Below are 109,656 nucleotides of genomic sequence, written 5' to 3' on the forward strand. Positions count from 1 at the left end.
CAAGAAATGAGGGGGGGGGGCGAGCCCCTTGGAGTATATAGGGAGATGGGGAATACAGTGACATTGACGAACAGAACGAATAGTAGGAATGGCGACAGTCTTGCAAGCAAGGCAGATAGTGTAAGGCACAGATGGAGCGTTATGACAGATAATTAATTGACTTTCAGGTGGTCATAACTGGCTCACTATTTGCCCAACTTCACTCACACTTTCATTGCTGTTTACATTCGTGTCACTTCCTCCGTTCAAAGCAACGTTTGCTATAAGGAGACCCCAGCCTTCCTCCAATCACCTTTCGGAAAAACAACTTCGGTCGTAATCTAGTTCCTGATTCCACTTGTAATGAGGCTAACTATTTTGAGATACAGCCATTATTTCAACATCACAATATTATGGCATCAACAATGATACTGTTTGTAGGCCTAGTATGTCGCAGTTGTGCTTCCTTTGTTTTTGTTGCTGTCGTTAGATCTAAGGAAAGTGTATTAATGAGGCCTTGAATGACAATATTGTTTGGTCAGTGACATTACGTATTTTGTAGCGCAAAAAAAAAAGGCGAAATCCATTTTAAGGTCAAAATGAACGAAAATAACTAGCGAATATGCTTCTTTGCCAATATCAAGTAGAATATACCGAGACCCATTTTCAGTCCTGCAATCTGAACAAGAATGGGGAAATTGAATGTTTTGTTCCATGTTTGTTTTCTTTTCTGGTGTCTTGTAGATATTATTAAATAAGCACACCAGTCAATGATTTTGTGGACACAACTTTGTAAAAGCCCCGCCAGACTGCTCATTAACTCGGCGTCTATAGGGCAAGTCCTTACGACGAAAACTGACGGCTTCAACAATGAATGAATGAATGACGCTTCAATATACCGACAAGACTGAACGTGACGGTAAAAGGAATTGATCAAGGATAATTTGTCACGCATGGGACATCCAGGCATGCAAGAACGTAATGGATATAGATTTAAAGTGAGTGTGTGTTACATCTCATTATACACCGTTTGCTACTTGGACGTAAGTGTGACTATACAGGCATGTGAATGAACGATTTACCGGTAAATCGGGACTTTATGTAGCCACACTTGGCAGCCATGCACAATATAAGAACGCATTTTTTTGACAGTATTATACCGTATCAAATCTCAAAAATAAAGGGAAAAAATAAGAAGTGATAGTAACTACAAGTATTATCAAATTTTGATCTTCAAAATATTTCTTATAATAACGATTGCAATGTCATTGAAAATATCTAACATTTCTCTATGTGATGATGACCTCAGTTTAAAAACTTTGCAAATGGTATTTATCTGTGTTTCCATTCATACTCCGGATATATATACACGTATTAACACACATGAATCAAAGAAATTGAAACAACGAGAGGGAGAAATATACAAGTATAGTTTTGAAACTAAGGATATAGCTTGATTTCAAGTATATCATGATATTAAAAAAAATATATAGTTTGTATAACAACCTGAGCAGAAAGGAGATCAAAATTAATCCTCTCAAGCCTCTGTGTGCCACAATAATTCCTGTCCATATACAGGTTATGTGTATGAATTCGTGCACATCTGACTTACTGGCACAGAAGGGGATACAGAAGATGGACAAACTGGAAAGAGTCTTTGTTAAGTTAGAATAGAGGAACGATTTAACATGCCAACCTCACTCTAAATGATCCTCTCACAAGTAATACAGTGTTATACGTAATATATGGCGGCCGTGTGATAGTGGCACACGACTGCCGGCAAATTTAAACCATTATTCCTCACATAAAGTTCTAGAGATTGGAGTTTTTCTGATCGAATTGTATATTCTGTTTGACAAAGAATACATTTACCGATTGAGTTCATGTCACAACCAATATGAGTGCCATCGTTATAATAATTGAATTCACGATAGTGATGTATGAGGAATGGGATTTCATAGAATGAAAAGAATATAAACAGGGTGCGTTTTAACCATCGCCTATGACGCGGTAAATGTCAAACTATCAAAAACTTTACGCCTCTCGATTGTCATAAACGCCATTATCGACAAAATTCAAAAGTAGTTTAATCCAAATTCTACAGAACAAGCAACATTCTCAAGCAAAATAAGTATCTGTCGGAACTCATATTAATTGCTGAAAGCGTAATAATCAGTGTTATATGAACATGGGGGGGGGGAGATAAATTACAAGTGTATCAGTAAATCAAAGAAGCCTCTACGTTGACAGTGAAATTATATGAATTGTACGTAGCAAACTTACCTCCCGAACGATTGTAAGGAATATTGAAGATGCACATGATCGTCATAGAAGTCACAATAATCAATACCTGGTCTATAGCATTATAATACATGTATCCACACCAGAAGAGTCCTTTTAGAGTGAGCCGTGGACAGCGGTAGATCGCTGATGATGGGTAACCGCTGAAATGAGCATCGGTGGAATTATGACAGCGGAGAAGAGTTGGTGCGTGGGTTTTGATAGTGAGCGCCGCATGTGTGTGTGTGTGTGTGTGTGTCATTGCACGCGACTTCAGCTGCATCTGCCTGCCAAGATCTTTAATAGGGCATTGCACCAACACAGAAGGCGCCACCAAACTGTGTAGTCTCTCATGTACAGACACGCTTGTTGATCCATGAAGCTGTATGCAATCTTGACTTGGATTTTACGTAATTTAGCTTGCGGATTTTGACTTTTTCTATTTTTCTAAGATAGGCAGTATTATGCGTACTTTCTTCTTCCTCTTTCCACTTGCAACAACGTTTAGGTCTACTTAAAAGTCATGGGCATTTTGATCAAAATTATCGTGTTGGTTGGTTAGAAATATCACACTGACAATCTGACATGTCTGTGGAAATGTTCATTACTTATCGACTTTTGGGCAATTTTGCTTTTGTTGTTGTTGTTTTTGCTTTTTCAAGCACTAGAAGTCCAGATTGAATGTAACCTTACCAGCCGCTTTCTGTCATCTATTATTCAAGTGGACTATAGGTTTATATACTCCAGTATTAATTGTCATGTTGTTTCAGTCAAGGAAACAAACGATTGCTTTCGCATGTTGCGTATTTGTATGATACCTCTGAAGTGTGAATTGGAGATCTGTACATCTGTACTGAGGGTCTTTGGTGCCCTGTGCATATCTGGATTATGTCTAGCAACTTTACTGTTATTACTCATTTATATCAAGTAATTCATGTTGCACAATCATGTGGTTAGTTATTTACATAATGCATTCAACATGTCCCCATGGGAGACGGTCTTTATTCAAGTGAATGATTAAGTAATTACTGATATAAAAAGCTAAGAAAAGATGAATGAATATACAGATATAAGTAAACAAATGAACGTATGAATATAACCAAATAAACAATGAATAGACACATAAAGAGTGAAAAGAAAATAGTAAATGAACAGACACATAAATGTATTCAACGATGTAATATTGAGTATGTGCGCTCGTCTCGTGTCTGGTTTCATGCTGTCTTATTTCCTTGTTAGCAGACTACAAACTGGAATCCAAGCAAAAAATCGAAATTTGGTTAATGGACCATGTAAAGAGTGTGGGCCCTAACGGTTCTAAAGTCTGTACACTAAGTACCTTCGATTATACTTCTACAAGAATATTGCTTCCACGAGACTTGGTTTAAAGAATGGCTAATTACCTTCCAACGTTGTAGAATTTGCTAATCGAAAATGCTGCCTGTGAGACAATGACAATGCCCCGAAGGCTGTCGACCCCTTTCCCCACCATTAAACAAAAGAAAAAAGAAAAAAAGGATGCACGAATATGAGGTGACACCATGATAACCATGGGTTCTCTATATAGCACATACATCTTTTGTAATGAATACATGATACACATGAAATACATGAATGTGATGTGTGTGTGTGTGTGTGTGTTGAAAAACAAAAAGTAAAATATATGTGTGTGTGTAAAAAAAAATGTGTGAGCATATTTGCTACATTTCAAAATGTATTGAGGAAACTACAACCTTTATGGATTGAAACATTTTAGGATAAAAGTTCATCTAAGAGATATTTGAGCAGTATGATGATCATGGGTGTGTGTGCGTGCGTGTGTGTGTGTGCGTGTGTGTGTGTGTGTTTAGATGTGTCAGTATATCTGCTACATCTACAAATGTGACCTAAACCTTTAATTTGGCACTAACCATTTTATAATAAAACGTTAATTTAAGAGATATTCGTTCAAGAAGCATTTATTCATTTCTGGGTAACAATTTGAAAAATTCCTATTCATACCATTTGCAGATAAAAGATGGTCAATGCAGTTTGATCATAAAGTGATGAAGAAGTAGAGAAATATGACGTATTGTGTAAGACCTATCTAATGACTAAACGTATAGAATTTCAATAAAGATTTTAAATGGTGTCATTATGCCAATGTACAACTATTCACCATGTTCACATTTGGTTTTGTCGGAAATGGCTTATGCTTCTTTTACCAACATTATAGAGATATATTCACACTTATTTTTGCATTGTAAAAGAGGTTAAGTAGGCGATAATGTTAAAGGCACATTGAGAATTCTTATTGAATGTTATGAAGTAATGGAAATGAGAAATATGGATGGGACGGATATATTCATTTGTAGGGTTGTCCAGGAATTCAGATCGAATTGTCAATTAGTGTGTTAATTCTTTAATAATTTCTTGCAAATGAATATAATGTTTCAGTTCAGAAATAAACATGATAAAGGTACTTTTTCCTCCTTTGATAAAATTAACAAAATCGTATGTGGAGGAAGAAAGAAATTGAGTAAATGCAAAGGTGAGATTAGGTGAACACTTATATTGAAAGAGAATATTTCAAGAATAGGGGTACCACTCTTTTTTCAGTTACTACTGTGCTTTTTTAATTGTCGGAGAGTGAAGGCGGTGTAAATGTTAGGAATTCAATTATTTTTAATCTCTTGAGATATTTCTTCAGGGATTTCCACGGATTGTCTTATTTGTTTGTCTGTGCATAAATTACAGATTTTGATGCGAGCAGGGAAACACAGTAATTGAGGATGGGGAATATTATATGGCATAAGGTTTGTTAAGAGACGGAGCAGTAGGAGGGAATGGGGGAGGGGAAGGGTTTTTTATTTTATTCAGTGTTCCGCCTTGACGGAGTGCATATTCCCGAAATATTTGATTTATTTTTGTTGTGAATACTCAAAGTGAAAAAAAAGAATATTTACTTTTATAAGTTTGTATTCTGTAAATTTGATGCAATAAAACAAACATTTGCAGACAATAGAATCTTACAATCATAATTTGTTCACTGTTAAGTACATAACAGAAAGTTGTAATGGAAAAAGACCACATGCTAATTGCAATTCACCGTCATGTTTCAACGTATATCTGAATGGAAGCATAATGAATATATCCTCAAAATCACATGGGAAAAAAGCAAATACTGCATCACTCTTTTTTTTTTTCATTCTCTATTCGGTACTCCTGAGACCTCCCTGGTTCTCCGTTCTTCAACTTCATGGTACAGCCAAATGCTTGGTACTTTCTCTCTGTGGATAGAGTATAGTGTATAGAAGAGGAAATGTTTGCATTGCACCACAATGATTTGGCAGGAAAAGGCTGTTTTTACTCATAAAAGGTCTCCACAAGTGGATTAGGCAGTGAGATTGATTTTTCACACGTATTTTCCCACAGGAAAAGGAATTAGGGTAAGCGACAGCAAAGCAATAGATCTCGCCATCGGTGCTGCTTGCGGAACGTGCGGAAGGAACGAGGCAAGGGGGGGGGGGGGGGAGAGAAAAGCAGCCAGGTACAAATGATGGTGATGGTGATGGTGATGGTGCCGGAGATGACGAACATTACCACGCACTTTCCTCCATGTGTTCATGAGACTCTATAGTGGTGTTCCTTGAATACATTTGACTTTATCCACATTAATCAATTCATATTGCCATATCATACATCCGTATTTCTCAAAATCGGCATAATAATGTCGCTGCCATTGCAAACATCATCAGTACTTTTTGTTAGCAGTGTCATTTTCACCTGGAATGAATGGCCACCTAATTTTGGAAACAGCATCTGTAGCAGTGGCTGTAGTTTACAGCTAGTTTTGCGATGTATTTGCACTCGTGATTATACTCTTTCTATTCATCCTGTATATAGGGCCTACTACGGGCTGCATTTTGCAGGCGGGTATTGTGATCGCTGCGTATAAGACCTCATCGATTTTTCTCTGGCTTGCTTTTCCCTTTCTCTCTTGTCCCTATTTTTTCTTCGCTTCGCTGTCAGATTCCACCGTGAATGGCTGTTTAATACACTGTAAATAGATCATTTATAATCCGATAATTGAACGATATGTGCCGTGCGCCGCGGGCACCACTGTGAAGTCATACATGTAATGCGTGCACTTCAGGCCGTATTTGCTGCGCTAGTTAATGCTGCCAATGTGATTACAGAACAATCCATGACGACCCGGCCGACTTATACTCGCCTTATGATATTCTTCAGTTCTTTTCTGTCAATAAACATACTGCAAAGCCTATACATAGCCTGTCGGTGCCACTTCAGCCTCTTCTTGACAAATACGATTTGATGTTATGTCATTATTTTCTATCGCATTCGACGTGACAATTCATGAAATGAATGAAAACAGTGTTCACATACAAACACACAAAAAACATGCGGTTTGGGAACAGGCGGACCCAATGGCTAAAGAGCGATTGTGCTATAGTCACACTTCTATTTTGGGATCAACCTATAGAGACAGTTTACAATATCGTCAAATTGTCCTCGTAGATCGATTGTTACGAAAATGAAGTGGAAGTGTATTTTCATTTACGATAAGAGAGTGAGATAATTATGAACTGAATGAAGTTACAGTGACCTTCGCCGCAGAATAATGTGACCCGTACAGAGATAATTTTCCTGTTCAATTAGAAATTCAACATCGTTCAAAACATCTCCTAATCCCGTAGTACCTACTTTTATGAAGAGTATTTTGTTGCAAATTCGATCGTAATGATGGTATGATGATATAAAATACGCATCGTACATCATGAACTGCAGTAGTGCAGCAGAATAATCATTATCTCCGCTATTTCTACAGAAATTGATAAATTACATTATCATTATCATGACGCCATTATCCACTTGAACTAAAACAGGGTCGTCTCTCTAATGACGCCACGATATCATGGTTCTTATCAATAAACTTTTGCACTTCTTGTGCATGTCGCATGGCATTAATTTAAAAGCTTCTCCATGATTAAGAATAAGAAAGTGATGTACTTGCGTCATTGCCTGAAGTGAAAATTCCTTTTTATCTTAGGTAAACTTTCCTACACAATGTACCATAATGATAGAGGGTCATCATATTTTCCTCTTTTACGGCTGAAGTAAAGACATTCGTGAATAAAAATATATCATGCGTGTATATAATTATGTGACAGCCTTATTGCATGATGTATCCTCCATCAAACCATTCGCTAGATTATTGAGTTAGACACTTATGACATTCCACCCATTGAAACTCAAGTATCATCATAAATTAAACACACCATTCAAAACGACTGGTTAAGATGAGAGACTATGAGATTGCCAGGAGTGCATAATGATATGGTTTGCTTGAACTCTTCCTGGAATACGGCAACCATGATTATAAGAATGAAGAGTGGATATGAATCTCTACTTGATACGCTGATGTAAATGTAATGTGTGTATATGATATATATATGTACATACACGTATGTACATAATCATCGATATAACATACGATGACATATTTGACAAGAGGCGCTAAGTTCTAAGAATACAAATGGGTTTTCTTTTTAAAACAAAATATGTATTTTTTCATCTTCTTATTTTTTTAATCTTCATCACCTGTTGGAAGATATAAACTAGAATTTAAAAGGTCTAAATACTTAGTTCTATCCCAATTACTAATTTAAAAGAAAAGAAATAGGAGTGTTTTATCTTCTTTGATCCTGGCATAAGGTATTGGGACTTAGAACATTATAGCGAGTCTCATCATCAGATTTCAAGGTTGGATTCACCCACAGTGTGAAAAGCACACAATCTGCAAGTGACAAGAAAAACCCTACAGAGATGAGCTTCAATTCGGGAATACTGGTAATATGTGTTCTCGAATTAAGTTGAACGAGGTTGATATGGTCTTATGGAACCTGAGCTGATCAACCGAGTATTGATTCTTAGTGAAGAGGAGACCCTACTGCGCTAGTCCGATAACATGCACCCCCACAAACCCACAAACAGACACACAAGCAAAGACATTCTTTTTTTTTTCAGTCGTCCCTGAGGTTCCATAATACACGTATACGGGTAGTCAGTATGTCAGATATTTTCATTTCGATATGCCACATACACTGTCCATAGACATGTCAACACAATTTCCAAATTCGGAATAGAAGTTCAAGAATCATTAGTCAAAGCCCACGAAAAATACCTAGAAAAACAAGCATGGGCATGTAATTCAACATTCTAGACAAAAGCTAAAGTGTTTCTTTTGTGATTTGAAAGAAGAGCGTTTGTTATATATGGTTCATTGACCTTGGACTAACCTGCTCGCTGTCTTGTTTGATCCATAGCGACATCGTGAAACGTGTAAAAATTCCTCCCGCTGTGCGTTCGATACTACTCGCTCCAAAAATTCTTGCCTATACGCTCGGTGAGGATCATTCGGCGTGACAGCCGTGTTTACTCCACCCTCCAAAAGTCAGTCTGCTAAACGTGCCAAGTATTCTTTCTTCCCTTTGAAGACGCCGTTTCTTAGTGTCTAATCCTGCCCGATACACGGCTAGACGGGTTGGCTTCAAAAACTCTCGAGCAACACTTTCACGTCCGACATGAGACAAACATTATCGATCGCCAATATGAATGGACAGATCGACAATGGGGGGTGACGAGAATCGATCGCACACAAAGCGGTCAAATCGCCAAATAATTACAACTCAAGTCATGTCACGTCTTTTCCCGCACCGTCGCCCAACCGAATCGAAGTGATGTCTTTCGCTGGAGAGCATTTAAAACCTTTTCGCTAAACGATTCTATCGTATTGTTATATTCACTTTCGCTTGATGAATGCGCCTATTTTTAGTAGGCAATATTATAATGCATGTAGGGCTCTAGGTATTTGTCTATCTATATATCTGTCTGTCCGATTATATCTAAACATGTATATATCTATACAGGGGACTGCAATCTACATAAAACATCTCTGTCTATCCCTGTCTCCGCTGCGGGGGAAGGGGGGGGGGGGTGGTGATGAGCTCTTTCAAATTACGCACAGCGTTGATTATGCATCATCTGGCTGTGGATAAATTATTAAAGCTGTATAGCATTGATCACACTACACACTGACAGAACCTTGAAAGCTGGTAAGGATGAATTAATTAAACTTCAATGCGGTTAACACATTGTATAGCTCCATACTATACCAGGCGTGACGTGAAGATTCTGTTCACGTCAAGGTCATGATATCGAATTGCTCCTCTAGGCTGTCAATCAGAACAAACCTTGGGCCTATATACCGTTACCTAATTCGTTTCTTTTCTTTCTTTGATTCCCCTTCTTTTTTTTCCTTTCCCCGTCTTCTTCTTCCTTCCTGATTCAGAGTTCTCCTGTTCGTTCTGTTTATGTTTGCTCCTGTTCCTTCTCTCCTTTTCCTTTCATTTGTTTTCCTCTTTTCTCACTTATTCCACGTATTCTATCTCCTCTTCATCCATCTCCTTATTTCTCTATAAGTCAGTTCGGAGTTAGCATGGGCACATTGGTACGAATGACCTTTCTTTTTTTTCTCAGTCGGTTAGGGGCACTTCACTCGTTTTCAGAGCGACATACTGTAATGCATAAGCTTAACATAAAATATGTAGGATTCATCAATCCTGTTTAAAGAATGAACTTGCGTGGACGAGATGACCTGAATGATCCGTCAAGTAACACTTGGAATAGCTTCCATTTCATCATTTTGCGTTGAATGTATTAACACTCTCTTTCTATTGATATTGCCAAATACCACTTTTGCTGTCAGGTAGATGTGCTGACAAGCAGCATTTACAAGGATGACATGAATAATCATTTCATCACAGATGCTTATCCCAGTGAATTTAAAAACTAACATGCCTGTTGGTACGAATGACCTTTTATTCTGCTCATGGGCAAAGAGGAACTCCGAACAGGCTATTTCTTGTCCGTCTGTTCCACTTTCCTTCCCCTCCCCTCCACCTTTTACTCCCGAGTGTCTGGAATTTCCAATTTTCTTTCCTTTCGTCATCTTATCTTGTATATACCACGTCCTACTCCTCTTCCTCTTCCTTCTTTTTTTCCTATTCTTCTTTTGTTTATGTGCCTTTTCTCTCGTTCGCACTGCATTTCCTTCCTATTTTCTTTCAAAATACAATGAGATGAGTCACAGCCATAACAGTATTCAGACGAACATTGATTAGTCCTTCCCTCAGACTTCATTGGGCGACAACAAAAAGGAAGGTTTTATGACAGCACTGTCACCTCCTTCCACGATCTATCCCTATATACCCTCGACCCTATCAGACTCCAGAGGCTGACGTGACCATACCCCACCAGCCCTGGTGATAATAATATGAATTGCAATAATTATGATAATGATACTATACTTAAACATCATTCTTTGAGAGACAGCCTAAATACGTCATGCTTGTATATAATTTCTTTTGGGTTAGAAAATAATATGACCAATTCATTACAAGTGATATATTTAGATTAAAACAAACATCATCTGCAAATGCACCCCCAATTCTTTTTTTTTTTGCACATTCATTGAAATGAAAGCCGTTTTATCCAGCTGCGTTTAGCGCTATAGATGTATACCTGGCTCTCTGAGAAATCAAAGTTGACAATATACATAAGCGTTATGTGTATAGGCCTAAATCATGTGTGCGTTTTATTTTACGCAGTTTATCAATGACATAATAACATTCATGCGATGTATATGATAAAATTTGAATGTGGATTCACCAAATAATATTCACATTAAATAATTTGACCGACGGGGTTCACATTTAAACACTCTAATTTTCTGAGAAGCAGAAAAGGATCTTGATGTATTATACATACCGTAGGGTATCTGGAAATGTCACAATGTATTATATTGATCTGTTGCTGATTACTGATGTGGATGGCGGCGCAACTGGATTCATGACATACACAAGATGTCATCAATTCAAAGCGAAGCTTGCCATTATACGCCCCGCAGTCAGTCATATCAAGTATTGTCAGTGCTTTCATAATATAATGCCTCTTGCGTCCTTGATGTAACCATCCACAAGCCAGCATCGATATAATTTTGGCATCTTCAGTCAGCGAGTCACTAATATAATTATTATGATATACTCTGTCCAGTCGTACACGAGGCAAAATTGCGCTTTAAATAGGTAATCCGGCCGCCACACAATTCGCTATTGGCATCCATTATGAAATTTAGGTCAATATATCTCAAGTAGTGTATTGTCGAGCACATGGAAGCAATTCTTGTGTGAGAAAGGAAAAGAAAAGTAAAAGATGTGGACACATAGATGATGAGGTACCAATGTACTAGTACATTGTACATACACGTCCCCGGGCTACGGACGTCACTGAATGAGAGAAACACTTCTTTCTTTCTCTCTCTCTTCCTCCTACAGCTCTCTCATTATCTTTCTCTCTCTTCTCTCGTCAATATAACTCCCCTATATAGAGATGGCTTCATATATGTTGGAGCTGCTGTGGATCTCGTGACGTCAGTTCGTGACATGAAAACTCGTGAACCTCGCCTCCCCGTTTTGATTGCATTTTTGGGGGCCGTCCCAATATAGGCCGTGCCGATTACTCTTTAGAGTCTTCAGCTATCGGTGTTGACAGGCCGACCTGGGTGGGGCGGCAAAGATTGCATGCATTCTTCAACGTGACTCTGCCTCACCCTCCTCCACCCCACCCCCTAAAAAGAAAGAGAACAAAACAAAAACAGGACCGGAAATCTGTTGAAGACAGGCTTACATCATGACGTGATTTGTTTTTTTTTTTCCCAAAAAAACAAAGGGATGTATAAAATGGAAGCATTTCATTACAAATCAGCTGACTGTAACATCATATAGATGATGACTGGCGGGGGAAGGAACATACCGAATGTGCTACCCGAAGGGTTTGAAATGCTATTGAGGGAGGTTATAAGTCCCGAGACAAAGTCGAGGGACTTATAGCCTCCCGAAATAGCATTTCAAACCCTGAGGGTGGAACGTTTGGTACATGTTCCCGACAGCAAAAGTTATCATCTGTTATATTATATGGGTTAGTCAAATACGTCAAATACGTCAACGTCAACCACCAGCACAACGCACTCGATCGCTCGCTCGCGTGTTGCAGAGCCAAAATTCACTGTGCGCGCGCGGTCCTAGGCCTTCTGTCCTTTGTTACGTGAAAATGTTTTCCCATGGGAGAACATTACAAAAATGTTCGCCCATGGGCGAACGAATGTGCCTCCATCACGTGACTGTGTTTAGCCAATCACTAACCAGTATTTGACTAACCCAATTAATGTAATGAATTAGCTTGCGCTTGATGGAGAATGCGTAGGCAGACGTACGTCATAAAACGCATATACTGTATTACATAATTTCTTTCAACTTGATAGGCATCGTAATCCCGCAAATTCGTAATCTTACAACGGTGTATTGTACAATCTTATGCAAACTGGAAGAAATATATTTAACACAAACAAAAATTGGAAAAAGAGTGCGCGTGTGTTTGGAGGTGATATCGTATGCGAATTCATCTAGTTCTTTTCTAAAATTATAGCGCTAATGTTTGTGATTATAGTCAAAATATACTATACACTTATGTCTTTCCCTAAAACCACAATACACAATATTTTGCACATACATTGGATTCGTTAGTTCATTATTCGAAAGTCACGCATAACAAACGCATACTCCTTAGTTCCAAGCATAAACCCAAGCATACATGGCATTGCATACGCATACATAAATTATCGTATCGTACATGCACTCCTGCATATAGTTTGGGTGACGTCACTCCGTCACATAATTGGCACAAGATGGCCAAACGAATATAATGACTTTACATAAAATCATTTCAATTTCGCACGAAGTTGCCCCGAACTTGGTTAAAAGCCAGTTAACAGCCGAAGCAAATACGACGCCAACAAAATGCAAAAGCACATGACACACGAACTACACTACAAGACTACAACGAAGATGTGAATCTTTATTATAACAAGGCAAGTACCGTAATGACTGTGTCTCGCCCACAAACGTAAACCACCTTTTTAAAAATGGGCCCTAAAAGTTCATTGACCAATGCCTGTTACCTTTGACCTTGTGGTGACCATCAACTCCCCAAGGTTCATCTACCATCCAAGTTTGGTCACAAATACACTTACGGATCAAAAGTTATGGCCCATAATCAAAACGCGCCCTAAAAACTTAACATTGGGCCCTAAAAGTTCATTGACCCCTGCCTGTGACCTTTAACCTTGAGGTGACCTTCATACTTGGTAAAAGGTGAACCTTTGTATGACCACTCTTCCCTCCAAGTTTGATTCAAATGAAGCCCAGAGTACAGAGTTATTCAAGTTTTTATAGCGTTACAGACAGACGACGGACGGACGGACGGACGGACGGACGGACGGACAGACGCCGCAGGCGATCCCTTAGTCTCCCCTCACCTCCGGTGGGCTCGACAAAAATGAACCTTCGCCAGATCTTAGGGCCATTTTTGGGACGGTCAAAGATTTTGCCGCCGCTCACGAAGTTGCTCCCGGAGCCTGAGATATCTATTGGCGGTCATACGATAACTTAGGGCTCGGTCACACTGCCCAAAAGTCGCGTAAACGCATGAGTCACGCAAGAAATTTGGTTGTGCGTGCTTGTCCGTCGAGAATTTTCGCTGATTTACGCGATAAAAATCACCAATGAATTGCGCAAGAACTACGGAAAGATCACGCAAAAATCACTAACAAACCACGCACTTTCAGCGCATAGGCACGCAAGGCCCCAACTAGGGCGAATACGTGGTTGTGCGCGACGACTGAGGTCCACGGGTAAACCACGCATAATCTGCGGCATTATCACTAATGAACTGCGTATCAATCGCGCATGATTTGCGCATGGACGCGATAGCGGCAATATTTTCGCGAACGATCCGATCACTGATATTCCACGCATATTTCGCGCATTGATCCGCGTAAGAACTACGCAAACTACGCAAAAAATTACGTTAAACAGCGCAATACTGCGTAAACTTTACGCGAAGCCGAGTTTTGAGCTGCTCAAAACCTGGACTCGCGTAAAAGCACCGATCCGGCGCACATCGGCGGACAACTACGAAGGTTCCACGTCAGACAAACTCATGAAATGCGCAAATCGCGCGTGTATCGCGTAGGAATCGAATTCTTACGTGATTCATGCGTTTACGCGACTTTTGGGGCAGTGTGATCGGGCCTTTATCCGATACCATCACGAATGACCCGAAGTTCATACAATCAGAGCCGAATTTGCTGTGTGTCCATCTTCGCCCAATTGGTTGAATGCTCAATTTCGGGGCAGTGTGACGCCTGCTTTACCGGTATGCCATCATCATTCTATTCGTTCAGTCGTACAGTTTTCATTCGTTCATTCATTCATTCGTTCATTCATTCATTCATTCATTCATTCATTCATGTATTCATCATAGCATTTGTGTGTTGTGAGAGTGTTTTTTACGTCTTTCACGCAAAAGATGAGAATGCAATACACAAAAGTTTACAGTGGGATGTCCTCTTTTAACTCAGAAAAGGTGAACATCACCTCAAGAATATAGAGATGCAATGGTTCGAACATATCAAATCCCTCTTACCTATTTTGAGAATTATCCACACTCTCTAACCAGACCAGATTGTAGCGCAATACACATCCTTCCTTTTTAGAATAGACACGACTTTGATTTATGAAAAAGGTCGTTTGAGTCACGTCATGTTTGCTTACTTCAGCATTTATTGCTTGTACATTTTTTTTTCTTTCTTGACAGCAACTGTCAACTCACTGCGCTTACAATTACAATAATACCATGTCATACATGAGTTGTGACAATTCAGTAGTTTTAAGTACAATTTCGTAAACTTCCTTATTCATACTACAGACATATACATCTCTGAGCTGTACCTGGGTGCGCCACTTTATACCATGTCTTTAATAGACAATACAAAGGCATCACTTTCGGAACACCCTGTTCTTTCCGCTAAGAAAAAGCAGCACGCACATCAGGACACGGCAGCGCGTACGTTTGAAAGTCCGTCTACGCCTGATTACTGAAAACAAAACACCTTCATTACAAGTTTCCCCTCCCACATTTTCCATAAACTATGACAAAGAAGCAAAGGTTGTACAAAGTCAGTTTTGCTTTATAGTGAGTGCTCTAACTTTCTAAAAATCGTCATTCTCAGGTGGGTAATATTTTAGCAGCCACCGAAAGCACTATACGTCAATCTTTACATTTACTTCGTTGTTGCCACTTAGCTTTACTACGAAGATATTCGTTATTCCGAAGGCTCGTTATTCCGATAGTTCGTTATTCCGAAACACACAAATTTTGCTTACTCAGATGTTCGGCAGTCCGAAAATGAAATAGGGATCGTTCATCCGAACAGTAGTGAGGTTTTCCGAAGGTTCTTTAATCCGAAAATGACATATTGTAGTTCGTCATTCCGAACGTTTAATCATCCGAAAATGAAATAAGGTTCGTTATTGTTCCGAAGGTTCGATATTCCTAAAACGAATTCAGGTGCGTTATTCGATCAGTCCGAAAATGAAATAAGATTCGGATTAACGAACCTCTAAAACTTACTTCATTTTTGGACTAGCGTACCTTCGGAGTTGCGAACTGTAACCAGCCACTATACTACATAGGTTGGTAAGTGGTATTTGAAAAAATAAAAAAATAGCGGTCATCGGAGTTTTTTTTTGCGATTTGAACTTAAGTCAACTTCCATCTGAATTACGATCGGATAGTTTCATCTGTTCTCTAATTTGACGATAACATTTTGCTGACCAATAATGACTCGCCACTTTGCAATTTAATCAAAACAGCTTCCCTCAATAGCATGATTAAACAAATGAATTCACGAGTTTATTTGTCTGTTGGGTGTATATTGTAAGCACTGCACAAAATACCATGACGATTTCTACAGAGAGCCTTTGACAACCACGTCAAAACGACACGACTTGCACTTTCTTAGCGATACACACATTTAGAATGCTCACATATACTTACACAATTTTCAAATTGCTTAATTTACATACTTAATTGACTTTACAACACATTGTAAATATCATTTCAAATGTTTCAGTTTTTGTTGGGGGTGTTTAGTATCTACAAACAGCTGTATGTAATGGGTAGTATTTGTGCAGTCTGCTGACTTGGGTGTACATGTTTGAAAATACAGTCGTACAACACAGCTTTTAATCACATGAAAAACTCTAAACTTAAAGATACACTGTACAATCATATTTTTCCTTGAGATGATTCATGAAATATTCACAAAGGGAATTTCAAATTGTTGAACTCATCCGCATGAGTACATTAATAAATAAATATTGTATTTGTATCGTTATGTGGCACAGTTTTAAAAAGTGAAAAAGAAAGACAAAATATAACGTAATTGTCAACTGAGAGGATACAACGAGGACATAATCTGACCAACTTTGAGGTTCATTATTTTAAGTACAATGAAGTAAAACCACAGCTTGTGTCTCCTGCTCAAAGACTCTATTTCAGGTTTAAAAGTAAAACAGCTCAGCACTATACTAGCGAACCTTTGTAAGATCTTCACATCATGCACACACATTAAAACAGCAGAATCATACAATTAAATGTCTTAATGACATGCTGCTTTTATACACACAACTTGAGACATAAACAGAATATAGTCACGATGTCCTACTAGTATAAATATAATTAGCATTTCATGATTGCATGGTATGACTTATTATGATGCATGTTTTTCGATGCATCATTATCTCTGTTTCATGTAAAGTAGTAGATGTTACATTTTCTTAGCCACACTGATGGACCCTGATTTCTATTAAAAACCAAATGGTACCTGATATCACTCCTTTAAAATCATACAATAATAATAATAATAACAACAACAGCTAAAAATGGATGCAGGAATTGTCTGATGAAACCTTTATCAATCTTTGAGAAGAGACAGAACACACACTGTAAGTAACTACACACACTACCTTGGAATGAGAAATGAGAACAAAACTGCCATGCATGTGTATCTTGAGGCACTCAGCTTTGAGCACTCGCTATTAATATATCATAAAGCCACACTCGTGAACAACACAAAATGTCACGAGCGTCACGATGCTCATAGAAAAAGTCTTTTACTGCGTGCACAACAAAAGGGAATGATTAATTTCCTCTCGTGACGAAATATCCCTCAACATGAACAGAAAACATCATTAAAGATATCACAGTGGCAGATCAAGAATCTTAATGAATCGAGACGCAAATTTGCAAATAGCATGAGATTTCTTACAGGAAGGGAACAATGCCCTGAGTGAAAAGCTTTTTACACTAACAGTCTCCCACACGGAGATGAACACATAATATATATTTCGTGCCGAGAACAAAATGTTAGTAAAAACAAATTAACAAATAAGCAATTTCAATATCCTTGTTATATTACTGTTATGGCTGTCATTGTTATCACAAGTCCTGGTAGTTAAAAAAAAAAATCATGAAAATAATTGAACAATCAATATCAATGTTGAAGTAGTACCACAGGGTTTATCTTGCTTAAGAAATCAAGCATATTATACCACTAATGACTACTCAGTACCTTGAACAGAAATGCCATTATGCCTATTTCTCACAACATAAAATCACCACTTTTTATATATTTAAAGAACATTGTGTAGAAAGTTTATATATATATTTATCTCCCTTCAACAATCTCTTTCCTCCCCAATCCTTTTTGAAAGGTTCGTAAAATTAAATGTAATTTAATTACTCATGATTGTCTTGAATAACATTTCAGCTCAGACTCATATTGCACATAATATGCAGCCAGCTGCCTGGGTTAGAGTAGCAACCTAACTTGGCACATTAAGGGAGAAGCAAAATGACCACACCCTGGAACATGACGCAAATGTAGCATGATCCTCACATGTTGTTTCACCATGATAACACAATAAGGTCCTCCTTCCTCTAAAGCCATGTACTTTTCGGACACCATGCACTGATGCTGAAAGAAGGGGCTACTGGTCCCGTTTCAATGTTATAGTCATTTTACATACAAGACTTGGCTCATTTGTACGATCAGGCAGAATTACCATGCTTTGTATCTCCGCTGTATTCCACAGGGGAATCGCTGGAATGCCAATAACATAGCTGGGTATTAAAATTACAGACAATTCCTCACATTCTCATTAGGGTAAATAAAAAACAAACAACTGATTCCATTAGTGAAATTAAATAACTCATAAATCCATTAATGATTTCTTATCAGTGAAATCATATTAAAGCACACCATACCCAACACTCACCTTTATAAGGTAGTGCAGAGAACTTTTGGCACGACTAAATGATTAAATATAGATGCAAGACTAAGGGCAAGATATATCAAATAATAAAATGCTCCTCTACGTACGTATAAGCACTGGTTATAACAATCTAGCACCGTACAGCCTGAATAAATACTTTTTCTGTGAAAAGCACATAAAATGTATGAGCTAGCTTTGAGCGTGAAATTTCAGATTAAAATTCAAGATACCATAGTTTTAAGTCTACTGTCATACTGGCAAGCTTCGTAGCATAGGATAGATGATGGAGTATAATTCGGAAGCACACAAGAATTTAAGCTAACTACTAAAGAATACTGTTTCTTTGTTTTGCTTCAAAGCACACTAATGAATAATGGACAGAAGAAAGCTGGAGGGAAGTAGAATCTGGAATGGCGTCAGGAAAACAATTTTAAAAAGTGGAAAATATCGACAGGAATGAAGAAATTATGACTGTCAAATCAACCCTTTTCAAAGCTGGGAGAAACATAATGATCTATTATACAAAGCAATCAAATACATGTGATTCCTTAACCCTAACTTACCTGGGCTATTTAGCGAACTTGAATTTCTGGGGGGGGGGGGCCATTATGGCCCCCCTTCAGATCTCGGCCGTTGATCGCACGATCGCCGCAAAATTTTGCATGAACATAAAGCCAGATGTAATCTCCAAGACTGTTCAGTCAAATTTTTAAAAAAAATTGCATTTTCTATTTTAAATTAATTATTATGCAAATATATGCAAAAAACCTAATTTTCGTCTGTAATTGGCTTATAAAAGCTTATGGAATGCTGATTTTTGGCGTAAATATTCCTAGTGACATTCCGAACATTTGTGCATTAAAAAAAATTCAGTATCAAAATTAATTTCTTATGTTTTTTATTGTTTTATCAATTTTTTATGTATTTTTCTGTTTTTTCAAACTTTTGTTTTTATTGTTTTTTCAGCAGAATTTGTCATACACATTTTTTGAAGCATAATTATACTAAAATGAATTGATTTCGGTCATTAAAATTAAAAATATGAATCTTTATATGAATTAATTGAAAAAACACAATTTGTATTGACTTTGTACACAAAATCACGTTTTTGAGCAATTTTGGGGGTTGACGAAAATTTTTTGACGGGGCGTGGCTTCGGAACGGTATGCCTGGGCGCGACAAATTCGGTCTCAAAAGTTGCGCGAGACTTGAAAGTAAAAAGTCAGTGAGTGGCACTGTCAAAAATTTTTGCGCGCCGGAATGGTCGCGGAATTCGTCGAGGGGGGCGCCATTATGCCCCCCCCCCCCCCAGGTAAGTTAGGGTTAACTGTCATAAAATTGAATTTCCATAAAGATTTTCTTTTGGGGGGATATTACTGAGATAGCAATGGAGAACATAAGCCCCCCTGTAAAAACCACAGGGTGCCAAGAAGAGAACAACGATGCAGTGGAAAAAAAAATTGAATAGTTCTATGTGGCTGCATTATAACTGAGTCTCTGTGTTCCCAGTTCACATTTTTTTAGAATCATCAAAGCATGAGGTTTCAGCCAACATTTGAGCTCTAGAAACTGCATAGCTATCAAATCAGTCTCAGGGTATGTACTGAATAGAATAGTCTGATAGTCGATCATGCTCACACAATGGTTTTGATACAAAATGTTTTAAATTTGTGCATCAAAATAATTGTCAATGTTTTCTCCTTGGAAACATTTCAATATGAACAAACTAAATTAATACGGTTACTAAATGATAGATAATTTCACTTAATTAAACAAATATGAAATATAAGCTCTTGACATTCTCATTAACTTCAAAATGATTGACTAATAAAACTTAGACATTGTAACTAAAAAAAGAAAAGAGAACATTCAAACATTGAAAATTATTTTCAGTGGAAGCACACACACACACTGTTCTCAATATTGAAGTTAAATGATTCTGAAGTATGTTCTTCAAGCATTAATGATATTCAAGGGAGAAAACTGCAATTTGTGCTTTTAAAACATATGAAATCCATACCTAACAAAACAGTGTCATCTTTAATACTCAGTTGTCTACTTCAGCTCAAAACAAATCAGTAACTGTCATTCTTCATGACAGAACATGATAACGGCAAACAAGGTTGTAACAAATTCAGCAATCATTGTCAGAATATCCCATTACCATGTGACTTACATGTACACTACAACTGCCTTCATATTTGGCATCAGTTACTTTGAAGGATAATATACCAACTGTTATTTTGAATAAAAACAGCAAAATTAATGTGAAAGAGCAATGAATATTTGAGCAACGTTTTGATAACTCTGTAGCAATTTGATCACTTAATGAAGCACGTCAGTAAAAACCACTGCTAAGAGTATCTAGCTTTCTTGACTGTGTGTTGTTTAGTGTAGCATTAGGTCTCTACAAGTAACAGACATATTATCACATGTGGCATTTTGCCTGTGAGTTTGAATAGAGGGATTCTCTTCTATGTTACGGTGGACTGGAAAGAACATACAACGTAAATAACTCCCAAAGCTGATGTTTCCCAGGCTAGAAAACCATGTCCTTCACATAGCGATAGACTCATTATCATTTTTTTTTTAATTTCATTTTACCATAATGACAAGTGATAGACCCATTATAGTGTTCAAACCCACTTCTTTGGGGGGGGGGGGGGGATTTCATCAAGTGAGTGCTTTTCACTGACAAATTTGCTCTCAGCCAATCAGATTCAAAGATTTCAGTAGTTTGAAATAGTTGTCAGTGAGTGACAAGTTTCATGAAATGCTGCCCTGAGTAAAATGAGGCCAGAAAACTTTCACTTCATTGTTAATATCATCTAAATACTTCCCTCTTGAAACAATTCTATATCATTGGGATGAAATACCTGTCAAGGTGTTCACTTTCATATATCAAAAAAGTAAATAAATAAATCAGCCATAAGTTGCAAAAGACATGCAAGAAATTCAGAATGAGACAAGCGCGGATATGGTTTACGTAACTAGTAAAGTTACAGCTGAAAGGGGTTTGACAACACTATTAAATGTAAACATCAAAGACATAGGAAACAAAGCTTTGAGTGTTATTTTTCTAATCCTTCACCTACTAACATACAATGGAGGCTAAAGATGATCACTAGACATTGCCTGAAATCCTGAAAGGGTTATTTTACAGAGAGTAGCTACATACACTGTATATTCACTGCTTGAAATGGGTTCACTTAAACTAAAAGAAGTACACTTTTTATCGTTTAAATATTATAGACAATACTGAAAATAATAATGACAATACAGAGTGCACTACTGAAAATAATAATGACAATACAGAGTGCACTATCTACATTATGCTCAAGGCGTAGTGATAAATTTACAATCATTCACATTCTGCTCTAGAAAAATTAAAGCACATTCTTGAGTGGTATAGCAACACAACTCTTTATGATTCGCTTTTGAGACATGTTCTGTCACCTCTGATGCTGTCACTTCTTTCAGGAGAGGAATAGTGATTCTGACGATCACCCTGGGTCCTTCTGGTTGACAAGCTTGTGAATAATGAGGACTCTCCAATAGATGTCAGGACATGGGCTGCTCTGTTCCATCTTCTGAACCCCTGACGCCAGCAATCATCATGTGATCACTGTCCTCCAATCACATGTGAGTGTTGGTCAAATCACTCTGTGCGTGAGTCGCTGAGTTCTTGCGACGACTAGTTTTCTCAAATCTGCAGGCAAGCCATCGTCTGATTCCCTTTAGGAGGCATTGACTTTTATCTGGTCCACATACATTCTGACCATGTTTGCACTCACGGATGTGAACAATTTATGAGTGACAAAAAGAAAAGGCATCACACTGATTCTGCCCATAAATTGGAGGGCAACTACCAAGGGAAATACAACAAAATGTCTGCATTGGACTGTGCAATATTCCATTTTCCGGGCGAAACAAAGCAAAGAGCAGCATACAATTACTGTTGCTTGTGACAGATAAAATAGCAATCTCTTTATCAATTATTTCAATCATGTTACCTCAGTGAGTTGATATGCATATTATAACACATAATGTAGGCATTCGCACACAATTTCCATACACGTTCCAGAGCAATGTGCACTTTTTGAGCAATATTATGAGGTTAATGATCCAAGAGACAATGAACAGAACAACATTTATCAAATAAATATCACACATGTATTCAATTAGCAAAGAGCAGAGGCAAAAACAGCCAAATTGGGTGTCATTTGTGCATGAAACTTTTCCAGGTCTGCACTCAACCCTTGCTCCTTTTATAATACCTCATTCTTACAACAAGGAATCCAAATCAAGTTTATAAGAAACTTTTCATGTTTGAATCCTTTTGTCAGATCATCAAATTAAAATCAGATCTCTTTACCACATATCCTATCTACATTCACTGGCATCAATTAACACAACTAGCACTCTCTCTTTTTACTTCTGGCTAAATATTGTATTCCTGTCTACACACACTCTCTCTCTACATCACAGGTTGAATGACTATGATCCTCAAACACTGCATCATTCACATTCTTCAAGCCTACATATGATTTCAGGGGACCAACAAAACAAGAGCTACATCGCACAATCTTGTTTTTATCTAACTGGTATATGAAAGACGTAAGCATGTGCGCAGGTAATGTTTAGCTCAAAAAATTGCTTGAAGACCAGCACTGGCTGATTAGTGATTTTGCTAAACAAAGAGGTTTACAGATATTTTGTTCCATGACATCTATATTTATATTCATAGAGACATTAAAGTAGATGTCATCTACAGTTGTGTAAAATTTATGTTATTTTCACTGGACAACAAGAATGAAAACATAAAGTGAGCAGGATTCTTTTTCTTTTTCTTTTTAACTGGGGAGAACTAAACAAGACAGTTTACCTTCGAATATTTTCATTCACGAAAACATTTAACAAGGTCTGCAAGCTCAATTCCTGAAGCCACTTTGAGGTCCTTTTTCTTCTTCTTTGTCCTTTCAACAGTTGACCTCTTTGCTCCATCTGGACTCTAAAAATATTTCTCACTTCATGCACGAAAAACGCAGACTTGTTATTCCTTTTCTTTGGCACTGTCCTTGTGCCTTGACTGACAAACAAATAAACGACATACAAACAAAACAACACTTTTATGTTTTGCATGTGTGCTTCTCTTCCCTTTCCCATTTCTAACAAAGGAAAACAAAAGGTGCTCGGGATCACAGAAAAAAATATCCCCAGCTAACTCATAATCAGGAAAATGAATAGAATGGCCTGAATGTTTCAAACACAGAGGCCAGAATGCAAAAGGGAAGTTCAAATCATATTTGTGGTTTGAATCCAGTTCATGGCCTACAACAAGAGTGAAATAGGCAGGCCCTGCACATGTGTATGCACGTAAGCATGCCTTCAGTATTTGGCTGTTTGTTGGCTGATGCGATGTGTGATGCACATTTACTCAGTTAAAATCTACCTTATCCATCAACTAGATATAAAGTATCCCTGTGAATCCCGGCCAGAAGGTTCAGGCTTATAGAGCTGAGAGACCTATAGCATAATAAATGCTGCATGTACAATAGGAGCACACCCCCAAATGCCCCTTTCAGCAGTGCCACAAAGCCACATTTGCCCTGAGCAACCATACCTCTTGTCCTCGGCACATTTTGCATTGATAGCACAATCCTTCCTTCACTCGCCTACAATGCCACTTATCATTTCTTATGTACTTAATTACATTGTACATCATTCAATATACAACGTATCATGCTGGAAAAAAATGCAAAAATTTAGCTTGATACATTTAGAAACTGATTTAGTTTTTCTTCAAGATGGCTGTGACTTTGTGTCTACATGGAAAAGCTTGCACACAAATCCCTTTCACAACGAATTTCATTCTCAAGATTACCTCACTGTCTGAGCATTCAGCATCAATTTGTAGATGTACATGAGCATTTAGTCATAAATATATAGACATATTGCTCACAATATTTCACATACCCAACCATGGCCCAGTTTCATGCATCATATGCTAATTACTAATGACCAATAGTTGCCATTTTAGAAGAAATCAGATCTTTTTTGTTTTAGTCTGTTTGTCAGTAGCCTGATTACAGCCATCAATGGTGGAAAGTGACCACAATCTGCCCACAAACACCTGGATAAAATTTGTGTGTGTTTTCAACTAGTTATGGGACCACAGTTTTTACCACAAATGTTTGGAGCTAAGGGCATATACCTTGCCCACTGAGAACTGGCGAGACTTTACTTATAAATTTGACTTTCATCAGCATAATTACCCATAGTTCTCTGCTGAAAAATAAACAACCAGAACACAAACACACACAAAGTGAAACAGACTCTTGGATTTAAATCTCTTACTGTATTTCACTGTTCTTACAATCATAACTTGTAGGGATAATAGTAACCACTGCTGTAATGTATCTTTTGCAGACACGGTGTCTACGTGATTTACCCAAACCCCCTCACTGAACATGAAACTAACAACAATAACAACAACTGCTACAGCTGGCGAGCATCTGGCATATAAATAGGCGACAGCGACGCAATGCAAGCTTACAAGAATCCTCGGCCAATGAGCACGGCCCACCACACTGGTTAAGCGCCTGGCATGCTTCTGCCATACAGGAACTAACACTGTGGCCGGCACCCGACAAGTGATGGTGCCGCACAGCCTTGCCCTCCATGTTTACTTGGACTTTGAACTCGGTGCCCTGAAAAACAACAACAGCAGGAGAAAAGCTTTTATATATCATCAAGTATAAAAGAAGCATAACTCCTTACCATCCAGTAATATATAAAATAGAAGCTTTTTCTTCTTTTGATTTTTCATGAAACTGATCTGCTGTATATTCATCTTGTACAATAAAAACTCTTCAGGATCTCACATATCACTGAAATCTTACATGACCCGGTACCGTGGGAAACCATGGAACGAAAAGACTGATCATGCTCGGATATATTCCAGAATCCCTGTAACAAATTGTGTACAGTTTTATCACTGATCTCTACAGAAGTACACATGTAGACGAAGATCTCTTGATTGGAGTTGACCGTTATCGATGAGCATACACTTTGATGCACAATTCGCTGATGGGAGCTATGCCTGGTATTCGAATGTACCTCAGGAGGGAACGAATGAAGATTTATTAAATCAGGGCCCCATTTCACAAAACTTGTTATCAGTGACAACTGCCACATTTCTACAAATTTGCTCTCAGCTAATCAGATGCAAGGAGGATTTCAGTAGCCTGTAACAACTATCACAACTTGTCACTGATCACCAGTTTTATGAAATGGAGTCCAGATCACCCATGAATCCCAACCCTACCCAGTCTTTCATGTTGATATTTGGGAATTCCAACACTTAACCCGTTAAGGACACCTGATTGTGCTATAACACACATTTCCCATAGACACCTGCCCGAGTATACTTGGGACTAGTCTTCAACGGGTTAAGGATGACACACTTCTCATGGGCATTTTAACGTATGAGAATACATCAACAACTTTTGTGCAGGTACAGCGCTGGAACTCACACTACATGAATGCTGAATGACGCTCCCTCTGACTCACCGTAATGATGTGTAGGCTAGATGAAGGGGCTTGATGACGAGAAGAAAGATGAGTGGTAGGATGACAAAAACGATGTGGCCAATGAAGAAGATGGATGCATACACCTGGTGGAACAAGAAATCATAAAGATTTGATTGTTTGTTTTCATTTTTCGTCCAAACAGGGCATGATGGCTGGTCAATTAAAGGGATGGTATATCATATGTTGAGGTGAGGATTCAGCTTTTAACTTTTAGTGAGATACTTAGAAACCGCTTTATGAAAATGTTCCAGAGCACACAGTTCTAGAGTAATTCAAAGTTTATTTGATGGAAATCAGTTTTGAAATGGTTGAGATATCCAACAAGAGACCCGCGGGTCTAGCGCTCACCTGAGTATCGCAAGTTCACCTTTCACGCAGTCACTAATCTAAATTATTCACAGCTCTACCAAATTTGACCAGGCATTCTGAAGTAGAAGATGAAAATGTACAATAAGGGCCCAAATTTTTAAAGATTCCTTAATTTGGGGAATTGGGGGCCCCCTGGGGCCCTCTGGGTGGGGCATGGTGCCCATTTTGATAAATTGAGATCCTGACCCCCTAAGGATGCTACCTGCCAAGTTTGACGAAAATCTATCATGAGGTTTTCAGGAAGAAGATGACAATGTACGATTCAGGCCCCCATTTGGACCTTCCTAACCAACCCCCCCCCCCCCCCCCCCACCCCTGCCCCCAAGAGGGGCACCCCTGGATCTCCTATGAACAAACTCGAAACTACAGTCATTAATGTACTCACTCATAGTATTATCTTAGCTGTATAACTTCTGATTCTAGAGAAAATTTTTAACGATTCCTTCATTTGGGGGGTTTGGGCCCCCCTGGGGGCCCCCTGGGTGGGACATGGTGCCCATTTTAACAAATTGAGATCCTAACCCCTTAGGGATGCTACCTGCCAAGTTTGGTGAAAATGGGTCATGGGGTTCTAAAAAAGAAGATAAAAATGTACAATTTAGGCCCCATTAGGACCCCTCTTCACCTCCCTCCCCTGGGTCCCAAGGGGGGCACCCCTGATTCTGCCATGAACAAACTTGAAACTGCAGTCATCAATGTACTAACTCACAGTATTAACTTAGCTCCATCACTTCTGGTTCTAGAGAGAAGATTTTTAAAGATTCCTTAATTTTGGGGGATTTGGGCCCCCTGGGGGTCCCCTGGGGGCCCCCTGGGTGGGGCATGGTGCCCATTTTAACAAATTGAGTTCCTAACCCCCTAGGGATGCTACCTGCCAAGTTTGGTGAAAATGGGTCATGGGGTTCTCAAGAAGAAGATGAAAATGTACAATTTAGGCCCCATTAGAACCCCTCCCCACCCCCCTCCCCTGGGTCCCAAGGGGGGCATCCCTGATTCTGCCATGAACAAACTTGAAACTACAGTCATCAATGAACTAACTCATAGTATTAACTTAGCTCTATCACTTCTGGTTCTAGAGAAGAAGATTTTTAAAGATCCCTTAATTTTGGGGGGTTTGGGCCCCCCTGGGGGCCCCCTGGGTGGGTCATGGTGCCCATTTTAACAAATTGAGTTCCTAACCCCCTAGGGATGCTACCTGCCAAGTTTGATGAAAATCGGTCTTGGGGTTTTCAAGAAGAAGATGAAAATGTAAAAAGTTTACGCACGACGCACGACGGACGACGCACGACGGACGACGGACGACGGACGACGGACGACGCACGACGGACGACGCACGACGCACGACGCACGACGGACGCCGGACGAAGGGCGATCGCAATAGCTCACTTGAGCCTTTGGCTCAGGTGAGCTAAAAACAGAGAAGAACAAGGCGATCCTAATAAAAGGTCGGTCCCATCTTTTATTAGGATAGTTTTGTTTTGGATATCTCAGCCATTTCAAAACCAATCTTCATCAAATAAACTTTCTTGGAATTATATGCACTACCATATTTCATATTTCATAAAATCATCATTGAAAAACATTGGAACTATGAAGACCCATCTCAACCGAAACTGTGTCGTCGCTTAAACGTTTAGCTGCACTATGTTATACTATGTGTAGTGCTGCTGGTCTTCCATGGGGACTAGTTGTATGAATTGTGCATGCTTTGGGTAAACCCAGGTGGTATGCACCATGCTCTTTGCAATGAATGAGTAAAGCGAGATCTTTAATGTGCCTGGGTTTGTGACTCTGTCACACAGGGGACCTCCATATTATGTCCTATCTAAAGGGCAGAGTGTTTTTGCCTCTTACTAGAGGGGACGACATGATGACACACAACACTGCTCAGCATGGCTCACTGAGATTTGAACCTGAGCTATTTGACTGCAAGGCAGATACGCTACCAACTGAGCCACCTCGGTATGGAGGACACACAGACTAGGTTGGTGACATCTCTTCTATTATAATCACAAGTGTAAACTTTTAACAACATTTGCTTTAACTGCTTTGTTTGCATCAATATCTCATTTTTCATATACCTGGTATGTATTCAAGATTTAGCATAAAATACAAACAAGTGTTTTGCATCCTTGGCTCGGGTGTGTCCTATGTCAGAGCGGGTCCAAATGTGCACTCTATTAAAACATTGTTGTCTCCCATTAACCACTGTCCTGACTTAGCACCCAATGTTAGAGCATATTTCGTGTCATCACAAGTGTGCGTGTACAGAAGTGCATGCTTGTTAGGAGGACCATGTATCAGGTGCCATTACAAAACTGCATGATTAGACCAGAAATTGCAGAATTCTGTGTAAAATGTGCAGACTCAATGCATAACTTGAGCAACCCTTGCTAATTCCTACACAATACAGCATGTAAATCATTCTGTCAATGAATAAATAGTATTACACTGATATAACTAATTACAAAATCAGCAATGTTATTAAAAAAAGTTAACATGGGAGGGGAACACTTGTTAAGTTGCACTTTGTCATTGGTAAATCTCAAAAAAAAAAAAAAAAAACCTGCAAAATATTCATATACACAGAATAATTTTCCTGGTATTACATTGCAACATGCTATGCATTTTTACACCACTGCTACACAAACTAACTTTGTGTAGCAGTTTTCTTCCATCGAAGTGTACAGGATACCATTTGAAATATTGTTTGTCAGCTGAAATCAAATCTGAGTTGGAAAATTATTCCTGACATATGACGTACTTTGGACTATATCATAAACGCTATTGTTGCAAATCCACACATCTGTTATCAAAACCAACCTGAAGGAGAAAAGAAAGACAAAATGGTAAGAAATTCTGAGCAGACATTAAAAACATCACATAGCAGGTCAAGAAGATCTCACCTCATTATATGTGGGCCAGAGAAGAAACTGGAAGCTGATGAAAGGGTAAGCAAATCCCAGGAGCATCAGGATTCGCAGGAGAGGGAATGCAATGATGTAGCTGGTCTTACCAACAACCACCGGACCAAGGCCTAGCATCTTCCAAAATTGCATCAGCTGACAAAAAAATAAAATCAAACAGTTGGGCGAAATACTCAGAGAATAAGAAAAATCTGTAAGTGATGTATCAATACTATGTGTCCATGCCTGATTCTGCCATTGCCTAGTTTAAACTTGATTTGCTATGCATGAGCTGTTTGTTACTGTATCTACTTTCTTCTGTTTTTGTCAGAACAGGTGGGTAAATAGGAATGACAAATTCTGCTCAATTCTGCCCCAGTCCTCAACTTCGCAATCCAGAACAACAATAACTTGATGGCAGGAGAGAGAAGGAAAATCAGTTTTCAGGAGGGAAAAAGCAATTTCTCACAGCAGATTCCATACGCAAAATGGTCATGTTAAAGGAAGCAATATTTAAAAATCATTTGTTTTACTAACATCAGCTGACTCAAGCAAATAGAGATGCTGTAAAATATACCACATATACAGAACGTGATTCCATTCCATCCTGAGTTAAACAACACAGTGTCAATTTTCACTCTCGACCTTAACCTATGACCTGTGGCCTCAATACCACATAATAAAAGGAAGCTGAGACACAATTCTTTAAAACAAAAACATACAAACATATAAAAAGCTATTTTTTCTTCATTTTTGTAGTGCGAGGGACTTTGAACAATATCTACAACATTTTGATGTTTTCTTTGCCAATCAGCACTCAAAAAACACAAGGGGTGGAGGGGCCAGATATGCATACTGAATTACCCAGCAAACAGCCTGGGACACTATTCTATAAGAAATACTTTGCTCAAAATCAAGCATCTATATGACACGACAGCACAATTTTACACATGCACAGTATGTAAACACATTAGTGTGTCGATAAATTTAATTTCTCATTACTTTCAAAACAAAAGATGAAAATGTAGATTCCCATGAGACTATTAAATATTCATGCAAGAATGGGCAATATGCTCTTCTCACAAACTACAAATGGTAGCTTAGAACCACTTAAAGGTAGGGAATCCCATTTGCATGCCTTAAATGAAGAGTTGTATAAACACAGTGGTATGTTGAAGAGAGTATCATTTTAGAAACTCCCATAAAGTATTGAAAGTGGACGGTAACATTTAGTACATTTTTATTGACCGTTAGATTTTGAATTGAATTTTTTGGGGGGCTCACCGTAAATTCCAGTACATTACTAGGCTACCTTTGCAGACCCATGCACTGCATGTGTGCCCATCATGTATATTTTGTGAATAAAGTTCATCAAAACTCATAAACATTTCTATATACATTCTTGCCACACACTCTGTTATTACATCAGCTCTTATACTCTTAGATTTGTGTTTATAGATAAAAAATACAGAAGACTGCAACAAAAAGGCTTAAGTGTGGCTGACACACAGAACTACTGAGTAGTTGAGTTTTGTGCATTATTCAAATTGTAGATAACTGTTGACTTCCCAATTTCCCCTGAGTCCCCTGAGGTTCATATTTAATGTTTTGCTGCATTTTGGGAGTTCTGTAAAAGGTATCCCCTACCTTTAAAACTCTGTTCTACAACAACACAAGAAATATCAGAACTAGAGGACACATTGTGACTGCATTTGACCATTTCTGTGCCAGGGGACTTTGGACAATGTTCAAAACGCTTTGGGGTTTTCTGTGTTGATCATCACTCAAGGCACATTAAAGGTTGAAAAGGAAACAAGGAAATCTCTCACTGCTTAATAATGCAGTACTGCTCAGAGGAGGAACAAGATGTTAGTTTTGAAAAAAATCACAGGAAAAAACACCTTCATAAACAGCACTTCATAAGCAATGAAAAGAATGGTTGCTTTTCAGGAAGTACTAAGACCTAATTGACCTCCATGCAAGGAAGTCTGTATATTACCTCTGCCAAGGAGGGTATGCTTTTGCCAGCATTACTTTGTAAGTCTGTTTGAAAAATAACTCAAAAAGTTGTCAACAGATTTGGATGAAACTTACAGGAAAAGTTGATAATGACACAAGGAACGGATGATCAACTTTTGGTAGTGATCCTGGATTTTTATTAATTTTTGAAGGATTTTTGAATGTTTTGGCAAATGGGGTTAAAGAACTTTGGAGTTTGAGCTGTGCGTGTTTAAGGTTTGCATACGCACACTACTATTAAAGTATGTGCTCTGCTCGAGGCACCCCGCAGCAGGAAGCATATGAGGTGAAAACAAAGCTTCTTTATCATTGGGAAATTGGGCGACTTCCAGCATGTGTGTATGGGTGGAAATGAGCTGCTTGACAGAAGTCTGCACTCTACAAGTGCTTTTCTAGTTTTGTTTGTAAGTTCCCGTAAGAAGATGCCACACAAGGAAGATAAACATCATGACTAACATAAACTAGAGATTAGCACTCTGAGAGCGCAGACCTCCGCCAAGTAGTTCATTTACACCACTGATCTTGTTCTTTCATAGAGATCAATGATTTCCACCCATACATATGCATGCTGAAAAATCGCCCGATTTCCCAATATAGAAGCCTTTTGTTACATCAACCTTCAGCTGCACAGCATGCCTCCCTCTAGCAGAAACTAGAGCACGCACTTTTAATAGTGTGAACATGAAAATCTAAAAAATGCACAGCTTGAACTCCCAAGTTCATTGACCCTACCTGCCACAATATCGAAAATGCTTCATAAAATCCACAAAAATTCCCGGATCACTACCAAATCTAATCATCTGTTATTTATGTTATTCTCAATCTTTCCTGTAAGTTTCATCTAAATCCGTTCTCTACTTTTTGAGTTATTTTTTGCACACAGACAAACAAACCAACAAACGCAGAGGAAAACGTAACTTCCTCCCTTGGCAGAGGTACAACAAAAAAGAAACACCTGTAGGTAAAACAAAGTAAGTTAAAGGTAAAATTAGGGAGACAGTATGACAGTGAACTCACTGCTTCCTCGCTGAAGAGCTCAAAGAATTCAAAGATGAAAGCGTGGAAGTAGCCGGTGTAGGGTCCATGCCAAAAGGCAAGAAAGAGCAGAGTGAGCATCTGGGAGAGAGGGCGTACTCCCAAAAACCGCAGACGCTGATACACGTGCCTGCAAAACACATAAGAGTCTTTATTCATGTGGGTTTATTTGCATGCTTATGTATTTGTTTGAATTTTCGACACTCGTTGACAAATCCATGGACATTGCTGTCACGCACGAATGCACCTTTAACTAAAACAGTGCAACCTCATTCCCATGAGGTCGGATATAATGAGATACCTGATATAACAAGGTCATTTTGCAGGTCCCATTCTTTTATATTCTTTTGTTTTTATCCCTGATAATATGAGATAACTGATATAACCAGGACATTTCAGTGGTACCAAGCAACTCGTTATTAATGAGGCTCCCCTGTATCCTTTTGTATAATAAAACTTCTTTGGTAGTATTCCTATTTAGTGGTAGCATTTTCTTAATTAAACTATCTTCACATCGTATTTTTTTTCCTTCTATATGTCAGTCCATCTGTATTCCATACATGAAAACATTTATTTCATTGGCTCACTTTGTGTCATTCAATTACCATGTTCACTTGTACACTTTATACATCATTTTGTTTTAATTCTCTCTTAAAACCAATGGACTGTTTCCAAAAGTCCAAAAAAAAAACCACTTTAAAACCTGAAACATTCACAGCATGAAACTTTCCTTTATCACAATCGCAATTAGTGTTTAAATCATTGTATAGATAAACACTTTAGCATACATTTTACTTTCGCAAGCCCTGGCCCCTCGCAATATTTGCAAAAGTTTCATGCATGCAAAAATTTCTGGCTTAAACAGTACCTGGTAGAAACTACACATTAAAATTTAAGAACGCCATGGAAAAGGACTAGAGTTACCATGGTAGCATTAAAGGGGAAGGCTAGTAACTGATCAGTGGGAATCAGTGGAAATGCTGGGAGATGATTGTTCCGATCCTTATGGGATTCATTCAAGAGTACATTATATATCTGTTGTTGTGTGAAAATTATTTGCTTCAGAATGGTCTCATATTCAAGTAATGTGCAGTTTAATGTTCCCAGGTAAGCACGCCTGGTCAGTGACGGGGCATTAAGCTGCATATTACTTGAATATGAGACCGTTCTGAAGCAAATAATTTTTCACAACAATAGATATATAATGTACTCTTAAATGAATCCCACAGGAATTGGAACAATCATCCCCCAGCATTCACACTGATTCCCATTGATCAGTTACTATCCTTCCCCTTTAAGTAGAGTCACATGATTAAAGATTGTACAATTTCCTCACCTGCGTGCCCAATGATTAGTCTTGACATTGTAGGAGGAGATGAGCTCTCTGAATGTGAGTGATGTCTCATACTTGGACACGTTGATGTTCTCGCAGTGATCCCAGCGGCTCCGGCCATGCTTGTCCACCCCATTGTAGCCTAGACCGGTCAGTATACAGCTCCCTTCCTGTACAGTGGAAAGCACACATTATCACTGTTTTTAACCCCTGCACGGATAATGTTTTCTTTTCTTGTGTATAAAAGCTGAATATGATGCTGCCCTCCCACAAAAAAACACTATCAAACAAGGCAATCGCCAAATTGTGTCTCGCCCATTCGCGTACAAGGAATTAATATTTTTTATAACTCCCAGAAGTTAATTGACCTGCTTATGACCTTTGACCTTGTGGTGACCTTCAACACCCTAAGGGACATTTACCATCCAAGTTTGGTCACAAACGGACAAAGGGATCAAAAGTAACGAGCCATAATTCAAACGCGCCATAAAAACGTAACATTGGGCCCTAAAAATTTGTTGACCCCTTTCTGTGACCTTTGACCTTGTGATGACCTTTAACTTCCCAAGGGACATCTACCGTCCAAGTTTGGTCACAAACGGACATAGGGATCAAAAGTTATGAGCCACAATCAAAACGCGCCCTAAAAACATAACATTGGGCCCTAAAAGTTTGTTGACCCCTGTCTGTGACCTTTGACCTTGTGACGACCTTCACCTCCCCAAAGGACATCTTCCATCCAAGTTTGGTCACAAACGGACAAAGGGATCAAAAGTTATGAGCCATAAACGAAATGCACCCTAAAAACTTAACATTGGGCCCTAAAAGTTCGTAGACCCCCGTCTGTAACCTTTGACCTTGTGGTTACCTTCTACTTTCCAAGAGACATCTACCATCACCCAAGTTTGATTGCCATTGTAGCAACATGTGCTGAGTTACGTGTGATAAGAGATTCTTGCAAGTAAACTTTAACGTATGACCTCAAATGACCTTTGACCTTATCATGTGACTTCTTACGGCACCATAACATGAAGGTACCCCAAGTGCATCCATCACCCAAGTTTGATTGCCATTGTAGCAACATGTGTCGAGTTACGTGTGATAAGAGAGTCTTGCAAGTAAACTTTAACGTATGACCTCAAATGACCTTTGACCTTATCCTGTGACCTCCAACGGCACCATAACATGAAGGTATCCCCAGTGCATCTATGACCCAAGTTAGGTTGTAATCCAAGCAACTTATGTGAAGTTATTTGTCAAAAGAGAGTCTTGCAAGTAAACTTTTAACATAGAAAAGAGAGTCTTGCACATACTCTTTAATATATGACCTCAAATGACCTTTGACATCATCACATGACCTCCGACAACAATATAACATGAAGATACCCCTAGTGCTTCTATCACCCAAGAGTGGCTGCCATTGCTGTAACAGTTGCCAAGTTATGCATCATAAGAGAGTCTTGCAGGTAAACTTTAACATTTGTAACGGACGACGGACGACGGACGAACGCCATTTGGATCCCTAAAGGGGGTATCTCACTGAGCGGCGAACGTTTGCGAACGTAGCGAATTTGGGAATTCGCCAGGGTTCGTAAACGGTTGCAAAAGGTTCGTTAACATTCGCAAGAAAGTTCGCAAACGGTTTTTATTGTCGCAAAGAAATTTTGAACATGTTCAAAATTTCTTTGTGAACCTTTGCGAATTTTTATTTTCGCTAACAGTTGCAAACATTCGCAAACATTCGCAAAACACTCGTAAGAATTCGCAAATGGTCGTAATACGGTGTCGCTAACATTTTTATATGATTCGCCACTGCTAGCGAACAAGTAACCACATGGTTCCTATATAAAAGCTTCTGAAACAGACAAGGTTCCACTCTAAGAAAGCTCTTGAAGCTCTTGACATCTCCATCATGATTGTAATTGCTGCAAAAGCTTTTCATATTGACCAAAGTCTATCCTCTGCAACAAGCACTCTCTGACTCTCTTTCTTTTCTTCTTCCTTTCTTGTTTTTCTTTATTTTATTTCTCTTATGCTGCACAATAGCTGTAGCAGCAGCCTGACAAAGCAGCTCTTCAAGGATAGCAACACCTTGAGCCTCTTCTTGGCAGAAATTTATTTCCATGTACTGGAAATCCATCTTGAACGGTTGTCACGAGAGATCTGAATTCAGTGGAAGGTTTTATGTCGTTCTATGGGTCTTACTATACACAATCGCCTGGTACTTTTCTAGGTCCAAGAACATTCGCATAATTGTCGCAAAAGATTTGCAAACAGTTGCTAATATTTGCAAAACTGTCGCTAACATTTGCAAAATTGTCGCTAACATTTGCTAACATTCGCTAATAGTCGCCACCTGTGTTCGCAAACACTTTTGCAAACATTCGCTAAAGTGTTGCTAATTGTCGCTAATCATCGCTAAAAGTCACTAACTGTCACTAATGGCAGAAGCGAACTTTGATTTTTCGCAAACATTCGTCAGAAAAGTTGGCGAATCTCAAATTCCCTACGTTCGCAAACGTTTGCCACTCAGTGAGATACCAGCTTTAGTCTCGCCTTCACCTCCGGTGGGCGAGACAATAAAAGGGTGTTGGGGGGGGGGGATGACTTCCCATAAAAACAATACCATCCTTTCTAATTATATCCAAACATGATAATGAAAAGGCATCAATAGTACTGCTTCTGGGGAACCTCTTTATTACAAGGTGCTAGGGACCACTGAAACTTCTTTGTTACATGTATATCTGGTATTTTGATATATCAGGAATAAAAACAAAAGAAATTAAAAGGAATAGGACCTGCAAAATCATCTTGTTGTACTGTAAAAGTGGAAATTTTTGAGGTGTTGAAATTTTCGCGCATTTCGGGCAATCAGAAACTAGCATGAAAATAAAAGCACATGAATATTTCTGCTGCCCGTATGTTCCAATACTTGATGTCTTGATTCCGCGGAATTAAAAACATGCAAAAGTCTTCTTGCCCGACCAAGGGCGAGAAATTAGTCACGCTAAAATATCCACTTTTACAGTATCTGATATCTGCTATATCAGACCTTATTATATCAATGTTTCACTCTACTACCAAAAACATCCTTTCCTGTCTTGATAATTTTCTACATCCAAGATTGAAGGCATAGCTGGTAAAAATGCTACAGACATTTTTTGTTATTGGTTGCATGGTAAATATACATTGAGATATCTATAGAGAACCTTACAAAGGACAAAGCAGAAGACAAATCAAAGTGTTTTAAGCATAAATTAGAAGCGCTAAATATTTGCTAGCAGTGTCAGATGAGACATTTGATGACACTTTGAGGTTGCAACCAATATCTAGCAAAGGTCAGTGCTCCTCTTGTTTGGCCATGACATGCACACATAAATAATGCAACTATCAATGAATACCTGATAGGCCAACACTTGAACCTGCCCTAAACTCTGAACACTTTGCATTAAAGGGATAACCTCATGGCTATCGATTCACAAGTCAGTGACTCTTATATAATCACGATAGCACTTTAATTAGAATTAACCCATTGAGGATGGACTGATGTTGCTACAACACCCATTTTCCATAGGCACCTGCCCGAGTATACTCCAAACTTGTCCTCAACCGATTAAAACAAAAAATCGACCACCGCAGGGTGAACCAGGGCAAAAAATGGCCGCATCCCAAACTTACTGCCATAAGCCAAGCCGTGATGTACGTGCTGCGGTCAAACACTCCCCAGAGAAGGACTGCATACACGCGGTACACTGGTGATGCGTTCTGGAAGAGCAATTGAGAGAACATCTGCATGATAGATTTTATGACTTATTTTATGCCGTCTGCATTATTCAATCGTTATTCATCCTTCGCAAAATTTCTGTTACATGTAGCAGGCATAATCACATCTGTTTCCCAAGGGAAACAGATATAATTTTGGTTGACAATTATCATGCAAGTCTGATTTTTGCATCATTTTATCTCTCAAGGTATGAGGAAAAGGGGTATGCCTATTGGGATGTACTCTTCTTCTCTTCATTAGAACCACATGAAGTGATACACTATCAGTGTTAACTTCATAATTGTTGTTAATGTGCCTGCTGCAATATTAATGTGTTTCAGGAATGAATCTTACAAGTGTACAATCTAGCATCTCATAAAGACAAATGAATGTTTGATTGATTGACTACTTTATTTCCATCACTAGTTTCATTCTGTCACACAATAACATTGTGGTCTCATTTCTGAATTTGGGTATTAATCTTAACCATGGGATTGGAGGTCTCTGGTTATATACTGCATTCAATGCATTTGTTTACCAGTTTCAACTTAAAGCAGGTCTGGTGGAGGGGAAGAGTGCAGTAAGGCACCTCTACCCAATTCTTCTTCATCAGGACACACACAAAATGAGGTTGTGTGATTACACATAATCAGTACTTGGATGTAAACTGATAATGCAGATTTGTCTTTTCTTGCACAGAGCTTCAGAATGCAGAGTGAAATTTTAATACAGTTAACCCTTTATGTGCCCAGGGACTAAAATTAGCTTTCCAAGTTTTCTCAACAGCATTTTGTGATCCATTCAAACTTGACATCTAGTCTGGCAAGCCCACTCAGGTGTAGCAATGAGCCTCAGTCCAACAGGAAGGCCATGGTGACACAATAAGGATTAGGGGGATTAGGTAATCTCTAATCCCTGACAATTCAGTCTCCAGACAACTGTGCCAATTGGAGAACTAAGCACAATAAGGGTTAATGGGGTCACTGTTTTATCATTCATATTGGTGTCATTGTAAAAACAAAAAACAAAAAACAATACAAGATGTTGCATTCATCACCTCATGATCAAGCTGCACTGAAGCACCAAACAACTTATAGCCCTTGTCCATTTTGACAAATGTCCATAATTCCCACTTGATCTAGTTTCAATTGGCATATTTCCTTGACAGTTATATCTCTTACCTTGAACTCGTTGCTCAGGAGGTACTTATTGCTGAAGACTGGCTTACAGACAATAGTCATGAATAGGTAGATGAGGCCCAGGAAAAAACATCTGGCGGCTGGGACGAGGTTTGACGGGTTCTTCATCTCGGACTTGGGCAGCAGCTGGCAGTTTGTGAGCAGTAGGTACTGACGCATGGAGAACTGTGAAGACACACAGACAGATAGACAGACAGATGGACAGACAGACATATGAACATAAACAGATTGTCAGACAGATAGATAAATAGACAGACAGATAAACGTATAGACAGCCAAAAGACAGTAGATAGAAAGAAAGATAGATACACACATAAACAGAAAAAAAGAAAGACGGACAGATAGACAGACATAAACGGAGAGGCAGAAATACAAACAAACAGACAGAACAATATATAGGAAAGAGGTAGTCAGATAGAAAGACAGACATACAAACAGTTAAACAGACAAATGTTGATGAAACTAATAGGAGGAAATAGTCTGTATAGGCCTACTCAGCTGGGAGTGTGTCACTACTTCTGTACCATGGACTGATTTAGAATCACACGACTCTTGCGTATCAGACATCAGGTGATAACTGTCGCTTTCACCTCAAGCTTTTGAAGTAAAATCGTTCCCTACAATCTGGGGTGTTTTTTTTTTTTCCATTTTTCTCATTTGAGATACTTCATTTTCCACACAACTTCATACATTTACAATTTCACATCATCCACAAAACCAGTACCTACATGCTGTTTGACTGACCGGGAATGAACTACAAAAGAGAAATCATTGAAGGCAATGTCTAAGTTTGCGTGAATCAAATTATATGACTTTCTTGCAAAATGTCTCCTCATACATTCACTCATAGTGAGTGGTCTCAAACTCACCTGAGGACCAGACATGAATCCTGCGAAGAAGAGGGAGAAACCACTGACTTCCAGCAGACTCGGGATCCTGGGTACGCAGTTTTCCTTCTGATCCCTGTTCAGCTTTTCCTACGAAATGTATTCAAGTAATACAAGAAAAAAGAAACAGTATATGTAAGGCTACTAAAGAGATTAACAGTGCATGTCAGCACTTATATGACAAATGAAACTGTTTTATGAATTCTTCAGAGACAAAAAATGGATGAAATTGAAATATGAAAAATATCTTACATTTCTCTCTCCCCCCTCCCCCCCCCCCCACCCCCTCAAAAAAAAAAGGAAGAAAGACAAATGTGTTTCATGCCAATTAGCAGGGAATCTGGACAAAATCTTCCAATTTCTCCTCTGTTATTAATCTTTAGCACAATTGGTATTCTGGACATAACTGCTATAACTAGCAGTCCTGCAACTTCAATTGAAATACATCATTACCATGCAGCATCCATCATACATTGTGACAAAATTGACAGAATCATCTCAAGAGTGAGGATGCTAGGGCTCTGGAGACCTATTTATGAGCTCCGCTAAGGAGAAATTAATTCATTTTATGAGCTCCCTTGTGGAATCATTTTCCAAGACAACTTCCACAGAGACAATCATCGTTACGAGCTCCCTCGTGAATACATCCTACTAGTATGGGTTTGAAGTATAATATAGTTTTGGCTTGAGTTGTCAATAATATAATTTAATTATTTTGATATCAGTACTGACTGGAGCAAATTATTCCTGAAAGGACCCAATTACTTTTTTCTTTCCCTCCCCCATAAAAACAACAAGACTGAGGATGCTATTATAGGCAAGAGGAGAAGGAGGAAAGTGGGCGACAAGAGATGAGGTACCTTGTTTGGTTTGTGTCCATCATAGACATCAAAGGCCATCCCTATAACCTTGAGGCATAGGACACACTGAGGAGTGTCCCAAGAGAGGGCATGGAAGTCCTCCTTCTTGTTCAGGTAGCAGATCATGAGATAGCCCTATCATTGGAAGAATTACAGATCATAAAAGGGAAGAAAACAATGGATGAATATGAAATGGCAAATGACAGTTGGAATATTCTGTGAATACAAGTACATTACATATTGGATACTTCATTTTATAAAATGAAGCAGGCATGAGAACTCCATGTATTGGAACATATTCCATTGATTGATAGATAGATAGATTGATTGATTGATTGATTGATTGATTGATTGATTGATTGATTGATTGATTGACCAATTGATTGATTGATTGATTGATTGATTGATTGATTGACCAATTGATTGATTGATTGATTGATTGATTGATTGATTGATTGATTGATCAGTCAGTTGATCAAGTGAGTGAGTGATTGGATACATCTGCTAAATGCCAACCATCCCTCTCCCCCACCCCACACACACTTTCATTATTAGGCCTAGTACTATATAAAAATGACATAGTGATGAGTCAGATGTAGCCTCCAACTCATAGTGCAGCTGAAGATAGGTTTGCTTTATTGCTCTGTTGCTTTTGGTTTCTGTACAAGTACATGTCACGAACATAAAAAAAGATGATAATAATAACCCAAAGTGCACTCTTATTATTGGAAATAGTATTGCTTGCAACACCACCATGAATACTGTTGAAAGAGCATGATTGCTGAGAAAAATAAACACTGAGTTTTACCCTACTGCTACAAATCAGCAGCCAATGTATGTTTCATTTTACATCTACCATGTAACTAACTGTACTATAGAGGACTGTAGGCAAGAGCAACAAGTTTGTCGGCTGAGAATGAGAAGAGTATTAAGTTGCTACTAAACCCATAATGTTCGAGGCAACTTAATGCCCTTCACATTCTCAGCTGACAAGTTGTAATAGCTCATAAATGTTATATTGCACAAGTGGACAAGACATGGAAAGCAATTTCAAGCCATCAAACACATACATACAAAATTAACATAATGGCTAGTTGTTCAGCTAGTGATCAGTTCATAAATACAGAAATGCTCCTTTTTGATTATCAATTTACATACACTGTGTAACAGACAATACAGTTATGACAAACATTAAAAAATATTGAATCATCAGAAGATAAAGGAGCTCTCAAAAGTAAAAACAATGTGATCACAGACATTTTCGCTAAGGTCACTGAGATTTCAAGAGACTACCTGCATCCAATTCCTCTGCAGAAGTTACTTCTAACAATGATTTCCACATCTACAGTACTTATAGAATAAGCATGCAAACACTGGCAAAATGCTGGGAAACCACTATCCTCAGGCCCCTTGACACACAAGAATTATTGGTTTTTTAATCATGATGCAAATATTGATCTTATTCCCTGCAGTTCACACATAGGTAAAAAGGGGGGGGAAAATCACTTGGCTGCAAAGCACTTTAAACGTTTGAACTGTGCATGCCTAAACAATGACCGAACCATGAACTCTGTAACCCTTAGCCACACGTTTAGTGCAGCAAGTGAAACCATAGAGTGAAAAAAAAATATATAAATTTCATTTTCACATGCCTCATATGCACACTGAGTACTAAAGGTAAATCATTGCATAGGGTCTTTTTTTCCCCCTTCAAATCAAGACCAACTAATTCTCACGTTACGGTGAAGATCATCAAGAATTTGTGTGCGTGTGTCCACACACAAGAATTATTGGTTTTTGCACCACATTGCTTATAAATATCAATTCCAAAAACCATTATTTTTGCCTAGAGCTTGTAAATGGCAGACCCTAAAAACTGCAGCACTGTGTGAAAATAAGTTCTCTTATAAATGAGAACATAAAGTGTTCTTTTTTATGATCGAATGAAACTAGTTGTGATGTGACAAGCCTACAAGAGAACGATATAAAGTCCCAAAATTAATTGAATCGAAAGTAAAGGGAAACTCATCTGGAAAAAGTAATCAGTATCACTTGTAGAGGCTTGATGAGCTCTGGCAATTGACAATCAGTGCCAAAGAGCACTCATAAAAAGATTTGATTTATTGTTGATCATGTACAGACTTTCCATAGCAAGATCAGCAGACACAGGAATGTATGTACGTACACTGCATCTATTGCAGCCATGTACATACTGCAGATTCAGAGATAACAACTTTGCAAACAGCACTGTACAGTATTCTGAGGCCTGAAAAGTCATATTTTTGGTAGAAAAACAGATGTATTTTTACATTTCCTACAATATACATGTGCAGTTATACAAATTGGGAAAAGAAATATTTTCCATGAAACATGGTATGTATCAGCAAGAAACACTTAAAGTACAAAATAAAGCATAAATGTAAGCAATAGCTGGCATCTCTGCAAGTTGTTTATACAGTTGAAGCAGTTTTGCAATCTTGAAGTGTGTTGCATTTTGGGTAAACTAAACTGAACACTAAAACTGTAACCTACAGTACATGTACCATAGTAACATCTTGTCAGCCATAAATATACAAGGATTTTTTTCTCATTGCCATGATACTTGCTATGATTGATAATCTGTATTTTTGCTATTTGATACTAAAATGCATTTCAAGGTCCTGTTTCTTTGGTTTGGAATTGAGTTTTATTTTGCTCGTTGCCATGGTAGTTCCATGATACAATTACTTCAATGTCATAATAGCTCTCATTAATTGACCTACTTTATGATTGATGGTACTGACAAGTATGTTCACCGAAACGTCTATAAATAAAATCTCTGTGATATTGTCTCGGGCTCGGTAGAGCAGGCTTTTAGTCTGTCTTTCAATGTGTCTTTCTTCGATTGGGATACCAGGCTCCTTTCGTAATTCGATGCTCAGGCTTACTTGAGACAGAAGTTAAAAAAAGAAACATGGAGACGGCAAACACTGAAATCCAAACCAGCCATCTGTCTTGAGGCAGATCAGGAAATGCAAATCTCAACAAAATAGGACGAGGCAGAGTGACGAAAAAGAGGGCCAAATCACACAGAATGAAAAAGTGTAATTAAAATCGCGATTCAAACTGAATATGCACATTTTGACTACCTTTCTTTGAGTATGAATGTGTTGCAGCTGTAGGAACTTTTATGTATACCGTCGGACTGTGTATTTTGTATTAAAATGAACATTAATTGTAAGCACCTTGAGCACCTTAAAGTGGATATGTTATGCATTACATGTCAATATTATTATCATTATTTTTATTCTGCTCTTTTGAAGTCTTGTTCACACACATCCGTATGTAAACAGAAAGAAAAAATGCACCGGTTCATGAAGAAAAATCACAATCCAAACCGCGCTTGAGCAAGGACAAACTGCGCATGCACGAGTGGTGCGTGGATTGCTATCTGAATCTCACTTATGGTTGCAATTATTACGTCTGTGCACAGAAAAAGAAACCTCATGTTTATAATTGTCACCATCCAAGTTGCAACGCAGATAATCGTGACTATTGGTGGGTGTATAAATGGGCCTGACGTCCCTTTCATGCACAATTCTGCGCACATTCTGTCTCATACCAATCCAAAGTTGGCTAGATTTATGCAATCTCAAACCTGCCATGTCTTTAACCCAACCCCCCCCCCCACCCCGCTCAAAACTCCCCCCCATCCCCCCCAAAAAAAGCACTCTGAGAGTGCAGACTTCTGCCAAGCAGCTACTTTCCACCGATGATCTTGCTCTTCCCAAAGAGATTTTTCTCCTCTCCACCACTGAGGAAAAGCTTTTTGGGCTCTTCCATAGAGATCAGTGATTTCCACCCATAGGTATACATGCTGAAAAATCGCCCGATTTCCCAATATAGAAGCCTTTGTTACGTCATAAACCCTAAGCTGCGTGGCATGCCTCGCCCTTACGGAAAGCAGAGCACGCACTTTAGTGAGCGTATGAAAACCTCTAAAAAATGCGCAGCTTGAATGCCCAAATTCATTGACCCTATCTGCCAAAATATCAAAAATCCTACATAAATTCCCCCAAAATTCTCGGATCACTACTAAGATTTATTCATCTGTTACTTGTGTCATTCTCAACCTTTCCTGCAAGTTTCATCCCAATCTGTTGGCTATTTTTTTAGTTATTTTGCACACGGACAAACAAACAAACAAACAAACAGTAACAAAAACATAACCTCCTCCCTTGGCGGAGGTAAAGATGGTGTCTCCTTTATAGGAAGTACAGTATATTTTGCCAGCCTCTTGCCAAGTCATGCAGCTTAGGCTTATATTCCACAACGTGAATCCTTGTTACAGTAGGCTAATGGTCATGCAAGGGGTGGGTTAACTGGTGACTGAATGTAAAGAGCCCTTTAAATCTAGATCTGCCTCACCTCGAATATGCATGATGAAATATTTACAAGGCACTTTATCTACGTATGTAAACATGCACAATGTTCTTGTATAGCACCGTGATCTACAGTGTACCAGCCGCGCATCAATTGACTAGCCTAAATTCATGCATTGCCTTCCAATCTCCATTATTTCACTAGGAACTAAGGGGCACAGAGGTACATTTTTTTTTTCCATAAAGCCTTAAAAGGGTAATTTGGCAATTGTACACATGTATGCCTACATAGTAATACTGAATCACCGATATTGCATTCAATAACTGATGAAACAGTATTTTAACATACCAAAATATGACATACAATATGTATGTCTTATTCATTGCATGTGTCGTATGTCCCTAAATTCTAGGGCCGCTATGAAATGAATTCTTAACATATCAATACTATTTATAAGTTTTATTCATTGCACATGACATTGTATGTACGCTGTATCCCTACATGGTTCATCAAACACATGATCCCAACAGGATACAAACTACTGTACAGTATGTCCCAAAAAAAATTACAATCAGATTTTCGCATTGATAACACCCAATATGATTAGATTGTCTATATGTTACTTCAGGGTCTTAAAACATAACATCTTAGCTCTATTTTGCAGAAAACCCCATTCAATTTGGTGAAGCGGTCACAGAGAAATGTGGATTGTTGTAAAGCATGTCATGAGTCTGATTCTTCCAAGTTTAGCACTTGGATGCTCTTGTGTGTGAACACAATGTAGACAGAACTTGGAGGGAAGAGATTCCTGACATGCTCTACAAAACTCCTCATTTCTCTTTGATCACGGAAGCAAATTGAATGGGATTTTCTGTAAGACGTGGGCAATGAGTAATAGTTTCGTACCCTGAAATTGTATTTGGATCGATTCACTATTTTTAAGGTTATCATTGCGGAAGGTCCCGTTGTAATTTTTTTGGGGACATACGGTACCATGTAATGCAGTCTTTATGTGCCCAGTGGCAAGACTGGTGTGTATCAGATAGTCTGTTGAGAACAGAATGTATCATCTTGAGTTGCGCAAAACCTGCATACCAAATGTAGATTGATGTCATCTGAGCGATAAGCTCAAATGTTTTCTACTCAAAATGGAGCAAATGGTAGCATCTCTGTCTCTGTTTGTTTAATGTGCCACAAATTGCCATGATTACTTACTTTCAATGGTAACTGCAATATCAATTTCTATGGGTGTATTTTTTGCAGGCATTTGCCCTCAGTTAAAAAAACCAAAAAAACAAACAATATCAAGTTCTTATATCCTTTTTTATTCTGTCATTGGGACAAATTTGAATATAAAGCACATCAACGTGATTTTAATTTATTGGAAATGTGCTGCAAAAAAGACTATTCATTTTTCTTTTACTATAAAAGGATATATAACAATAATAATAATGGAGGAGGGCTCTTAACAAGAAACAGATTTCATATTGCAAGGATGGAAATGACAAATCACCAGGAATTTATACCGCAATATCAAATTAATGGCAATAATGTAACATTTAAAGGGCTGGTATATGGTATTGGTGAAGGTGAGGATTGGGCTTTTAACTTTTTGTGAGATATCAAGAAACCCCTTATAGTACAGAGCATACCATTTTACGAGGAATTCAAATTTCATTCGATGAAAATCGGTTTTGAAATGGCCGAAACATCAAAAAACAAAGTAAAACAAAGCAATCATAATAAAAATCATCTCATCTCATACTAATACTCATCTCAGCCATTTCACAGCCAATTATTATCAAATAAATGTTCAGTGAATTCCTCTTGGAATTACATGCTTGTTCACATTTCATAGGTTTCTCATTATCTCATCAAAAAAAAAAAATGTTAGAAACCTGATCTTTGGGCTCAACCAAAACTATATGATCCCTTGAAGTGATGCAGTTCATCTGTCAGTTGGGAAGTAGTGCAGCACTCTCATTTTACCATCTTTCAAGATACTAAGTACTGACATGTTTAACATTGAAGCATTCCTGAATTTCCTTCCCTTCAATAATCATTCAGAGATATTCCAGTAGATGAACCCAAAGCAGGTCAATCCTCAAAAATCACTGCATCACACTGTACGAAAATCATGACATTTGTGGCACATGAGTTGATATGTGAGAATGAGCCCATTACTCTTTATGAAACCTGGAGCCCATTCATAATGCTTCTGTAAATCGGGATCCTACCTTCAAACCGACCGATAAATGCCCTAAGTTGCATATAAACAGAAAGGCTTACATTTAACCTACTACTGGATAACTTCCTTCTGTTCTCAAAGCTGAAACCATTGAAAGTTTCTTCAAAAACAGGAAATTAAAGGCTATAACCTAACAAGTTTCCAAGTGACCTGCAGACAAGTCTTCGCTATCATATTAGTTTACAGTTTTGTTTTTGAAATGGGGAAAAAAGGAGAGCAAGAAAGGAACTGACGAGAACCACCATTATACAATTTGTGTCAACCTATTGTGTGTTCCATTCTCAGTGGCTAGAGGGATGGGGTCACAGTTCCGGCACTGTTGTTCAAAAGCATGATGCTCATCATATTCTTGTGTTCACATTTAATGGTAGAGTTGTATGGTGATGGCATCATTATTTCTTCTAAATTTGATATGTGGTTACGACTAATAGCACTGTTACACGGAGCAACAAAAACTTCAGAACTTTCAAGGTTTACATCCAAGTATGATTAAAATTCTAACTACGCTGTGCATTTTTTCAACTTGTTAAGGATGACCCCATTTTGCTATCATAACACACATTTCCCATAGATTCCTGCCTGAGTATACATGGAACTAGACTTCAACGGGTTAATACACTTTAATGTATTTGTATAAGATAGGCCAATTTGATCATGAACTACTCAAGTCATTGAATGGCCCATGGCTGCCCTTGAATGCATATGTGTGGGATGTGCAGTTTAGATAGGTGTGTATCTCTTTGCCACTTATACCCCTTTCAGGTAATCGTGGATGCGGATAATAGGAGCGCTAAGTCGTAAAATTTTGATTACATGAACGGGAGAGGAGTAAAAAAGTGCGCATTATTTTGATGCTGCTATTATCCGCATTATTGCAGCATGAGGAGTAGATCGAGAATATATGAACGCGTTTTACGACTTATGCGCACTAACATTCCACAGTTCGGTCAAAGGTCACTCGATTTCCCGCACAACCGCTGATTGCTGAGCTTGAGCGAGAGCTGTGCATACACGTGAGTATATAGCACCGGAAACATTACGTCATTATAGAGGCGTGCGCAGTAACCATGACAAATACTCCCGTCTTTCGCACCGTTATATGAACGGGCGCTTGTAAAAGTAGTGCGCACTTCATGGGATATATGAACGCGATTTTGAATATTTCATCCGCATTATTTGGATGCGGATAATTGAACCGCGATTACCTGAAAGGGGTATTATCTCAGTTAATTTTTCTGAAGGTTTGTTAATCCAAAAAACCAAAAAAGGTTTGTTATTCAGAAGCTTCATAAATCTCAAATTAAAAAAACATTTGCTATTCGAAAGCATCATAAAAGCCTGCACTAAAACAAGGTTCATAATTCTGCAGGTTTGTAAGTGCGCGCCTTTCTTTCATTTTTGAATCAGCAAACCTTATTTGTCATGGTTCATCACAAAAGCCACTGTCAGGGAAATTATTTCATTTGGTTTTGGCAAATCTGAGTTCTTCAAATGACAAACTTTAAATTACTTTGGCCAACTCCATCATCACAAATGGATTTTTTTTGTTGTTTACAAATCTAAAGTAAAAAATCTGCAAATGTTATAGCCAAAAAGTCAGCTTTATGCTCATTCTTCTTCCTTTTATGATTCCAACTTTACACAGGTAACATGATGATGCACCACATATCATTTTGTGTTTAATGAGCATTTCATATAGTATGAATCATGTTTCATTTTCGGATTAACGAGTCTTCAAAATAGCGAACATCATCCCTTTTTGCCTGGGTATCATCCTTGTATTTTCCCTAGTGTGCGATTCAGTCTCCATTAATACTTACGATCAATTTTTCTAAAGCCAAGCAAATTCATGCTAAACCCGTAGACTGTTTCAGTGAGTGTCAGAGCACAATATATTCCTGGAAAACTTGTTTGTAGTTGCTAAAGAGTTGATCGCAAACTCACCATATTGTAGACAAATGATATGAACACAGACAACCTTGTTCCACCGATAAGCTGCAGGAGCAGAAAGTTGACCACGATGGTGATGACATAGTGTAAGCAGTCAAGTCCTGAAGGAAAACATAGAATTATATAATGATGAATAATGGCATATCTTCTGAATAGTAATCAAAGCTCAACCTTGGAGTTATCTGATATAGGGGATAATTATAAAGTGCTAGACCCAAAAATCTTTTCTGTGCCAGGGACTGTAGACAGTGTGTATAATGCTATTGGGTTTCCTGTGTTCATGGCCACTCAGCACAAGAAGGGTTAAACAAGAGATTTTGGGTATTAATCCTGTCTTCTATCCACCCTTGAAATTCTGCTGTACAACAAATTTAATCAATTTACAAAGTTCACAGGACTCAGTATGAAAGAAGAGCATTTCCCTTGTTAAACACATCCAATGAATTTATCAAATGGTGTAAAAACAAGGCAATCGCCAAATTGTGTCTCGCCCGTTCGCATACAAGGAATTAATATTTTTTATAACTTCCAGAAGTTAATTGACCTGCTTATGACCTTTGACCTTGTGGTGACCTTCAACACCCTAAGGGACATTTACCATCCAAGTTTGGTCACAAACGGACAAAGGGATCAAAAGTAATGAGCCATAATCGAAACGCGCCATAAAAACTTAACATTGGGCCATAAAAATTTGTTGACCCCTTTCTGTGACCTCTGACCTTGTGATGACCTTTAACTTCCCAAGGGACATCTACTGTCCAAGTTTGGTCACAAACGGACATAGGGATCAAAAGTTATAAGCCACAATCAAAATGCGCCCTAAAAACATAACATTGGGCCCTAAAAGTTTGTTGACCCCTGTCTGTGACCTTTGACCTAGTGACGACCTTCACCTCCCCAAGGGACATCTTCCATCCAAGTTTGGTCACAAACGGATAAAGGGATCAGAAGTTATGAGCCATAAACGAAATGCGCCCTAAAAACTTAACATTGGCCCTAAAAGTTCGTTGACCCCGTCTGTAACCTTTGACCTTGTGGTTACCTTCAACTTCCCAAGAGACATCTACCATCACCCAAGTTTGATTGCCATTGTAGCAACATGTGTCGAGTTACATGTGATAAGAGTCTTGCAAGTAGACTTTAACGTATGACCTCAAATGACCTTTCACCTTATCATGTGACCTCTTACGGCACCATAACATGAAGGTACCCCCAGTGCATCCATCACCCAAGTTTGATTGCCATTGTAGCAACATGTGTCGAGTTACGTGTGATAAGAGAGTCTTGCAAGTAAACTTTAACGTATGACCTCAAATGACCTTTGACCTTATCATGTGACCTCTTACGGCACCATAACATGAAGGTACCCCCAGTGCATCCATCACCCAAGTTTGATTGCCATTGTAGCAACATGTGTCGAGTTACGTGTGATAAGAGAGTCTTGCAAGTAAACTTTAACATATGACCTCAAATGACCTTTGACCTTATCCTGTGACCTCCAACTGCACCATAACATGAAGGTACCCCCAGTGCATCTATGACCCAAGTTAGGTTGTAATCCAAGCAACTTATGTGAAGTTATTTGTCAAAAGAGAGTCTTGCAGGTAAACTTTAACATAGAAAAGAGTCTTGCACATACTCTTTAATATATGACCTCAAATGACCTTTGACATCATCACATGACCTCCGACAACACCATAACATGAAGATACCCCTAGTGCTTCTATCACCCAAGTGTGGCTGCCATTGCTGTAACAGTTGCCAAGTTATGCATCATAAGAGAGTCTTGCAGGTAAACTTTAACATTTGTGACGGACGACGGACGGACGCCATTTGGATCCCTTAGTCTCGCCTTCACCTCCGGTGGGCGAGACAAAAATCATACAGCACCAAACCACCAAAAAAAAATCATTTACAGGACTATTGATGTACAGGTTCACAAGTGAAAACTTTTTATTTACACTTCCCCTGTCTCTTATCATTTGAATGATGGTTTCGTGTGTGAATGCTTGCGTTTGTACTGTTAAAGTGCAAGAACTCTTGTTACAATTCACAAGCACGCAAACATCTTGCTACATATAATATATGCAAGTGCCAGCCACTCCCATTGTTTATATGTACAAGTACTGTTTTACTTATTATCAAATCTAATTCTGGGCTGTTTCTAAATGAACCAGTGGGATGACTGTGAGGCAATGGCATCACAGCTTCATCCAATTTGCACACAACAGTCACAATCAACTTTGATGTTTCATGAGATATGAAATTTTGAAATTCCATTATACTTCCTCATTTTATGTCCGACTATAATAAAACATTTGCCATGATTCCGTATGAGAGATCCTCCATCAACGTTCTCCTAGTGTGGCATTTCACTTAAGAAATGCCTGCATCCGGCTGCATAATACAAATCCTCCCCGAATATATAGCTGACAGTTTAACTTATGTGCAAGAATTATACTTTCAAAACAATCCACACATATCTGACTGGTTTATATCGGCCCATTAAGAAAACTATAAATGGAACATCCTTTTGTCTCCACCGCACGCAATTGATTACCTTTCACTGCCTATGTATACAAAATCAAATTAAAGAGTAATGCTCATCTCGTACTGCACCCTAAATCATGTCATATCTAGCTCAAATGGGACTCCAGTGAATTGAAATATCAAATACGCTGTAATGAAATCCAGCTCATATCCTTCATATTACTCAGCAGAATGGATTTTGTTTTTTTTTTCTTTTTTTCTTTTTTTTTTGGGGGGGGGGGGTGTAATTGTAGATATCCATGGCTTTGCAAAATGGCATAGATGCACTTTGGTGGTATAGACAAGCCAATACATGTGTATCATGTGATGAAATATAGTTGTGAAGTACTAGTACTGTATTTTAAGTGACTTCAGATGGCTCTAGTGTAAAGACTGATGAATGCCTTCACATCGCAACCAAAACTTCTTTTGTTTTCTTTACCCTCCTTCACTATTCATCTTGTTCCACTTTCTGTCTCTTCTGTATCAACACAAATCAATCACGGTAACACGCAAACACACACACACACACAAATACACCCCCTTCCCTCTCTCCCACCCAATACTGTTTTGCTTTCTTGGTATTGTCTTAAAAACATGTAACTCACACTTGCCTATCCCTAACCTTTGATGTGCCTGACCTCAAATGCAAACACCAAGCTAAACATGTCACTATGGCAACTGGTCTCCCACCCAATAACACTGTCTTGCTTTCTTGGTATCTATTGTCTCAAACCATGTAACCCAAACTTGCACATCCCTAACCTTTGATATACCTGACCTCAAACACAAGCACCATACAATATTCCATCTTACAATGTCTCATTCTACATTAGTTAGGTTCACATGGCATTCCTATGTAATCTTAAAAATTAGCTTGAATATTCAAACTTTGATGATTACCTCATAGTTCAACCCTGTGAAGATGTACTTGATAGCTAGCACTCTTTCAGTTGATGATTAGAACCACAAGATTGTGTATGTTCATGTTGAAAAAAAAAAAGACAGATTACTGTATATTTTTCCATGTTCACATGTATTTGTAAGTCTTTCTCCTCTCTGCTGCTGCATTCCCTGAAACTGCTCACAGAAATGATTAGTGTTCAGTTCTAATGGACAACAGGTACAGCAAGCAAGCAAATCTTTGGCAAGCTCTCTCAGCAAGCCTTGCTCACAAGAACAATTATTCTTTTTTGTAAATTGTTGTTTTCTTATCTTTTTATTATGCAGAAACAGAAATATCTTGCCACCATTGGCACACACATTGTAGTGGTACCTGAAAACTTAGTGCACTTTGATCTGTATCAGTGAGCCTACAAATTTTTCAACACTGTTGCACATCTTGAAGTCATCATATAAAATCTAACACAAAAGTTTACATGAAAGAAAAGCGTTGAATGACATTCACATTCATGAGTACACAAATGACTATTGACTTGAGTTGTCAGGACCTGGTGTGATGTGACTGTACATTTTGCTAACGCTTTTGAAACATGCAAGGCCTGTCACTGATACAAATGAAAACCATTCATTGCCTTTCAAAGTTGGTGAATAACAATATGCTAGTGTGTACACAACCAGTAGAAGAGAGTCCTATTACGAGTATTATGTTTGCTCTGTGATACTCTGATTTTAGATATTGGTAGGATATTGATATCATCTCAACATACAGTTGTACATTGTAAATTGATAAAGAATGGCATACATTCAACCATCAGTGATTGGCAGACTATTGCTGGTTATTGTAGACTGATGACCCAACCAGTGTAACAGCAGCAAATTGATGTTGGTAATTGAGCATGGCACAACTATGTGTAATGTTCAAGGCCTCTTTTGCAGGTCATCTTAAATCAGCTGAAAGTGGCTGACATTTACTAATCCCCACTATTAAAGCAATAGACAAATTTTGCCTTTACTGTCATAGTGGATATTTTTGTGCTCGGCTGAGGAAGAAGAGTTACGCATGTTTTTGATTCCATGGAATATAGATGTACATCATTTCCACATTTACAGTATTTCATACTTGTTTAGTAAGTAAAATATGCCAAAAATAGAAGACAATCAGCATAACAATGATATCTGAACAAAGACTACAATACTAAGTGCCGTAATCAGAGGAGTGACATTGTATTCTTTAAAATGAATTGTACTGTTCAAACCGTACATTTAACCATTTCACCATTTTACAGCTCAATAGGAAATTTCAATATGGATATTTTTCTTTCTTTTTTGAATTCACAATCCTAAACTTGTACATCAACTCACTCTTTAGCCTGGCTTGTCCTCAAATACACTGTGTGCGGCTGTATGAAGCAAACTTTCCCTACTACGCTGACATAATAGATATCAAAAAAAAAAATATTTTTTTCTCTCCTTCTTTCAGAGTGATCACAAGGCATTTATGTTTGTTTGTTTGATTGTTTTTTTTAATGACATCAAGGCATTATACAAATGACGCACAAGTCTGAGTGCATCAGTCAGAATTGTGTGCATAAGGTAACTATGGAATGCTTAACCCACGAGGCGAAGCCGAGTGGGTGTAGGCTAAATTCCATAGTTACCGCATGCACACTATATTCCGACTGACGCACGAAAAGACATGTGCGTCATCTGATTTATAGAATGGGTAATTTTCTTGTCAAAAACCCCATTTTTCTATTGTGTTACCCGATGACAAAATTACTGGATGCATTTCCTTTTGGCTTGCCGTAAACGAGCATGCATCAGTTTTTACTGGACGCACGGCCAGCCGTGCATTAGTTTTTACCGGACGCATGGCCAACCTGAGTGCGCGAACGCTTGTTTAGTGCGCGAACCTTTGTTACAAGTATGCGTACTCTTGCTACAAGTGCGCCATAACATGTTTACCACTGTGACTCAGTGTGCGGCTAGTAAAAATCAACACATAGTTCTCAACCAATCAGATCGCAGGATTCTCGCTACCCATTCTATAACACCTACTGATACTGCATTTGCCAATATGATTATGATACCCTACTGGAATGACTGAAAAGGGTAAGAAAGCTTGAAATGTTTGTTGGATGAGTCACCAGTTTAAAGCTCCAGGCTTCATTCAGGAAGTCACAACACTAAAATTGCACACCAACTGGTCTGCAAACACTTTCTATTGGCAAATGGAACTCTTTTGATTCACGACAAGAGCAGTAAAGAATATACAGATCACAATGTCCATTTGTTCATAATTGTTGACTGATAAAGACAGAACTAGGTTATTGAATATCTCTTGAAGTACCATCAATTTGAGTAAATGGATGGTACTGCAGATCCATACTACTAGTTGGCGCAGGTCAACCAAAAAATTGTTGGAAAGGTAAAATGAATTGGCACTTAGCTTTTAAATGTAAAGGCACTTTCGAAGATGCCACTTTGGGAGAGTGAGATGGAGCTGCTTGAGTCAGTGTAAAGGGGGAAATGCAGGAGAGGTGTTTTTAATGTCCAAGAAAAAATGAGTTTAAGAATGTAGCCAATCAGAAGTGCTGAAATGATCAGTTACATGTGATCTCTTTCTTTTTTCGCTTATGCAAGGGAGTTTAAAAAGTGTGCAGCAAAATTAAAAAACACATCACAGCACTGCGCATAATCCTACGGCAGATTACAATTGCCATGCATGCAGCACAAACAATAGCTTTGATTCATGCAGTCATCTGCACAGCCGATTGAAGAGCAGCCTCATTGCATTGCAAGAATGCAATACTATACAAATGATGCACAGGATAGAGTGCGTTAGTGTAGGCGTATAGTGCACTCAAGGGTATTTACAATTGTGAAACATGCACGAGGCGAAGGCGAGTGCATGTTGCACTACATTGTAAATACCCAAGAGTGAGCTATACGCCTCCACTAACGCCACGAAATAATCCTGTGCATCATTTGTTTTATAAAATGGGTCGAAAATTCGAAAACTAACAGCATTTTTCAGCGTTTTTCACATACCTTTGTGGGTCAAGACGTCCGAAGATCTTCGTCCCAAACATTTACGCACGTCGCACTCGGAACTCCCGCACATATAAGTATGATGGGGGGTTGGGTTTCCGGACACTTAAGTTCCCGCATGAAAACTTACTTATTTTACATAGAATATGCACCCTTTACCTTAAAGACTTGATATAGACTCCTCATATAGGCCTACTAGACAACATACTCTGAAAACGGCGTGAGAATTAACCTGCTAAATCGTTGGATTTGCCCTTCAAAGTGACTCCATGTACGCGTCCGGTCCCACAACGCTTGGTCTACTGTACACTGTATGTATGATACGTACGCCACACATGTTATGCACAAGGGAAGAAAGGCCGGCCGGCCGGCAGCCCGAACTAGAAGTTGTTTACAGGATTGACAGCGCGTATGCATGCAATTCAAAGGAGGTGCCGCGCGCACAGACGATCGGCAATAGGATTTAACATGCAGTGCAATGGGACTGAGTAACCAAAGCACATGTGACTCATTTCAGCGCTTCCTATTGGCTACATTCTTGAACCCATTTTATAATATACAAATGATGCACAGGATAGAGTGCATTAGTGGAGATGTAGCGCACTCGAGGGTATTTACAATTGTGAAACATGCACGAGGCGAAGCCGAGTGCATGTTGCACTACATCGTAAATACCCGAGAGTGAGCTGCATTTCCACTAACGCCACGAAATAATCCTGTGCATCATTTGTTTTATAAAATGGGTCGAAAACTAACAGCATTTTTCACGGACCTTTGTAAGATGTCCGAAGATGTTCGTCCCAAACATTTACGCACGTCGCACTCGGAAATCCCGCACATATAAGTACTGTACGTATAAGAGTATACGTACGCCACACATGTTATGCACACAAGAAAGGCCGGTCGGCAGCCCAAACGAGAAGTTGTATAAAGGATTGACAGCGCGTATAGAAGCGCGCGACGCACTTGTAACAACTGATTGAGTGCGCACTGCTAGTGTAAACATTGTGACATCAGGCCGTGGATGTTACGTGCAGGCACACGTGACTCATTTCAGCGCTTCCAATTGGCTACATTCTAGAACCCATTTTATAAAAAGTTTTACCAGTTGATATGCTACCAGTAGTTCATAGGCCCATTTTATAAAATGAATAATGCACAGATTTTCAATTCATGATGTTAGTGAATATGCAGCTCACTCTTGGGTATTCACAATGTCACGCATTATGCACTCAGCTGTTAGTATAGCAATATACCTGGTCTTTTTTGTTTGTTTGTTTGTTTGTTTTTTGTTTGTTTGTTTGTTTGTCTGTTTGTTTGGTTTTGTTGGGTTTTTTTGTTCTAAACCAACATTATGAACCCTCAGCCAGTTGCTCTCCATTTCAGAAAAGAACAACATGAAGGTGTGTGAAATTTACCATAGTTGAAGTAGGCCATGGAGAGACCAGCTGCTGCGTAGAAGAGGTGCTGGGTGTTGGGAGCAGAGCTGATGACATATCGTCTTGCAAACAGTCCAAGAGGATAGCCTGCAGCAACAAAGATATTTAGAGATCACTTATAAGTGCAATAATCGTCATCATCCTCATCATCATCAATGTTATGTTCAGGAAGATAAGCCACACTGACACTCAAAGATCATTACTATTTAATGAATATGATGAAAAGATACTTAGATCAATTAATACCAGTTATAATTATGATAATGATAAAATGATAAATGATAAAGACAGAATTCACAGTCATTTTATCTTATTATGGATTACCATCATCCCCTTTATATTACAAATATTACTATCATTGTCATCATCAACATCATTATCTTACTATTTTCATTATCATAACAGCTTTAAAATAATTTACAGAAAGGGTGGAATGTGACAGCAGGCATACAGTATTATTTGGAACCACTTAAGTATCTACTGACACATCTAGTTCATCTACCAGCACACATTCATCCTGAAACTAATCAACTTGAAATTCCATATAACATTAATGAGATGAAAACATGTTTCATCCATCATCAACAATTCAACACATGCTTAACACATACTTCACTCATTAATTGCAAGGACAGGTTTCGACGAGTGCAAGCATACGGATGTGGGGACTGCATACGTGTGCTAACAATGCCTGCAAAAGGTAAGTCCTCATCAGATTCACTGCTATGTTGTCTTTAAGAGGAGCCCTTTGTTTTGTTGCCTTTTTTTTGTCAGGAAGCATTTATCTGATATTTTGTTCTAAAAAATATGGTTTGCTCAATTGTAAATTGTCCATGACTCAAATTGAATAAATTTTCCTCCAGAATGCAAAATTTCCATGGGAGATGACTTTAGTCTGTCTGTCCGCCAGCTTTGCAAAAATCACATGAAAGGAAATTAATAATCCACACCTCACTGCAGAATTATTTGCACAGCAGTTGGTTCATCCCTTGTATGAACATCATAGCTACGGAGGGGGAAGTCAGGCTAAGTTTAAAGGGAAACATCTGGTGCATCTACTAAAGATTACTATTTCAAGTGCAGGTCAACAATGCAGGTCGACAACTACAATTGAGCTCCCAGACAAAAAAAAAAAAAAAAAGTTTCATCTTCTTAACCTGTGTTTGATTTGATCTGCTTATACCCCTATATTATACATTGTCAAGCACAAGTTCAAGGTATACAATAAGAAACACATTTACAGAATAGCAGACAAAAATCAATACAGGAAGTGTTAATTTGCTTCCATTAGTGATTACAGTTAATTGATGCTGTTCATAAAACAAAATGGGGGATAGAAAAATTGTGATTATTGCATACTGTACTGTAGTCACGAGAAGGAAAAGCAGAAACAATACATGCACTGGGGACTGTGATCACAACCACCAGCGCCTGACTTGGATCTCACTGATAAACTGTGAAATACAATTATTGAAGGTTATGGAATATGACTTTAATGCCGTATGAGTGAAGGAGGATGCAATTGCACAGTGTGTCATTATCAATTTCCCTGAGAAAAGGGATGACCTCAGATTTAACTACTGATATCAGATGATAATGTTGTATTGATAAAAACTTGGGTGACTCGGGCCATTTCCTTGAAGACATTTCGCCAAATCAGCATTGTCAGTCAGGCTCTTCTAGGAGAATATTTTACGGAGCTTTTATTTTCAGGATGGTAAAAGCTACGAGACAAAGATCTTACTGGCCATGCCTTGTTGGAAAACAGAATACAGCCCATCACCTCGCTTGAGCTGGTTTGTATTGAAATTATGGTAGTGACTCATTGCTCAGACAAAGCAAATTTTGAGCAGGAGGTCATAACATTCATCATGTCTTTCCTCGTTTCAAAACCGAGCATTTAATCAGCCCAAGACCGTCTGGCATATCAAGAGTGCAGAGACTTGTTGGTTTTCACACATGAACTGATTGGCCTTTCGAGTCCCAGAAACCACATAATGAGTGGTTTCTTTAGTGGTGTAGCAAACTAAAATTACTATTCATTTCCTGTACATGTATCTGATAAAGTGTACAGCAAAAAAATTTTCTTTCATTTCAGCCCTTTGTTCTACGTTTGTTTGTTTTGACTACAGATTTTTCAGAAGCCACTTCAATCATTAAATTTATGACACTAAAATTTGAACATTTTTTGTACATGAACAACAAATAAACCCTACCAAAACAAGAACCAGCAGTTTGAGACATAGTCACAAAAGCTGCCAACTTTCAAAAATTATTAAGATTAACAGCGACGAATAATTGAAAAAAACTAGAATTATCACTGAAGGTGATTAATACCCCCACCCCTAGTGTTGCTTTATAGTATGTGATGTCATGAGGGCAATGACGTTAATACCAAGTTTGTGCACTTGTCGAATTGGAAACAGAATAGTTTTAGTTTACTGTACATACAAAGTTTACAGAGTTGACACCGAGTATAAAACTTACAGCAAATGGAAACATGCTTTCCCCCAGCATCACTACACTTAAAGACCATCATTCACACCAAATTTGATCTTCAAAGCTTGAACGGTTTATTTTGATACAAAAATGAGTGGTTACCATGGCAACACATTTTCCTTAAACTAACACATTGGTGTCTCGAAAAACTACACTTCTAGATCATGATACATATTAAATTTGACTTTAATTGCTTGAATGATGGAAAAGTTATTCGATCTGCAAGGTTTTGGTAAAATTGAGGTTACCATGGCAACAGTTTGTGTGACAAACACAAAAATGATGTGTTCCACATCTATACCTCAGGGCCATAATGTCTATCAAATTTGGTTTCAATTGCTTGAAAACTGTGGAAGAAGTTCACTCCACAGGATTTAAAAAAAAAATGTGGTTACCATGGCAACGCATTGTCCGATACAAATACAAAGGACATTTTGCAAAACTACACTTAAAGCGCATCATACACACCAAATTTCACCTTCATAGATTAAATGGTTCAATTTGATACAAAAATGAGTGGTTACTATGGCAACACATTTTTCTTATATTAACACACATTGGTATCTTGCATAACTACACCTCCCGATCATCATACATACTAAATTTGACCTTAATTGCTTGAATGATGTGGAAGTTATTCAATCCACAAGGTTTTGGTAAAATTATGGTTACCATGGCAACGCTTTGTCCAACAAACACAAAAATTATGCGTTCCACATCTATGCCTCAAGGCCATAATGCCTACCAAATTTGATTTCAATTGCTTCAAAACTGTGGAAGTTGTTCACTCCACAAGATTTTGAAGAAAACATGCAGTTACCATGGCAACGCTTTGTCAAGTACAAACACAAAGAGTGTCTTGCATAACTACACGTATAGATCATCATAGAAACCAATTTTGAAAATCATTGCTTAAATACTGTGGAAGTTATTCAATCCACAAGGTTTTGGTAAAATTAAGGTTACCATGGCAATATATTGTCCGATAAACACAAAAAACATGTCTTCCATATCTATACCTCAATATCATCATTTACCCTAAGTTTCATTTAAATTGCTTCAAAACTGTGGGAGGAGTTCGCGACGCAAGATTTTGCAACAGACCGACCGACCAACCGACCGCCCGCCCGCCCGATCGCCCGATCGCCCGCCCGACCAACATCGTGGTGATTCCTGTAGATACCCCCTTCACACTATGTGTGGCGGGGGTATAAAAAAATCATTTCAAGTACAAATCAATACTCTTTCATCATGGAGTTCAATGGTTTGAGACATACAAAGAGTGGGTATATTTGCAAAATTAAGTCAATGCACATTACTTCAGATTGATATTTGAGTCTGGAAAAGCTTCCCTACCGGTCAGAAACCTCCAGGAACTGTCCCATCCAAAAAACTTTCACTTTCTTTATCCCTATCCCTTGCCTATCAAAAAATAAAGAAAATAAAAAGGGGGGGGGGGACAAAAAACCAGCTCTTCCCAATTCAGGACGCAGCTCCATAATTCTGCTTTTAAATGACAAAAAAAAAAGTGTGAAACTTCCCTTTGAGAGAGACCATACTGCCATTCACTTAGGACTACAAGCCAAGAACGGAATGTTCCGTTAGGACTTCCTCATTCACTGATATTGTGTATGCTCATCTTAATGTTAGAATCTTGCCATTTCTCGGTGGAAGATATGCATCATGTTTCATGTAGTCAGTAATTGTTGACATGACTATCATCTGAGCAGGTTGAATACTCCAGTACCTGCTCTGCACAGAAACTTGCAAAATCGCCATACTATGCATTCTCTTACAGTGACACAATTAAAGATGCTGATTATATTTTGTATGATAATCACATGGAAGGCTAGGAGTGCATAATATTTTCCATGGTGACCACAAACAAACACAAGGCCAGTGCCATAATGTGTCTCGCCCATTCGCGTACAAGAAATTGTACGCGAATGGGATATAACAGATAAAACTAAAAATGTCGCTACGGCGACTGATGCCTCCGCCATAATGCATGATTCTCCCAATAGGTGTATTTACAATGTCTTCACAATGTGTTATGACAGTTTCACAAAACTGACAAAATATTGAAATGACAGGTTTGTCAGAAATATCTTGAATGTTCACTTTCCTTGAACTAGGTTTGCTACAATTGTCTAAGAGTGCAGGTACCTGTATTTGAGGAATTGCGAATTTTTACTTGACTTCCGACAGACCCTTTTATAAGTTTATGCATTGAGTAATTTTCAAGGTATGAATATAGAGTGCAATTACAGTATAAAATATATATTTTTTGCATCTAAACCTGGCCTTTGACCCTTAACCTTTGACCTTATGACCTTCTCGCTGGAAATTTCCCAGAGGATCTCCATTAGGGAATACATGTATATAAAGTTTTAGTTTTAAAAATAATAATGCAAGCATTGCATATAATAGTATATGAGGGAAATAGTAACATTTTGAGAAGTTGACCTTGACTTTTGACCCCCTATCGACCCATGACCCCTAAATTCCCTAGAAAATCCCTGCCAGTCAGTACATGCATACAGCTGTGTGTACCAAGTTCCATGAAGATACATTGAACCATTTGCGAGAAAAGTAAAATTGTGACATATTCACCTAACCTTTGACCTTTGACCTTATGACATGAAACTCTTTCTGGAGAAACTTTATGCAGTAGTACATGTCTACACTAAGTTTCAAGAAATACCTTCGAGCATTGCATGGATATAGGGGAAATAGCAACGTTTTTAGCATTTGACCTTGACCTTTTGACCTTTGACCTCTTGCCCATGTCACTAAGATCTACTAACTAATTGCCCCATCATACACCATCCTTGCACCAAGTTTGGTGAAAGCTGCTTCATCCAGTTTTGAGTTATCACGTAAACAGATAAATTTTAGGATTTGACCTTGATCTTTGACCTTTGACCTCTGTCCAATTTCACTCAAAAACTAATGAAGTAATTGTCCGATCATACATCATCCTCAGACAAAGTTTGGCGAAATTTGCTGAATCCAGTCTTGAGTTATCGCATAAACAGATACAATTTAATGATTTGACCTTGACCGTTGACCTTTGACCTTTAGCCGATTTCACCCAAAATCTAATCAAGTAATTGCCCAATCATACTTTATACTTGGACGAAGTTTGGTAAAATTCTAGTCAATATTACTCAAGTTATTGCATAAACGAATGCGGACGGACGTAAGGACGGACAGACGGACAGACAGTTATTAAAATTTTTGTAGCGTTACGGACAGATGACGGACGGACAGACACCGCAGGCGATCCCTTAGTCTCCCCATACCTCCTGTGGGCTCGACAAAAACCGGCAAAAGTATAACCTTTTGAGATCAAAGAACTTTGATGTGAATGACTTTACTTCCTTTTGTAAACTTGCACTCAGCTGTGCTTCACAAAGTGATCTTATGTAGCCCTACATGTACGCACTAAAACTTCTCTTAATTTCTGATCTCTTCTCATAAGCGCTACTGTTTGAGCATTGTACAACTGCAATAAATGCCGGCAGTGCTCATACAATTGTAGGATATCATCAGTTCCTGCTCACACTCTTTATATCAGTGGGCTATTTTGCACTATATCTTTAAAAGTCGCAGATATTTCATGGTTTCCTACGAGGAATAAACTGAAATACAAACATAGTTTGCAGCCAATCGTTTGCACTATCATTCCTACGAGGAATAAACTGAAATACAAACATAGTTTGCAGCCAATCGTTTGCACTATCACTAGGAAAATATGTCTTGGAAAGACTTCCGCATAAGCTTAAGATTATGACTACAGATACAATGTTATAGAACAAAGGAAAAAGTATATATGTGGAAATAGGCCAGTCTTGGTACTGGGCTTTCTAAATTAGTTTCAGTTTAATAAATAGATACAGCACTACAAGGCCCCTGAGCACACAAAAGAGAAATATGATCCTCCTGCAATGATAAAGGAAGTTATACAGGAAGGAATGACAGGTCACCATGTAACCGTTTAATGTATACTACTCTTGAACTCTTCACTTCGGTCTACATCCTTCAGAGGTTGTTAACCCGTTGAGGACGAGTCCCGAGTATACTAGGGCAATTGTCTATGGGAAATGCGTGTTGTAGCAAAATCAGCCCGTCCTCAACGGGTTAAAAGCACTTTAGAGAGTTCCCGCATGGGTGTTCATACAAACATGCACTACATAATTCAAGCTCTGATACTACACATTGAAATGGTCTTGGTGACCACCAGCATATCTTGCATTATTGTCAGACTTGTCAACTGATCCTATCTTTGGGTTTTTTGTTTGAGAAAGACAAACCTAAAACTTACCAGTAACTGACAGCACTGTATACAAACAGTGTACATCTGACAATAACCGTTACACTGACAATTTTCGCAACTTGCACTTTTATATACAGTACATGTATCAATGCCGAACCAATTTTTTTCCAAGCCTAAGTAAGAGTATTGTGAATTTCCATGGAGAAAATCAAGTTTATGAAGATAATAAATCCACAGGGACAGTTTTCACTCAGATGTCAATAATTCAATAATGTTCATCAGAAATACATGTAATCTTGGTAATGTGCATGGGGGAAAGGATCTGCAAGGGATCTACTTAAAACCAAAAATGAGTCCCCAAAAATCTATTTCTTCTCTTTGTTCATTCTTGCAAAAGCTCATGACCAGATCAACTTTTCTGATAGAGACACACCCTATCACTACACAAATACAGATGAGATCCTTTTGAGTAGTTTTTTTTTTTCTCACACAAGATGCTCACAACTTTCAAGTCACAAAATGTGTAGTGTACCCAATGCTTGTGGGGGGGGGGGGGGGGGGGTCATTCAATTTTTATTTCTCCCAAGGATCTTTCCAAACCATTAAAGTCCTGCACATGAATTACTGTTACAAAACAAACTTTCAGCAGCATTGTTGGTTTACAATGTGTGCTTTACAGAAAATGTCCAAAGTAAGGTCTGCATATTCACTCTGGTATCTCATGTAGCTCATTTTGTATGTACATACAATACACTAGTACATGTATTGGCAATTGATCTTAATATAGACAATTTTCATAATCATTTTTTAATACATGGCTGCTAACTCAGATATTGTGGTATATACGACTAAATAAAACAGACTTACACTTGTACCATTTGTATAACAAGTCAAAATTGTGATATCCCTCACAAGTTTTCTTCTCTATTAAGTATTAAGCATAAATTGGCAGTGTGAAACTTTCATGGATCTGGTTTTGAATAAAGTCTCTAGAAACCTGACCACATTGCAGTACCAACTTAGGAATAATACATTGCAGTACCAACTTAGGAATAATACAATGTACCGAAATCCCACAAGCCCCCTTGCCAGGCACAACTCTAATAAGGCTCCTTATTGGATTTATAAGTCAAGAGCAGTATTTGTCATCATAAGGTTTGGAGACTTTGAACATAGGCCAACTGGGCAGGTATGAGATAAAACCACAGCTTTATATCACTTTCCATCCAGTTTTAAAAATAGCTATACAATGTAGTTTGGTTTCATCAGTTTACAAGTGTTTCAGGATCAGTCAGAATCACAAAGTTAGCACTGGTTTAGCAAAGCTGTTGAATCTGTCATATCTTTTATTTCATTTCATTTATTTCCATATATCCAAATAATACAAAATTATGGCTACATAGGATTAACAATTTGTACAAGAAGGTGGGAGTGTCATACAGCAAATACAAACAATAGCATAACAAAAGTATAATACATACACACCTGCAACTACAAGCACATGCCTACGTACATGTTGTAATATACAAATAATTTGATCTTCATGAAATCACTTTGAGTTGAAATAGCACAAGCTAGTAACGAATATGGAGGGAACTTGCATAAGAAGCAAAGCTTGTACAATTAGCAAGTTCCCCGAGTAAAAAAAGGGGGGGGAAAAAAAATATATATATACTATGCATACGTGCGTATATATCCAAATAAATGAATGGGCATTCCGATTCAGAAGAGATGAAAGGAAGAGGTACAAGTAAAGCAATGGGACCAGATCACACACACACACACACACACACACACACACACACACACACACACACACACACTCAAACAAACACACACTGACACACTGATATGAGGTCCAAAATATAACAAAGAACAATTGACCAAACAGGATCAGCAGCTGATACGGCCTACTGTTTGGCATAGGTGGCTACAAAAACACTTCAGGAAGAAACTGTATACTCAAAGAGGCTTCAAAAGATCCTAAGAGCATTATGATAGGGTAATCTGTTGGCATAGTATGGCTGGACATGCTCCATTAGCATATCATGTGAATGGAAGAAATTGTGCAGTGATCCGAGTATGGTTCAGACTGCAGGTGTGAAACCAGAACACTTTCTGCCAATATGCTAAGTTTTATAAAGGCCTCAATCTGAACATATATAAAGGACATACAGACGACATTCAGGCTGTAGTCCCTTCAAGCTACATTGTATTTGCTTTAAATTCATTAACAGCCTTCACATTCCAGTCCCAATATATTCTACCATAATTCAGTCAGATCACTGTTCATTTCAAAACCCTGAATAGCTTTATATCAGCATGTCTTTTCATTTTGTTATCAGTTTGTTGTCATGTGAATTATACTATTAGAATGCGGTGATACTAGGTCTTATTGTGTGTTTTTTTTTAAATCACTATAAATTTGCGATAATGCAGACAACTTGGAATAAATTTGAATTTAAATTGAACAATCACAGAACTACAACTTGGCTGGTTTGGAATTGGGGTTCATGACTGTGAAGCGAAGTAAAGTTTTACTTTTCATTACTGCATCTCCACACTGTGTGTCCAATCAAATAAACTGCATCCATTTACTTGGTATAAATACGTCAAATGTATCAATATTTACATCACTGGTTAGCTAACAAGTGCTTTAGAGGGACAGGATCTCTTGAGCTGAATTCATAGTCTGGTGAAACATAACTTAGGTGATTTAAAATAACAATCATGCCTGAAGAATTCCCAAGATTGCACAATGGAATAAAGTGAATCACCAAGTAGCCTTCTATACATCATACTTCTATTCACTTTCATTGGTCTTGTATGATTCACTATCTGTAGAGTAGGATACAATCTTAATAGCAGTTCTAGTGTAAATGATCTACAAAGTAACAACACTGACAACAGTCATAATAATGTTAGAAGTTAATGTCAGTAAAGAGACAATTTTGGGGAGTATGTCACATCATACATAGATACCCACATTGAATTATATGCTGTAGGGCCTATATACCATGATTTATTTCACGAGGTTTTTATATTTTCATGAATTTTTAGAGTCTGGTACTGTATGCAACTTTGAAAACACATAAAAATATAAACTCGATCCTGACATGAATGTGATGTGCACGCATACATTTTTCCGTTCGATACTGTAATCTAAAAACACAAATTTAACCGCTTGTGAAATTGTTGGGAAGTCCCGATTAGTGAGAACTTAGACTCACTAAAAAAACAATATGCCTACATAGACTGCTTACGCTTGATGTTTAGGATTTACTATTCACTAAGTCAGTGCAGCCATTGAGTAAAATTTTGCACAGAGTATAATCTTCAAACTGTCTAATGTACAGTCTGTAACTCTAGCTTGGCAACAGTAGGAGCAGTCTGCCCAGCCCTTCATTTCTGCTCCGAGTTTTAATCTTACACAACCATTGCATGAGGCCTTTTTAAATACACATGGCGGTAACTTTGGTTACAGTTCGTTATTCCGAAGGTTCGTTATTCCGAAGGTTCTTTAGTCCGAAGGTTCGTTATTCCGAAGATTCGTTATTCCGAAGGTTAGTTAATCCAAAAATGTGATAAGGTTTGTTATTTCGAAGGTTCATTAATCCGAAAATGAAATAAGGTTCGTAATTCCGAAGGTTCCTTAATCCAAAAATGAAACAAAGCTTGTTATACCGAAGGTTCGTTACGGACCCCCATTTCATTTTTGGATCAACGAACCTTCGGAATAACGAACCCAATTTCATTTTTGGATAAACGAGCCTTCGGAATAGCGAACCCTATTTCATTTTCAGATTAACGAACCTTCTGAATAACGACCTTTCAGAATACCAAACCTTCGGAATAACTTGAAAAATTTTTCGGATTAACGAACCCTTTTTCATTTTCAGATTAACGAACCTCTAGGAATAGGGAATTTGTGTGTTTCCAATTTAACAAACCTTCGGAATAACAAACAGCATCCGTAACTTTCCTGTTGGAATGTTCAAAAGATAAGGTGGATGAGAGCTTCATATAAATTTAAAGTTCTTTATTTCACATTTTGACAAGTTTTGTCACTTCACTCTATCCATTATTAAAAACAGTTAGAGGTGTCATACAATGTCTACACCAGAGCAGATATTGCTCTGGAAAACTTTCTCTTTTGTTTTATTTCTTTCTGTCTTTTGCAGACTATGAAGCCAATAACAATACCTTAGTAACATCTTAGATATATTTAATGCAGAAAGAAAACTGCAACATATGGTGATTTGGAGAGAAATCAGAAATTTGACAATTGTTAAAGACTGATATTTTTATTACGTCCTGCTGAAGTTCAAATTATGAAAATATTTTTAAAACTGAAACATGTTTTAATAAAGCATAGTTTTTAGTATTTGTTTGGACTTGACTTTGTGTGGTGTGCTTATCAGCCTTATCTCCCATTTCCTAGACAGCCAAAAGTTGAAGTAACATTGAAGCTGACTTTCTAACCTGACCATCAAGGGCTGATAATGTCCAAATAAAGAACACCTATCATATCAATATCAATTTACTATTTTGGTGTTGAAAAGCTCACAATCCAGATCAGATAATACAAATATCAGATGATTATAAATGAACTTTTGGCAGTGATGAGACACATTGTAGCTAAATTTTGATTTGAAATTGTCTTGTCTGTAAGTGTAAATAGTGTAATGTTGAAACTACAAAAATTTAGAACTTCCCATTAGAAGTGATAGAAGGAAACAAAATTTTACTACACAGCAGTCACATAACTCACAGAACTGTCAATATGCACACAGCCAATGTAATTTATGAAAAAGTATATTAAATTCTTTAAAATAACCCATGTTTCAAAATATACAAAATATGATACTTCTAAGTTCATAGCACTGATCATCCCATGGAAGGGGATACCTGGATGGAATCAAATACCTGATACGCAAAGAATGTGGGATTGCATGCATCGCTAACTTTCATCTCTTTTGATTGTGCAGTAGGGCCAGCGCGGCGCCAGGTAGGTACTGCACTGTCAACAACAAAGAGCGAAGTGCGAAGCAGTACAAAAGATCCTGCAGATGAGATGGTCTCAAGCACATTGTTGGGACGATCCAAAGGCCAAACAAAGCAGACAGCGCAAAGCACGTGTTCTGCGGGTTTTCTTAGTGAAAATCATATCAACATTATATTGCTACTCATCCTCGGAATCGCATCATATGGATGCGGCTTTCGTATTCAAGCGAGAAAGAAAAGGGAGAGAGAAAGCACAAAACACATTTTTTCCTGTATGGGACTAAGAGCCCCGCTGCATTCATTCATTGTCGCCGTAAGACACGTATGAAGTAAAGCTGAAATGCAACAAGAAATGAACTTACACAAGAGAATCGTGACGTAAAATCGAAGATCCACAACCCCTACACCAACTATTACTGAAAGTTCCTCAAAAAATGTGGAAATTGGATTAATTTCCATCATTTTCAACATGCCAAGGTGCGCCATTGTGGTGTTCGGTGTGCTGCTCGCCGGTTATGCCAATACACTGACTACGCTATCGCGTAGACATAGGAAAAAGTGAAGAAAGGGGTGGAGATTTTATAACGTCGTCGGCATCCTCCTAGTCTACATGCTATTCGACTTTCACGTTGATGTCGAGACGGCATGCACGAGCAGTGAATGCGGCGGTTGGAGTGTGTTGGCTGGTGGAGTGCGTGTCTGATGTCAATGGAAAAGCAAGCAAGAAGGGAGAATGTATTGAGCACGCAGCTGTGAACTTGCTGTGACCCAACATGGGGGAAAAGGAGACGCGGGCATCTCTTTCTCTGTTTTGAAGAGGGAGAGGGGAGGAACTTTTCAGTGCCATCGGCATTGCAGGTTGATAAAGAGAATAATATATTAGAGATATTCCAATAGATTGACGATTGTGAAAACCCCACTCCTGAAAGAAGGAGGAGGAGGAGCGGGAGGAGGAGGAGGAGGAGGAAGAAGAAGAAGAAGAAGAAGAAGAAGAAGAAGAAGCCTGAGAAGAAGAGTTAAGGAGGAAGGGAGGAAGTGTGAGGAGTGGTAGGAGGATCTCCACCAGGGAGGAAGAGGGCCCAGATGGAGGAGCAGGAAAAGCAGAAGAAAGAAAAACTTAAACGATCTTGCTCATTTCCTCTCAAGGCCATCTGTCTCCTTTAAGGCTATTCGGATTGTGTGTTGAGCTTTGGTCGTTAGGATGAATGATTAGAATGAAATCATGCCTTCAGATGCGCAAAACATTAAAGAAAATTCGTAGATTTTTTTGTCCATACATTCAGATTTGCAATAAATTTGAGTGCATCTCTTATTTCCGTTTTTTAATCAGTGATAGCTGATTAACTTATTGTGTTCATTATCGGCCTATATCATGGCTTATCATAACATATTTTGGCTTAAAGAAAATAAAACCTTCAAAAACCAACAACTAACAAACTCACCGAAAACCAAGGTTTTCAGATGGTTCATCACCTGTTCATTGCCAGATGACATCCACTCACCTGAGAATGAGTAGGATCGCTGGGCCCTAGCACTCCCCCCCCCCCCTTATAAGAAAGTAACAAAAGTATACCCTCACTATTCTGTTTCTGTAAAGCGATATTTCATTTCTCACGATTTGTTTCATCGATGAGTTTTCAAAAGCTATAGCTTTTATATCATGTTGAATGTATTGCTATGTGCTCCCAAGCACGAATAAGAAACATACATTTTGACTAAAAGAAAGTAAAGAACAACAACAACACTAACAAACCCACTGAAAACCGAGGCTTTCCAGTAGTTCGCTTTCATTTTTTTTTTTTTTTTTTTTTTTACAGGGAACTGCCCGTAGCAAGTTCTGCATGTTTCACCCCTTTGTTCTCCGTATAGTTAATTTTGTATTTATGGCAATCTTAATATAAAGAGATTCTAATGTATACATGCCTGCTAACTCAGATATTTTGGTAGGCCTACATGAGACCGGATATTAACCCACCGACTGAAGCGAGGTATGCCTTTTGAAGAAGAAGGAAAAATATCTGCAAGAATATCATATTTCTCAATTCCTTTCTTATTTCTGAGTTTCAGAAAGCTGGTTTTCTATTGTGTTCAATATATTTACTTAATACACGGCTATCAAGCAGGAATAAGAACACATTTTGATTAGAAGAATATGAAGTCTACACGTTAAAAAAAAAACCCTACTGTAACCCGGGGCCTTCAGTGTTTCGCTCCCAGACTACATCCACCCACCGGAGTGAGCAATTTGGTATTGCCTCGCTCTATAGACGCCCCCCCCCCCACACACACACACCGATCAAAACGAAACAAAACTTAAAATTTAAAACAAAAAATATTTTCCGTCCTACACTAAAGTTAGAAAACAAGACGTGTTCACAGGCGTAAAATAAATGGTCGGATATAACGTTTGTATACGTATATTCTACGAGGATTATAAACAACGACAGATTCTGTAATTTATCCATCTGAGCCTCGTTACCATAAGAATAATTTGGTGAGCACGGTTTGGAGTCCATACGCATTTTCCCGGATCCCATTAATCTACCGCAACTTGTGGATATCTTTTGTGAATCCCTTTTCAAGTAAAGTGGGTGCCATATCTGGGAGCTAGTGATGGGCGTACTATCATACGCCTATTTGTGTAGAGTTGGATGAATGACCGTTGATCTGGGGAAGAAAACGATCGCATGACAGCATGATGAGTCCCATCTTGCGATTTGAGTTTGCTGTTACGTTATCTATAGACATGAGTTGAACATTTCATTTGATCAGAGGTAAAGGATGAGAAAATTTTTTTCCTTCCATTTCTATGCGTTTTTTAAAGATTGATTTGGTTAGAGACAGACTGGGAAGCGTTCTTCGCTGAGTGTATATTTTTGGCCTTACAAATTATTGAAAGAAAAAAGTGTCTCAGAAAAATCTTTCATAAAATGGGAAAATCACAATGAATGTTGACCTCATTTGATACGGGCGCAATCTTTATGGGATGTTTCCTCATTTAAAATAACTTTCAATTTTTAGTGTACCACAGTAATAAATGTATGCAAAATGTGACGTGACGGAGATGACATTTTGTACTTTACGGCATAAACAAATTTAAGGATAGATATTTAGTACAACTGAACCAAAAAAAAAAAAAAAAAAGCAGCAGTGGTCAAAGGACTTTCAATATGATTAACACCATACATTTTCAATATCACTTTATTGTTATTTTATACTAAAGAAAAAATTCCCTCAACGTCATCTCCGTCACTTTTCGTGACGGAGATGACGGGTCCAACAATACGTAATGGCCTCATATCTTCTTCCTAATCCATTCAACAGCGGTAAGAACCGTGTGTTTATACTGGTAGACTCGGGGTATGATCTTCTCTCCCGTTATATGCCACCAAAATTATAAACTTATTTGATTTGATATGTAATCTTAAGCATTCCGAGATGACACTGAATAAAGGTACGACCTGGCTTTTGTTGCAAATTAAAAAAAAAAATGTAACTTTCTTGACTAAAATAGCCGAAAAATCCAGGGCGAGTTCTTCAACTTCAGCATGTATATAGGGCTTAACTGTCATGTAGCACTAGAATCGAGACTTCGGGTAGGCCCTACCAGACATTTTTCGTTAATGGCGCCCTAAATGTTCGTGACGGAGATGACGCAAAATGGCGGGATACAAAATTTGAATTATTAATTTCATATTTGTTTTCTTAAGTCGTTTGATATTGGTATATCTTATGCTAATAACATTTATTTAATAGTACGCTCTGAAATGAAATAAATAAACATGCTTCCATCTTGAAATGCGACATGAGGATATTCAAGTATCCCCGTCATTATTATTATTATTATTATTATTATTATTATTATTATTATTATTATTATTATTATTATCATTTATTTATTTATTTATTTATTTATTTATTTATTTATTCATTCATTTAATTTTTTGGGGGGTTGTACGAATACGGGAAAAAAAAAAGAAAGGTCAGGTTATTCATACCCCTTTTTTGTATGTTATCTCAATTATATGAATGTAAGTCATTGTAAACAAAACAGAAAGTAATGAAATGACCTTTTATTTTTGTACACGGAAATATACAATTAGCGAAGAATGACATTGTCTTAGCGCAGCACTGATTTTGGTTTTAGGAGTACAGACGTATTAGAAAAAAAAAATGAAAACAAACACAAATTGCCCATCTTGTGTACCAGGTATTACTAGTACATGTATCAATGTACGATGGTGATTGTCTATGCTTTCAGTCCTGTGTGTATGAGAAGCACGCGTACGTACGATAAGATCTCTCGTTCCGAAAATAAACAGCTCGACTGCGTAGACTACAACTGCCTTCTTTTGACGAGGTAACTTCCTGAACTTTCCTATTTATTTTCACGAACAAAGTCATGTCTTATTCTTTAGCATGAACAGTGTTGTTAGCTGCGTCTATGATTTAGAATGTTTTGACGAAAATGAGTTTTCGTAAAGTAATCTGACCTGCAGACTACTTGCTTTAACATGTTTTTGTTCATATTCTTCGATGCTTTTTGGACCGTCACAGACCAGTCCCATATGTTTGTTTCTGTGTTACGTTTAAGGAGAACGCCCGTATTACACAATTGCACAATCGCATTGCCATTTGCATTGGCGAAATCTTGTCTTTGTAGGTCATCGCGGCGGTGTGGACGTGACGGGTCAATGGTTTGTTCATTGGCTGACGGCTAGTATGCACACTAGAGTAGCTATTTATAATACAAAGATTTTTTTTTTCATGTGTAGATTTGTGTACGACTTGACGAGGTTCTTTCTTGAGTTTGATGACTTGCCATTTGCATTCCCATAGTGCACCCCCCCCCCCCCCGGCCCTTCTTGCATTGGCATAACTATACACAGCCCAGTCGCTGTACGTAGATACGTAGCGACAGGAACGCACAGCGTAATAACAGCGTCTGGTCGGGTTAGCATTGGCATTGCTAGCTAGTGTAATATCCATCAAATGGCTTGTGGTCAAATTGCCCATTTAAACCAAAATGTAATGAAATAAAATCCCTTTGAGAGTTGACACTTGTTTCTTTGGTTGTGAAGCCTTATGCATATATGGCTCATTGCCTGAGCCATGTTCAGAGGCTAGAGCCCTTGAACTAGTACGGTAGTAGTATGACACAGAGAATCAGAGGTTGTACTTGTATTTTATGAAATTGGATGTCATTGAGAAATAAAGCAAAAATGTTCCATGCTTTTATGGCTATCAAATCTGTAATTTGTTGGCCTCGATTCATGACAGGACAAGCATTGCAACGGAAGCAAGAATTGCTGAACTGATGTATTATACATATTGAGCCTCTGCTTTGACTGAGGGACCAACCTCATTGAGAATTTCTGCAATGCATAAGTTTTTCTTCTGATTTTGTATATATTTTTAATCTCATCTGCAGGGTGATCTTAATTGGTTTCAGGAGACGTGTGACAATCCAGGTTGTGTATCGATAGGCAAGGCTTTCATTTCACATCATAGCATGATTCCTTTTCCTACCTGAGCTTCAGGATGGGGAATCAGTTGACAGGAGTGGCCCCCTCCCAGATCTTACCAGTGGAGCATTACCTGACAGATGTCTCGGATTATGAGTTTGACCACAGTCTTGGGAGTACAAGGTTCTTCAAAGTAGCCAGAGCCAAGTTCAAGTATGTGTTATTGTATTCTGTGTTCTATATTCATTAGGGCTCCATCTATAAAGCCATTGATTGAACGTTCAGATATCTGCTTTAAGAGAAGAGGATATTCTTGGATGTCTGTGGTGTTACATATTATAAATGTATCTGCAAATTCCAAAGTACAGTACTGAGTGAACATTGAAAGTAATTTCACAGACAATTATAAACTTTATAAGTACAGACTCAATAGCTTTGTTACATAGTGTCAAGTGCTTTCAAAAGATAGCCAAGGATTGAATCGACTGTCACTCTTTTATAAATCATTTTAAATATGGTCATGTTTTGTTAGAAAAAAAAAGAGGGTAACATGGCAGGTGACTGATGAGGAAGCTACAATGCGTGTGTCAAATCTATTGAATAACATAGAGTAAATGTCATTGAATGTCAAATGTTATCCAAATCCTTGTAAATGGCCTTATCATTAATATTTTTGGAAGATAATTACTAGTGTAAAAGTATGTGCTGTAAGTTACAACTTTTGTGTAGTAGGTGTGTACTGTGTCAATGATTTCCTATTAAAAAGCTAATTGAAATCTGAAATATTTTCCTTGTAAAGACTGAAAGGCCTGAATTCACAGGTAGTTTAGATTTAGTCCATGGATTAAGCAAACTTTGTTTGCATACGGTAAATGCGTGTGGCAGATCTTGTACGCCAACAGACATCCAACACAAATAACTAACACATGCACATGAGGACTACCTGGTAGGCAAATTTCATATTTGTCCATGGACTGCATTTAAACCATGAATTTTATTTCAACTACCTTTGTGAAATTGGGCTGTAACTTTCTGCTCGGACTAAGTCTTTGTCATAGTATAACTGTGTTGTGTGTGAACCTCAAACAACACAATTTTCTTCTCATGTGTGACCACTTGTTTCAGAGAGGGGCTGGCCGTGGTGAAAGTGTTTGTCATTCATGACCCCTCCCTCCCCCTGCGAAGCTACAAGGACCAGCTGGAGGCCATCAAGACTCGTCTTGCCAAGGGGTCCAACTGCTTGCCCTTCTTGCGCAGCACTGTAAGCACACTTTCCTATAGATTCCCTGTCAGCAATAAACCGCAATCCATTTGCAACAAGTGTACATTGCCATGAAGATGGCAAGCTGAAGGAAGCATTTTTTTTTCTCTTGAACACACATGGTTAGGTTACAACATTGTTGACTGCTCTGTTGAATTATTGGGATGCCAACAGTGTGTGTGTGTGTTTTGTGTATTTTTTAACTTTTAAAGAGGCACATTGTAATTTCCGTCATTGAGCTAAAAACATTATTTTGACTTTTTGTGAACTTCTTGAAAACATTGTCATAGACCTTTTTTGTTCTTTTTTTTTGTTCTTTTTTTTTTTTTTTTTTTTTTTTTTTTTTTTTTGGTCTGGGTCAAAACTGTGTCATTGACAGATGTATGTTGGTCACAAAACAGGGATAACTGTGTTGACCTGTTTTCAGTCATGAAACTATGGGCCTGTACCCCTTGTGAGTGTGAACGTTGTATGTTGGTCTGAGCATGGACCTGATTTGAAGAGACATTGAAGAGCACTTTGGAATGAAACCGTTGGAATGATGCATTCATGCTCTGTAAAGGTATCAGCCACAATGGGATAAGATGAAAATTTCCCATGAATAACTGTAAGAATTGCGTTCAATGTGCAAGAATCTGAAGATATGTTCAGAACGTGTAACGTATTTGAAATTATATGTTATCTGCCCAATTTATATGCCAGTGTCTTTTTCTTTTTTATCCACGATATTGTGTATTTGCCTCTGTAGTTGTCAGATAAAGCGGCTCTCCTCTTCAGGCAGTATGTGCGAAACAACCTGTATGATCGCATCAGCACACGCCCCTTCCTCATCCCCATTGAAAAGAAGTGGATTGCATTCCAGCTGCTTTGTGCTCTGAATCAAGCACACCTTGTCGGGGTGAGTTTACATCCATCTTTTGTCCTAGACCTGCATGAAATATCCATGATGGTCTAGTCTCTAATTGTTCATTTGTTTTTGATTCGTTGATTGAAATAAGTATTTTCAAAAGTTTTGATCCTTATATTATGTTCTCATATATAACTTGCAGTTTGGTACTTTGTAGTCTTCAGATGTTTATATGCTTTCACATTCCAACTACTTCCTGGTATAATAAAGTTACATTATAAATCAATCTTATACTTCCAAGAATGTCATGTGAGTGTGATAATGTAATCTCCTCATGGAAATAAGTCACTAAATGCAGGAAAACAACTGCACAAATGTAATGATTTACTTTACTGTACTGAAGGTACCCAAAAGTACCTTTTACATGTTTGTGGCTATTAAATGTTGTTTAATGATATGAAATGACAAAATTTTCATGGTGTACCTTGCTCAGATTATCAATCTGTGTAAAAATTGCTTCGAAGATGATGATCTTGAAATGAACTGATGCATCCTAGGTGTGCCATGGTGACATCAAGAGTGAGAATGTAATGGTGACAGGATGGCTGTGGGTGCTTCTCACTGACTTTGCCAGCTTCAAGCCAACTTACCTACCTGCTGTAAGTATGGGATATATAAAATGTCTTTTATCTATTTTCTTGTTGTTTTCATTTTTGTTTGCTGTCTTTTTCATAGTCCATTCCGTTGTACAGTTGTGATATTTGGCTTGTAAACTTTGGGCATTGGAATGTTTGGCATCTGAATGCTATGAAGTAATTACCAGTGAGATAATGACTGAGTTTTCACATAAGTGTTTCAAGTTAAAGGTTCATTCTTGATAACATAATGCATGATTTCACTGATCTCTACATGGGGATTGCCAGTATGTAAGAAAAAAGTAAGAAAAGAATCTCTTTTTTTTTCAGTAAATGCCTTCTTGCTTTTCATACTTTCCTGACTTCTGATTTTGACTTCTGCTAAGTGCACATCAAGGAGAGGACTGCCACATGTTCCACTATATATTTCATGAGCCAAAAATGTGCTGACTTTTTTGTTCGACCACTAGTTGTATGAAGAAACTCCTGAATTTTTAGATTCTTCACTAGAAAAGAGGCTGGCAGTGTACTGTAAAATTGTAAATATTCACAACATGAAACTTAACGAATTGGAGCTCATGGCCTTTTTCTCGGCATGACATTTTCGCAAATGACCACTGGCATTCAGTATGCTGATTGCGTAGGTGAAGCCTTTCTTGTGCATTATACTTTTACAAGTCCTGGCTCCTTGCGAAGTTTGCTAAAGTCTCATGCATATAAAAATTGAAATTACAATAATTGCTAAGCAAGTTGCCTTTCTCTTACTTTAGGACAAGTGTATGCAAGTTTTTGCATTGCTTTGTTTTAATGCTGGATTTTCTTCCCAGGACAATCCAGCAGACTTCTCCTTCTTCTTTGACACGTCTCGCCGGCGGACATGTTACATTGCACCAGAGAGGTTCGTAGAGGGCAGCAGCTCACGGCAGGTAGACAACTCCACATCGGAGACGGTGGAGGGGCTACAAGTCCGGCAGGATGTGAAGGGAGGGGAGCTCACACCAGCCATGGACATCTTCAGTGCAGGGTGAGCAGTAAGGAATGCATATTCTTGCTTAAAAAAAGTGAGACCATTTTGATCAATCTCTGCCAATCAGTCGATACTGTGTTCAGCCACAAAGGTCTATTCTCCACAAGAATCTTGTCAAGAAGGTTAAAGATGTCTTCTCTTTGGATCTCTCATCTGTGCTAGCCATCTCTAGAAGGACACTGACTGCCTTACTGCAGTCCTCATCAAAATATCTAATAAATGCCAGAATATAGCTGTTCATTAGCAGTGCAATCACAGTTAATCTGGAAACTCTTGACCCTCTGATCTTCTTCACAATATCCACTGCAAAATTAAACTTTTTTTTTATTTTTGTACAGCTCAGTCTCGAGTTAGAAGATGTATCAACTAATCAAAGTAGATATGAGATACAAACTTCATACATACAGATAAATCCAGTTCTAAGACACCTCCCTTTTGTTTAATCAACAGCGACGTTATTATGACATAAAACACAAAAGTCATGGGTAGGATTAACTGTTAGTCATACTCCCTGTTAAATTGCTAAAAATAGGAAATAAAGTCATGTTTACCATTAACTGATGCCTAAAATAAATCCAACAATCAGACTTGTGTTCTTTTCTGCTCAAGAGGTAGCAATGCAGGTGAGCTATAGTTGCATATGTAGCTCTATGGATTCATACCTTTAACCTATGTAACTCTATGTGTGGATCCTCTGATTGAGCATCTACTCATAGTGCATACAGTCACTCTGTATAGCTTAGATATCAAACCTCAGTCTTTTGTCAGTGTTTGACATCCCATTGTAATGCTATAGAAGCCAAATGTTTGCTTGCATTGATTACAAAGAGTTTCCACCCAGAAAACACCCTTCTGTTTCAATCTTTAGACATGTTTACATTTTACTTCCATTTGATCCCTTTTTTCTCTCTTGTTGTTCAATATCTAGATGTGTGATAGCAGAATTGTTCACTGAAGGAAATGCACCCTTTGACCTCTCTCAGCTGCTGGCCTATCGAAGTGGAGCCTACTCTCCAGATGCCATATTGGACCAGATTGGGGATGAGCACATAAAGGTCTTTGATCCATTGTAGTAATGTTACCACATAACAAGAGTCAGAACCTTGTATCAGAGTAGACATTTGTATGATAAATGAGGTCTAATATTTTAGGGGAAAATGTAATGTGTACTCACTGATAATTTAACACTTATGTTCGAGCTATTGCAGTAGGCTTTTCTGTTTTTATTCTTTAGTTTTTAAAGTGTAGTTGGCCGATTTTGATGAGAAAATTACAGTTCCTGACTATTAAACTATATGTACATAACTTGTCTGGAAAATTAAATTAAGTGAAAGGATTAGTCCATTATATTGTCATCACTTGGGGTCACATAACCAATGAATCCCTTTGCACAGTGTTTGATAATGACAGTTGTGACCATAAACTGAAAAGCTACTGTCTTCATTTGAAGTCTAAAAAGTGATTGAGGAAACACTCTTTGGTTTAACTGTCAGTAGTTAGTGGAGTGCTTTTCTTGATTTTGAGGACCATTTTTACTGGGAACTCAGTGTCATGGGAGCATGAATTTGACATTCCTTGTTGCACAGGAGCTTGTGAAGCACATGTTGCAGAAAGACCCAGCCAAGAGACTGTCCGCAGAGCAGTACCTGGTCCAGTGGAGAGGGACCGCCTTCCCAGAGTACTTCTACACCTTCCTCAAGGTCTACATGGGAGAGTTTGCTGGCATACCCATCTACCCTGCTGACGAGAAAATTGCAAGGTATCCAAAGCAATAATGAAACAATCTCATGACATCATCAACATTTTCTTTCTGACACTTAAGATTTTTGGTCATTTCAAAGGCTTGTTAAATCTCAATCGTCACAAAAGAAGATTACTTTTTAACCCGTTCCTTTCGCAATTCTCCGAGTGTCTTAAATGCCCCCAAACGAGATTCTTTTTGCCCATCAACAGAGAACGGACAGGATAGTAATCCACCTGAGCGAAAGCAGTCAAACGGTACGTGTATCCCCTTTCCACGGTCAACTACATGTGCCATCGAACAATGAAAATATTGATCGATATCGTATGAACAGAGCGTGCGCTGATGGGCTCACATACTCTTTTGTTCTACACTTAAATGGGATGACTGGGGTCAGCAAACAAAGATATCTATTTGAGTTCAGCTGCGATCGCTTATGTACATGTTCATACGAGTTTTATAGCAAAGCAGGCGGAAACTAAATCAGAAAAACGGTAATAATGCTGTGATATACAAATTTTTCCAACAGAAGGACAACGTGTGATGATAAAAAGAACTCATATCTTTTTATCAAACCTATTTTTCTTTGCATTACAACACAAAGAAACATGAATTTAGGCCACGAAAGTAGGCACTCTTATCTTCATCTTGGGAACGTGGTATACCAGGTTCCCATAAGGAACGGGTAGAGTATGATGTACTCAGTAGGGCTATGTATGATTATAAAAGGTACTGAATGAATGAGTGAATCATGGAGTAAAGGAATATATGAATGAATGAATGACCCAGACGTGCTACATAATTATTATTGTGTGGTCAGTAATTAAAAACAACAACCAATACCCTTTATGAGTTGATAGATAAATGTAAGAGTAGCAAGTGAAGTACAAGATTTCCCTATAAAAGAATAGATCATGGAATTCTTTCAATATTGTCATACTCATGCAACACTGTTCTAGTACTCTGGGTAATCGAAGTCAAATTTTGCACGTCAGGAGTCGCAAGTTAGATTCTGGTGACCAGTTCAATGTAAAGTCAGTCATTATTGATGACAAATGTGGCTCTGTGTAAACCGTAGCATTTTGAAATAGTGTTCCATTTTTATTCTTGGTAGGTTACGCAAAGACATGGGCAGCATCATGCAGACATTGGTGGCCAACATGGAGAATGGGGAGAATGGACATCGTCATAGCAACAATGGACTGGTGATCGTCCTTTCTCTGGTCACTGCATGCTTGAGATCCCTCAAGGTAATATGTGACTCAAGACCCTTTACTTGATAGGGAACCATACATTCTCGTTACATTGATTATGATGGTGCATTGTAGACACACCAGGGCCCCATTACATAAAACAATGGTAACTTTACAATTAATGGTAACTCTGCAATCACTGGTGTCCATCAATGGTTTCTTGGCTTTGATTGGCTGTGGAATAGTTTTGCTATGGTAGCTACTATTGATTGCATAGTTTCTATCACCAGGGTGGTTGCAAGGATACCATACTTAGTTTTATGCAACAGGTCCCTGATGTTATCCAGGTATTGTACATCACATTGGACACCCCATTGAAAATGAAGAAACTACAAACTCCTCTTATCAGTGATGAAATTCTGTCCAGAATTACCAATGGTGCTGTGCCAGTGACAATGACCCATCAAGGATAAACTCTATACCTGTTGGAGAGCTAACCAAGGTGTTTGAAAACAAGATGTCTGGAACGAATAGAAGACTTTTGTTTACATGTTCTGCATTTCATCATGTGATATTCCACTATTTATTATAAGGTTTTTCTGTAACCCAAGTCATTTGAACTCTGCTCATGTAATTGCGAGTAGTATGGTCTCAATGATAGTCTCAATAGTACCTGGTAAGCATGTGTGTTCGATGAAGAATTGTCATCACTCTTTGTTTGATGTAAATGGGTTTGTTTTTTCAGTTCTGTGTGTCTCGCCTCGCTGCCCTTGATATCATAATGATGATTGCCAAGCATCTCCCTGATGATATCATCCTAGACAGAATTACACCATGCATTGTAAGTTTCCACAGTGCAAACTGCATATATATCCCGCATGTGAAGGAGATCGAATTATGCTTAACAGACTGCTGGGACCTGCAAATTTTGTGTCTCTCATATGGCCGTGCTTGGTTTGTATTTCTAAAAATAGCAAGCCAAACATGTCATATTATTTTGTTTTTCATTCTGTGTTCACAGTGTGATTATCAGTAGGAAGTATGAATATGATGCAAGTCAAAAGACATATCCAGAGATAATCCAACTGGATGTGTAAAGTGTGAAGCGTGAATTTCCACTTGTGGGACCCAAGAGAAATATGTGTATTCATACATGTTTACGTTTGTGTGTGGATGTACTTTACGTGGCTACGAAGGAAGTACCTGGGCCGACACTAAATTTGCTTCTACAACAATTCCCCTGGTCTTATTCTCTCCAAGGGTTAGGGTTGTGATAGGGTTTTAGGTTTAGTTTGATGTGAGGATTAGCATTAGGGTTGGGGTTATGTTTGTGGGGAGAATTTATGTTTGGCTTTAATAGCATGCAGATTATATTTCTTTGGAGCAATCAATTGTTGCAGGAGCAAATGTCATGAAACCAGTACCTGGATGCCTCTGAGTTAGCTTCCACAGGACTATTTGCTTCAAAACCCCTCCAAAGGAAGCGACAGTGATGATAAGTGTCTTGCCTTTGCCATATGAGAGCAGACAGTGTTGCAATTTGCAAACTTTGGCTGATACCTTAAACACCTTAATACACACTGAAGATGGAATGAATAGCCTTGATGTCGTGTCAGCAGCCATGTTAACTGTCTTTTCATCTCGTTGAGTAAGCTGGTCCCATGAAGAAAGTATATAGACAAAGAGCTTTCTGGGGGAAAACAGCATGGAAACAAATATCTGACATTTTGCACAACCTAGTTTGTATTCATTGCAATTAGGTACTGGATTATTTTTTGTGATATCACCCCTTTGTCTCACATGTGAGCAGCAGTCAAGTAGATTACCAGGTATATATGAAGGTGGCACTGAAGTCTTGTTTGAATACCAAATATGGTCAACTGACTAAAATGATCTCCCATGTTTTGTGCTTTTTGACAGCTCCACTTTGTGAGGGACCCATTTCCCCGAGTGAGGGCGGAGGCCATCCGGACCCTGACCCAAACCCTGACAATGGTCAAGTCAGTACCTCGAGGGTGAGTTTGTAGTTCTCAGTCATGTCATTATTCCATCATACATCAAAACATGTGCTTTTATTTGTCAATTCAGAATTGAACTTTTTTTTCTTTTGCATTAAAGATCTAGCGATCTATTTAATATAAATTTCTACAACTAAACAGCAGTCTTTTTCTAGTCTAGCATAGCTCAAATTCATGTAATTATACTGAAGTCACCCAATTTTATTTATGGTGTTTATCCAATACAAGTCAGTTGTAGAATTGTCATAGATATATTATGGTAAAAACATAAGAGTCATAAGAACCCATTCAAACCGAGTTCGGGAGGGGGGGGGGGGGGGGTTCCGCGTGTGATTATGTTGTAATCTGTCTACATACTCATCATTGATACTCATTCTATTTCACTCTCAGTCCGTACTCTCAGTCACCATACCCTTTGTACTTGGATTCAAGGCACATTATCAATGTTAGTGATTCGTCTATAAGGCCATCATGGAAATCCTGCTTTTAGAGTGGTTGTAATCAGTGTCAGTGACATAGCCCTAGAAATGTCACCCATTTTTACAGTTAGGGTGAAGGTTTACATTCCAAAAATCCTTTGTAACATGCAGGCAGTCCTATAATATATTCTACCTTGTAATCTACTGGTGAACTGGTAGGTATTTTCCACAAATATAACATACACAAATGCATTTGAGTCATATGAATGTACACTCACTTGTATTTCTGATTTTCTCTGGCAGTGATGCCAACATATTTCCGGACTACATCTTGCCAAACTTGGTAAGTCTTACTTTCCATCTCAGGTGTTCTTGGACTGAATTTTACCTTGCATTTTGAATCTGACATGGCAAAGTTTTTCCCTTTCTCCTTTGCAGTCAGTATGTAACATGAAGTATCAGTGAGTTTTGGGTTGTTAGATGCTTTTTGAAGGAGGTAGTCTACATGGCGGAATGAATGTAAAGGTGTAGAATTTGTAGGCTGTAGAGAGGTCTGATTCTGTCAAGAAAAGTAAGAAGTTTAGAAAGGTAGGGGAAAATAGGAAGAGCAGAAGAAAGAAAAAGAAATAGGTTTAAAAAAATGTGGAGGAATAGTGGAGGGAAGGAGAAGAGGAGGAAGATGAAGGAGGCATTCTTTCTTGGATAGTCCTTAAAAGAACTATGGGTAGACCTGATGAGGTCTGTTAGACAGAGGAAAGGCAGAGTAGGATGAGTTAGAAGAAAGGAGGCAAAAAGGCAGAAGCAAGTAGAGATCATTAGTAAAGACTAGAGGTCATTCTTTCTTGAGGAATCCAAAAGAGGACAGTTCCATGACATTTGCTCCTGCAACAATTGCTCCCATGAAATATCTACACACTAAGCCAAACATAAATTATACCCACAAATGTAACCCATACCCTAATCCTTATCCTCACATCGAACTAAACCTAAAACCCTATCACAACCTTAATCCTAACCCTAAGTCTTTGGAGAAAATAAGACTAGAGCAATTGTTGCAGGAACAAATGTCATGTCACCCAAGAGGACTAATGGTGGGAGAGAGGCAGCATTGTTGTAGTATTTCAAACATGCCTGACATCAGAATCTGTAGAGTGAAGAGGACGGTGACATCCTATAATCATAGATAGATAGAATGTTACGTAATTCAAGCAAACAAATCTAAAATTGAGCATCAAATATTTTTAAATGTAATTTGCTGACTGGATACCCGTTTGCTCTAAACTGTTCTGTTGGGGGAATTAGAAATATATGCTCCTATGGGTGGATATTTTATTGTTCATTCATTGTTGACGTTCTTGTGGTTATAACCTCACCCAAATGGTTTTTCTTCCCAAGTCCAACATGGCCCAGGATTCGATTGACCTCGTCCGTGTGTCCTATGCTGAGAACATAGCGGTCCTGGCGGAGACTGCCCTCCGCTTCCTGGAGATGGTACAGCTGGACCAGAGTACATCCCAGAGTGAAGAGACCGTTGGGGTTCAAAACCCTGCCCAATATCAGGTCAGTGCTCTCAAACCTGTCTCCATGTTTCTACCCTTTTTGACATACTTTGTCTCAGTTCTAGCTTGTCTTCTTCACAATGTTTGGGTCTTGATTATTAGCTCATATCATGTATTCATTCCATAATTTCATGCAGCATAATCCCATTAAACAACTATGATTAATGGTAAAACTACTGGTCCTCTTCAAAGGTGTATTTTCATGTGTAATACTTTACTCAAAGGTGTTAATGTACATACTAGTTGTTCAACATGTCATGTCTTGTGTGTGATTTTAGTGGAAGGAAGATAATCAAACTTTATGATTAGCTTCTTAAGATGTCAGATAACTTTCAAAGTTATGATATAGATTTAAACAGATGGATGAATGCCTGGCATGGTTACTGCATGAGTATATGAATTCAGATTTGGAGGGTGACAGTTGCTCAGGGAACGGATGAACAGATTTCATAGTATGATGAGTACAGCGTAAAAGTAATTTAAAGCTAATAAGCTGTTTGCAGACAGTATGAGTAATACACTTTTTATGCAATACTTTCTGTTTTTTCTCATTCAAGGCAAGCTATGATGATGAGCTCCAAAACCTGCATGAGATGATTCAACAAAAGGTTGTCACTCTGCTCACAGACCCAGTAAGTTATATGTTTGTGTTACTCATCTGTTATGAGGTACAGTATGATTGGCAAGTGGATTGCACACTGTGCCCTCTATAGGAAAGTCATGGGTTCAAGCCCTATTGTGGCACTTACACAGTAAGAAAATGTCTTTAAGCATCATACTTCGTTGAATTCAGCATATGTGTGCTGTCAGGCTGGCTGGAGCGCTTCCCAGGCACTGAAGTTAAGTTTCTCATTTGATTCCAATGACCGTGTCAATGATAAGTTCTACTGCTCTCTAGCACGGAAATGGGAGCGTGACATACTAAGTAATGCAATATAGCTTCTGTCATAATTTGATGTAAATGGCTCCATGTACACAGAATTCTTAATGATTTTGAAAGAAATAGACTCAACTCTACTTGAAGTAGCACCTATTATTGTCTGTTTAGAACGATATTCTGTTCACAACTTGTGACATTTGGGCACTGTGGCCCACATTGACAGCAAGATTCCATAGAAACTCATTCAAGATGAAACATGGGGGTATTCCACACCAGGGCCTCATTTCATAAAAAAAGTTGATACGATAGCAACTATTGCTGGAATAGCAATTGTCATAGTAACAACAAGAATCTAGCTTCCTGATTGGCTGTTGCTATTGGAAGTTGCCATTTCAGCAAGAGTTGACATCCTAACACCTTTTATGAAATGGGGCCCTGGTGTTTAGTGTGTCAAGTCCTGTACTGATGGCATGTTTTAATACTCTGATGAGATTAAAGGTTTACAAATGACATTATTTGCTTTTACATTATTGGAACCACAGTTTCTTTTGTGGAACTTCATTAAAATTTGTGCTTAGGCTGTTAGGAATAAAATGAAGTTTAATGCATAAGTATCTCTTTGTCTCACCTGTAAAATACCATGTCTATCCTTGATATACAGAGGATCTGGATGGGTGTAGATTCACTCAAAGGAATTGATTAGAATAAGTTTACAGCCATAAATTTCATTCTTGTTCTCATATAAAGAAAATGTATTCTTTGTAGAATTGTCCTGCCTTCATATGTTGTGGTTTATGTGTGTAACTTTCCCTTTACTCACACATTTTTTGTCATATTATCATCAGGAAAACATTGTGAAGCAAACCCTTCTGGAGAATGGAATAACCCGTCTATGCATCTTCTTTGGCCGACAAAAGGCTAACGATATCCTTCTCTCACACATGATCACGTTCCTCAATGACAAAGTGAGTCAATAGTCAATCCCTGCCAGCAATCCATTATGATCTTACTTTAATTTTACATTTTGCCAGTGGAGGCAGAATTGCATGTGTGAGTCTGCAGATTTCAAGAAGAATCTGAATGTTTTTATGCAGACTGTGTGCATGTAGGTGTATGAGTGTGTGCTTGCTGAACCATATTAACCATTTGTTCACTGGGACTGGGAGTGTCAAATATCAACCCTATTGGGATTTACAATGTCTTGCATGTGAAATGTTAAGGGGTGTCATTTGTGATGATAGGGTTAACTTTTTCTGTGCCAGGGAGTTTGGACAGAGTGTCCAATGCTATGAGGTTTTCTGTGTCAATCTACACTCAGAGCATACAAAGGGTTAGGCCAAAAAAAAAAAAAATTGTTGTATTGGCATAACCCGCCCGACCCTAAAAAAAAACCCGACCCTGAACTTTTCAGAAAAAAAAAAAGGAAATACATCGTTTTTACCGAGAGAGGGCACTATACAGGTTTGCAAATTATCAAAGACAACAACAGCTGGTGTCGGAAAATGGCTGTGCAGTACAGCGTGTCGGCGACCGGCAAGTCCGGTTTGAAGATTTTATTTAATATTATTCAGAGAATCGATTTGTCTGTGGCGCTGGGTGATTTCGCCCAGGAATTTGTTCGTTCGTATTCTGACCGGTATGTCGTGACGGCTTTTAAACCGGTGATATAACAAACTTTGGATGCAACAGACCCTCTCTATCGAATGGAGTTTTGTTAAATATGAGTTTTACACGGAAAATACAGGTAGCAAAAAAAAAAAAAAAAAAATCCGCCCGCCCGACCCTATTTGAAAATCTCATGTTACGCCAATACAACATTTTTTTTTTTTTGGCCTTAACCCTGTCTCTACCAGGGTTTTCCGACAGTGTGTATCATGCTATGGGGTTTTTCCTGTGCGAATCAGCACTCAAAGGGTTAACTATTTTTATGACCAGGACTTTGGACAGTGTGTACAATGCTTTGAGGTTTTCTCTGCAAATCGGCTCTCAAACAGTTGTGTACATATTTGTTTCCTCTTCTACTTTGTAGGAAGACTGGCATCAGAGAGGAGCCTTCTTTGACAGTATTGTTGGTGTGGCAGCGTATGTTGGTTGGCAGAGTTCCCTCATTCTTAAACCTCTACTCCAACAGGTGCATCACATTAACCCGTTTGCTACTAACCACAAAAATACCCATCACTGTAAAAGTTTACAGATTCTTTTCATAGAACAGACTTTTTTTCTGCTTGTTGGAAGATATTCTTCCATTAATCATGTAAAATGCTCAAGAGTGTAATGTTGTAGCCATAATGTCAAATTGTACTGATTTCATGCATTTTTAATTAGTTAATGTTCTACAGATAAATGGTTTTACATAAAGGCTGTTCATCATCATCATCATCATCATCATGTTTAATCTCTTTATGAATTTTAAACCATCACAAAAAGAGCTTGTTCTGCTTTCACCCTTAAGATATTACATAAATATGTATATATTTTGTGTAATGTGTACTCTGATTGGAAGTGCTATGTATTTCTGTATGTTGTTAAAATGTTGAAACAAGAAAAGCTTGCCGAAATATTAGATTTTGATGTTGTTTTGTTTGTGTGCCTCCCATGCAACACAGGGGCTGACAGACAGTGAGGAACATGTGATCTGCAAGGCATTGAAATGTGTGACAGGACTGGTAGAGCTGGGTCTCCTTCAGAAACCAGCCCTGCTGGAGATGGCCAATGAGCTAGTCCCATACGTCTGTCATCCCGTGAGTACTTCATGCAAGTCCCAAACCTTTGTTATTCTGTAAGTACTTCATGGTAGTCCCATACATTTGTTGTTCTGAAAGTACTTCATGCTAGTCCCATATTTTTGTCATCCTGTAACTGCAGATAATCGGAAGTATGTTCCCCGTTCATTGCAAGTCCCGTTTTGTTGTATCTTCAAGGCAAACAAGGGACAAAGTTTATATTGTATTCAAATGTGTTTTGATTTCTCTTTAGATTTTTTTGTAAATTTGATATTGTTGTCAAAATGCCTTGTTGGCCCTACTTAACTGCACACAAGAAACTGATATACTTCATAGGACCTTTACATGTTCAGTGGTGCAAGATTATGACGTTGCCGCACGTGGAGTTTGAATGTCAGTGATAATTTAGGCTTACCCTTTATATCATGTGAAACTCTTCCTAACGTCTCCATGTACCACTTTGTTATTTAGATGCTGGGAAGCTAAGGCAATTGTCTGAAATGACTTTTACATGCAAGGTAATCGTTGCTTGCAGGATCTATGGATCAGACAGGCCACAGTGGGCTTCATTGCGGCCATCGCCCGGTCCCTGGACATCGCCGACGTCCACTGCAACCTGACACCGCTGCTGACGCCATTTCTCAAGAAGCCCATCATTCAAATAGACAAAGAGGTGAGACGTGTACATGTATATATGGAAAGATGATCAATGCAATGCGTATGATACTGAAAGAAGTTCATCTGCACCACATATATGTGGTTGTGAGTGCACAGAACACAAGAGAATCATGCAACTCTGATATGCACTTTCATGAGAGTGGTATTCAGTGCATTGTGCTCTTTATTTTTTTATTGTTTTAGTTCCCTTGTCCTTTTTTTTCGGGGGGGGGGGGAGGGGATTCTGCGGCTGCATTTATCTTTTTATGTATGACGTTTATGGCCACTCCTCTCTGACAGAATACCATATTCACATTTCCTCCCAGTAGACCATTGCTGCTATATATTCAAATTCTGTGCATGCTTTGTTCAATGGCAAGATTGCGGCTCATTAAAGTCAAGATTACAAAAATATCGGCTTGTACATTTAATTGTCATGTCTAATTAACATGATAATGATTTGAATTTACCATTGGCGTGATGTAAGAGATTTCAGATTTTTTGCTGCAGTATGTATGCCTATAGCTCTAGTAACATGTAGCATAATGGTCTAATGATAAGTAGTAATGTGAAAGATACTCAAGATGTATGACATTTTTCTGTTTACTCCTGTCCTGTGATCAGGCCATTGTCATGAGCGTTTTGAAGAGTCCTGTCCCGCGATCTGTGTATGACTACATTCTGAGGTCGCCCATCATCATAGACTTCTTCGACAACCTGACCGATCGTCAGCTGATCCGAAACCTTTGCCGCCCGGGTCACAAGCCGGAGTACAACGAGCTAGAAATGGGTCAAATGGCTCAGGTAAACTAGGTTGATGTGAATCTGTCAGTGCTTCGACTTATTTCATGCAATTTTAGGTAGATGTTTTCCTAATACCCTCAGATCTGTTTTTTCTTATTTCATTACCCGTATGATAACTTGTTCCTCCTGCAATTTTGCGAGAGCCTCCAATGCCCTCAAACGAGAGTCATTTTGCAGGTTGACAGAGAACGGACAGATTTGTGTAAATCTACCTGTTTAAAAGCAGTCAAGTGATACATGAATATTTCCACGGTTAACTACATGCACCATTGAACAACGAAAATTTCCATCGGGTGCAAGGTATGAGTAGAGGGTGTGCTGATGGGCTCACAGGCTATTTTGTTGTACAGAAAAGAGGCATCTGAATGGGGTCAGCGAAAGCGGATATCTACTGAGCTCAGCCTTAATCGCTACATGCATCTTCATACAAGTTTTATTGCAAAACAAGTGCAGTGTATGGGACTAAATCTTCATATCTGCATCATGCTTCTCTTTGACTAGCTGCTGAGGAAGCTGCAGAATCAGGGAATGATGGAAGAGGATGAAGACAAACTCCTTTATCTCAGGGAACTCATGCTGAAGCTGTCCAAGGCAAAATCAGGGTGAGTATTATTTTAATATAATACATCGGATGGCAATGAATGGTGTATCAGGGAATATTGGCCCTAACGAGTGCAATATTCCATGATGGTTATTCCGAGAAATAAAGCCATCCAATATAATCATTATTATCATCTATAATTGTTATCCAGAGAAGGTATAAATATACTGTATAATGTAGTTTACTGGTATTAGAATTTGAAATTTACACTATGTTAGAAAAGTAGTGACTTGCACTTGTAACAAGAGTTTGAGCACTTGTTGCAAGAATCTGCACACTTAGCAAGCATTCGCATAACAGACGTGACAAAATGAGGCATATTTTTGCACAGCCACTTTACTGCAGTAGCCTATGTGTTTCATTGAATATGCTCTGATGTTGCCTGTTCAAATCAGGCAGACAAAGATATGCATTTTTAGCTGCTAAAATACCTTACATATATAGCAATTTATCTCATAAAATGGATCTCAGAATATCTGCAGTTTGATTGGCTGTGAGTGTTTTCACAATCTATCAATCTATCCATCTATCTATCTATCTATATATAGATGTGTATGTACACAGATTAGATGTATTTGTACACATATGTCAACATGGATCATGTGCCTATATGCAACTGACGATCTTTCTGTCTTTATGTTTTTGTCCTATTTCTTTCATTCTTTTTAATCCATCTCTTTGACATCTATCTAATCTTTCTAATCACATATCAGGCTTCAGGTATTTATGCAAATCCATTTTGTCAATACATACAGTTATCTGATCATTACTTTTTTGTCATTACATGCATCATGTCTATCAGTCAGCATCGACTACACTGTATTACTATCTGGTAGTCATGGACCAAAATCTATAGGTGAAATGATAAGTATCAGATACAAGGCATAAACAAATATGAAAGAATGCATTTCAAAAACTGACCAGACTTTGTGCTTCTGCTGTGTATGCACTTCACTTAGGATGATAGATCTACAACCGCCGTCGCCCTCCCCCCACAACCCCTTCAACCCAGGCCAGATCAATCTCAGTGTGCACCACACTACCCAGATGAACCACGCTGACCTTATCAAGCCACCCGACCTCAGGTCAGAGGTCGCAGACAAGGCCCAGACCAAGAAGACTAAGAAGAAACAGAGCCATGCAGACCCAGCAATGGTAAACATGGTTTTTTATTTACTTGAGACTTTTAAAGGTTGCTGGGTGAAATGTAGTTGCAGGCTTGTAGAGAGTTGGTTTACATGTTTTTGATATTCAAGTTGTCTACAGCTGTAGTCTTTGACGTGTATTAACATATTTGCCTTGACTATTTAGCCTAAGTTTTTTTAATACAAGTATGTGTATAAAGTTTTGCAAGTGCATTCAGAAGTCAGATCTTTATAACTGTTTGAATTACCTATCATTGTGTTAGATAGTTATTCTATTGAGAACATCTTCGCAGGATTTCCCAGAGAATTACTACCCAAGTAATCTGTTTGGACCATTGTTTGTTTGTTTGTTGTTGTTTGTTTGTTTGTTTTTGTGTTTTTTTTTGGGGGGGGAGGGGTTGATGTGTGATGAATGTGAAATATATGTAGGTTGAAAAAAGTGTCTTCATATAGATGATTTGTACCAGTATTTGAGTATGTTTCTATTGAAGTTATCTTTATCAGAACATTGAAAAAATTGATAATATATGAGAGATTATCTCTACCGCTTCCTACCCTGTAGAATGAGGAGTGGCGAAGCATGTTTGGAACGACAGCTGACCCCAAGCCCCCCAAGGTTTCCCAGCAGACTTCCGTCAACACCCAGCCCCTCCCCCACCAACCAGGGAGCGAGGTGCCCCTCCCTCACGCCCCAGTGCAGCGCACCCCTTCCCAACCTCAGCTCCAGACCAAAGTCCCTGCCCAAGGGCAAACGCCCCCTTCCCCACAGGTGCAACAGACCCAGCTGTCCAGGCAACAGTCGGCTCCACCGGGCCAGCAGGTGCAGGACCCGTCCTCGCCAGATTCAAAGTCGAAGACAGCGGCGCCAAGACAAGCCCCACCCCAGCAGCCTGCATCGTCTCCTGTGAGTGTGAAGCAGGGCTCCCCCACCAAGGGGGAGGTGACTGAGAGGGGAGCAAAGGGGCTGTCAGCCAATGAGCCCATCAGCATGTCACAGCTGCAGGCAGCAGCGGAGGGGGTTCCACTCAAAAAGCCTGTTCAGGAGACTAAGCAACCTGTATCTCATCGTAAGTTGTATAGAGACTGGAGTTTTACCATTAACATTAATTGACACGTAGCAATGCAAGGATAAATTGGCAAACCAAAGAGTTATATCTTCAGAGAAGACATATTAAAGTGTGTTTTCAGGAGTGATTTGACATATTTCAATCAGAAGGTGATTCTCAAGCTTGAGCCTGCAAGTGATGGTGCTCAACTGCCTTAGCAGCGTTTAGTTTATGGAGTATGTAGAGTATTTCTCTTGAAAGAACTAAGACTGCATGATAGTTTTATTTCATAGAGAGTGAGGCTCCCTACTGATAGTGAGGGGCTGATTTGCCCAGTGTTTAATATACAAGCAGAATGATTTCACCCATATTTCTGTAAAGTGTTAGTCACATGGAGCCACTAAAGAGAGCACAGGGTGGGCATGATGATATGGTGAGTTTTATTTGTGCAAGTAATCGAGCTGCACGATATTGAATACTCTGCAATGTGTTAATCTTTTTCTAAGGAAGGTTACAAAACAAGGCAGTGTAAAATTCTGTATGGGATGACACAAGGGCATGAATAAACTGCTCAATAATGAATCTGGTTGAATATTTTCACTTGAAACAAGGCATGACAAAAATATACGTGAGATGAAATAAGGGCATGATTTGAATGCTCAATAGCAGATTTGGTTAGATATTTTCAAATGAAACAGGCTGTGCAAGTGGAATTGTACACATTGTGATTTTGTAGGTAATAAGATATTTCTAATGAACCCATCCGAGTAGTTTGGCTGTATAACATTACATCATTTTATAGTTATACTTTTAAATTTTAAATCTTAAATTTTGTAGAACAGGTCATGAAAATTTTGCACATTTATTGATCAAAAGCTATGCATCAATTTTTTTTACTGGCTGCACGTTTGATATCAAATAATCATTGCGTTCACTGGCAATGGACACTGTAAATATGCTGTACACTGTAAATATGCTACAAATATCACACATTTGTAGCAAAAGAGTTCGCACTCTTAGCAAGAGATGACTAGCCTCACATCGAGTAGTGATAAGTAGCAAACATTTGCACGCTTAGCAAGAGATGGCTAGCCATGCATTCAGTAAATTTACTGTGCATCCAGTAATTACTGACCCATGGTTTCATGAACGGCAAGCGAAAAGGAAATGCATCTAGTAAATTTGCCAGGTGCTGCCAACTATTGGACATACGATTTAAACAATAGATTTCTGACAAAAAAAAAAGATTGTCCCCTGCTTTATAAAACATGATGCCAATGTCCTCCTGTGCATCAATGGAAAAACACACTGAGACCTGTGCATCATTTGTATACTGCTATGTTTGATTTGCAGTGCAAGTGTCACCTTGCCTCTTGAATCTACGAAACCTGGTGACCAGGAAGAGGGATCAGTATGCCACCAACATCATGCGCAAGATGCTGATCCACGACACCACCTTCAACGCCAAGGCGCCCCAGTCGTCATGGAAACCTAGGGGCCTTCTTGTTGCTCATCTACATGAACACAAAGGGGCTGTGAACAGGTCTGCTATTATCATTGTTTCATCATCATCATCACTTTATTGCTATCATCATCATTATCATCATCATCTCCATCATCATCATATCAAACATCATTACCCTCAACACCATTGTTATTATCATTATCAGTTTTCATAGTAATAGTGGTGAGCATGGCAACTTCAGTTTTATAATGAGTTTATTGTTTCTATCAATACAATTTCCTACTTCTACTTGTTAATTCAGCTTCTGTAGTATCCATGGTCACACACACAAAAAAAAGGTCTTCATCATGTTTGGTTTAATTACATGTGTATGTCTGACTTTGATCTGACTTAACTTGTATGCAGTCAATTTATAGCTGTTGTTTACAGTTGGTTGTACAGCCATCTTATCTTCTGTAATGTCTGTGGTCACAGATTGCAGGTAAGCCACGACCACACCCTCTTCACCACCTGCTCCGACGACGGCACTGTCAAGGTGTGGGACTGCACGAAGCTGCTCGGCAAGGCCAACACCAACAAATCCCGGCAGACCTACAACCGGCAGGCGGGGAAGATCAAGACCCTGACCTTCTGCCAGTCCAAGCACAGCATTGCTTCCGGGTCAGATGATGGCTCAATACATGTCAACAGGTGATGCACAAATTTTTCCTTCAACTAGCCCCATAAAAGAATTTTCACGTGCCGTTCAATTTCGCAAGTCTTGCCTCTCACAAAAAATATCCAGTCTGCTATACCAATATGTAAAATGGACATGATAATGGATTATGGTGTGCTTGTCTCCATGTATTTCTGTTTTATTGTGTGCTGTGTGACATGAACAAATTACTGTATGTGTGATAAAAGTGTGCGTTTGATTAATTAGTGGGCTGCTGTAGCACCAGAAATGTTGGCATGCATTTTGATTTAGTGAATTTTGCAAGAGGCAAGAATTGCAAAATTAAAAGGCATGCAGAAATTTTTTAATACACTTTATGCATTGAATGCCAGTGGCAATTTGCAAAAATTTCATGCCATGCAAAAACATTGTATCTTGCTTTACAATAGTTCTAATTTTAAAATCCCTTTGATATACTATATACAATAGAATTTAGGGCTGCCAATGTAATGTGGACAAAATGATTTGCTATGATTTTTGCTCCAAAATTACCTTAGGACCAAAAACCCTCTCAAGCCTGTTCAGGTTTATCAGATATTCAGTGCTCTGCACCAGTTAGGTGAACATTTACACTTTTTAATTTGTTGAACAGACTTAGGGTTAATTCCTGTTTATCAATTTCCTTTCTTTACAACAGGATAGAGTCATCGCCTCATCGCTTTATGCCGCTGGACAAGCGAGAACTTGATATCGCAAAGGAAGGGGTGCCGGTTGACCTTGCCCATTTTGACACAGGTCCGCAGTCTGTCCTGGTCTATGCCACATCCCAGGGCTACCTCGTCGGATGGGATCTTCGCTCGCCGAACGAAGCCTTCCGATTACGTAATGAGCAGAGGCATGGTAAGTTTGACTGCTGATATAATAAGTTTAAACTAGGATGTGTGCATTGTAGGTGGTTGTAATGCTGCTTTGTGCTCTGGGAGCAAGTTTACATACTTTTTGAAGAAGTCCTCCTTCTGTGCTTGTTACCATTTCTATGCTATGTATTCCAAGTAAATCCAATCAGTTCAGTCACATGTAGCACTTATAATCAGCGTGACATTATTGTGTAAATGTACAAAGCAATTCTCTTTTAAATCATCCCAAATCAAGTCCACCAAATCTCTATGTCTTGATATTAAATCAAACTCCAGACCTTTGTATTGGTCCTTAATTTTTGTTGCATGTCTGCTTATTCTGTTTGACAAATAATCTGTGCATCCCTTTAACTTATGTTGATGCAAAATGACTCAGTCCAGTCCATTCAAATCAAATTAAATCATCTCTTTACAGGTCTGATCACCTCCTTTGTGGTGGACCCCCAGCAGTGCTGGATGGCAGTGGGTACCACCAATGGAAGTCACGTCTGTTGGGACATGAGATTCCAGCTGCCGATCACCACGGTGCAGCACCCATCAGGTGAGTGGGCGTGTCCTTGCTAGGCCTTGATTGTAAAGTGGGAGCGGTGTCGTATAATGAATAAGACTCCCGACTCTCAATTGGAGGACCCGAGTTTGATCCCCGCCCAGTGTTTACGTCCTTGGACAAGACGTTTTTACCCACAATGTTCCTCTCGACCCAGGTGTATAAATGGGTACCTGACAACTAGGATAATTATAATGGCAGGGTCCTCTGGTAGAGCAGTGGCAACACTGAAGAGGCTACCCTGGATAAAGAAGATGTCGTTGTTGTTGTTGTTTGTGGCAATATGTGGCAGGATGCTGGGCAATGCGGTAAATGCATGAAATGAGTGACAAAGCTTTCAACATACTGTAAAAGTGGATATTTTCGCGTGACTAATTTTTCGCGCTTGGCCGGGTCGGAAGAGTTTCGCGTGTTTTTAATTTCGCGAAATCAAGACATCACGCACAGGCACATATGGCAAGCAAAAATATTCGCGTGCTTTTATTTTCGCGCTAGTTTCTGGTTGCGCGAAATGCGCAAAAATTTGAACACCGCGAAAATTTCCACTTTTACAGTATTCAAAATTTTGGCTCAACCAAATTTTGGGTAACTTTTGTGCACCCTCTATGAACAGTACACAGTTTATGTGCCAACTAGTTGTTCGTGTATTATTCAACATCCGGTTGATCGATTGCCCATCACGTGACATTCAGTTAAAAGTATCATCGCACACTGTGGCGCTCTGACCTTTATACATAATGTTTCTTGGTTCAGTCAGTCGCTAGTATTATGTACATGACATGCTTGATTTCGCATGTGGCATTATTCTGTCAGTTGTTCCACAATACAGCCACTGTTGTCCAAATATTGGGTGAAAACACAATTTCTGATCCCTCTTAAAATAGGTGTATCTTGGAAATAATGCTGCGATATTGTCCTTAAAGTGATGTTACCGCATGTCCTTGTTTGAGTTTATTCTGTGTGTGCCACATTCCCATGCCAGATTCAGTCGATGGCTTGCCATTTTTACTCATATGCACAACCGTGTGCAAACTGATCATTAAATCGCAATATGCCACAGTACATTGAAAGCATCATAGCCACATCTTTGTCATGAAATGTACATCACAGCAAAATCTGCAATTTTCTCCACGACTTTGCTCTGTTGCATTTCCAGCATAAATGCTTCTATAAAAAAAGTTACATGACTTTGAAAAACAGAATGTTTTCCAAAAGCACTCATGCATTGCAGTCGCAAAATAATGTGGCACACAGGGGGTTTCAATGGCATGCAAAGAGTTCATGGTGTCAACTGTATCTCATAACTCTTTGCGTACAGGTGCGTTGGTGAGGAGAGTGCGTCTACACCCCAGCCAGCAGTCCTGGGTCATCTCAGCGGTGCAAGGAAACAATGAGGTCTCCATGTGGGATATGGAAACAGGGGCGCGTCAGTTCACCCTCTGGGCCAGCCCACACCCACCCCTGTCTCAGACACAGGTACATACATACAAACACACACACATTCACACACCCACACACACACATCATACATATCCAATTATGCATGTATGCATACATTTATAAATATACAGTGTGTATTTATTTTCATCAGCACATGCACATATACATTATACACAAAAACATTCATATATACCGTACATACATAAGTATAGACATACATAAATGCATGCACTTATTAATGCACATCTACTTGCAATTTTACTGAGGACCCCCTCATTTCGGAGGTGCAACTGACAGCTAATGAACCAAAGTAAGAAAAAATGTAGATTCTGCTCAATTGTTGGCATTTTCCACTATAGTAGAAACAATCAAGAAGCTAACAATAGTTTACAATTTTTACAGTAGGATTATTATGCCCATCTACTCCAACAGAATTTGTGTAGGCCTACATCATGTTCTTAATGAATTCTTTTGCAGTCTTTGAATAATGCTGAATAATGCTCCCCACGCCAGATATGTTGCTCTGTAGAATTTGTGTGCATGAATGAGATATGAGAACCACCACGAGATGTTTGTTGGTTTTTATACTTTTCAACTTTTCTCTCTCAAAAAAACCCCACTCTAGACCTCTCAGCAGGCGATCCATGCCCTCTACTGCATTCCCTCCATCGAATTCCAGCCGTGCTTCCTGACGGCTGGCTCAGACCAGAGGATCAGATACTGGAATCCCAGCAACCCTCAGCAGTCAGGCATCATTGCTGGTTCAATCAACGACCCTGTCACTCAGCCTGTCATCTCATACAAGTAAGACCTCTGATGTACCTCTGTTGTAGAGTACCAAAGTGTGATGTCATAGACATTCATCGCCATGGAAACTATTTCTCAACGAGCTGACATTAAGTTGCTAATGCTTGCACCTGGTTCCAACCCAAGCTGTAACAAAAGACTCTGACATCACCACTTTGGTACTTTATAGTGTAGACAAGGCACATAGACACCCGACCGAATGTACTCAGGACTGCCATAGTCTTCAATAGGTTAAAAGCCTGGTCTTCTGATATGCTTTAACAAACTGAATACTGAAAAAGTGGAAATTATTTTGCTCAAGTAATTTTTTGCGCTTAGCTGGATAAAATGAATTTTGCATTTTAATAATTCTGTGAAATCAAAGAGATAAAATGTAATTTCATTTTACAAGCAAATACATTTGTGTGCTTTTATTTTGCACTAGTTTCATGTCACATGAAATGCTGGGAGATTTCCAAGCAGTTACTGTAAAACATGATATATTCGCGGCACGAATTTTTCGCGAATTGGAACCGGCAGCCTTTTTCGTGGCATGAAATTTTCGCGAAGTGCCACTGGCGTTCAATGCATAATAGTGTAAACAAGGACTTTCGCGTGCATTTTAATTTCGCGAATCTTGGCGCTCGCGAAATTCGCGAAATTAAAGTGCACGCGAAAATTCCTCGTTTTACAGTAATATTTCCACTTTTGCAGTTTCATAGTATAACTCAACCTGACAGGAATTTAGCCCTCCGTCTTTACTCCCATCATCACCTTTCATTGGGCATCATGAAAATTTATGTGTGTGTATGTGCATGTGTGTGTTTGGGATATTCAAGTGCAGTTGCAGGTCATCTGCTTCCTGTTTCCTTTATAGGAGTAGTGCATACCCACAAAATGTTCAAACGTGTTGCTCTAACTCTTGATCATAATTATGTCTGCTTTCAGTCACCGTGTCATCGATGGGACTGAGGTCATCGTGGAGACCTACGGCAAGCAACGTGGAGCGGCTGTTGCTCCTGCATCGCCATCATCGACGTCGTCAAGCGACGAGAACCAGAGACGGAGCGCCGAGCAGGTTCCCGTGGGTCACAAGGACGTTATCACGGACATGGGTGTGTTCCAGATCTCGCCCACAAGTAACGCCCTCGTCACATGCTCCAGAGACGGTGTCGTCAAGATTTGGAAGTAGAAAAGGGTGCAAGATATGGCGACCGTCGGACGTTCACGTCACATAGCAATATGTGTCTATCAATAGCATTCCAGGATATACATAATTTCGAAAATTAGAGTTATAAATATTGAGACATTACTCTGACAATTTCTGTGTTGTTAAATTAATCAAGAAAAAAGCCCATGCCCCACCTTAGATTATGCTTCCACTGTAGATGGGACATAGCTCTGAGTGTGCCCACTCTGAGCTTCGTGCCAAAATGCATGTGCAATGTTGCTTTCATGAGAGATGTGTAGTTGTAGGAGTGCTGATCAAGAGCATAAATCAAAACGCACATCAAGCAAGCGTAATTCTAATGTTAGAAGAATGTGTTTCACCCTAAAAATAATCACCCATGAATTGCGTGCAAGCGTTCTGCATTTTCCAATGATTCAAGGATGGAAGTCCTCCTGAGATGTCCAGCATTCTCTCCTTCTTCTCTGACTGCTAAAAGGGCTTTATGCAAGAGAGGGAAATGGCCAAAAACAGAAATTGGTGCAGAATACAAAACAAATTCAGGCTCAATTAACAGTGTTAGCAGTACAGCTATTCCAATTGCATGTACACAATACTTTGACTCTTACTGTAATGCGAGTTCCATACACTTGTTATTTAATCCCTCTCTTCAGGTTGGCCTTCATAGAATATTTTGCAGTTTTGTTTTCTTTTTTTGTCCTTTTTATGCCTCCGCCACGAAATGATGCCGGAGGCATTATGTTTTCGGGTTGTCCGTCCGTCCGTACGTCTGTACGTCTGTACGTCGGTACGTCCGTCCGCATTCAGTTATGCGATAACTTGAGTAATGTTGACTGGAATTTTACCAAACTTGGTCCTAGTATAAAGTATGATGGGGCAATTACTTGATTAGATTGTGGGTGAAATCGGCCAAAGGCCAAAGGTCAAAGGTCAAGGTCAAATCATGAAATTGTATTTGTTTACGCGATAACTCAAGACTGAATCGAGCAAATTTCACCAAACTTTGTCCGAGGATGATGTATGATGGGACAATTACTTGATTAGTTTTTTAGAGAAATCGGACAGAGGTCAAAGGTCAAAGATCAAGGTCAAATCCTAAAATTTATCTGTTTACATGATAACTCAAAACTGGATGAAGCAGCTTTCACCGAACTTGGTCCAAGGATGATGTATGATGGGGCAATTAGTTGAGTAGATTTTAGTGGCATTGGCAAGAGGTCAAAGGTCAAAAGGTCAAGGTCAAATGCTAAAAATGTTGCTATTTCCCCCATATCTATGCAATGCCCGAAGGTATTTTTTTGAAACTTAGTGTAGACATGTACTACTGCGTAAAGATTCTCGAGAGAGTTTCATGTCATATGGTCAAAGGTCAAAGGTTAGGTAAAAATGTTACAATTTCACTTTTCTCGCAAATGGTACATTGTATTTTCATGGAACTTGGTACATACGCATGTACTGACTGGCAGGGATTATCTAGCTAACTTAGGGGTCATGGGTCAATAGTCAGGGGGTCAAAGGTCGTGGTCAACTCCTCAAAATTTTACTATTTCCCTCATATACTAGTATATGCAATGCTTGCATTATTAGTTTTAAAACTTAATATATACATGTATTACCTAATGGAGATTTGCTGAGAAATTTCCAGCCAGAAGGTCAAAGGTCAAAAGTTAAGGGTCAAAGGCCAGGATTAAATGCAAAGAAAAAAAATCTATTTTGCACTGTAATTACACTCTTTCTTCATATCTTGAGAATTACTCATTGCATTGAATTATTAGAGGGTCGGTCAGAAGTCAAGTAAAAATCCTCAATGCCCCAAATATGTGTACCTGCCCTCTTAGACATTTATAGCAAACCCAGTTCAAGGATAGTGAACATTCAAGATATTTCTGACAAACCTGTCATTTCACTATTTTGCCAGTTATGTGAAACCTGTCATCACACATTGTGAAGACATTGTACTATACACCTATTGGGAGAATCATGCATTATGGCGGAGGTATCAGTCGCCATAGCGACATTTCTAGTCTTCTTTGCAAACTTCACTCTGGTGAACTAGCGCATGAATAAGAATGAGGAGACACATTATATAATTATACACAGGAATGTTCCTGTCTGCCTAATATACATGTGCAAAGCTCTCTTGAAATTTTTCCAGTGGGAAAAAAAAGGAAGTTGCGCAAAATTTAGCACTTATACAGTATTTGATATTAATGTCTCAGTCAGCTTTTCTGTCACATATGGTGAGGGGGACAAAAATCAGCTACAGCAGTGCACAAGTATCATTACCAGGTTTGGAAGTGACCATGAGCCTGTCTTAGACAAGCTCTAGAAGATAGTGAAGATATTTTGAAATGCTATGGACGGTCCATGGCTGTTTAGACCAAATATTGGATTGTTGTAGTATCATTTCAAAACACTTGAATGTTGGCTGTATCTAGGGTGACAGTTTTTTGGGGTTTTTTTAGTTTTTAAATTTATTTATTCAGCCTACATAATTTGCTTAGAGTGCAAGTTAAATACATGATAACTTGGCGTTATGTAATTTCTTCTACTGCATTTTAAAGGGAAAAGGAGTGAATTTCTAAATTGTCTTACCTGTCCACAAGCCACCATCATCGATTTTGGGCAGAAAAATTTAATTGTGGTATAATGTTTGCTTGTATTTGCATTAATATGCACAACAATGCTCATTTGCCAAGCGGAGAAGACGCACATATTTTTTTTTTCATGAATGAAGATTTGTAATGAATTATATTTCTAGCATGAGGTCTCTTGGTGTTTGTTTGCTTTTATGGACACACAGGCACAAATCATGGAAGGTGAAATCAGCATGAATATGCAGTGAATGCATTGCACTGTGGGACTTTTTCAACTGATTGACAAATTGATGCACATCGACGTAAAAAAGGAAAAAACACACTGATTGATTTGCTTCTTATTTATGTTGATGTAGGGCATTTTGTCAATCAGTTGCAATAAAAACAACTTGTTGCAAGGATTCTGTTCATTTCAGTGGGACATTTGCTGAAAAGAAATGGTTAATGCACCTTTGCCATAGAGAGTACCTTTTCTCCCGGAGTTCTCCAAGTGCACAAGTCTGTTTGTTGTACAAAGTTTCTCAAAAGTAGAATTTTATGTACAGTTTAAAGATGACGTGGCAAGAATATTATGTTTGTCCAGAGAATCTATGAAGAAATGATGTATGAGAGGACTCATTGTTTTCCAGTGCAATTTGTAAAGGAATTATTATTTTTTCTCTTTTCTTTTCTTCTCCTTTTTACATTGATGTACACTTTGATGACTGTTAGCCAAATGTAAGAACGGGAACAATGTGAAAAATTGTCTGTTGTTATGGAGTAACTCTGCAGCGCAAAAGTGATGATGTTTGTATTATCCATTATGTTGTGTTGTATTCAGTTTCATCCACGACATTGCATCTTATCAGGAATGTTATGATTTTTGTATAGTCAGATGGTATATATTTCGTTTCTTTCTCTCTCTCTTACAATATAATTTATCAACTGGGTTTGGTTATGATTTCAAACCAGTCATTGTAATTTCTTTTTAATCTTCCCTACATTTGTACATGCATAATTCAGGCACAGTCAAAATGATTTTTATTTGCTCATGATATAAAATGCTAAACCTGTAGCATCTGATGCACAGAAAGAATTGGAACATGCGTACCGGTACATGTCTTTTATTTGCCTCAAGGTCTAATTGAGAGCTTATAAGGCATATGTAGATCTTGTGAGTGATTGTGTAAATATATGTATGTGTGTGTGTGTGTGTGTGTGTGTGTGTGTGTGTGTGTGTTATGGTGGATGTATGTTTGAATGTGTTGTGGTGTACCAATATGTGTGTTTATATGTGCTATGGTGTTTGTATGTGTTTTTAGTGTGTAGGCTTGTGTATATTTGTGTGTGTGTTTCTTGCCTGTATTTCAGTTGGTTTTACATTAATTTGTTAGAACTTTGTCATTTGCTGTCAGGATATGATGGACATCAGCTATTCAGAAAGGTGCCATACTTTTTTTTTTTGATACCTTAAAGGTCCAGTTTACCTTTGGGAGCAGTGATTTAAAAACTGTTCAAGATACCACTTTTGATACATATGTGTAGGTAAGTTATATCACAAAACAACCTACCATATATTTTTTTTGCAATAAAGCCTAAAAGATAAGGAGATACATGTACTTTTCTCATTAAACCATAACTGTAGATGGTTTAGTCTGGAAACATTTTTATTATAACTGTTGTTCACATGTTGTATACTTAACAATAAACATCGATTATACTGGTTCAAATTTTCACATTTGTGTTTCTATCCCTAACTCACATTTTGGAACTAATTTGAAGCACTAATGCTGGGTTTTTGTTTTATCTGCAAATGGTAAATTATGTCTTTAAAGGAATTGACATGTGAAAAAAAAGCACACACACAACACACACACACACACACACACATACATACACACACACACAATAAGTAATCTTCAATGAGGAGTTAATATTTTTGTGAGTTAAGATGATGAATAAGCTACATTTTATTCTGCCAAATAATATTTCTCAAGTTGACAACAATCATCGGAGTTTAGGTCCAACTACTAGCAAAACAACAGCTTACAGAGTAGATATATACACATGAGTGTATATAGATAGATATGGATATATATCAGGGGCGGATCCAGGAATTCTGTAAAGGGGGGGGGGCATGACTATTATTAAAAGTGCCACTTCCGGGTTTCATTTCATTGTTTTTCTTTTTATTTCTTTTGTTTTTTACGAAAATTAAAGGGGGGAGTGCGCCGGTTGCGCCCCCCTCTGGATCCGCCACTGTATATTATTGTAAGAAGAGAGAGACAGAGGGAGAGAGGTACTTGCTATTCTGAAAACTAATACTTAGAAGTTAAAGCTAAATCAATAGATGTCCTCTCTATAATGATATTTGGTTTTAGAGCAGGCGATTTTGTGTGACAAAGATGGCAAGTGAACTATATGCATGACTCCACATTAGCAGTGGTCCAGTGGCCCGGTGACCTGGAGCCACTGAAAAATTGATGTCGGCCCACCAAATTATTGAAAAGGCTGTCTCATGGTAGCTCGATTGGGCAGCTACAATTCAACAAGAATTTTAATGTTTTCTTTTATTCCGGGCCATTAAATTTCTCAGTTAGGCCACCAAAATGTCAAATTCAAATATTTTAGTGACCTGAACGAGCCACCAGACAAAAAAGTCAGTATCGAGCCTGGTTGTATGTGGTGGAGGCTTCATTAACATAAGAAGAAAAAGTAGGACTAAGCTTGTGTTGTTTCCATTTAATTTACTTGCAGCTTGATAGACAATTATGTCTGCATATTTGCCTTCTGTTTCCTTACTGACACACACACACAAAAACATAAACAAAAACCACAACAAAAGGTTGCACACAGCAGGAATACTTGAAACGTTCTACGGTTTAGATGTTTACGTGTTTATTTGAAGCCCGATACCCAACAGTCTAATTAAAACATGCTACGATGCCCATTTGTCCGCATTTTGCAGATAGTAAGGAGCTATAGATTTGCGGCGCCAACGCGGACGTTTAGAAGATGGTTGGCCTGGCCGTTCTCTTCTCTCCCTGCGTCGTGTTGAAAAATAGCGTTAGATTACGGGCGGAGACGCAACCTATCACAGTAAAATCGCGCCCCTATATACCGATCAATATATCAAGTAGCTCTCTGCGTCATGAATTGAGCGGACACAAAAAGAAAAACAAAACACAACACAACAAAAAGCCCCAGAACGTGTGGTGAAAATTCAGACGAGGCGATATCGATGTTGATAAGCAATTCTGCGCATGCCCAGAACAAGTGTTTTTCCCCCTCTGAACGTCCGCGTCTCGAAAATCTAAAGCTCTCTATTGATGGCATATCAGAATGATCTCATTTTGACTTGCACGATGCCTTTCGAAATAAACTATACCATTCACAACGATGAGAAGGAGCAAGAGATGAAGAGGGGGAGAGAGAGATGGAAGTAGAGAGAGGGAGGGAGAAGAAAAGAGGAGATGGTCGAACAATGAAAATTATGACAAGCCGTCAAACTGCTTAATCCAAAAAGAAACGTACAGGATGTCTAGGCCCTCTTGCCCTTTGTATGTGAACGCATTCACACGATACCAATCTACTTAGCAATAGCAATTTCTATCGCTACATGGAGCATATGCCATGTCGTAGGAAATCGTTTGTATAATAGAAGCAATATGCGAGTTGCACTCATTGTAATTGAAGGAAGATCAAACACTCAATAAATGAACAGTTGAAATGGATAGCGGTTTAATAAATCTATCAATAGTTACGCATGTCACCGGTTAAATTGATCTACACGCGACTCGGGGCCGACTCAGAAACAAACCTGTGCCGAGTTATGATGGACAAATTTTGAATAGCATCATGACAATGGATAATTATACTGATTGCCAATCACTATATTCGAGCGACAGGGCATGGAAAGGGTACTTTTTAGCATCTGCCAAAAATTACGCAACTATGAACAATAGACGGAGGGGGGGGGGGGGTCTGAACAAAACAAGACGGAATGAAGTTCCTTAAAAAAAAGGAGTCAATATATTACTGAAAATATAAACTACAAACAACTCTAGGGGTCGTTTTGTCTGTTTGCTTGCTTTACCAGTAGTCTACTTTCTGTTTTCATGAATTAAGAAAAAATAGGTTTGCCCAATATTGTCGAATTCACTTACTTTATAATTTTATTGTAAATGATTATTCTGCTATAAAATTATGGTTGATGGGCGCCGTAAGGTTCATGGTAAATGTTTTTCATGGCTGACCCGTCCGAGGTAAGTAGAAGAGCTGACACGCACTTGTGTCGTCGAAGCCCGGGCCGGCGTCCGTTCGCATTGCAAAGTTGAGCTCGCATGATTTGTTTGCTTGCCACATGTTTAGCGATCGACACTTTCCACTCAGCGAGAGACAAGCGCTGATGCACCTAACCAGGGTGGCGCCTTCGAGCTTCAGTATCACGTGGTCGCGAAGACAATGACCCGGATGCTTTTCATCTTTGCGGACGTAGAGCGAAGTGTACAGCAGGTTTGCTTGGGAACAGAAGGTATGTGAATTGTCAATATTTCCACTTCTATTAGATATAGTTACACACACACACACACACATACTGTATATATATATATATATATATATATATATATATATATATATATATAAGGGGTACATATAATTTCATATCTATGTTATCATTTTCTATTACTTTGCTCTCCCTCAGACAATCTCACCGGAAACGATATCATTCCTTTCGTGACTATATTTTGACTGTTTGAAACATATATAATTATATTTGTCCTTGATAAAGCAATCTCAGGAATCGTTAGATAATTTCATTTCTATTTTGATAAGCAAAAACGACCCTTTGTTCAACACTGTTCCCGTAATCAGGGCCTTGTGCGGTTTTCTTTTTCTCCTCAAGTATATTTGTATGTACAAGACGGAATTTCATGAATCCTGGCTATACACCTTTAATTTCTATCACAAGATTGTCTGAGTTACGTGGCTTTTATCTTTTACGTATATGCCTACAGAGAAAAAAAACAGTACTCGTTAACAATATTCAATGAACAATTCAATCAATATCCAATATTCAATAACACCAACGTTTATCAGTAGGTTGTTATTATTTCTCACTGTTTAAAAAAAACGAAAAAAAGTAATCGGAAATTGTAATCTAACATACCAGGTTTCTCGCAGATTGTCATCCTTTTTCTTGTACACGTTTCGTCGTTGAAATATCCGTCTCTTGACATCTCCACGCAGTTCTCTTTGCCTCCCTGGTTGTTGGGCTCTTTCGATCTCCAGTCTGCCGTGAGGAAAACCGATAAGAACATAAATGGGAGGAGGACCTTAAATGTACGTTCACATCTACATGAGATAGTTCAAAAACTCTAACAAGGCAAAAACAAAAAACAACAAACAACAAACAAAACAAAATAGCTGAACACAACTTGGATTTTCAAGTGATATCAACTGGAATTAACTGGTACAACTGAATTAATTTCAAAGTATCATAGATCGATGCCAGTTTGTTTAACTAACTAACGACATGGTGAGTTTGTACAAGTCTCTTCCTCGCTTTCTTGTCTTGAACCCTCTCTGTGCCAGGGACTTTGGGCAGTGTGTTCAACATTATGGGGTTTCTTTTCCAATCGGCACTCAAAGCACATAAAGGGATGGTAAACAAGACGACTTGCGACTTTAGACGAAGTCGCCTCAGCTTTTCCCTGGTTTTTTTTATTTTTCTTTTTGAAGGGCCAAAATAAGACGCCATGCTGGTGTGTTGCAAGTTGCGTCATCCGGGCACTTTTAAGCTTCTACAATAATGATATGCTTAGGCCTATGGTATAGCCTACTTACTCTCAAACATAAGTGGAGTTTCGTTTGGACCGCAAGTCCAAAGACTAGATCCTCCACTCGCCCTCTTACAGTCGAGCCACACACCCCACGATTTATTCGTCGTCACGGTCTTGACCAATTCTTTTGCCAGGCTGTGCACATAGTCGTTCTCCGGTTCCGACGAGATCAGTAGGACCGATGCGTCCATGGCCGAGCACTCCAGATGCGCGTCACTATGAGTCTTCTCTGACGGGAGGACGAAGTAACAGGTGTACGCGTGCCACCTCCAACCAACGTCACAGCCAGCTGAGGAGAGCACGTTTGAAAACCAATGAAACACACAATCAAACAAACAAACAAAATGAATAAGGGAGGATGACACCTCTAGTACATCCACAGGCTGTGAAACAAATTACAGGTTAATGAATACATGTAATAAGGTTTGATCGAAATCGGCAAAGATATTATATTCTTCAAAATTTTATTCAATATTCAATTTGATAAACGCACAAGTCTACTAATTGTTTGGGAATATATTGATAAATCTTAGGAATAACAGCGAAGTTCCGGAAGAGAGAGCATTTGCAATTCATAGTGTACATAGGGAATGATGGGTTCTAATAAACATACTAGTACATTGTAGCTGAATAAACGCATACGTGGGCATCAGGATGAATATATGTTTGTTTTTTTCTGTTTACAGCGATGCATATCAACCCTGATTTCTTTCTTTTTTTTAAGCGTAGGCGTAAGCGCAGGGGAAATGTTTTAGATACTGTTGTATATCACCGTTATTTAGCCCGTGGGAGAAAATTCATGCATGGAAGCATATTCTATTGTTATGTTTTTTACTCAATCTCATGGGCAAGATCTGCAGAATATCAACATAGGTGCATAATAATGAAGGGAAGTGAAGACAAAAACCTCTAACAAATAAGATTTGTTAAAATTTAAAAAGCAGTACTCACCGCCTTGCACCATGAACAAAGATCTTCGTGACAGAGATAGGAGGGCGTTTAAAAGCACAAAACCCGTCACACCTTGATTCTTCCTATATGCCATTTCGAGGAAAAGACATCCGACAAGTATACTCCTTTCTAGTCTGATGACAAGGTGATCTTCTACTGATATTAAGAATGAAAAACAAGATTACACTGTCGGTAAAACACAGTTTAATCTGCCGGGCAATCTATGGGGCCTACCATGTTCTGGAGCGTATAGAATATGGCTGGACGAAAGCTACCATTTCTACTTGAGCAGTAGGTCCTCCATCAGGATAATAATTGCTCTTAGCACGGCCTTTGAAGCACGACACCCATGTCCGACAATCTCACATCGCCAATGCACAATCCCAGACACGCACACACGTACGCACACACACACACACACACACACACACACACACACACACACGCACACACGCACACACTCTCTCACACACACACACACACA

The 109,656-nt window shown here is 38.6% G+C and overlaps 2 protein-coding genes across 2 annotated transcripts; one reads left to right on the forward strand and one right to left on the reverse strand.

Annotated features, from left to right (window-relative positions):
- Positions 1 to 23,977: 23,977 nt before the first annotated feature.
- On the reverse strand, positions 23,978 to 69,421 carry LOC139739704 (lysophospholipid acyltransferase 5-like). Its single transcript, XM_071650315.1, has 12 exons — positions 69,145 to 69,421; positions 56,980 to 57,087; positions 49,073 to 49,179; positions 40,519 to 40,653; positions 39,641 to 39,748; positions 38,754 to 38,936; positions 37,488 to 37,574; positions 33,813 to 33,979; positions 32,459 to 32,606; positions 29,423 to 29,578; positions 26,127 to 26,230; positions 23,978 to 25,264 (listed from the first exon to the last, which is right to left on the reverse strand). The coding sequence occupies exons 1-12, from the start codon at positions 69,266 to 69,268 to the stop codon at positions 25,240 to 25,242; spliced, it is 1,452 nt and encodes a 483-aa protein (XP_071506416.1). The 5' UTR covers positions 69,269 to 69,421; the 3' UTR covers positions 23,978 to 25,239.
- A 3,697-nt stretch (positions 69,422 to 73,118) lies between these two features.
- LOC139739705 (phosphoinositide 3-kinase regulatory subunit 4-like) lies at positions 73,119 to 99,911 on the forward strand. Its single transcript, XM_071650316.1, has 29 exons — positions 73,119 to 73,142; positions 74,214 to 74,460; positions 75,373 to 75,508; positions 76,257 to 76,406; positions 76,913 to 77,014; positions 77,818 to 78,014; positions 78,946 to 79,072; positions 79,604 to 79,776; positions 80,873 to 81,008; positions 81,697 to 81,792; positions 82,872 to 82,966; positions 83,692 to 83,731; positions 84,784 to 84,948; positions 85,505 to 85,579; positions 86,673 to 86,792; positions 87,857 to 87,958; positions 88,434 to 88,568; positions 89,086 to 89,223; positions 89,832 to 90,011; positions 90,513 to 90,613; positions 91,572 to 91,767; positions 92,320 to 92,824; positions 94,157 to 94,346; positions 94,743 to 94,958; positions 95,621 to 95,823; positions 96,256 to 96,381; positions 97,706 to 97,863; positions 98,453 to 98,631; positions 99,562 to 99,911. The coding sequence occupies exons 2-29, from the start codon at positions 74,324 to 74,326 to the stop codon at positions 99,803 to 99,805; spliced, it is 4,422 nt and encodes a 1,473-aa protein (XP_071506417.1). The 5' UTR covers positions 73,119 to 73,142; positions 74,214 to 74,323; the 3' UTR covers positions 99,806 to 99,911.
- Positions 99,912 to 109,656: the final 9,745 nt, after the last annotated feature.

This window comes from Diadema antillarum, unplaced genomic scaffold (assembly GCF_040938485.1).
Source record: "Diadema antillarum isolate AM-2024a unplaced genomic scaffold, OU_Dant_1.0 seq00000810_RagTag, whole genome shotgun sequence".
NCBI lineage: Eukaryota > Metazoa > Echinodermata > Echinoidea > Diadematoida > Diadematidae > Diadema > Diadema antillarum.

Excerpts from the sequence above, each read along its gene's own strand:
- LOC139739704 (XM_071650315.1), bottom strand. The coding sequence starts at position 69,268 with ATGGCGCACCTTGGCATGTTGAAAATGATGGAAATTAATCCAATTTCC. Across the intron at positions 57,088-69,144 it reads TTACGTCACGATTCTCTTGT|GCTATCCTCTTGGACTGTTT; the intron begins GTAAGTTCATTT and ends TTGTTGCTGCAG. Across the intron at positions 33,980-37,487 it reads TCACGGCTTGGCTTATGGCA|GAAGGGAGCTGTATACTGAC; the intron begins GTAAGTTTGGGA and ends TCCACTGTACAG.
- LOC139739705 (XM_071650316.1), top strand. The coding sequence starts at position 74,324 with ATGGGGAATCAGTTGACAGGAGTGGCCCCCTCCCAGATCTTACCAGTG. Across the intron at positions 83,732-84,783 it reads ACTACATCTTGCCAAACTTG|TCCAACATGGCCCAGGATTC; the intron begins GTAAGTCTTACT and ends TTTCTTCCCAAG. Across the intron at positions 84,949-85,504 it reads AAAACCCTGCCCAATATCAG|GCAAGCTATGATGATGAGCT; the intron begins GTCAGTGCTCTC and ends TTCTCATTCAAG.